Raw genomic sequence first — 144,179 nt, 5'->3', positions numbered from 1 at the left:
GAAATTATTCGTCCAGGTGAAACTCGATTTGCAACTACCTTTATTGCATTAAAAAGTTTGCATGATCATAAGGATAGTTTGCAATCTTTGGTTACTAGTGGGGATTACAAACAATTTTTGAGAATAGAAAAAGGAAAAGATGTGAAGCAAATCGTTTTGGATGAAAGGTTTTGGAATAATTGTTTGATTATGGTGAGAATAATGGGTCCTATCATTCGTTTATTGCGTATTTGTGACACTGATGAAAGGCCTTCATTGGGTTATGTTTATGAAGGCATGTTTAGAGCAATAAATGGCATCAAAAGGCTGTTTAGAAATAAAGAGAGATTGTACAAGCCTTATATTGACATCATCAGTGATAGGTGGGATAGAATGTTGAGAAAAAATCTACGTGCTGCCGCTTATTATTTGAATCCTGCTTTTCAATATGAGAGTGCCACATTTTGTACACATCCAGAGGTTATAAATGGCTTGCTTGATTATATTGAAACAAAAGTGGATTGGTGCAACCCTGAAAAATTATCGCAAGAGGTTGGAATGTATCGGGAAAGACAAGGGAGTTTTGGGCGCAAACTTGCTATTCTTACTAGCAAATCTGATCGGCCAGGTTATTTATATTTTTTTTAATGTCTAAAAATTGTGATTTTATTCTTTATTTGATCTAATATTTTAATATGATTGTGACATAAAATTGGTGGAAGTTATATGGTTGTGATGCTCCGAATTTGCAAAAGCTTGCAATTAGAATTTTGAGTCAAACTGCTTCTTCTTCTGGGTGTGAACGTAATTGGAGCGTTTTTGAACGCATTCACACTAAAAAAAGGAATAGGTTGGAGCACCAAAGACTTAATGATCTTGTATATGTGCACTACAATTTGCGTTTGCAACATAGGTATAATTGATTTTTTACTTTATTCTTTACATTTTATTTTATAAAGTAATATTAGATTTGTAACTAATGTATTTTATTGTAGGTTTGATCACCGAAAGAGATCTTATGATCCCATTGATTATGAATCTATTGATAAAACGGAATTTTGGGTCATAGAAGAAGAACAAGATGTCGAGCTTAATTGTGATGAATTGGAGGAAGAACTCGAAGAACTTCCTAAAGATGATTCTCAACTAGTTGAAGGTTGGTTTTAATATTAAAATAAATATATTTTTAACTTGTAATATAAGGTGCTAAAAGTACATTTTTTAATTTGAATTGTATTATAAATATGGATAAATTCTTAATTGTTTATTTATTTATTTATATAGATGATGAAAGTGAAGTTGGGGAAGATAATGATATTGATTTGGAAGCATTTCAGCGTAGGCGCCTTTTGGATGATGATGAAGATAATGATTGGTAATATAACATATTAATTAGTAATGTTTAGTAGCAATTGATTCTTTTTGTGTTTGGTTGTATCTTTGTTTTTAGAAATTTTTTGACTTTTTTTTAGTTCCACCAATTAGATTTATATTTTTTGTAATAAACTTTTTAATTTTTCAGGTTAAATTGATGAAATTGTGAAGGAGGTGCTGTTGCCTTGTCATGCCAATGATGGAAATTTGTTATTCAAATTGTTTGCTTTGAATATGAGTTGAACTCTGTTATGGACTTTTTGAGAATTGTGAAAGAATGTCAACATTTATTTTATTTATTTTTGTTTTTTTGTTTGTGATAATTGATGAACATTTGGACTATATCTATTTATGTTTGTAATGAATTTATGAAACCTGCGATGAATTATGATATTTTAGTTATATTTATCATGCCAGGTTTCATGTATAACTTTTAGAAAATTTATTATTATCTCAACTTAAATTTAATTTTAAGTTATATTGGTAAATGTATTTTAGGAATTTAAGTTATTAATAATCATATTAGATTGTATATTAGCCGTTAAGTTTCAGTGTAGATTGTAGAGTAAAGAACTATGAAGCAAAAAAAAAAAAAAAAAAAAAACGCTGAACCGTTGAACCGGCCGGTCAGACCGGTCCGACCGGTCGGACCGTGAACCGTCCCTATCTCCGGTTCGCTGGCCGGTCCGAGTTTAAAAACATTGCTATATAGCATTCAAACATAAACAACTATATTTCGTATCTTAAATTACCCATATGCATATAACAGAATGTAAACTAAAAAGCGGCCTTTTTTTCCTTCTCAAACTCTATCTATTGGTAAATCAATTTTAACCATTATAGTACTGAAACTGCACACTATGAGATACCATCCATGTATTGAGTACCTAAACTAATTTGGGTTTAGGTTTGGGTTAGGTATATATCCTTTTTTTTATTCAAGCCAATAGGGTGTGGATTTAGACTGGGGCCTAAAAAAATTTAGGAGATTTGGCTTTGGATTTACTATATCTAACTCAGCATCGATTTCTACCCAATTGACATGCTATAAAGAGATGTACTTTCAAAGGATAAAATTTTATTTGTACATTAAGATTCCGTTTGGGGTTGCAATAGTTTACTAAAAAGTATTTCACCTAATAGAACTTTTAATAAAAGTGCTTATTAAGTGATTAAGTATTTTTAAATATATTGTTTGGATACATGTTCAATAAGTAGTTATTCTATTCGATAATGTGTAATTTGAAAATTTTAAAATATATTTATTTCTTTATTTAGTTCATAATATATGATTAAATGATTAAATTTAATGTTTTATTTTTTAAAAATACAAAAGCTATTTTAAAAATACCAAATTTGAGCTTTTGCTAAAAGCACTTTTAATACCAAAATCTCCACTCCTAATTTTACAAAATGATATTCACCAAACACCTCAAAAGGACCTTTAGCATCCAAAAGTGCATTTTAACCAAAACCACAGCAACCCTAAACCGGCCCTAAAGAAGAATCTTTTAATCGAGCAGACTTTATTGTATCCATTTGCATTATTTGCTTTTGGTCTTGTAAGAACCATGAAAGCGGAGTTGCAAGGGAAATAATACCTAGCAATTGATGGATTCCATAGGACTTGCTTGTTGGATTCTCCTCCTTCATCTGTTAATTGCGCCGGTAAGTTACTTTGCCATTAATTGTTTTTTGTGATATATATGTCATGTACTTGATTCTCACTGTCTTACAATAATATACAACCTTTACAGGGAGCTTGTGATATTATAGCCAAGGATAGTACTGATGCAATCAAGCTTCTGGGCATAGATGTTAATAATCCTCATCGAAATGATAAGAGACATGATATTGCTCACGTCCATGAAAAGAATTCAATGCATGATCCTTCTCATTCATCATCCCACATGATGCATCAGATGGATCCAAGAACAAACGTGTTTTTCATTTTAGATGATCTCAAGTTAGGCAAAACAATGAGTATCCTTTTCCCTGATTGAGATCCTAGTCCTTTTGTCCTCTCTAGCCTAGAGAACAGTTGATGCTATCCCCTTTTCATTGGCAAAACTCCCACAAATTTTTCAAGACTTTTCATTCCCTCAAGGATCTTGCAAGACCCAAGTGATGGAGCATACACTCCGAGCATGTGAGACTAACCCTATGAAGGGAGAATCTAAGGCTTGTGCCATATCCAACAAGTCATTGGTAGATTTTGCGCGAAAGATCTTGGGATTGAATACCAATATCGAAGTTTTAGCGACACATTGGCTCACAAAATCTAATGCTGCTAGACTACAAAACTATACAATTACAGAAGCTCCTGAAAGAATTTCAACTCTAAAGCTGATTAGGTATCACACAATGCCAATGGAGCGGGTGTATGTTGCCCTACCCCCTGCTCTGTTTTAAGGCGGGGGGCGCCTCGCCCCATCCCCCACCCCATTTCTACCCCCGCGAGCACCCCTTCTCTTGCCACCCTTAATCTCGACACATCGACCACAATATAGATGAAACACATATTTTAAAGCATCTAGTATTTTAAAAATTGTGAAAAAGTATTAAAAATAGAAAAAAAATATGCTAAACAAAAATAAGAAAAAATAAGTTAAAAAAATAAGTTCACGAGCTACATTTGTGAGAGGGTAAGGTCAAGATTTTATCCTCAAATACTCATTTACACCCGATAAACTGATTGCAAGTTTAACTTTATTCTTCTAATTTTAAGGTAAAAAAATTAATTTAAGCTAAACATATAACGTGCGTTTTAATTAATTAAAGTAGAATAAAACACCTAAACATAGCATGATAAATAGAAAAAACTAATAAGAATGAGATAATTAGTTCCAAAGCTTATATTGGAAAAGCCATGAAACAATGCTTTCACATCCCATTATATCATATTCGATAACAATCAAAAGTAATTAAGTGAAAAATAAACAATGAAAGGAAAATATAAAATACAATAATTAAATGCACCTATGCCCTATATGGGTGACATCATTTCCAAAAAGGAAAAATAAAATTAATTACAGCTTAACTTGACAAATGACATACTAATTAAACTAGTAGCCAACTAGTTAACTGCTAAGGACCCAATTGAGAACATTAAGGTAAAGTTTTGGGGTTGAATTAGAAATTACAAAACCGGGGCAGAAATTAAAAGTGGAAGAAACTAAGGGGGCTAATGATGGAATTTCAAAAACTAAGTCATCTTTCCCACGGGAAACTCCTGTCCGCCGCTGCATTGGTTCCTTCTTCAATAACGAAGTTGCCGGAAGCTGTAAATCATCAACTCTGGCCAACATTAAACCGGCTGGAATTTTCCCTCTCTCTCCCACGCACAAACACACAACACACACACTGAAATTCTTACAAAAACGCAGCAAAATAGGAAAGGGAAAAAAGAAACAAAAGCTGGCAAAAAATTGGGAATGACAGGTAGGACTGCAAACGAATCGGTTCGTGAGCGACTCGAGTCAAGTTCGAGTCGAGCTCGAGCCGACTCGAGTCAAACTCGAACTCGAATTCGAGCTCAGAATATTAAGCTTGAGTATATATATATATATATTATTTTTATTTAATAATAAAATTACGTATATTATATATATTTTTTATTTTTTATTTTCATAGTAAAATTACGTATATATCCTTAATATTTTATTATTTATTCAGAAAAAAATATTATATATGATTTATTTTTTAAAAAATAAAATAATTATTTTTTATTTTTTTCGAGCTCGACTCGACTTGATTCGAGTCGAGCTCGAGCTTGAAATTGCCGGCTCGTCGAGCTCGAGCTTGGTAAAATTCAGTCGAGACTCGTCTTGATTAGCTCAAAACTCGACTCGACTCAGCTCGTTTGCAACCCTAATGACAGGTCGAATCGCCCATTTCACTTCGTCTTAGAGACAACTCGGTCTGAGTCGATCGAGTTTTTCTCCGATTTCTCAATGATTCTTTGATCTCCAATGTGACGTGGAATAGTCGCGGAGCGGAGTTCTCCGTTCCGTGACGACTTGGCCAAGTCGTCTGTCTCCGACTCTCCTTACTGCCTAGTATCGAGAACAATATCCAAAAGATGCAGTGGAATTTCAGAATATCCCTTCCAAATCTTGTCTGCTTTTCCTTCTCATAGATGCTGCATATGATAAATTCATTGAGTAATTTTCTACTACGTCTCTCCCATATACCGAATAGATCGAAAGCTTAAGAAGTCAAAAGGGTATTTTTTTTTCCAGTGGATACTAATGACAAAATTTAATGGCGAAGCCCAACTGCCCAAGACTATTCCAGATTTTTTTGGGGGAAAAAAAAGAAACAGGAAAAAAGAGAGAGAAACAAAGATGCACTAAACACAACTAAAAGTTTCACCGTACTAAATCAACACAGCATTTATTTAATAGAGGAATTGCATTACACGCGAGACATTTTCACTCCAACACTAAGAAAATAAGACCAACTACACTTATTCTTGACAGAGCAGAAATCCAGTCTCAAGGGAATTGAATTTCTCTTGTTTGGAAGCAACATCAAGACTATGTTACAAAAGCAGCGATACAGACCTTCACTTCACTTTGATTCTTTCATGTTTGATTTATCCTAATTTTGCCTAGCATCATCGCTGGTTTCCTTATGGTAAAGGAGCATGTAAGACTTGCCTCTTTTTGAGACAATTATGACCCACATAATTGATTCTAAAATGACTGATATTTTGTCAATAATTAATTAGTATCTCCCATTATATAATGATTGTTAATTGACATCCTGATTAATTGATTGATATTTTATCAATAATTAATTAGTATCTTCCATTTGTCAATGATTGATTGATATCTACTGTTAGTTGATGTCTTATTCAACCAGTTAATCAATCAAATCAATCAATTAGTCAAAAAATATTATTTTAGTTATGAATTTTGGCAAGATTTCCTTGTTGGAAGGAAACTCTAGGGATTTTTGTATTTGTCAATAAGGGTCCTTAGCCTAACCTATAAATAGCCTGTGGTATTCCATCAATTGCACACTTTTGGGTTAGGCATAGGCAAGAAAATCCTTATTCTAAATTCTCCTTCTACATTTTCCTTCTTCTACATATTTTGTTTTTGTTAGAATAAACAAAAAGGAGTGAAAAACACAAGAAGAGATCAACTTGTGCTTGACAACAATGGTTAGAGGTAAATATATTTAAATTTTCGCTGCGTAGTACATTCACATGTACATAGTTAGTTTAACATGTGGTATCAAAGCCAACCTCTAACCATGTTGTTCAGCTTATAATTTCATGGTTTATTGATAATCTGATAAAAGTTTTAGAGATTCGTATCAATTTGAACGAATCGAATTTAATTTGCCATGGGATCTATAGTCTATTTTCTCAATAATTGAGATTTATTGACTAATCCTATGTATATGTATTATTCATATGATATCTTATTTGGTTATGCAATTCATCCAAATTTTCACCAATAATTTGGTATGATTGAAAGTAATTTAAATATTTCTTGGACTTACATATTTGTGATTGTAACGGTTATATGTATTGATTGTTATTATCAATACAATATAACAATTCGAGAAACATATGAAATGTTGTTATATTCAACAATCAAAAGATTAATATCATATTAGTCTATGCAAGATAATTGGTTGACTTTATATGAATGGATCTAGAGGTTTATTGAATCTTTGCTACCTTATTATGAGATAAATATCTGAAGGTATGATTTCAATATGAGTTTGCTTCCATGTTCCTATTGTTATTTGAAATTATGTAGTATTTTGTGCACTACGCTTATGTTCATTTATCTCATATTATAATGTCAACATTAGTATGGTTGATTACATTTAAATTTCAAAAAATTTCCTTTATAAAGTGTGTTTTTCATCTCAATTATTTGATGCATGAAGTATTTTAATCACATAAAGGCCGGTGGTTAAAAAAATGAATATAAGCAAAAAAGAAAATTATGAAATTCTTTTGTCAAAATACAGATTTTTTGACTATTTTGATATTCTTATAAAGTCTAGTACACTTTATGTTTGAGTAGCCATAGCATCTCAAACATTGATATACTACAATTTTGATCGCATATAGTTTAGTGATTAAAATCAAGGATTTCTAGTCAACGAGTTGACTACTTATTTTCTATGAATTTTCATTAGAAGTTTTCTTACATCGTGTATTTGGGAGAAGCTACAGCATCTCAAATATATGGTGTAAATAACTTTAATCATATAAGATTAAGTGATTATAAAAGAAAAGGAAAATTCAATGAAATTCAGTCAATATAAAATTTTTTGACTATTGACAAATAACAAGATGCCATGCTAAGAATTTTACTTTTACATTACTATTTAGGAGTAGCCACAGCATCCCAAATATTTGATGAGAAAATTTTTTCATCACATATAGTTTGGTGATTGAAATTATGAATTTTTAGTCAACATATTGACTAGTTGACAATTTTTCTTATAATGTCGTATACTTAGGAGTAGCCACAACATCTTAAGTATATTAGTGTTTGGAGAAATTTTGTATTTCTTTTTCACATATTGCTGAGTGATTAAAGAAATTAAAAAAATGTCATCTATATCAAGTTGCAATTAATTCATTGAGATAGTTATCTGGCCCCACAGGGAGGTTATTATTTTGATGAGATTAATTGACATAAGATGGTAAATTAGATAGTGAATTAAGAGATATTTCTATGCCCACAAGTATGAATTATTTCTTTAATTCATTGTTCTAAATTACTAGTCTTATGATTAAGTAAAATAAATTCTATGCATTTTTGCAACCTTTGTCCATAGAAGGGTTTGAATTTACTATTTGAATTGACATAAGGTTGATTCAAAATCAAGGTACAAATTTCATAGCTTTTTTATGATATAGTTCTTGATTGTTAATTCAGTGTTTCATTCCAATGATTTTATGGTTCTTATTAGCTTGATTTTTAAATTCATTCTCTTTTGTTTTTGGTGCAATTTTTAAATTAGCACTTTCATGAGAATGAACAAACCATTCTCATAATGTGGATATATTTGCTAATATAGAGGTTGAGTATGAGAATTGGGAGCAATTTAATAGTTTGCTCATTTTGTCTCATATTCATATAAATTAGGGTTCAAACCCTAAATTTATAGTTAAATCTTGCATGAAAACCATAAAAGAAATTGTTGCAAGTTTTAACTAGCACCATTAGAAGGCTTTCTTTTGTGACACTTAAATATTGAAGTATATTTTAGCTCATTTCTTAGAGTTGAGAATTTTGCTATATCATCAATTAAAGTCCCATCAAATTGAAATTGAGTTATTTCTATAGCATTTCATTCTTGATTCTTTCATGCAGAATTTCTTAACCATTCAAACCTTTATAATACACATAAAGATATATGGTTAATTACTTGTTTTAACCACGTGTATTAAGAAAGGATAAAGAGGTTAAGAAATAAGAGAAACTTAACCTTCATGAAAGAATAAATGGAAAGAAAGGTAATTTTGTTCTCATTAAATCAAACAGCGATAAAAACCAACGTTGTTTGTAAGAGAATGATATTTGATACTCTATTTTGAGGGAAACTAACTCAAAAGAAAATCTCAATTGTTGAGTGTTATTGTGACGGCCCCACCTTCCCCTAAGGCGAACCAAAGGGTTCGGCGGACCGCCTGCCCAACTCTCGTCAGGACTCGCTCACGCACTCATTCATAGCTCAAGTAAAATAACGTGTATCCATAGAAAATAAATAACATATCCAATTCAACTTAATATATATATTGATGCTCAAATCCAGATACAAAGTTTCTACATACCAAAAAAACTTCAAAGTTTTTACAGTTTGAGTACAATCAACCTTAGTCTGGTACTAGCGTGAGTACAAAAGCAAAACTCAAAACAACTAGACTACGCTAGTCTGTACATGTCTCATGCCTCGCTCGTACCCCCTGTAAGGAAAACAAATGGCGTGGAATGAGTTAAAAGCCTAGTGAGATTCCAAATAACAAATTAACCATTTTAAAAGTACGAATATCAACGTAGCAAGTTAATGGCATCAAAAGTTCATAAGAGTGAACAATATTACTTCAAGTAGGAAATTTCAAAGTGAGCGACTGTAAAAGTTTTCAGAAGAAATGATAATTCAATAAATAGTAATCACTCCAAAGTATAAGGATACGGATGGCTCTCAAGAGCCAAATTCCCATCGCATCATCAGGGCTGGATCAGGTAATAGTTGACACTCCGTCAACCTTCAAGTAAGTAACCAATCTAGTAGAGCACCACTTAACGCCAATATCCGTTCACCGATCAACCCCCTTACCGGGCCCGAACGCCAAACATGAATGAAAGTGGTAATACTCGAGTATACCGTTTTGCCGAGGAGATACACTCCACTCGACATTACTAGTTACCCAGGGTTTGTTATCTAATCGACCAGGCCCTTACCGGCTCGACTCGATTAACTAGCCACAGGATTTCTGGAATTCCAGACAAGGTGAAATTTGTATGCAAGTATAGTATTTCAAGTGAAATCATGGAACAATAGCAAATTTGATTAGGGAAAGTGCGATAAAATACACTCTTGCCCTAATATTTCACGTATATAACATGTAATCACATTGGTCACGTATCAAATACAAGTATTAAGTGCAATTCGATATTTGAAAGCACTCACCAAAAGATATAGTGCCGTTACTGGTCACTTTCAGGTTGTACTCCGGGTTCGGAGTCCAAATCTGCGATAAAACTCAGTTTGAGAATTTTGAAATATGACTAACATTCGAAACTTAGACGTTTCGCTCAATAAGAATCAAGAAATTGAAATTCACTTGAAGAATAGTCACAAAATGGTTGCTCGCTTTTCAAACTGAAAATTTTTGTAACATGTATACTTGGAAATAACTATTGAGTCGAAAGTGCAAGGAAAATGGGTTTATAGTGGTTATTACCGGTTTTCCTAAGGGTACAAGTTCGGCTAGATTCTAACGTATAACCATCGATAACCAAAGTTACAAAAGTCCTAGAGGGTTCAAGTGATATTCATTCTTAACCCTTACTCAAGTTGCAAGTGTACTCCTCTAGTCCTCGAGCGTAAATTTGGGCAGCATGCCCTTTGTATTTTTCCTATTTTCCAGACATTTATGGCTTCATTATTTTTCTCATTCAACCCCAAATTCATACATATCATAGATTCAAGTAAATAGCCGTTCCATAGGCTCATAACAACATAAGACCAAAAATCAAAGTGATAACAAGTGCGAAAATGTAACCTAGCAAAAGACAGGTTTGACGTGTTTTTGCGGAAATGACACAACCGATACTACGCTTATGGGATTGGTGTACAACTTATACCGTTTCGAACCTAAGACAAAGTCCTACAACTTTCATGAAGGTCACTTAGTCAAATTTCCGATGTAACCTGGTCAAATTTCCAAATTACAGAGCCAACTTCCAACTATACGGCTAATTATCCGCACTGCACTAGAATGGTCATATCTCAGGCTACCAAGGTCCGTTTAAGGCGTTCTTGGATGCTTTGAAAATCTAAGACAGAGTACGAAAACTTTCATGTTTTGGCAAATGGCTAAATCAGCATGCAACCTTGTGAATAAACATGATAAACTGGATGAACTGACTAAAACGGAACACTGGAAACATCCTAAAATAGTGAGGGTATTTTGGTCCTTTCACAGGCTACGTTGCTCCGATTGAGCTGAAATGTTGTAGGAACCTATAAACCATCATTCTCTACAACTTTCATATTTTAACCTAAGGCTAATTCGGCCTCTAACTATGAGTAACAGTGACGGGCAGAACTGAATTTTCAAGTTCCTGAAATCTGGAAATTCTTGAAATCAAATGCTAATTTCTTTATTTTTGGCTTGCTTCACCATCTTAACTTCCCATATTAAACTTTAAATATCAAAGCCCCAAATTTTAAGCACTAGAAGAATCATAGGAAAGCTGTAAAAATTCCAATAAAATGGAAAATCATGATCCAAGCCTCTATTTCACCACATACATCAATAATTCAACCATATGTGACATATTTAGCAACAAATCACGAATTTAATCGGAGAATCAAGGTTCTAGCATGTATACCTTTCCAAGGCAACTAGAAACAGGGTTCAAGGTCTTTGTTCCTCAAGAAAATTACACCGGTAGGTAGCACTTGAGCTAGATAACAACTTAATCGGTTTAGAATTTTTGTTTCCTCACTTGGATGATGCAAATCAAGATGAAATGATGAAACTCTTGCTCTCTCTTTCTCTCTCTCTTGAACTCGACCAAAACAGAAGGAAATGAAGGAAAATGTGCTGAAATGGAATATAAGAAGACAAGACAAAAGGTTTGGCAAGAAACCATAGGTGAGTGACACTTGTCACAACCAAAGCCATCCAAATTTCTCTTTCTTTTCCTTGCATTTTGGGCCAAATATTTCAGTCACATGGCTGAGGATGAGGGGGGGACATTTTGCAAAAATATCAAGGATATATGGTAGTAAGAAAGTGGTGGTCAAGTGGTGGGTTCAATCGGTAGTGATCGATACCCGTCGGTGTGACGCGTTTTCTCTTAAATCGCGTATACTAGGGTTTTTAGCTTATAATCACTAACTTACTATTATCACTTCTAGTCATATGATATTTCCTCATCCAAATGTCACTTTTTCCTACCAAATTTGATTCTCACTCCGTATCGAATAATCATACTATTGAAAAAACGCGAAAACCTTAATTTGCTCTTAATTTGAAAACGAAAAGTGAAACCCTACCTCCTAGGTTCATTTGCACGTATCGTGGGGTGATTGAGTAGTAAGGCTATTCTAAATTAGTAATTTCCAAATACAAGGGTATTTTTAAGAAAAACATGAGTGGTTTTACAATTCCATAAATTGAATTTAGGGTTTCAGTTGAAATATGAAAAATTTGAGGAAACGGCCAGTCACAAGTGAAACTAGGGTTTTTATTAGACTTTTAGGGTTTCTAGTCTGTTAAAACAAACAAGATTTTAAATCCAACCCAAAGAAATAACTTTAGTATCTTCTTTTGAAACAAAATAATGTTTTAAAATAAAAATCAACTAAAAAAACCGTAATATCCTCTTTGAGACTAAACAAAAGATAATCCTAAATGTTGGGGTATTACAATCTGCCCTCCTTCAAAGAATTTCGTCCTCGAAATTGCAATCAACGAGCTAAAGGTTAGAATCTTCGAATACCTTAGTAACGAGTTCATCAGTAGTGGTAAGGATTACCTCAAGAATTAGTCATTCTATGTATCGCAATCCAAGATCCAACCGTATAATTCTTAGTTCATAGTCTCAGTGGTCGTTAAATATCTTGTAAACCGGGTAGAAGAAAATCTCAATACGATGGAAAATAGGGAAGGTACCTTCGGTGATTGCCAATGGGTCTGTCACCTCTTGGCTTCCCATTACATAGGTCCTTGCCGGCACTTTCGGTTGATTACCTATTGCATTGGTCGGCTTAGACGTGTTCCCTTCTACCCTTGTCGAATTTCCTTCTTTTAGCAGGTGAGGGCACTGAGCAATCAGATGCTCAGCACTACCACATCGGTAGCATTTCCGTACTTGTCCTTTCTTCCAACAATTATCTCCTACTATCTCCGATGGTTCAAATAATGCCCGTTGGTCCAAGGCGTACACTCTAGCGGGCACTCTTGGCTTAGTCCCTCCTATATTTGCTTGTTCAGGGTTTAGGTGTGATCTACGGGGGCAAGTTGCAAGCTGGTGTTCAATACCACCACACCATAAACATTTTCCTGCCTTTCGCCAACAATCATTCTCCGTATGATTGGCCTTCCCGTAGTGTCCACAAGCCAATCGAGGGGCTACTGCTTGACCTTCTCGAGAAATGTCCCTTGATCCTATCTGACTTCCTTTCGTAGACCTTTCATCTAATGTTCTTAATGTCCAAGGTGGGCAAGGTAAATGGTTCACTTTTTGTACTTTAGAGAGCATTATATTTTCTCCGGATTCCTCAAGTATGCTGCTGGATGTATCTCTTTGTGACACAACTTTTAGTTGTCCTCCTCCACCTAAGGTTCCTCGCGAAGTACCTTCTTTGGGTGTCCCCAAAATTTTCACACCACTCGCTCCTCGACCTACCTTAAAGGGTGGCCTATCTCGTTCACCTTGTTCTTGACTTTAATTTTCACTAGGTGCACCCCTTTTCTTTGCATGGAAGCCCTTTGCTTGTGCCCTTGCAATTTCTATCTTTTGGGCTTTTTCTGGATTCTTCGTAAAAGTTTTACCTTGTGCCATTGCTAAAATCTCTTCAGGAATCCCTTCGTATTGCCTTTTTAGTACTATGTTCTCGTGCAATAGCTCAAGTTTCTCCGAATATTCGTGTTTCCATCGCCCTTCCCAATACTCGGCTAGTCTCTTTTGGACCTCTATTTCATTTCGAAGAATCTCGATTTCCTTATATATATCATCCAATTGTGCCATCTCACAGATTCACTGGGACGTAAATGATAGCCTGGCAGACAGATCAATGGGTCAGAGTAAGTAACTAAGCACAAGCGGCAATCTAACCATATAACTGTTAAGTTCCTTAACTCCCAGTCTAACCACGGTAGATCAAATGAAACGGACGGAAAAGTAGAACATAATTAGGGCAATATCTTAAAATGACATCAATGGAGCATAACCAAGGGAAGAAGAAAGAAATCGGTCTTCGGTGAGACTTTCTCGACATATACTACAACTTAATCATCCCCTATAGGAACCCTAGCCAGATTATAACTCGATTCGTCCATATTCGTCCATGATAACACTACTGGGTGTTCAGGTATAAGAATCCACAATAAGGTAATTCACAACTCGAGCCGGCCGGTCCCAAGAGTAAATCACCCGTATTAGAGATTCCTACCCAACATACATATCTAAGGTCCCCAACAATAGACAATTGTTCCACACTTAACAAGTCAATCCCCACAGTCCAAGAACCTTCTCCCGGCACGAGCTCGATAGGAGCTCTGATACCATTTGTGACGGCCCCACCTTCCCCTAAGGCGAACCAAAGGGTTCGGCGGACCGCCTGCCCAACTCTCGCCAGGACTCGCTCACGCATTCATTCATAGCTCAAGTAAAATAACGTTCATCCATAGAAAATAAATAACATATCCATTTCAACTTAATATATACATTGATGCTCAAATCCAGATATAAAGTTTCTACATACCAAAAAAATTTCAAAGTTTTTACAGTTCGAGTACAATCAACCTTAGTCGGGTACTAGCGTGAGTACAAAAGCAAAACTCAAAACAACTAGACTACGCTAGTCTGTACATGTCTCATGCCTCGCTCGTACCCCCTGTAAGGAAAACAAATGGCGTGGAATGAGCTAAAAGCCCAGTGAGATTTCAAATAACAAATTAACCATTTTAAAAGTACGAATATCAACGTAGCAAGTTAATGGCATCAAAAGTTCATAACAGTGAACAATAATACTTCAAGTAGCAAATTTCAAAATGAGCGAGTGTAAAAGTTTTCAGAAGAAATGATAATTCAATAAATAGTAATCACTCCAAAGTATAAGGATACAGATGGCTCTCAAGAGCCAAATTCCCATCGCATCATCAGGGCTGGATCAGGTAATAGTTGACACTCCGTCAACCTTCAAGTAAGTAACCAATCTAGTAGAGCACCACTTAACGCCAATCTCCGTTCACCGATCAACCCCCTTACCGGGACCGAACGCCAAACATGAATGAAAGTGGTAATACTCGAGTATACCGTTTTGCCGAGGAGATGCACTCCACTCGACATTACTAGTTACCCAGGGTTTGTTATCTAATCGACCAGACCCTTGCCGGCTCGACTCGATTAACTAGCCACAGGGTTTCTGGAATTCCAGACAAGGTGAAATTTGTATGCAAGTATAGTATTTCAAGTGAAATCATGAAACAATAGCAAATTTGATTAGGGCAAGTGCGATAAAGTACACTCTTGCCCTAATATTTCACGTATATAACATGTAATCACATTGGTCACGTATCAAATACAAGTATTAAGTGCAATTCGATATTTGAAAGCACTCACCAAAAGATATAGTGTCATTACTGGTCACTTTCAGGTTGTACTCCGGGTTCGGAGTCCAAATCTGTGATAAAACTCAGTTTGAGAATTTTGAAATATGACTAAGATTCGAAACTTAGACGTTTCGTTCAATAAGAATCAAGAAATTGAAATTCACTTGAAGAATAGTCACAAAATGGTTGCTGGCTTTTCAAACTGAAAATTTTTGTAACATGTATACTTTTTTTTTTGTCAAATTGTAACATGTATACTTGGAAATAACTATTGAGTCGAAAGTGCAAGGAAAATGGGTTTATAGTGGTTATTACCGCTTTTCCTAAGGGTACAAGTTCGGCTAGATTCTAACGTATAACCATCGATAACCAAAGTTACAAAAGTCCTAGAGGGTTCAAGTGATATTCATTCTTAACCTTACTCAAGTTCCAAGTGTACTCCTCTAGTCCTCGAGCGTAAATTTGGGCAGCATGCCCTTGGTATTTTTCCTATTTTTCAGCTATTTATGGCTTCATTATTTTTCTCATTCAACCCCAAAGTCATACATATCATAGATTCAAGTAAGTAGCCGTTCCATAGGCTCATAACAACATAAGACTAAAAATCAAAGTGATAACAAGTGCGAAAATGTAACCTAGCAAAAGACAGGTTTGACGTGTTTTTGCGGAAATGACACAACCGATACTACGCTTATGGGATTGGTGTAAAACTTATACCGTTTCGAACCTAAGACAAAGTCCTACAACTTTCATGAAGGTCACTTAGTCAAATTTCCCGTGTAACCTGGTCAAATTCCCAAATTACAGAGCCAACTTCCAACTATACGGCTAATTATCCGCACTGCACTAGAATGGTCATATCTCAGGCTACCAAGGTCCGTTTAAGGCGTTCTTGGATGCTTTGAAAATCTAAGGCAGAGTGAGAAAACTTTCATGTTTTGGCAAATGGTTAAATCAGCATGCAACCTTGTGAATAAACATGATAAACTGGATGAACTGACTAAAACGGAACACTGGAAACATCCTAAAATAGTGAGGGTATTTTGGCCCTTTCACAGGCTACGTTGCTCCGATTGAGCTGAAATGTTGTACGGACCTATAAACCATCATTCTATACAACTTTCATGTTTTAACCTAAGGCTAATTCGGCCTCTAACTATGAGTAATAGTGCCGGGCAGAACTCAATTTTCAAGTTCCTGAAATCTGGAAATTCTTGAAATCAAATGCTAATTTCTTTATTTTTGGCTTGCTTCACCATCTTAACTTCCCATATTAAACTTTAAACATCAAAGCCCCAAATTTTAAGCACTAGAAGAATCATAGGAAAGCTGTAAAAATTCCAATAAAATGGAAAATCATGATCCAAGCCTCTATTTCACCGCATACATCAATAATTCAACCATATGTGACATATTTAGCAACAAATCACGAATTTAATCGGAGAATCAAGGTTCTAGCATGTATACCTTTCCAAGGCAACTAAAAACAAGGGTTCAAGGTCTTTGTTCCTCAAGAAAATTACACCGGTAGGTAGCACTTGAGCTAGATAACAACTTAATCGGTTTAGAATTTTTGTTTCCTCACTTGGATGATGCAAATCAAGATGAAATGATGAAACTCTTGCTCTCTCTCTTTCTCTCTCTCTTGAGCTCGACCAAAACAGAAGGAAATGAAGGAAAATGAGCTGAAATGGAATATAAGAAGACAAGACAAAAGGTTTGGCAAGAAACCATAGTTGAGTGACACTTGTTACCACCAAAGCCATCCAAATTTCTCTTTCTTTTCCTTGCATTTTGGGCCAAATATTTCAGTCACATGGCTGAGGATGAGGGGGAGATATTTTGCAAAAATATGAAGGATATGTGGTAGTAAGAAAGTGGTGGTCAAGTGGTGGGTTCAATCGGTAGTGATCGATACCCGTCGGTGTGACGCGTTTTCTCTTAAATCGCGTATACTAGGGTTTTTAGCTTATAATCACTAACTTATTATTATCACTTCTAGTCATATGATATTTCCTCGTCCAAATGTCACTTTTTCCTACCAAATTTGATTCTCACTCCGTATCGAATAATCATACTACTGAAAAAACACGAAAACCCTAATTTGCTCTTAACTTGGAAACGAAAAGTGAAACTCTACCTCCTAGGTTCATTTGCACCTATCGTGGGGGGATTGAGTGGTAAGACTATTCTAAATTAGTAATTTCCTAATACAAGGGTATTTTTAAGAAAAACATGAGAGGTTTTACAATTCCATAAATTGAATTTAGGGTTTCAGTTGAAATATGAAAAATTTGAGGAAACGGCCTGTCACAAGTGAAACTAGGATTTTTATTAGACTTTTAGGGTTTTTAGTCTGTTAAAACAAACAAGATTTTAAATCCAACACAAAGAAATAACTTTAGTATCTTCTTTTGAAACAAAATAATGTTTTAAAATAAAAATCAACTAAAGAAACCGTAATATCCTCTTTGAGACTAAACAAAAGATAATCCTAAAAGTTGGGGTATCACAGTTATAAATTGTGATATATTTGGTGAATTTGCTAGAAATGTCAATTTACGCTGCCAGTATAATAAGTTTCTGATTATACGAAAAGTGAACAAAAGTTTCTTTATAGAAATTAAAAAACAAATGTTCACATAAAGATAAGTGATGTATTATTGCTCATTTTAAGAAAATTTGTTATTTTTTTTTCTAAAACATTATTTTCTTGCTACTTTAGAATTTCTATTTTCAAATTAATTACTATTGGGTATGATTATGAATGTCATTATCCAGAAGTAGATTTTGAAAATAGTAAAGTTATTAATTCTAAAGTTTCTAGTACTACCCTTTGAATTGAGTAATATACTACACTTGATCATAATAATTATATTGGCAGCAAGAATGTTTATCAATGGGGAAACTTCTTAAATTTTGGCATAAGAGATTGAGATATATCTCTATAAGGAAATAAAGAGTTGATAAATTATAAATCTTTAAATATTTTAGATTTATTGACTACAATATTTCAGGTAGACTGCATAAGTAAAGTAGACTATTCAACCATTATGGATGCCACAAGATTTTCATTATAACACTAAATTTTGTGAATTATTTTCTATCCTTTTTGATTGGTGAGAGATATTTATCTCATTATTAGGTAACCATTCATCAAATATAAAGTTCCTTTCTTATTTGATAAAGGATCAATATTTGATACCTTTGTAAGTGTTCAAACGAGAAAGGAAATTTGAAATTTAAGAGATAGAAAATAAAATGAAGGCACACAAAATTAGGGGACTATCCTATATGGGTTTATTTTATAAATTCCTTAATTATGAAGTATTGCTAATGAGTAAAAGCAATGCTTGATTAGTTACATCCAAATGATGTACCTTAAAGAAAATGAGGTAGTTGTGGATATAGCATTTTGACAATCTTTATATCTTGTGAGTAATGCCTTGAAATTGAAGTATATACTTAAACAATTTCCTTCAATATTGTTTAGACACCACTTTGATTATGGTATGTATGGAAATCAAGTTTAAAATATTATGTTCAGTTTTGTGAGGGTAATTAACCTACACATAAAGAAGCTGTACAAAGGAAACAATGCTATCTTAGTTCAAGAAATTTAGATTCGTTTTACACTTCAAAAATTATTATAACTGGAGATTTAAATTTCTTAAGAACATGAAGTAAGTGGGAGTGTTTTGACTCTCGAATGGAGTTTTGAAATGGTAAGGATTCATATTGACTCCTTTGCATATGAAAAATTGATAGCTTTTCTCAAAATAATTTATTTAATTATTTTAGATAAGCAATCAATTGAAAAACTCCTTGTCAAACAAACACATAAAGATAAATCCACTTTGAACCTATTGATTGACTTATCTTTGAGACAGTGGGAGGCAAAATGTTCTTTATAGAGAATTGAAACTCTTTGGTTACTATGTTGTATATCTACAAGAGTTTAAGGATGAATTGGGTAATGTTTTCATAAGGTAAAATTGGAGAAATCTCCATATTCAGGAATAATGTCACAAATTACCACAAAATCTCTACCAAATTTGAGAGATTTTATTTAGGGTAATTACGACACTAGTAACTCACTATTTGAGTTACATTAAATATGAAAATAAATATCCTTAACGTGACTCTTGATAATTAGGTGTACACATATGTCACCATAATACATTTGTAGAGAATGCAATTTAAATTATTTCTTCCCAATAGTATATTAATTTATTCTTCATTTGATCTTAGAAGAATTTTTTCTAGTAAATTAATATATATTAAGGTCAGTGGGAGTAATACTATGAGAGTTTTTCTCAATCATGATATTTGTGAAATCCTTCTATGGCAATTGAGCAGACTCTTTACACAACCGGCGGTATCTACAATCCAGATCACGCAGACATCAGTTTACAAGGGAGAAGCTGCTGTTGTTTTTTCAAAAGCAGACGCAGACAGATTTGCGGCACCATTTCGATGGGCTTTGGTTGGAAAATTTTCTCACGGGCGACCTTCATTGGAGACTATTCGAAAGTTTTTTGCTTCATTAAACCTGAAAGACCAAGCTTCCATTGGATTGATGGATTACAGGCATGTTCTTATTAAATGCAATGCTGAAGCAGACTTTAACAGAATTTGGACGAGAGGAGTTTGGCAATTGAGCAAATATCCAATGCGTGTATTCAGATGGACCAGGGATTTCCATGTGCATAGGGAGTCTTCTTTGGTACCGGTTTGGGTAACTCTTCCGGCTCTCCCTATTCATTATTTTGATAAACATTCTTTGTTCTCCATATTGTCACCAGTAGGAAGACCCATGTTCTTGGATTCGGCAACGGTTGCTGGAACACGTCCTAGTGTGGCCAGAGTGTGTGTTGAGATCGATATAGCTAAAATCATCGTGTCTAGGGTCTGGGTTGCTGTAGAAGGGGAATCTGGTTTTTGGCAACGAATTGTTCCAGAGAATATGCCAACTTATTGTTCATCTTGCTTACGATTGGGTCATTCTCAAGTGGAGTGCAAAAAAAATTTGCTTGACGATGGAATGCGGCAACATCATCAGCAGCAAGGATTAAAGTTACAAGGGAATAACGTTTAGTTGTCCCACCTTGAAAATGTCCATAAAAAAGCTGTTGTGAATGAATCTCAGGATGTACGAACTACAGATATGATTCATGAAGGAGGAACACAACAGATTGCAGTAGAGGAAGTTGCTGGTTCTCATATGATGGCCGAAGAAGGAGATAAAATGGTTCAAAATGATGACCAGCTCAATCCACTGTTAGCTGAAGGAGATGAAGGAAGGAAGGAAAAAAATCCAATGAAGGAGGACTCTGGTCCTATTATGATTGAAGAGGAAGATGACGCATCAATTCTAAACATTCATTCATAAGCAAACCAAGTTCAATTTTTGCTGAAGGACAAGTTGCAGCTATGGGAGATGAAACCGACAACATTGCTATCCAAGCATTTTCGCACATGGAGGGTTCATCACATGCACATCATGGGGAACAAACAATAATGGATGACCAGCTGGATAAGCAACAAGCAAATGAGAAACAAGGGACCCATCTTCCAGCAGACAACTCATTCATATTGGAAAATCATCATATGGCCGAAAGTAATGCATTGGACAATATCTATGTTGACTTATGTGGGGCTGAGGAAGATTTTGTTTCCACAGACAATGCAGTTGCGGGCAATTTGTCTCCAAGATTGGTGGTCCCACCTCAGCAGCTGCTGGAATCATCAACCGACGCTTTAAATATTGATCAATCAAAAAGGGATGACCATGAGTTCCGACAAATGCGAGGAAAGGGTGTTCGTGCTCGATTCACATCCGACAGACAATTAAGGTCAGAGACATCATCCAAAAACTCATTCCATGCTCTTTCTCATGATTAATGGAATATTTTGGAATATTAGAGGGATTGCAAAGCTTCCTAATTTAAGAAGATTAATTAAACTAGTACGGCTTCATCAAGTTCATTTTGTTGTAATATGTGAACCAAAAGTAGATGTGTCAAAAATTGAGTCCATTCGTCTTCGATTATCATTTGATTATGTCTTTGTTAATTGCTCGAGTGATATTTGGATTTTCTATAGTAGTCCTTTCATTTGTTCCACTGTTGGTAGTTCAGACCAGCATATATCTCTTCATGTTCAAAACCCGTTGCTTCCTAGTCCAATCATCATGTCCTTTGTTCATGCAAAGTGTTCGGTGGAGGAGCGTCGAGAATTATGGTGTTCATTGTTAAATGATAAACCTACAATACATCCTTGGTGTATTGGGGGGGACTTTAACGTCATTTTGGCACCTCACGAAAAACGTGGAGGACGTCCTTTTGCTATAGCGGAAGGAGCTGATTTCATGTCTTTTATGGAGGAGGCTGGGGTCTTTGATGTAGGATTTTCAGGTTCTAGTTTCACGTGGTCTAATAATCGGAGGAGTAGAGCTCGGATTTCAAAAAGGTTGGACAGATTTTTAGTCAACGGGGCTTGTTTGGATCTCTCTGTCGCCATTTCTGTGCTCCATTTGACAAGACACCCTTCGGATCATGCTCCGTTGAAGATTTCATTTGCAACTAGGTTGGATAATAAGCCACGTCCTTTCCGTTTTTTGAATGTTTGGACATCCAAACCTGAACTCTTAGAGGTGATTCGCCAAGCTTGGAATCAAAATGTTGATGGATCTCCAAAGCGAATTTTATGCTCTAAATTATTGACAACGAGAAGGGCTATTCAATCATGGAACAAGCAATACTTTGGTAACATCATGGACACTGTGCATTTTGCGGAAATTGCGGTACAACGAGCAGAGGAGATGGTAGATCAAGATGACTCAGACGAATGCCAGATTGAGTTAAATAAGGCTCAAGCGGATCTCCGTCATGCACTGTCAATTGAAGAGCAGTTTTGGAGGCAAAAGGCTAGAGTCAAATGGCTTAAAGAGGGAGATAGAAATTCACGGTATTTTCATGCTGTGGTAAAGCAAAGACGTGTTCAAGGAATGATACATTGCATCAAAAATTCCAATGGAGTTTGGATGGACAAGGATGAGAACATAGCAAGCGAAGCAATATCATATTTTAATGATCTTTTCACGGGTCCTTTGGATTCATTTACGGATATGTTGCACCTAATTCCGCGTATGATTTCTCCAGAGGACAATGGAAAGCTAGAGTCACTGCCTACGATAGAGGAGGTATATCAAGTAGTAAAATCAATGGATGAGGAAAGTGCTGCTGGCCCGGATGGTTTCACAGGAAAATTTTTTATATTTGCGTGGGAAGTGATCAAACAAGATATTTATAATGCAATACTCAGTTTTTTCTGTGGGGCGGAGTTACCTCGGTTTATCACTTCTACCTCGATCGTACTAATTCCAAAAATGACAAATCCTCAGGAATTTTCTCATTTCAGACCAATCAGTCTATTCTTGGCGGATAGACTGGCTGGTATATTGCCAAAAATAATTTCCCCCCAGCAAACAGGCTTTGTGAAGGGTCGTAATATAACGAAAAATTTTCTACTGGCTCAGGAATTGGTTTCGGGTATTGAAAAAAGGAATAGAGGTGGTAATGTGGCTATGAAGCTAGATATGTCTAAGGCCTATGACCGGGTCGCTTGGGGTCATATCATCAATGTCCTGAGAAGTTTTGGTTTTGGGGAAATATTTATTGATATGGTATGGCGCTTGCTTTCTAATGTCTGGTTTTCAATTATTATTAATGGGTCTTCACATGGTTTCTTTAAGTCCTTGAGAGGGCTTCGTCAGGGTGACCCATTATCACCTGCGCTTTTCATTATCGGAGCTGAAGTATTGTCTAGAGGATTGAACAACCTTGCACTGCAATCGGGCTTTCTGGGCTTCAAAGTTCCATATGGTTGTCCAGATATAACTCACTTGGCGTTTGCGGATGATATTCTCATATTTGCAAATGGATCCGCTTTGTCTCTAAGGGCGATCATGCAGGTGTTAGAGGCGTATCAAAGATGTTCGGGACAACTTATTAATGTGCAAAAAAGTTGTTACTTGGTCCATCCAATGATGTCAATGGCGAGACGAAGGGTGATTCATCGTATCACAAAATTTGCCTGCAAGCCTTTTCCGATAAGTTATTTAGGGTTTCCGCTCTACTTTGGAAGATGTAAATCATCATATTTTGGAGGAGTGTGCCAGTCTATTATAGGCAGGATTCAGTCATGGAAATCAAGGTTACTTTCCTTCGGAGGCAAGATAGTTCTAATCAAGCATGTCTTGGAATCAATGCCAGTGCATCTAATGTCAGCAGCTGTGATCCTGAGTAAGGTTTTTAAAATTATTGAAAAAACCTGCTCATCCTTCCTGTGGGGATCATCACCCAACGAATCAAAGTTTCACTGGATAAGATGGTCTCAACTATGTTATCCGGTTGATGAGGGCGGAGTTGGTTTCCGGAGACTACAGGATGTATACACAGCATTTTATTCCAAGCTATGGTGGAATTTCCGAACAAGATCATCGCTGTGGGAGACATACATGAAAGCAAAATACTGCAGAGGTCTTCATCCTTGTCAGGTAGAACTCAAAAATAAGGATTCCTCAATATGGCGGAGGATGGTAAATGTGAGCCGACAAGTGGAACTTTCTATGTTATGGGTTGCAAAAGAGGGGGCATGTCAATTTTGGTATGATAACTGGCTAGGATGTGGTGCTTTGTTCTTACAAGTACCGGTTAACCTAGAGTTGTCATTCCATAATTTCATAAACAATGGTCACTGGGATGTGAACCTCTTATGTCGCTCAATACCAAAGGAGTATGTGTCCTACATTTTACAACAACCCATTCCGGAAGATGGGAGTGAAGTGGAAGTCTTTTGGATGCCTACAACATCTGGAAAATTTTCCTTACATTCGGCTTTTCAAGATATTAGGCAGACCCGAAATAAGTCGATGGTTTTTGCATCGATTTGGCATCCTCGTATCCCTATCAAAGTTTCATTTTTCATGTTCAGATTGTTGCGAGGGAGGATACCGATACCAGATAGGCTATGTGAACTTGGTTTTCATTTACCGTCCAAGTGTTTCTGTTGTCCTTCGGCATCCGAGGAGTCTATTGAGCATTTATTCTCCAACGGCCATACGGCGTCGGTAGTTTGGAGTTATTTTGGAGGATTATGTGGATTAAGCCCAGGAACTTCTTTGCGGTCTCGATTAGTAGGATGGTGGTTGAGATCGTATGATTCTGAGTTACGGCGGATTATGGGCCGAATTATTCCTACTGTTATTTGTTGGCAAATTTGGAAGGCAAGAAACAAAGCAATGTTCGAAGCTGCTCAAATGCGACCATCTGCAATCTGCCAAGCAATTTTCTTGGAAATTAAGTCCATGGTAGGGATTCATTTCAAACAAGCATTCCGATCCCAGTCTTTCCGACAATTGTATGATTCGCCGAATTTTAATGTTGGAAGAATTGCCTTCAAAGCTATTCGCTGGGAGTCAAAGGAGCCAGGGCGGTTCATACTAAACACAGATGGTTGTTCTAAGGGTAATCCAGGTCTGGGTGGAGGTGGTGGTGTTCTAAGGGATTCAACGGGATTACCACTCTTTGGTTTTCCGGCTTATTTTGGACAAACTACAAGTCTCCATGCAGAGGTTCGGGTACTTCTCATTGGTCTTCAAACGTGTATACAAAGGGGGTTTGGGAATATATGTATACAATCGGACTCATTGGCCTTAGTTTGAATTATTCATCGTCAAATTCAGTGTCCATGCCAGATTACAAGGGAGGTCAGGCAGATTCGGCATTTTTTGGAGTACCCGACTTGTTTATCACATTGTTATCGAGAGGCTAACACAGTTGCTGATGCGTTGTCCAATGAGGGGGTATCTCATCCACATCAACATGTCAGGTTGTATGACACCTTTTCTACATTCCCAAGACTGGCCCGTGGGGCAATACGTCTAGACAGAATAGGAATGCCTTCATTTGCAAAATTAAACATATGTAGAAGGAAATTTCTGTATGTTGTTTATCATTATATGAATAAAATAAAAAACTAGTTTAAAAAAAAAGATATTCACAAAATAGAATGTAAAAGATAGTTAATCTATCTTAAGACCTTCATGCAAGAGTTCTTTGATTACTTTTAACTAATAATAGTGCACAATTGCATAATGTTCACATCATGTATTGGAATGAATATAAATTCACCAAGGATGCTATGAAATTATACAACAGGCATCTACTATTTGTCATAAACTTTGTCGATATTGAATTGTAACCATTATAGATATTTGATTTGACTATACCCTTTCATTATGTATACATGAAAGAGCGGGAGTCAAAATAGGCAAGTCGACATAAGGTATTCAATAATTATTTGAAAAGCAAAAGGTAGCTATTGAGTATACAGTAGGGAGTTATTGTTATTGATCAAACAACTAAAGATTGCCGGCTGAATTGTTAATGATCAAATAACCACAATTAATTATAGAACAAATCCAAGTACTGGAGCAGGGACCCTAGGTGTGCAATGGATTACTTAATTCACCTTGTTCCCGAAAAGTTTGCTTGATCCGATATACCAGATTTGTCTATAAAAATATTAAATTTGCGTACAATGGTAAGTATGGTCGATTACACAGGGAACGGATATGAAATTGTTTCTTCCCAAGTCAATAGAACAAACTGGGGGATATTTAATGGAGTGAAAATAAAAATAAAATAAACAAAATTCAAAAGCTAACTCACCAAGTACAATTTACTAAAAATAGTAATTAATAAAATTCTACCCAAAGAATCAACTTTTCAGGCACGATCCAATTGAATGATCATCGATACAAAGATATTTCATTCATCCGTCACTAAGTTGGTTATAGCTATCAACAAGCTCTGACAACCAATTCTTCCTTACTTTTTCGACAGTCAAAGAACGACCATTCACTGCTTCTCTAACCACAAAATAATCCTAGATACGACTGTAGAAATTTAATTATCCACTTGCATTACAATTAGAAGAACTCAACCCTAACCAATAAACACGCTAAGAGGGTTTATTTAAACTAGATCTTACGTTTTCCCAACATAAAGCCAATTATGGTGGTTGCCACTAGTTGTCAACTAAACGAACAATAACGGATTCAATTTAATTAATGTGGCAGTAGGCTATTAGATTAAATTAAATATCCGGCCGTGATACTCAATTAATAAAATACCCATGAACAATTAATCCAAGAAACGCACGAATAGTAATGAATAGGAAGAAATAATGAAAATTCGATTAGATCTCACAGATGTTATGGATCGCGCCCTCGTGTCGACCTTTGGGTAGAGGAGAAAACTAGCCGCTCCTCATCGCATCAATCTCGCGTGATTTGATTAATTTCATCCTCACAATTGCCAAAGAATTGGAAACGATGAATTAACGAAGAGACAACAGAGAGAGTCCTCGCTTCGTCCCTCGTTTCGTGTTTGATTTGAAAAGGTGAAAAGCAAAAGTCTCCAAGAGAGAGTTGTCCAAACCAAAAGCAGGAAAAATGAAGTAAAAAGCGGAAGCTATCTCAATCGTGTAGACCTCCCAAGAGCCAAAGAAAAGTCTACCATGTCTGACCGAAAGAGAAAAACTAAGAACTAATCTAATTGATATCGTGTGAATCTAGCCTTTTCTTTTATTTGCTGCCAAAAAGAAAAAGAACATCTGACTCTCTAATGAAAACTAAAGCTAAGGTAGTAATTGCACGTGAATCTGGCCCTTCTTATATCTTCAGTAGCCATCGCCAGTAGAAAATCACGTCCGGGGCAAGGCTTTGCTTGAGGGTTTTAATCCCACGTCTCTCGCGGTTCACTTGGACCCATCTCCCTAATTGCCCACTTTTGCTGCTACCAATCTCGTGGGTCCGACTTTAGGTATATCTCCTCAGTTTCTGGCGTGGGCACGCCATAAAACAAAGAGTCTTCTGTAAATTTGCCTCACACGATCACTTTTAATACCAACCACCTACAATTTATACAAATATCAAATATGAGCAAATTTTCAATTCTTAGTACCATGAATAGCCAAAATTAGGACAGAATAATAGTTCAAAACGTACTCAATAACCGCTCTATCAACGGCCAACAATGAACATGCCATCTACATATAGCAAGAGAATAACAAAATTACCATCTAAAATTTTTTTTACATAAACGCAGTGATCAGATGTAATCTTGTGGTACTTGTGGTTTGTCATGAAGGAGTCAAACTTCTTATACCACTATCTCGGTGCCCGTTTCAACTCATATAAGCTCTTCTTGAGACGGCAGACAAGATTTTCCTTGCCACTTTCTTTGAACTCCTCCGATTGCTCCATGTAGATCTTCTCTTCCAAGTCACCATGTAGGAAGGCTGTCTTCACATCAAGTTGCTCGATCTCCAAATTTACATTGGCTGCAATACGCAGAACAACTCGAATTGACGACGTTTTTACCACAGAAGAGAAAATTTCTTTAAAGTCTACACTCTTCTTTTGGCTAAATCCCTTCACAACCAATCTTGCTTTGTACTTTGGTTGTGAGTTGTGCTCCTGAGTTTTCAACCTGTAAACCCATTTGTTCTTCGGAACTATCTTACCATTAGACAGTTTCACTAAGTCATAAGTATGATTCTCATGTAGGGACACTATTTCCTCTTATATGGCTCGCAACCAATTTTCTTTGTTCTCATACTCTAAAGCCTCACAGTAGGATTCTAGCTCTCCTCCATCTATTAACAGCAAATATTCATGAGAATTATATCTTCTAGAAGGTCCTCTCTCTCTGGTAGATTTTCGAAACTCATCTTGTGATGGCGATGGTGGAGTAGGTGGTGCCTCATGCTTAGGTTCATCAGGAGTAGTATTATTACCATCATTAACATCCTCTCTCTGCTCCGTCTCAACTCCCTCTTGATTAAAATCAACAGCTACTGGAATTGGATCTGGATCTGAATTTGATCTAGTAGGAATGTCATCTGAGAATTTTGAATTGTCACCTTTATCAATGTCTTCAATGGTTTGATCTTCAAAGAAGACAACATCTCTGTTTCTAATTACCTTCTTTTCAACATGATCATATAACTTATAACCAAAATCTTCATGTCCATAACCCAAGAAAATTCATTTTTCTTAAATTTGATCCCACGGGACTTGCAGTAGATTTCAAATGGTCCTTTGTACTCACCACGATTATCAGCACAAATACATTTTAACTACTTACTAGTTTCTCTTTCAATTTTGCTATGAAAATCTTTAAAAACATGCAAAACCTGATCTTTAGATTTCAAAGCAAAACGTCAAACCTTTCTAACAAAATTATTAATAAAAGTTACAAAATAAACAACACTACCAAGAGAATTATCTTATATATAGCAAACATCAGTGTGCACTGTGGGACCCCGATCAGTTCTTAAGTTTGATATTAGGTTATATTCATTATTGGTATGGTAGCATTAGGTTTTGGGACTAATTCAAAAATCCTAAATTGGGGTTAATATTGAAACCCTAGTTTTTGTATTAATTATAAGTTCGAGTGGTGATTAAAGCTAGTTATGCTAATGTGTGTTTTAGTACAGGTACGTAGAAGATTTGATCCAATTTAGATAGGTTAAGTGAGTTTAAAAGTTAGGAAAACCCTAAACTAGAAAAGTTCTAGTGATATGATTTGTTAGAATTCTAAATTGGGTTTAAAACCCTAATTTTTCCCTTGACAAAAAAGTTGTTATTTAATTGCTTTTATGTGAGATAAAGTATGCTTAAGTATAGGTGATTAAGATAGGAAAGTGATTAGTGAAGCAATTAAGTATGATTATATGTTTTGGACTAGATTAATTTATCATTTATGGAGTAAATTGAAAGCTTTTCAAATGTTTAAGGGTAAGAGTTGATCAAATGCAAAGTTGAAGGTGTAAGGGATTGAGAACAAAAATGAAACTTTTGTGTGATTGGTGGAAATAGAAATATCTTCCAAGGCTTTGACCATCTTGTATATATCATAGGATTTCCATAAAAAACAAAACAAAACAAGAGAGAGCAAGAGAGAGGTGGAGCCGTAGAGAAGGAAGAGAAAAAACCAAGGGAAGTTTGCAAAGTTCAACCAAATTTCTGTTATAGATTTTCATCTTGAATCATAAAGAATCCATCTTGGAGTTGGGTTGAGTTCATTAGTCATCATATAACCTTCATCTTGAGGTAAGAAAGTTCCTATGCAAAGCTAAGTGTGGTTTATGATGCTTGGGATAGTGGAAATGATGATAATGGTTGTTAGTTGTGATTGATTATGATGTCTCTTATGTTTATCACTTGATTTTATGGATTAATTTAGTGAAGAATGAGGCCTTGAGGTTCGGCCATATGAACCCTAATTAGGGTTTCATGCTAAACATGTTGGTTAGCCTTAATCTTGTGTTATTGAACTTGTAGTGGTTGTGTTTGATGATTAGTTTCATTGGGTTGGTGAGTGAATGGTAAAAACTAATTTGGATTAAGAAACCCTAAACTTCCTTAGGTTAGGTCAGCTTGGCTAATGTTTAGTGAGTTAGGGTTTGGTTAGAAGGTTGATAGATTAAGTTTAGTGATGCATATAAAGTTAGGTTAGGGATTATGGTTAGTTTTAGGTAATTTTGTAGTGACTTAGAGGGGAAGTTTCAAACCATTTGTAGGTCATTTAGAATTTAGTATATGTGTGTTTATTTGGTATGAATTTGGTTGAAAATCGTGTATAAGAACCATAGAAATGAACCATGCGTTTGTAACATTTGAAACCGGCAAAACGGGTAAATAGGGCAGCCCAGCACCTGAACTTGATCTCTATTTTTTTTGATACTACGTATTGATTCAGAAGTTTCTCAAAACATGAAAGTTGTAGCCTCTTAAGTCCTGAATATGGCTGCAAAATTTCAGGTCAAACGGATCAGTGTAGCCTGACTTATAGCCAAAATACTTGCACCTGTTTTGTACACTGGATTGTGTTACGTTTTTGAATTCTGCTTCTGATCATGCTCTGTCCATTTTGATAACATGCAAACTGGGTGTAGACCTCTTCATAAGAAATGTATATCTTGGTCTTAGTTTTGAAACGGTACAATTGCATCCAAATCCGAGTTCCGTAGCTTCAGTTATGACCAAAACAAGATCGGTTGTCAGAACTGCCTTCGAATTTGGACAGTTCTGACAGGGACGTTTGAACCACTTTTTTCCCATTCTTCGTATTGATTCAGCTTTTAGTCCAAACATGAAAGTTATAGCCTTATGAATGAGCTTTCTAATGCCTCTGGAATTTCTTGATTTCGATCTCTGAGTCATGAGTTACGATCTTTCAAACAGAGCCTGTTTGGTAACCCGAAATGAAATGGCTGGAACTATTTTATGCAGTTTTGACCAATATCTATTGGGATCTGGGTTGAGATGTCTAAATAAAAGTTGTAGCCCTTCCTCGTAGCTTCAAAAAGGTGTCACACCCACCTTGATCCGACATTCGTAGCCTAACTTTTGATCAAAACGGTTTGGGATGGCAAATCTGGCCGTTTCCCTTTCCGTTTCCGTGTCCGTCTCCATTTCCGTGTGTCGTTTTCGCACTTGCATGTGCCAATTTTGCCGTTTTACTTGAGTTATGCATGTTAGTGGCCGTTTGTGATATATTGTGATGTAATGTTCTATTTCAGACGGTGACCGGTTAGACGGTGCTGGTGGGACCTACTAGCTATATACGTGACGTGATCATTGCATTTTTTTGCTATACGTACCTTTGGAGTAAGTATTCAGGCCGTTTATGTATATAAACTGCTTATGTGTTTTGATGTGAACAAAAGGGGGACTTAGGCGAGAGTGTACTTTATCACACTCGACCTAAACCCTAGTTTGTACTTATGTTTCCTCATGAGATGTGTATACATGAATTATTTTGGTGCTAAACCCCTTGAGCTTGAACGGACCCCCTAGACATGGGTTAATTTTACGTGAGAATTTAATAAAAAATATCTGCCGTCCATTGTGCAAGAGAAACGGGAAGATGATTTTATTCGCCTGCGTCAAGGGGCATCTAGTGTAGCGGAGTACGAGACCCAATTTACAAAACTCTCCCGCTTTGCTCCGGAGTTGGTGCTAACGGAGCAAAAGCGAAATCGCCGCTTTATCCAAGGCTTGAATGTGGAGATCCAGGAGGCACTAGCAGCTGCTCAGTTGGACACGTTTAGTCAGGCGCTAGAAAAAGCACAGCAGATTGAGACAGTTGGGGGACAGGTAAAAGCCATTCATGATCGGAAAAGGAGACAACCCGATTCGAGCAATTTTTCGACCGGACAGAGTTCGAGAACTGAGCCACCTTTTAAGAGGGGTCAAGGAACAGATGGTCCTCGACCCGCAGGAACCCTAAACCAGGGTAATTTTGGAAGAGATCAAGTAGGGCTAGAGCCCCAAAGGAGTGTCCAACGTGGAGGGGCAAGTGTGGGCATTAAACCGACCTGTGGTTTCTGTAGGGGCAATATGGCCACGGAGGCACCCCCATGAGCTATCGGCCCAGAGCTGATAGGCGAGGTTGATACTCTAGGTTCCGTTGGGGATTGGGGCCCTAGGGGAGGTGCATAGGGCCGTTGAAACCATGCGTTTGTGTGAGGCCCCAGTCCGTTCGTAAGCCAATATTAGGGTTATTTGATATTCGGTATAGAAAAAAATCAGGGTTTTATGACTAGGAAGGAAACCCTAATTCGGTTGAGTTTGAAAATCCTAGTTTACGTATTATGATTATAAGGTTCAAGCTATAGTTTATATTCGGTACTCTAGTGTGTGCCTTGACATAGGTAAATATAGAATTTGTTTTAATTACAAAGGTTTAGTAAGTTTGAATGACGAGCAAACCTCTAGTGTTACTATATTAGAAAGCTTAAGTGGAGTTTTATTTATCGCCCGCCTTTTTCCACATTTTCTTTATGAGAAAAGTTCCCCAGATAATTTTTATGAGTAATTATAGTTTTAGATGATTTTTCTAGTATTGGAGAATTTTTTTAGAAAATTAAGAATATATATTGGACGTGGGACCCACTAGTGCGAAAAGTTCGGAAAAATTCGGCCAATTAGGTTAAATTCCGGATATTGTGTAAAATTGATCGGGTGTTAAGAGATAAGTAGAGTGTGTGAAATGATTGATGTGAGAGAGAAAAGAAAGGATAGGAATGCATTAATGGTGGTGACAAGTGTCACCATTTCATTGGAGAAGACTTATGAATTATTATTTCATTTTTTGACTTTTGACCAAATTGGTTAAATATCTAAAAAAATTACCAAAAATCACCATTTTCTTCTCCTTGATGGCCGGCCCTTCCTTGAGCCAAGAAGAAAGAAATACTTCACCATTTTAGCTTCCATTTGGTTCAATCTTCCAAAAACAATTGCCTAGATTGGATTCTACTCCATAAAATCCTACCACTTGGTGCTAGTGAGTGCTTTAGTGAAGTTTTCTTGGAGAGCTAAGGTGGTCTACAACTTCCTCTCTCTTGTTTACTTGGTAAGTGATGCTAAACTTCCTCCTACACCTAATGATGCTTAAGTTATGCTTTGTAGTGGTTAAAGTGATGATATTTGTGATTTATTTCTTGATTTGAAGTGATTTGGTGAAGTTTTTATATTTTTGAAGAATTTTCTGGTTTAATATGAATGTGATGTTGTGGTTGTTTATGATGGTTGATAATGAGGGGTAATGACTCTAGTAGGTGTGTTTGATAAGAATTTGCAATCAATTTTGGGTTTGGAATGAATTGAGGAAAGTTAGGGTTTGATAACCCCTAATTCTGTCCGATTTTGGATCATAGGGTTAGAGGCCGAATTGGACTTTACTCAAAACATAAAAGTTGTAGGTATTGATGTGTTTGAGGTACCTGTAAAATTTCAGGTCATTTGGATTAGTGTAGAGTGAGATATGTCGATTTTACTGTTGCTGTTCTGGGTTGATCAGAATGCGAAAACTGCGTTTGTATTTGGCTATTTTGACTGGAATTACTTTGGATTTGGATGTTGGTGTCTTCTGATGAATTATAGAGGAATGTCTTATTTACCATATGCCTTTGGAATCAATGCATTTGGACTTGTATAGACTGAGTTGGACTCATTACAGCATTATGTGATTTGCAAACCTGTTTTGGTAATTCTGGTTTCGTATTTTGCATATTTGACCTAGTTGTACTAGGATTTAGACTGAGTGGCCTTCTACATGGTTTTAGCCCTGTTTCTTAGCTTCGAAACGGTGGGTCTTACACCCCCATCCGATAACCGTAGTGAATTTGGTGCCATTACCGCATATTGAGGTCAAATACGGTTTGTGATCCTGTTTTGCGATTCTGGTATAGTGTCTTGCATTTTTGACCTTGTTACATTCAAAATTGGACAAAGTTTCCTTCTTCAACATTGTAGCCCCTTAAGTCCTGGATATTCTTGTAAATTTTCAGGTTAAACGGATTAGTATATCCTGAGCAATAAACGAAATACTCAAACCTGTTTTGACCATCAAATTCTGTTACGTTTTTGGAAAGTTTATGACTGGAACTTTGGCTTCACATTTGACTGGGTTACATGCTGTTTGGGCTTGCGACCAAAACACCAAACTTATAGCCTTATATTAGAGCTTTCTAACACCCTTGGAATTTCATGAATCGGATTTATAAAACCTGAGATATAGCCGAGCAAATAAGGCCTGGCCGTGAAGATGACCATTTTCTGGTCAGATCTGTTTTGGTCCTGATGACCAATTTCCGTTCCGAATTTGGATTGCCAACCTTCATGAAAGTTGTTCCATTTGGAATGAACTATCTAACTGCCAATTTTCAGCTCTTTTGACCATGTGTAGCATAGAAAACAGTTTGCACTCAAAACTGACCATTTGTGCATTGGCCAGATTTCGTAAGTGATTGTGTTTGGTACATTTGGGACTGAAGCCTCCAGTTTCAGTTCTGGATGTCTTCATAACAGTTGTTGTTCATCCTTTAAGCTTCGATATGGCATCTCATACGCCTTAATCCGATGTTCGTAGCTCAACTTATGAGTAAACTAGAAACGAGTGTCAAGTCTACCGTTTCCGCTAACGGCCGTTTCCGTTTCCGTTCGTCATAATTACGTGCGCGCGTGTCGTTTTGCCGTTTTGCTTGTTTTAGGCACGATAGTAGCCGTTTGCGATATTATGTGACACAATCTTCTATTTCAGACGGTGGTGAGCTGGGCGGAACTGGTGGGGCCCACTACTAGCTGTTCATTTCGATCCGACTTCGTACTTTTGCTATTTCAGTTTCTGGGTAAGTATTCAGGCCAGTTTGGTGTGTTTTCTTTGCTATGTGTTTGAGATATGTGAAAAGGGTACTTAGGCGAGGGTGTACTTTATCGCACTCGATCTAAACCCTAATTTGAATGTATAATTGTACTTGACATATGTATATGAACCTTTTGGAACCAAAACCCTTGAGCTTGTGGCTCGGGGCGACTTTCGAGTAAAGTTTGTGAAGTTTGCAAAGTTTGTGAGTTCGTGGGCCCGATCTAAGACCTGTTTGGACTATTCGAGCCGATTAGGGCTTGGTCGAAGTCAGTCCAACTTAGTCTGAGGTCACCAAGTTTGTAGGTTCATGTTATGAACCAATTTTGTGAATCCGGTTCACCGAGAAGGTGACCAAGTTTGTGACCCGAGCTTGTGACTCGAGCTCAAGTTTGTGATTTCGTTCGCCCGGGCAAGTTTGTGAGGTGACTGACCAGTGAGGGTGATAAGGTGTCGGTGGGTGTACAAGTGAAGTTCTACGGACCATTGAGTGTGGTCGACGGAGTGTCGGCAGGAGATCACGCATGGCATATGAATTGGCTTTGGAGCCACCTGTATCCTTATTATGTGATGTTACTTTTCTGCTTTTGCTTTACTCTTACTGTGTAACTGTTACGTGAAATTTATGCTTTCGCCCCTGTTTACTTACTAAGCATATAACTTACCCCTTTCCTTTTGTTTTCCTTAGCAGGGGCCGACGCGGGGACTTTTGGCTCGTACACTAGTATAGTTAGATTGGCTTGTTATAGTTAAACAGTTAGAATGTTTGTTTTTGTTTTGGTGGTTTGTATAAGAACCCTTCTTAGGGTCTATCTTCTGCTGGTTGTGGTTATAGTACTCTTTCGATCTATCTCGTTTTATTGCTTTAAGTTTTGAGTCCTGGCGCGAGCTAGACAGGCGGCCCGCCGATACCCTTGGGTTCGCCCTTGGGAGAAGTGGGGTCGTCACAGTTTGCGACATGCGTTTACTTTGAACCATGCGTTTGCGACATTGAAACCGGCAAAACGGGTAAACAGGACAGCCCAACACCTGAACTTGAGCTCCGTTTTTCTTGATACTACGTATTGATTCAAAAGTTTCTCAAAACATGAAAGTTGTAGCCCCTTAAGTCCTGAATATGCCTCCAAACTTGCAGGTAAAACGGATCAGTGTTGCCTGAGTTATAGTCAAAATACTTGCACCTGTTTTGTACACTGGATTGTGTTACGTTTTTGAATTCTGCTTCTGACCATGCTCTGTCCATTTTGATAACGTGTGAACAGGGTGTTAACCTCTTCATAAGAGTTGTAGATCTTGATCTTAGCTTCGAAACGGTATAAAGTGCATCCAAATCCGAGTTCCATAGCTTCAGTTATGACCAAAACAAGATCGGTTGTCAGAACTGCCTTCGAATTTGGACAGTTCTGACAGGGACGTTTGAACCCCTTTTTCCCCATGCTACGTATTGATTCAGCTTTTTGTCCAAACATGAAAGTTATAGCTTCATGAATGAGCTTTCGAATGCCTCTAGAATTTCTTGATTTCGATTTCTGAGTCATGAGTTACGATCTTTCAAACAGGGCCTGTTTGGTAACCCGAAATGAAATGGCTGGAACTATTTTATGCAGTTTTGACCAATATCTATTGGGATCTGGGTTGAGATGTCTAAACAAAAGTTGTAGCCCTTCCTCGTAGCTTCAAAACGGTGTCTCACCCACTTTGATCCGACATTCTTAGCCTAACTTTTGATCAAAACGGTTTGGGATGGTAAATCTGGCCGTTTCCGTTTCCGTTTCCATGTCCGTTTCCATTTCCGTTTGTCATTTCCGCACTTGCATGTATCAATTTTGCCGTTTTACTTGAGTTATGCATGTTAGTGGCCGTTTGCGATATATTGTGATGGAATTTTCTATTTCAGACGGTGACCGGTTAGACGGTGCTGGTGGGACCTACTAGCTGTATACGTGACGTGATCCTTGCATTTTTTTGCTATACGTACCTTTGGAGTAAGTATTCAGGCCGTTTATGTGTATAAACTACCTATGTGTTTTGATGTGAACAAAAGGGGGACTTAGGCGAGAGCGTACTTTATCACACTCGACCTAAACCATAGTTTGTACCTATGTTTACTCATGAGATGTGTATACATGAATTATTTTGGTGCTAAACCCCAGCTTGAAGCTCGGAGTGACTTTCATAAATTTGTGAAATACGATGAAGTTGTGGGTCGATCTCATGACCTAGACGGACTATTCGAGCCGGCCGGGGCTTGGTCGAAGCTAGTCCAACCTAGTCTTGAGGTCACCAAGTTCGAATGTTCCAGTGGTGAACCAAGTTTGTGACCCGAGCTTGTGACTCAAGCTCAAGTTCGTGATTTTGTTCGTTCGAGCAAGTTTGTGAGGTGACTGGCCAGTGAGTGTGATAAGGTGTTAGGTGAGAGTACAAGTGGAGTTCTACGGACCTTATATGTGGTCGACGGAGTGTCGGCAGGAGGTCACGCATGGCCAATGACTTGGCTTTGGAGCTAACCTTAATCCTTAATTTGTGATTGTTACTTGATACCTTTGATTTGATATCTTTGTGATATAATTGTTCATCAATGTGTAATTTACATTTTTACCCCGGTTTACTTACTAAGTTTCTAACTTACCTCGTTTCCTTTACTTTCCTTGACAGGGGACGATGTGGGGAACTCCTTGGCACATTCACTAGTATAGTTAGGTCGCTTGTAATAGTTGGACAATTAAGATGGTTGTTTTTGTTTTGGTGGTTTTTATAAGGACCCTTCTTAGGGTCTATTTTCTGCTGGTTGTTATCATAATGTAATGTAGTGGTCTGAATAGCTACTTTTGAGAATGTAAATAGAACTTTTTTTTTGGATTGAATATATTGGGAATAGTATTCTTTGGTTTATCTAGTTTTGTTATTTGAAATTTTGAGTCCTGACGCGAGTTAGATAGGCGTCCCGCCGATACCCTCGGGTTCGCCCTTGGGAGAAGTGGGGGAGTCACAGGTGATATCAGATCGCCTAAGTTAGAGGATTTGGGCAAGTGGGAAACACGTGATAGGCACTAGGCACATTTGATTCTTTTAAAATTAATGATCTATTTTAAACTGAAATGCCGGTGAACTAATGAAATAATGTTTGTAGGTATGGATCCGGGCAGTTCTAGTGGTGCGGAACCCAGCGGCGTGGGACCGGGACCGAGACCTCCGAGTGCGAGGGGTCCGGAGGATCGGGTGTTACGTAAGCGGGTGATCCGATATCGAAAGAGGTCTGGAGAGTCTTACATTTTGTATTCCCCCTTTGGTCAGGTGTTGCACCGACCCTGCCAGTGTTACTATACGTACGACTACCCTGATGAGGTCGCCTTGGCAGTGGACGACGAGCGATGCCGCCTGAGGAAGGCTTGCGATTGCTTGGCTCGACAGTTAGAGGATACTCGAGAGATTGCCCACGGGCAAGCTATTCGTGTTAGGGATTTGGAGCGGGGCCTCCGAGATGCACACCAGCATCTCTTCGCTATGAAGAGGCTGCTTAGGGAGAGGGCTCGGAGTATTACGTTGGACTGCGAAGTCCTACTCGATATGACCGCGGAGGCACCCCCACGAGCTACCGGCCCAGAGCTAATAGGCGAGATTGATACTCTAAGTTCCGTTGGGGATTGGGGCCTTAGGGGAGGCGCGTAGGGCCGTTATTTGAATTCTCTTTTGCCCATCTGACATGTTTTGTTCTAACCAGTGTAACTGGTTCTTTGGTTATCTGTTGGCTAACTAGATTTTTGGAGCCCGAATGCTCATGTATGTAAAGGGGCTTTGTACCGGCTGGATGTCGGCTAAATTGTATAGCTTTTGGTGTGGCTTTGTAAATAAATGTATATATTTGAGTATTATCTTTTGCACTTATCCCTTGCGTGCCTTTTGTGCATTTGCTTTGTGTTTTATTTTGTTTCTAGTTTGAATACTAACCACACGTTATGTTTGAATTTATAGACTTTCGCACTTAAATGGCCTCTGGTACTCGAGATAGAGGTAGAGGACGAGGACGAAACCCTGAAAGGGAACATGAACATGAGTCAGATCAAATAGCTATAGCCATCTAGCGGATGGCTGACCTGTTAGAACGTATGGTTGACCAACAGGGTCAGGGCCATGGGAATATTACAGGAAACCCTGAAAATAATCCAAGCAATCACGAAGGAGAGAATCGTGCTTTAGAACGGTTCCAAAAATTGCACCTCCAAAGTTCATAGGTGGACCTAATCCTGACCTAGCAGAGGGTTGGATGGACCGTATGTTAGATATATTTGCTGCGCTTAGGTATCCGAAGGAGCGGCAGATATCTTGTACTATTTTTCAATTTGAAGGGGCCACCCGAACTTGGTGAAATGTGATTAGGGCCAAGTGGGAGCGGGAACGGACCCCCTAGACATGGGTTAATTTTACGTGACAATTTAATAAAAAATATCTGCCGTCCATTGTGCAAGAGAAACGGGAAGATGATTTTATTCGCCTGCGTCAAGGGGCATCTAGTGTAGCGGAGTACGAGACCCAATTTACAAAACTCTCCCGCTTTGCTCCGGAGTTGGTGCTAACGGAGCAAAAGCGAATTCGCCGCTTTATCCAAGGCTTGAATGTGGAGATCCAGGAGGCACTAGCAGCTGCTCAGTTGGACACGTTTAGTCAGGCGCTAGAAAAAGCACAGCAGATTGAGACAGTTGGGGGACAGGTAAAAGTCATTCATGATCGGAAAAGGAGACAACCCGATTCGAGCAATTTTTCGACCGGACAGAGTTCGAGAACTGAGCCACCTTTAAGAGGGATCAAGGAACAGATGGTCCTCGACCCGCAGGAACCCTAAACCAGGGTAATTTTGGAAGAGATCAAGTAGGGCTAGGGCCCCAAAGGAGTGTCCAACGTGGAGGGGCAAATGTGGGCATTAAACCGACCTGTGGTTTCTGTAGGGGCAATTACACTAACGATAATTGTTGGAAGAATAGTTCAGTACGGAAGTGCTTTAAATGTGGTAGTACAGAGCATCTGATTGCCCAATACCCTAAGATGCAAAAAGAGAGACTTAAACCGCCGACTGAAGGGACCACAACTAAGCCGTCAAATACCGGGAAAAATCGACCCAAAGAACCAGTTAGAGTATATGCAATGGGTCAACAAGGGGTGTTAGACCCTTCGGCGGGCATCAAAGGTACGCCCTTTCTTATCGGCGCGCCGCAAGTGTTTAGTAGACCCTGACGACACGTATTCTTGTAAACCCTGCAATAATGATTCACGAATAAAGGCATCAATTTCGAGGACGAAATTATTCTAAGTGGGGGAAGTTGTGAGACCCCGGTTAGTTCTTAAGTTTGATATTCGGTTATATTCATTATTGGTACGGTAACATTAGGTTTTAGAACTAATTCGAAAACCCTAAATTGGGGTTAGTATTGAAACCCTAGTTTTTGTATTAATTATAAGTTCGAGTGGTGATTAAAGCTAGTTATGCTAGTGTGTGTTTTAGTACAGGTACGTATAAGATTTGATCCATTTTAGATAGGTTAAGTGAGTTTAAAAGTTAGGAAAATCCTAAACTAGAAAAGTTCTAGTGATATGATTTGTTAGAATTCTAAATTGGGTTTAAAACCCTAATTTTACCCTTGACAAAAAAAGTTGTTATTTAATTGCTTTTATGTGAGATAAAGTATGCTTAAGTATAGGTGATTAAGATAGGAAAGTGATTAGTGAAGCAATTAAGTATGATTATATGTTTTGGACTAGATTAAGTTATCATTTATGGAGTAAATTGAAAGCTTTTCAAATGTTTAAGGGCAAGAGTTGATCAAATGCAAAGTTGAAGGTGTAAGGGCTTAAGAGCAAAAATGAAGGTTTTGTGTGATTGGTGGAAATGGAAATATCTTCCAAGGCTTTGACCATCTTGTATATATCATAGGATTTTCATAAAAAACAAAACAAAACAAGAGAGAGCAAGAGAAAGGTGGAGCTGTGGAGAAGGAAGAGAAAAAACCAATGGAAGTTTGCAAAATTCAACCAAATTTCTGTTATTGATCTTCATCTTGAAGCATAAAGAATCCATCTTGGAGTTGGGTTGAGTTCATTAGTCATCATATAACCTTCATCTTGAGGTAAGAAAGTTCCTATGCAAAGCTAAGTGTGGTTTATGATGCTTGGGATAGTGGAAATGATGATAATGGTTGTTAGTTGTGATTGATTATGATGTCTCTTATATTTATCACTTGATTTTATGGATTAATTTAGTGAAGAATGAGGCCTTGAGGTTCGGCCATATGAACCCTAATTAGGGTTTCATGCTAAACATGTTGGTTAGCTTTAATCTTGTGTTATTGAACTTGTAGTGGCTGTGTTTGATGATTGGTTTCATTGGGTTGGTGAGTGAATGGTAAAAACTGATTTGGGTTAAGAAACCCTAGGCTTCCTTAGGTTAGTTCAGCTTGGCTAATGTTTAGTGAGTTACGGTTTGGTTAGAAGGTTGATAGATTAAGTTTAGTGATGCATATAAAGTTAGGTTAGGGATTATGGTTAGTTTTAGGTAATTTTGTAGTGACTTAGAGAGGAAGTTTCGGACCATTTGTAGGTCATTTAGAAGTTAGTATATGTGTGTTTATTTGGTATGAATTTGGTTGAAAATCGTGTATAAGAACCATAGAAATGAACCATGCGTTTGCGACATTTGAAACCGGCAAAACGGGTAAACAGGGCAGCCCAACACCTGAAATTGAGCTCCATTTTTCTTGATACTACGTATTGATTCAGAAGTTTCTCAAAACATGAAAGTTGTAGCCTCTTATGTCCTGAATATGGCTGCAAAATTTCAGGTCAAACGGATCAGTGTAGCCTGACTTATAGCTAAAATACTTCCACCTGTTTTGTACACTGGATTGTGTTACGTTTTTGAATTCTGCTTCTGATCATGCTCTGTCCATTTTGATAACATGCAAACTGGGTGTAGACCTCTTCATAAGAAATGTAGATCTTGGTCTTAGTTTTGAAACGGTACAATTACTTCCAAATCCGAGTTCCGTAGCTTCAGTTATGACCAAAACAAGATCGGTTGTCAGAACTGCCTTCGAATTTGGACAGTTCTGACAGGGACGTTTGAACCACTTTTTTCCCATTCTTCGTATTGATTCAGCTTTTTGTCCAAACATGAAAGTTATAGCCTTATGAATGAGCTTTCTAATGCCTCTGGAATTTCTTGATTTCGATTTCTGAGTCATGAGTTACGATCTTTCAAACAGGGCCTGTTTGGTAACCCGAAATGAAATGGCTGGAACTATTTTATGCAGTTTTGACCAATATCTATTGGGATCTTGTGACAGCCCCACCTTCCCCTAAGGCGAACCAAAGAGGTTAGCGGACTGCCTGCCCAGCTCTCGCCAGGACTAACGGTGCAGTATAGAGCGATCTTTCACATTCCGGAACTTATAGCGCGCGCAAATAAGGCAAAAGGGCAAAATAACCCAAAATAAAAGGAAATGAAATCTGGGGTCGGCCATGAATAGTAACCGACTCGTCCGAACCCAACCAAACATCGAATTACATATACCACATAACATTTAGCCTTTACAAACCAAAATGACGTTTAAAAGTGATACAAAAGTCACTACATATATGGTTTGCCAAAACAAAAGTGAAAATGGCCCTAATGATACATTTAGGGTCCCATTTTATATACAATACAAAAGAGTCATTCATCTAGTTCATTCGGCAACCATTTATCAAAATTCATTCCAAAAGAGTCATATTCCTGTAAGGAAAACAAAAGGAACGGGGTGAGCTAATTGCCCAGTGAGAATACAACTCAAGCAACCAAGTTCATGAATACGTCAAGTTTAACAGTCCAATTTACCAAAATAAATAAAGCCACACATTAATAATGAGGATAAAAGGATACGGGTGGCTCTCAAGAGCCCTTTTCCTCGTTTGAATTCTTGATCAGGTCTCATTGACTCTCCGTCAATGTCTGAAAGGTAACCAACCGTAGACTCCTCTTAACTTCCATTCCCTTCCTCCTAACATTCCTCAACCGGGCCCGAAATCCAAACTCTTACATTGTGGTATTACTCGAGTAAACCGGAATCAAGAGTCTCTCATACTACAAGATTCCCTATGATGTTGCCCCAAGGCACATTAATTGGCACGACCAAGCCCTCGCCGGCTCGATTCAATGAATAACCAATGGGGTTGAGCTCATGGATAATATTTGAAGTCATGTATTTCATTTCATATAACATTTCATATAACTTTCCAATAACATGCGAAACAATAAGTGAAAGTGATAAAGTACACTCTCACTTGGATCAATCAACATTCAACATCTCAAGTACAAAGATCAAAGCCATGTAATAGCACATAAGTGAGTAGTACACTCACCTAGCTAGCACAATGCGGTTTCAAATACTTTAGTCAAAAGAACGTTGTGCACCACCGTCACGCCCTAAAATCACGCAACAAATGCAATGAGACTCGATAACGAGTCATATAGCAATGCTAAACACAACCCCAATAGGGTTTCATATGCATAAATGAGCATAATAGCAAACCAGAAATTAGAAAATGGCCTTAGTCTTGGCCCCAAATAGAAAACTGTTTTGCCCTTATTATGCGGTAATGGTGTAAAATTCTCTACGGTTATCGGATGGGGGTGTAAGACCCACCGTTTCGAAGCTATGAAACAGGGCTACAACAATGTAGAAGGTCACTCAATCCAGTTCCTAGCTTAACTAGGTCGAAAATGCCAAATACTATACCAGAATTACCAAAACAGGTTTGCAAATCACACAAAACTGTAATTACTATAACTTAGTCTATACAAGTCCAAATGCCGAAATTCCAAAGGCATATGTTAGCTAAGACATCCAGATACATTTCATCAGAAGACACCAACAACTAAATCCAAACCAATTCCAGTCAAAATGGCCAATACCCAGTACAGTTTTCGCATTCTGTCCAAAGCAGAACAGCTACAGTAATTTCGTCATATCTCACTCCACACTAATCCAAATGACCTGAAATTTTGCAGGCACCTCAAACACATCAATACCTACAACTTTCATGTTTTGAGCAAAGTCCAATTCGGCCTCTATCTATGACCTAAAATTTCGGACAGAATGTTCAACCAAGAACCCTAATTTTTCCAGAAATTCTTCCAAATTAAAAATTGATTGCAATTTCCTATCATATGCACCTACTAGAGCCAAAGCCCCTTATTACCAACTATCAAAAACAACCACACCATCAAGATCATATGAAACCAGAAAATTCCTCAAAAAAATAAAAAACTCAACCAAATCACTTCAAACCAAGAAATAAATCATATATTCCTTCACTCATGCCACCATTAAGCATCATATAACCATCATTAGGTATAGGGGAGAGGTTGAAGCATCACTTACCAAGAAACAAGAGAGAGGAGGATATTGGACACCTTAGCTCTTCAAAACAACTTCACTAATACCCTTACTAGCACTAAAAGATAGGATTTTATGGAGTGAAATGGATGGAAGCAAATGTTTTTGGTTGATTTGCACCAAGTAGAAGCTAAAACTTGAAGAGTTTCTCCTTCCTTCCTTGAGCTAGAGAGCCGGCCAACAAGAGAAGAAAATGGTGAGTTTTAGTCAATTTTTTGAGATATTTAACTAATGGGTCAAAAGTCAAAAACATGAATAGTAAGCCTTAAGTCAAACCCAATGAAACAATGACACTTGGCACCTCAATTAATGCAATCCTATCCTTTCTTTTCTCTCTCACATCAATCATTTCACACACTCTACTTATCTCTTAACACCCGATAAATTTTACACAGTATCCGAAACTTAACCTTATTGGCCGAATTTTTCCGAACTTTTCGCACTAGTGGGTCCCACGTCCACTATTTACTCTTAATTTTCTAAAAACTCTCTAATACTAGAAAAATCATCTTAAAACTATAATTACGCATAAAATCTACCAGAAAATATTTTTAAGCCAGAAAATGCAAAAATTATGCAATTAAGGGGTAATAAACCCTAGGAAAAAAAAAATAGGGTTTTTACGGGTTCTCACAGATCTGGGTTGAGATGTCTAAATAAAAGTTGTAGCCCTTCCACGTAGCTTCAAAAAGGTGTCACACCCACCTTGATCCGACATTCGTAGCCTAACTTTTGATCAAAACGGTTTGGGATGGCAAATCTGGCCGTTTCCGTTTCCGTTTCCGTGTCCGTCTCCATTTCCGTGTGTCGTTTTCGCACTTGCATGTGCCAATTTTGCCGTTTTACTTGAGTTATGCATGTTAGTGGCCGTTTGTGATATATTGTGATGTAATGTTCTATTTCAGACGGTGACCGGTTAGACGGTGCTGGTGGGACCTACTAGCTGTATACGTGACGTGATCATTGCATTTTTTTGCTATACGTACCTTTGGAGTAAGTATTCAGGCCGTTTATGTATATAAACTGCTTATGTGTTTTGATGTGAACAAAATGGGGACTTAGGCGAGAGTGTACTTTATCACACTCGACCTAAACCCTAGTTTGTACTTATGTTTCCTCATGAGATGTGTATACATGAATTATTTTGGTGCTAAACCCCTTGAGCTTGAACGGACCCCCTAGACATGGGTTAATTTTACGTGAGAATTTAATAAAAAATATCTGCCGTCCATTGTGCAAGAGAAACGGGAAGATGATTTTATTCGCCTGCGTCAAGGGGCATATAGTGTAGCGGAGTACGAGACCCAATTTACAAAACTCTCCCGCTTTGCTCCGGAGTTGGTGCTAACGGAGCAAAAGCGAAATCGCCGCTTTATCCAAGGCTTGAATGTGGAGATCCAGGAGGCACTAGCAGCTGCTCAGTTGGACACGTTTAGTCAGGCGCTAGAAAAAGCACAGCAGATTGAGACAGTTGGGGGACAGGTAAAAGCCATTCATGATCGGAAAAGGAGACAACCCGATTCGAGCAATTTTTCGACCGGACAGAGTTCGAGAACTGAGCCACCTTTTAAGAGGGGTCAAGGAACAGATGGTCCTCGACCCGCAGGAACCCTAAACCAGGGTAATTTTGGAAGAGATCAAGTAGGGCTAGGGCCCCAAAGGAGTGTCCAACGTGGAGGGGCAAGTGTGGGCATTAAACCGACCTGTGGTTTCTGTAGGGGCAATTACACTAACGATAATTGTTGGAAGAATAGTTCAGTACAGAAGTGCTTTAAATGTGGTAGTACAGAGCATCTGATTGCCCAATACCCTAAGATGCAAAAAGAGAGACTTAAACCACCGACTGAAGGGACCACAACTAAGCCGTCAAATACCGGGAAAAATCGACCCAAAGAACCAGTTAGAGTATATGCAATGGGTCAACAAGGGGTGTTAGACCCTTCGGCGGGCATCAAAGGTACGCCCTTTCTTATCGGCGCGCCGCAAGTGTTTAGTAGACCCTGACGACACGTATTCTTGTAAACCCTGCAATAATGATTCACGAATAAAGGCATCAATTTCGAGGACGAAATTATTCTAAGTGGGGGAAGTTGTGAGACCCCGGTCAGTTCTTAAGTTTGATATTCGGTTATATTCATTATTGGTACGGTAACATTAGGTTTTAGAACTAATTCGAAAACCCTAAATTGGGGTTAGTATTGAAACCCTAGTTTTTGTATTAATTATAAGTTCGAGTGGTGATTAAAGCTAGTTATGCTAGTGTGTGTTTTAGTACAGGTACGTATAAGATTTGATCCATTTTAGATAGGTTAAGTGAGTTTAAAAGTTAGGAAAATCCTAAACTAGAAAAGTTCTAGTGATATGATTTGTTAGAATTCTAAATTGGGTTTAAAACCCTAATTTTACCCTTGACAAAAAAAGTTGTTATTTAATTGCTTTTATGTGAGATAAAGTATGCTTAAGTATAGGTGATTAAGATAGGAAAGTGATTAGTGAAGCAATTAAGTATGATTATATGTTTTGGACTAGATTAAGTTATCATTTATGGAGTAAATTGAAAGCTTTTCAAATGTTTAAGGGCAAGAGTTGATCAAATGCAAAGTTGAAGGTGTAAGGGCTTAAGAGCAAAAATGAAGGTTTTGTGTGATTGGTGGAAATGGAAATATCTTCCAAGGCTTTGACCATCTTGTATATATCATAGGATTTTCATGAAAAACAAAACAAAACAAGAGAGAGCAAGAGAAAGGTGGAGCTGTGGAGAAGGAAGAGAAAAAACCAAGGGAAGTTTGCAAAATTCAACCAAATTTCTGTTATTGATCTTCATCTTGAAGCATAAAGAATCCATCTTGGAGTTGGGTTGAGTTCATTAGTCATCATATAACCTTCATCTTGAGGTAAGAAAGTTCCTATGCAAAGCTAAGTGTGGTTTATGATGCTTGGGATAGTGGAAATGATGATAATGGTTGTTAGTTGTGATTGATTATGATGTCTCTTATATTTATCACTTGATTTTATGGATTAATTTAGTGAAGAATGAGGCCTTGAGGTTCGGCCATATGAACCCTAATTAGGGTTTCATGCTAAACATGTTGGTTAGCTTTAATCTTGTGTTATTGAACTTGTAGTGGCTGTGTTTGATGATTGGTTTCATTGGGTTGGTGAGTGAATGATAAAAACTGATTTGGGTTAAGAAACCCTAGGCTTCCTTAGGTTAGTTCAGCTTGGCTAATGTTTAGTGAGTTACGGTTTGGTTAGAAGGTTGATAGATTAAGTTTAGTGATGCATATAAAGTTAGGTTAGGGATTATGGTTAGTTTTAGGTAATTTTGTAGTGACTTAGAGGGGAAGTTTCGGACCATTTGTAGGTCATTTAGAAGTTAGTATATGTGTGTTTATTTGGTATGAATTTGGTTGAAAATCGTGTATAAGAACCATAGAAATGAACCATGCGTTTGCGACATTTGAAACCGGCAAAACGGGTAAACAGGGCAGCCCAACACCTGAAATTGAGCTCCATTTTTCTTGATACTACGTATTGATTCAGAAGTTTCTCAAAACATGAAAGTTGTAGCCTCTTATGTCCTGAATATGGCTGCAAAATTTCAGGTCAAACGGATCAGTGTAGCCTGACTTATAGCCAAAATACTTCCACCTGTTTTGTACACTGGATTGTGTTACGTTTTTGAATTCTGCTTCTGATCATGCTCTGTCCATTTTGATAACATGCAAACTGGGTGTAGACCTCTTCATAAGAAATGTAGATCTTGGTCTTAGTTTTGAAACGGTACAATTACTTCCAAATCCGAGTTCCGTAGCTTCAGTTATGACCAAAACAAGATCGGTTGTCAGAACTGCCTTCGAATTTGGACAGTTCTGACAGGGACGTTTGAACCACTTTTTTCCCATTCTTCGTATTGATTCAGCTTTTAGTCCAAACATGAAAGTTATAGCCTTATGAATGAGCTTTCTAATGCCTCTGGAATTTCTTGATTTCGATTTCTGAGTCATGAGTTACGATCTTTCAAACAGGGCCTGTTTGGTAACCCGAAATGAAATGGCTGGAACTATTTTATGCCGTTTTGACCAATATCTATTGGGATCTGGGTTGAGATGTCTAAATAAAAGTTGTAGCCCTTCCTCGTAGCTTCAAAAAGGTGTCACACCCACCTTGATCCGACATTCGTAGCCTAACTTTTGATCAAAACGGTTTGGGATGGCAAATCTGGCCGTTTCCGTTTCCGTTTCCGTGTCCGTCTCCATTTCCGTGTGTCGTTTTCGCACTTGCATGTGCCAATTTTGCCGTTTTACTTGAGTTATGCATGTTAGTGGCCGTTTGTGATATATTGTGATGTAATGTTCTATTTCAGACGGTGACCGGTTAGACGGTGCTGGTGGGACCTACTAGCTGTATACGTGACGTGATCATTGCATTTTTTTGCTATACGTACCTTTGGAGTAAGTATTCAGGCCGTTTATGTATATAAACTGCTTATGTGTTTTGATGTGAACAAAAGGGGGACTTAGGCGAGAGTGTACTTTATCACACTCGACCTAAACCCTAGTTTGTACTTATGTTTCCTCATGAGATGTGTATACATGAATTATTTTGGTGCTAAACCCCTTGAGCTTGAACGGACCCCCTAGACATGGGTTAATTTTACGTGAGAATTTAATAAAAAATATCTGCCGTCCATTGTGCAAGAGAAACGGGAAGATGATTTTATTCGCCTGCGTCAAGGGGCATATAGTGTAGCGGAGTACGAGACCCAATTTACAAAACTCTCCCGCTTTGCTCCGGAGTTGGTGCTAACGGAGCAAAAGCGAAATCGCCGCTTTATCCAAGGCTTGAATGTGGAGATCCAGGAGGCACTAGCAGCTGCTCAGTTGGACACGTTTAGTCAGGCGCTAGAAAAAGCACAGCAGATTGAGACAGTTGGGGGACAGGTAAAAGCCATTCATGATCGGAAAAGGAGACAACCCGATTCGAGCAATTTTTCGACCGGACAGAGTTCGAGAACTGAGCCACCTTTTAAGAGGGGTCAAGGAACAGATGGTCCTCGACCCGCAGGAACCCTAAACCAGGGTAATTTTGGAAGAGATCAAGTAGGGCTAGGGCCCCAAAGGAGTGTCCAACGTGGAGGGGCAAGTGTGGGCATTAAACCGACCTGTGGTTTCTGTAGGGGCAATTACACTAACGATAATTGTTGGAAGAATAGTTCAGTACAGAAGTGCTTTAAATGTGGTAGTACAGAGCATCTGATTGCCCAATACCCTAAGATGCAAAAAGAGAGACTTAAACCACCGACTGAAGGGACCACAACTAAGCCGTCAAATACCGGGAAAAATCGACCCAAAGAACCAGTTAGAGTATATGCAATGGGTCAACAAGGGGTGTTAGACCCTTCGGCGGGCATCAAAGGTACGCCCTTTCTTATCGGCGCGCCGCAAGTGTTTAGTAGACCCTGACGACACGTATTCTTGTAAACCCTGCAATAATGATTCACGAATAAAGGCATCAATTTCGAGGACGAAATTATTCTAAGTGGGGGAAGTTGTGAGACCCCGGTCAGTTCTTAAGTTTGATATTCGGTTATATTCATTATTGGTACGGTAACATTAGGTTTTAGAACTAATTCGAAAACCCTAAATTGGGGTTAGTATTGAAACCCTAGTTTTTGTATTAATTATAAGTTCGAGTGGTGATTAAAGCTAGTTATGCTAGTGTGTGTTTTAGTACAGGTACGTATAAGATTTGATCCATTTTAGATAGGTTAAGTGAGTTTAAAAGTTAGGAAAATCCTAAACTAGAAAAGTTCTAGTGATATGATTTGTTAGAATTCTAAATTGGGTTTAAAACCCTAATTTTACCCTTGACAAAAAAAGTTGTTATTTAATTGCTTTTATGTGAGATAAAGTATGCTTAAGTATAGGTGATTAAGATAGGAAAGTGATTAGTGAAGCAATTAAGTATGATTATATGTTTTGGACTAGATTAAGTTATCATTTATGGAGTAAATTGAAAGCTTTTCAAATGTTTAAGGGCAAGAGTTGATCAAATGCAAAGTTGAAGGTGTAAGGGCTTAAGAGCAAAAATGAAGGTTTTGTGTGATTGGTGGAAATGGAAATATCTTCCAAGGCTTTGACCATCTTGTATATATCATAGGATTTTCATGAAAAACAAAACAAAACAAGAGAGAGCAAGAGAAAGGTGGAGCTGTGGAGAAGGAAGAGAAAAACCAAGGGAAGTTTGCAAAATTCAACCAAATTTCTGTTATTGATCTTCATCTTGAAGCATAAAGAATCCATCTTGGAGTTGGGTTGAGTTCATTAGTCATCATATAACCTTCATCTTGAGGTAAGAAAGTTCCTATGCAAAGCTAAGTGTGGTTTATGATGCTTGGGATAGTGGAAATGATGATAATGGTTGTTAGTTGTGATTGATTATGATGTCTCTTATATTTATCACTTGATTTTATGGATTAATTTAGTGAAGAATGAGGCCTTGAGGTTCGGCCATATGAACCCTAATTAGGGTTTCATGCTAAACATGTTGGTTAGCTTTAATCTTGTGTTATTGAACTTGTAGTGGCTGTGTTTGATGATTGGTTTCATTGGGTTGGTGAGTGAATGGTAAAAACTGATTTGGGTTAAGAAACCCTAGGCTTCCTTAGGTTAGTTCAGCTTGGCTAATGTTTAGTGAGTTACGGTTTGGTTAGAAGGTTGATAGATTAAGTTTAGTGATGCATATAAAGTTAGGTTAGGGATTATGGTTAGTTTTAGGTAATTTTGTAGTGACTTAGAGGGGAAGTTTCGGACCATTTGTAGGTCATTTAGAAGTTAGTATATGTGTGTTTATTTGGTATGAATTTGGTTGAAAATCGTGTATAAGAACCATAGAAATGAACCATGCGTTTGCGACATTTGAAACCGGCAAAACGGGTAAACAGGGCAGCCCAACACCTGAAATTGAGCTCCATTTTTCTTGATACTACGTATTGATTCAGAAGTTTCTCAAAACATGAAAGTTGTAGCCTCTTATGTCCTGAATATGGCTGCAAAATTTCAGGTCAAACGGATCAGTGTAGCCTGACTTATAGCCAAAATACTTCCACCTGTTTTGTACACTGGATTGTGTTACGTTTTTGAATTCTGCTTCTGATCATGCTCTGTCCATTTTGATAACATGCAAACTGGGTGTAGACCTCTTCATAAGAAATGTAGATCTTGGTCTTAGTTTTGAAACGGTACAATTACATCCAAATCCGAGTTCCGTAGCTTCAGTTATGACCAAAACAAGATCGGTTGTCAGAACTGCCTTCGAATTTGGACAGTTCTGACAGGGACGTTTGAACCACTTTTTTCCCATTCTTCGTATTGATTCAGCTTTTAGTCCAAACATGAAAGTTATAGCCTTATGAATGAGCTTTCTAATGCCTCTGGAATTTCTTGATTTCGATTTCTGAGTCATGAGTTACGATCTTTCAAACAGGGCCTGTTTGGTAACCCGAAATGAAATGGCTGGAACTATTTTATGCCGTTTTGACCAATATCTATTGGGATCTGGGTTGAGATGTCTAAATAAAAGTTGTAGCCCTTCCTCGTAGCTTCAAAAAGGTGTCACACCCACCTTGATCCGACATTCGTAGCCTAACTTTTGATCAAAACGGTTTGGGATGGCAAATCTGGCCGTTTCCGTTTCCGTTTCCGTGTCCGTCTCCATTTCCGTGTGTCGTTTTCGCACTTGCATGTGCCAATTTTGCCGTTTTACTTGAGTTATGCATGTTAGTGGCCGTTTGTGATATATTGTGATGTAATGTTCTATTTCAGACGGTGACCGGTTAGACGGTGCTGGTGGGACCTACTAGCTGTATACGTGACGTGATCATTGCATTTTTTTGCTATACGTACCTTTGGAGTAAGTATTCAGGCCGTTTATGTATATAAACTGCTTATGTGTTTTGATGTGAACAAAAGGGGGACTTAGGCGAGAGTGTACTTTATCACACTCGACCTAAACCCTAGTTTGTACTTATGTTTCCTCATGAGATGTGTATACATGAATTATTTTGGTGCTAAACCCCTTGAGCTTGAACGGACCCCCTAGACATGGGTTAATTTTACGTGAGAATTTAATAAAAAATATCTGCCGTCCATTGTGCAAGAGAAACGGGAAGATGATTTTATTCGCCTGCGTCAAGGGGCATATAGTGTAGCGGAGTACGAGACCCAATTTACAAAACTCTCCCGCTTTGCTCCGGAGTTGGTGCTAACGGAGCAAAAGCGAAATCGCCGCTTTATCCAAGGCTTGAATGTGGAGATCCAGGAGGCACTAGCAGCTGCTCAGTTGGACACGTTTAGTCAGGCGCTAGAAAAAGCACAGCAGATTGAGACAGTTGGGGGACAGGTAAAAGCCATTCATGATCGGAAAAGGAGACAACCCGATTCGAGCAATTTTTCGACCGGACAGAGTTCGAGAACTGAGCCACCTTTTAAGAGGGGTCAAGGAACAGATGGTCCTCGACCCGCAGGAACCCTAAACCAGGGTAATTTTGGAAGAGATCAAGTAGGGCTAGGGCCCCAAAGGAGTGTCCAACGTGGAGGGGCAAGTGTGGGCATTAAACCGACCTGTGGTTTCTGTAGGGGCAATTACACTAACGATAATTGTTGGAAGAATAGTTCAGTACAGAAGTGCTTTAAATGTGGTAGTACAGAGCATCTGATTGCCCAATACCCTAAGATGCAAAAAGAGAGGCTTAAACCACCGACTGAAGGGACCACAACTAAGCCGTCAAATACCGGGAAAAATCGACCCAAAGAACCAGTTAGAGTATATGCAATGGGTCAACAAGGGGTGTTAGACCCTTCAGCGGGCATCAAAGGTACGCCCTTTCTTATCGGCGCGCCGCAAGTGTTTAGTAGACCCTGACGACACGTATTCTTGTAAACCCTGCAATAATGATTCACGAATAAAGGCATCAATTTCGAGGACGAAATTATTCTAAGTGGGGGAAGTTGTGAGACCCCGGTCAGTTCTTAAGTTTGATATTCGGTTATATTCATTATTGGTACGGTAACATTAGGTTTTAGAACTAATTCGAAAACCCTAAATTGGGGTTAGTATTGAAACCCTAGTTTTTGTATTAATTATAAGTTCGAGTGGTGATTAAAGCTAGTTATGCTAGTGTGTGTTTTAGTACAGGTACGTATAAGATTTGATCCATTTTAGATAGGTTAAGTGAGTTTAAAAGTTAGGAAAATCCTAAACTAGAAAAGTTCTAGTGATATGATTTGTTAGAATTCTAAATTGGGTTTAAAACCCTAATTTTACCCTTGACAAAAAAAGTTGTTATTTAATTGCTTTTATGTGAGATAAAGTATGCTTAAGTATAGGTGATTAAGATAGGAAAGTGATTAGTGAAGCAATTAAGTATGATTATATGTTTTGGACTAGATTAAGTTATCATTTATGGAGTAAATTGAAAGCTTTTCAAATGTTTAAGGGCAAGAGTTGATCAAATGCAAAGTTGAAGGTGTAAGGGCTTAAGAGCAAAAATGAAGGTTTTGTGTGATTGGTGGAAATGGAAATATCTTCCAAGGCTTTGACCATCTTGTATATATCATAGGATTTTCATAAAAAACAAAACAAAACAAGAGAGAGCAAGAGAAAGGTGGAGCTGTGGAGAAGGAAGAGAAAAACCAAGGGAAGTTTGCAAAATTCAACCAAATTTCTGTTATTGATCTTCATCTTGAAGCATAAAGAATCCATCTTGGAGTTGGGTTGAGTTCATTAGTCATCATATAACCTTCATCTTGAGGTAAGAAAGTTCCTATGCAAAGCTAAGTGTGGTTTATGATGCTTGGGATAGTGGAAATGATGATAATGGTTGTTAGTTGTGATTGATTATGATGTCTCTTATATTTATCACTTGATTTTATGGATTAATTTAGTGAAGAATGAGGCCTTGAGGTTCGGCCATATGAACCCTAATTAGGGTTTCATGCTAAACATGTTGGTTAGCTTTAATCTTGTGTTATTGAACTTGTAGTGGCTGTGTTTGATGATTGGTTTCATTGGGTTGGTGAGTGAATGGTAAAAACTGATTTGGGTTAAGAAACCCTAGGCTTCCTTAGGTTAGTTCAGCTTGGCTAATGTTTAGTGAGTTACGGTTTGGTTAGAAGGTTGATAGATTAAGTTTAGTGATGCATATAAAGTTAGGTTAGGGATTATGGTTAGTTTTAGGTAATTTTGTAGTGACTTAGAGGGGAAGTTTCGGACCATTTGTAGGTCATTTAGAAGTTAGTATATGTGTGTTTATTTGGTATGAATTTGGTTGAAAATCGTGTATAAGAACCATAGAAATGAACCATGCGTTTGCGACATTTGAAACCGGCAAAACGGGTAAACAGGGCAGCCCAACACCTGAAATTGAGCTCCATTTTTCTTGATACTACGTATTGATTCAGAAGTTTCTCAAAACATGAAAGTTGTAGCCTCTTATGTCCTGAATATGGCTGCAAAATTTCAGGTCAAACGGATCTGTGTAGCCTGACTTATAGCCAAAATACTTCCACCTGTTTTGTACACTGGATTGTGTTACGTTTTTGAATTCTGCTTCTGACCATGCTCTGTCCATTTTGATAACATGCGAATTGGGTGTTGACCTCTTCATAAGAAATGTATATCTTGGTCTTAGATTCGTAACGGTATAAAGTGCATCCAAATCCGAATTCCGTAGCTTCAGTTATGACCAAAACAAGATCGGTTGTCAGAACTGCCTTCGAATTTGGACAGTTCTGATAGGGACGTTTGAACCCATTTTTCCCCATGCTCCGTATTGATTCAGCTTTTGGTCCAAACATGAAAGTTATAGCCTTATGAATAAGCTTTCTAATGCCTTTGGAATTTCTTGATTTTGATTTCTCAATAGTGAGTTATGATCTTTCAAACAGGGCCTATTTGATAACTCGAAATGAAATGGTTGGAACTATTTTATGCAGTTTTGACCAATATATATTGGGATCTGTGTTGAGATGTCTAAATAAAAGTTGTAGCCCTTCCTCGTAGCTTCAAAACGGTGTTGTACCCACCTTGATCCGACATTCGTAGCCTAACTTTTGATCAAAACGGTTTGGGATGGCAAATCTGGCTGTTTCCGTTTCCGTTTCCGTGTCCGTCTCCATTTCCGTGTGTCGTTTCCGCACTTGCATGTGCCAATTTTGCCGTTTTACTTGAGTTATGCATGTTAGTGGCTATTTGTGATATATTGTGATGCAATCTTCTATTTCAGACGGTGACAAGCTAGACGGTGCTGGTGGGGCCTACTAGCTGTATACGTGAAGTGATCTTTGCATTTTTTTGCTATACGTACCTTTGGAGTAAGTATTCAGGCCGTTTATGTGTATAAACTGCTTATGTGTTTTGATGTGAACAAAAGGGGGACTTAGGCAAGAGTGTACTTTATCACACTCGACCTAAACCCTAGTTTGTACCTATGTTTACTCCTGAGATGTGTATACATGAATTATTTTGGTACTGAACCCCTTGAGCTTGAAACTCCGGATGACTTTCGTGAATTTGTGAAATACGATGAAGTTGTGGGCCCGATCTCAAGACCTAGACGGACTATTCGAGACGGCCGGGGCTTGGTCGAAACTAGTCCAACCTAGTCTTGAGGTCACCAAGTTCGTAGGTTCCAGTGGTGAACCAAGTTTGTGACCCGAGCTTGTGACTCAAGCTCAAGTTTGTGATTTCGTTCGCTCGAGCAAGTTTGTGAAGTGACTGGCCGGTGAGGGTGATAAGGTGTTAGGTGGAAGTACAAGTGGAGTTCTACGGACCTTATATGTGGTCGACAGAGTGTCGGCAGGAGGTCACGCATGGCCAATGACTTGGCTTTGGAGCCAACCCGTTTCCTTAATTTGTGATTGTTATTTGGTACCTTTGATTTGACATCTTTGTGATATAATTGTTCATCTATGTGTAATTTACGCTTTTACCCCTGTTTACTTACTACGCTTCTAACTTACCTCGTTTCCTTTGCTTTCCTTAACAGGGGACGACGTGGGGAACTCTTTGGCACATTCACTAGTATAATTAGGTCGCTTGTAATAGTTGGACAATTAAGATGGTTGTTTTTGTTTTGGTGGTTTGTATAAGGACTCTCCTTAGGGTCTACTTTCTGCTGGTTATTATCATAATGTAATGTAATGGTCTGAGTAGCTACTTTTGAGGATGTAAATGGAACTTTTTTTTTGGGATTGAATATATTGGGAATAGTACTCTTTGGTTTATCTAGTTTTGTTGCTTGAAATTTTGAGTCCTGGCGCAAGTTAGGCAGGCGTCCTGCCGATACCCTCGGATTCGCCCTTGGAAGAAGTGGGGCGTCACATGCGCCAATTCTAACGGATTTAATTTTCCAGATGGAGAAAAATTTTGAAATGCAACTCTGTGTTATTTCCCATAAATGTAGTCAATACAGGGTTTAAGTGCATTATCTCTAATTTTAGGTAGGAGTTGTTTGCGAACAAGTATTTGAATCTCTTTTTCACCCATGTGCCCAAGTCTCCTATGCCAAAGGTCAATTGATGAATCACGAACTGCATTCACTTCTCCGTTCCCCAACTTGGCTTGTATCAAGTAGAGGATACTCTGCTTCTTTTCTCTAGCAACAACGAGGTTTTCTTTGCTAAGTTTCCATTTGCCTCCACCTTGCAAGTTATGGTAACCCTCATCGTCAAGTTTTCTTGTAAAGATAAGATTAAGTCGAATATCAGGAACATGTCGAGCATTTCTTAATATTAGCTAGCACCCGGTATCTGTATCCAAATATATGTCTTCCATGCAACAACTTTGCATGAGACCTCATTTTCTATCCTGAAATATCCAAAATCTCCTTCGGTGTAGGTTGAGAAGAAATGCCTGTGAGAAGTAATATGGTAGGATGCACCTGAATTAACTACCCAATCACTGTGATAATGAATAATATTCACTTGACCATCATCACAGAACACAAACATATTATCATGAGCTGCCACAACAGCTGCAGGTTTTTCATCACCTTTTTCCTTCGCCTTACCCCTTTTTTCAGCTTGTTCCCGTTTTAGAATTCTGCATTTTTTCATATAATGCCCATTCTTCTTACAATAATAGCATGCAATATTTTTTCTTGACTCAGACTTGCCTCTGGATTTGTCATTTCTATTGTGGGGTTCTCTACTTTTGCTTTTCCCTCTTCTTTCTTTCTTTTCTGTCACCGGGCCTAAAACTTATAGACAATTTCTTGTTTTTTCCTCCTGAACTCTTCATTCATCACGGCCTCTTTTGCAATTGCCATGGTCAACATACTATTCAGACCTGAATTACTAACGGAGACCATCATGGTTTCCCAACTATGCGATAGTGAACTGAATAATACTAAAGCCTGTACTTTGTCATCCAAATTCAAATTTAATGTAGTTACCTAGTTTATCAATCCCCAAAAATTACTCAGGTGTTCAGTCATATCTTCCCCATCTTTATATCTCATTCGAGTAATCTGTTTCAGACAACTAGCCTTATTCAAACCGATCTTCCATTCATACATACTTTCAAGTTTTTTCTATAATACATTAGCTCTGGTGTCATTAGCAAAATGTTGAAAAATACTTTGATCAATCCATTTTCTAATACTACCAACGGTTTTCCTGTGCATAACAACCCATTTTTTATCAATCATATCACTTGGTTTACCTTTATCTCCTAGAACAGATTCAAATAAATCTCTACAATACCGGTAGTCTTCCATTCTAGGCTTCCAAATCGAATAATTAGTAGCATTCAATTTTATCATGCAATCATTGTCCGAATCATCCATTTTTAACTAGTACAACTGAACAGCCCAACCTGACTGCTTTGATACCATTTGTGGGGAAAGGAGTACTGGTACAGGCACACAATATCAAAGTTAGCATAGGATAAATTTCTCTTTTCCCAAGTACCAGTTAAAATAGGAATAAACCAAATCACCAAATAATAATACCAACAGTGATAATAAAATGCAAGAAAAAGAAAAATAAAAGGCACAGGACACCAAGATTTTTTACTTGAAAAATCCAATTGGAAAAAATCACGGAATCTAGTCCAATCAGAAATCTCCACTATCACAATAATGAAAATACACAGGTCTACCCGAAATATTCGAGTGACAACAATATCACCAATAGCAACCAAGCCAATCTACTACAAAATCACTCCCCAAAATTACAACTGTCAAAAAAGTAGGTTTCAAAAAGTGTTACCAAACGAAGAGAAAATCCAAAATCTGAACCGGTAGATGAGTAGAGCCTGACGAGAGGATCACGTGGATAAAATTTCGTCTCAATCGGTTCCAAATTACCCTCCAATCAAGATCTTGAAGTTTCTCACTCTCTAGCTCTTTCTCTCTCTTCATTTTTTCTCTCAACCAACAAAAGATGGTGGCTGACTTTTTTCTCTCGCACCAGGACTAAAGAATAATTGCCTTATGTGGCTACTTAATGTTCCGTCACATGAAGCCCTCAAATCTTAGTAACTTGTGTTTTGGGTTGGCCCACAAATGGGCTGGCCCACACAGGTCCAACAAAAGGGAAGTTTTATGACCATAGAACTAGAGAGCCACCAAGTCAGCTTTGCTCTCCTTAATCAAAAGATTTTCCAATCCCTCCGGCGCGCGGGGGGAGGGATGGTAGGAGTTGAGGATAATGTGTGACAGCGAAGAAGAAGGTATTTTTTCAAGTACATAGCTTTAATTGTGAGGATCATAATAATGCTGAGCAATTAACGGATTTAAGTGTGTCTAACAATCAAAGAATTATCTCTTATGAACTCAAATAGAGTACTGATGTTTGAGAAATCTTACCAGGGCAATTGAAAAGAACACAACGAGAGCAACAGATGAACGCATCCTGTCTTTGAAGTTTGAACAGCTCAAAATGAAACTTTGATGGTTTAAGAGCTCTTGGGGCTACGGCTATTTATACAAGAGCATAGCCAAGTGAACCTAGCAAGACTATAGCATGGATCACGTGGCTGGTTGGTTCGATTTGAGAAGTTGCTGCCTTCGTACACCAATCCACAAATTACCAAAAATTTTGCATTTTTACTGAAGGGCCAAAATTTCCTAAAATCATCCGTCAATTTCAAATAACAGTACATTGCCAGTGTTCAAGACTCAACTTAGTTCATAGAGATATTCACATTGTAATAAATGATGAATAAAATCTGTCACTATTTTGAAAATTTACAAGTCATTATTTTGGTATAAATGCATAGCCCCATTTCATTCAATCACATTAACAGAAGAAGTGGTCATAAAGAACCCTAATAAAGATGGTTTTATCATGACCAACGTTCAATTTTCGTACGAGTTATCTAATGTGTTTGCAAATCATTTTCTTTTTTGCTTGTTGGGTCATGAAATTTTTATTGGAGGCACAGTTCTCTCTAACGCTACTACTCATCAAAACACAAATATAGGTATCAAAACACTACCTGTCAAGGGAGAATGTGTTCATTGCCAAAAAATTCTAGCTTCAGGATAAAAATTGGCTTTAGGTGTTTTTAATAGCATCTTTTTGGAATTTAGCACCATTAGATACCCATAATTGACAATCTAGACAATTGAAATGTCATATGGAAGTTTATGTTCATCTCATTGATTTGAAGCATATAATTGGTTGCCTCACATTATGTGATTGATTAATATGGTTTTAACGAGTATTTTGAAATTTGAACCAAACTGGTTGGTTCAATTGCTTGAACCAGGAAAAAAAACAATTTTTTACTTCTTTTTTGTTGCATTTTCTCTTTCGATTTTATGATCTTTTAAGTTTTCATAAATTTTTTTGCCTTGACTTTGATACTAAAATCTTTCACCATAATAATTCTGTTTGAGCTGTGGATAATTTTTACAACAATAAATGCTCTCATAAATTTCTTTCGAATTTGATCATTACAATCTTAATTTTTATATTTTGTCAAATAAAACTTATGGATTCAATTCTAAACCATCATTTTTTATTTCAAATTTTAAATGTTATAATACTATTTTATGTGACATATAATTCATCCATATTTATTGTGAGAACTCGAGAAAAATTATATGTATGCTGTGAATTTCTTTTATTTTAATTACTTTGATATTAGAAATATTATAATGAATAAATGGTTAAATTAAATGCCTAATTGAATTTATATAAAATTGAGAATTTAGAAGTATTCTAGAATGGTGTAAAAAAAATTAAAATTAAATGAATGAAAATAACATATTGTACGTATACCGTAATTTGTGTGATTTGAATATATTATAGTTGAATAAATTACATGTTTAGTTAATTTCCTATAGAATCAAATGTGTGAGAATCTACAAGATTAAGGAAATACAAATAAGGTTGGGAGTTAACGAGTGAATTAATAAAAAATGCAGCCTTAGTAAACAAATGAACTAATGTTAAATGACCTAGCTAATCTTTCATCTTAACTAATTTACCATTCAACCAGCTAACTATCAGAATATTAGAAGCTAGAGTTAAGTGGAGGAACTTGGGAATTATTGTCCACCGAATGAAGAGGATTTGGGTGATCAGCCGAGAGAAAGTGAGGAAGGCTTCATTCTCTTGCTCCACTTCAGACCAACCGAGAGAGTAGAGAGAGAGCTCTGCATTTTCCTAGGCAACTAACTGCTAAATTCCAAGTGGTGGCTGAAGAATCAAATAGAAGGTTGCTTGCAAAGTCCAAGCAGTGACCGACCGAAAACAAGGAGAAGTTATCTGTCAATATCTTTGGGTGGTGGCCGAGAGGAAAACAAAAACTTCAATTCCTTTCCTTTTCAACCCAACACCGAGAGTAAAACTAAGAGAGTGGGAGAGAAAGGTTAGCTAGCTTCATCACCAACTAACCAAAAACAAGAAGGAGTATAGCGAGGAAAGCAGGAGAAGCTCGAGCTAGGACCTTGAGGAACTGAATCAGGGAGAGCTAGAGCAGTCGGCAATTTCAGATTCTAAGGAAAGAAAAAAAAAGGTAAAATTTTATAAACCTCCTGCTTATTTAGTGTAATTGAATGTTTAAGCTGTGTATAAACTTTAGCTAGGAAAAAATGAGTTCTTGGTTGGAAAAAGAAACTTTGTGCAGAACCGAATGGCAGCTGGAATTACTTCCGGGCATCCCACCATGAAGTACTCCTTCAACCTTCTTCATAAGGTGCTGCTATACTGATCTTCTACTGAATTTTATCAAGTAACAAAAGCACTTAGAATTCCTTTCATACATTTTCTTATTTTCAACCTTTGATTATTGGCAAAAAATTTTGGGCTTTATATTCGGTCAAATTTCAAGAAACATGTGAGCTAAAATCATGCCTTCCACATGTTTGACAAAATGTCTTAGTTAAATCTGTTTTAAAAAAAAAGATTTCTTATCGTTTTAAAAAATAGGAACAGCTTCGTTTGCGTTTTGTGCGTCGCTGGTAGGTTGTCTTCCACGACCATGTTTGCCCTCTAGCTGCCTGCTGGGAGGCGTCCCTCTCCTTCTCAAACCTTTGAATGCAAATCCTTTGCTGCTTTATTCTCAGCCGGTTCTTCACAACCGACTCTGACCATTCATGTATCGCCTGCGACCCATAAGGGGGAACCAGCTCTCATGTTTTCACAGGAGGATCTCAATCGGCTAGCCACTCCTTACAAGGATGCCCTAGTGGGAAAATTCTCTAGGGAAAGACCAAAAATGGAGAAGATACGCAGGTTCTTCCTCTCATTAGATTTACGAGAAGTTCGGTGGGTTTGCTTGACTTACGACATGTCTTCATAAAGCTGGGGAATGAAGTTGATTTTCATAGACTCTGGGCCAGAAGCACCTGATATGTCCATGGCTCTCCGATGAGAGTCTTCAAGTGGTTGACGGCGTTCCATGTGGATAAGGAACCGTCTATCGCCCCCATTTGGTTCCAGTTCCAAAAACTGCACCGCAGTGCACTAGTTCAATAAGGAGGTTCTCTTTCAGATCATCTCAACACTGGGTAATCCGCTATTGATGGATGCGGCAACGTCAGAGACGACTTGTCCAAGTTGTGCGAGAGTCTGTGTGGAGGTTGACCTGCTCAAGCCTCGGCCATCACATATATGGATTGGAAACGGCGAAAACGATGGGTTTTGGCAGTGCTTCATTCTTGAAAATCTCCCTCTATACTGCTCCCATTGTTTTCGTTGGGACATGGAGTGGAGGGGTGCTATGTCTTGCACCCAAACCTCCGGGTATCTAAAACGGAGGGTGAGAAAGCTAGGAAGTTTTGCCTGTAGCCAAAAGAGGTGCGCCAACGCAAGGAGACTGCCCAGGATGAAGTGGGTGGGCATTTGGCCGCAGTGGTCGCACTGCTGCCCGTGACAGTAGCTCCAGAGGAGGAGTCTTTCGCTACGGTAGTAGATACCTAGTTTGTGGCTGGTGCGCAGGCGGAAGGGAAAATGGTGCCACGGGCATCACAGGTGGGAGAAGTAGACCTGGTAGAGGGAAAGGCAGGTGGGGTAGCAAGAGTTTGGGTAGGGAGAGGGAGGAACATGAGTGTGTGACTACACAGGCAGAAGAGAGGGCATTTGAAGGACAGCTTCGTGCGACAATGAATGGTACAACGGCGGCGGCATTTGCATAGGAGGACCAACCACGGCAATGTCTGGTAGAGGGGCAACCTGATAGCTTGCGTGGGTGTGCAGAGAAATCGCAACCTAGCAGCGAATTGCAACTGGAGGAAATGGAAGATGAGCTGACCATAGAGTTGTGGGGAGCGAGAGCAGCGGTAGTGGACATAGAGGAGAGCGATGCAAGTGAGGAAGAGAGAGAGGTAAAACTCCCTCTGGTGGCAAGCACTTTGTCACCAAGGATAGTGGTCACAAGCATTTCTTCATCTGATGTTAGAAGGGAACCAGCAGATCAATGTGCAGCAGGGGAAATGAATAGGCTTGCTGCCGTGGCATCAGAGGACGAAGAGCTTAATGAGTTGCAAGGGCGGGTGGGCAATTTGTCTCCAAGGGGAGAATCTAATAAAGTAAGGATGACTAGTGATAGTTCATCCTTTACTGCGTATCAAACTCCACATTGCGACAAGCTGGGTCGCTTGCATTATCTCAACCAAAGAAAAGAGGTTCTCAGCTGCCTTTTTCGTCAGACCGCACGTTACGCTCTAAGGTGATTTCTTCACAAAATTCTTTTGCAATGTTATCTAATCATTAACTTTATCTTTTGGAACATTCGGGGTGTCTCACGTGCCTCTAATCTTAAAAGACTCCGTAAATTAGTTAAAATGCACTCTCTCTCTTTGATAGCAATTTGTGAACCTAGGACCTCGATTGCAAACATGGATATGATTCGAATGAAGGTGGGGATGAATTTTTCTGTTGCAAACCTGTGGGGTAGCATTTGGGTGCTTTATAAATCTGTCTTTGATTGCCAAACGATATGTGAGTCAGATCAACATCTCACTTTAAGCCTCCGATCCCAATTATTGGCTGAGGAGATCTACTTTTCATTTATTCATTCGAAGTGCACCGTCCAGGAGAGGGAAGGTTTATGGATCGAGTTGTTGAATGACAAGCCGGAGGTAAAACCATGGTTTCTTGTGGGGGATTTTAATGTTATCTTAAATGCAGAGGAAAAAAGGAGTGGCCTACCTTTTAGACATGCTCAGGGGATAGAATTATCATAGTTTATGTCATTGGCAAAAGGGTTCTTTAGGTCTAGGTACACATGGTGTAACAATCGATAGGCTATTTTAAGAGTTTGGAAGCGGCTAGACAGGCTTTTGCTCAACTCAGCTACTATGCATATGGAGAGTAATATTTTAGTGCAGCACTTGGGGAGAGACCCTTCTGATCATGCTCCTCTTTTGACATCGACATCAATGAGATTAGATGACAAGCCACGGCCATTCAGATTCCTAAATATTTACACCACAAAATCAGGTTTTATGGATATGATTGAGGAGAGTTGGTCTATTTCCTCCCCTGGTTCCCCCTTTCAGGTTTGGTCGGCTAAACTGCGACGGGTTAAACAGGCACTTAGACTATGGTCAAAGGAATCTATTGGTGACATCTTCTTAGTGATTCAGACAGCAGAACAGAGGGTGCTAGAAGCTAAAATAGATCATGATAACCATCCGTCAGAAAGGTCGTTGGTGGCTTTACAAGAGGCACGTGCAAGATTGAAGCATACTTTGGTGATTGAGGAAGAATTCTAGAAGCAGAAAGCTCGTGTCAAATGGCTATCAGATGGGGACAGGAATACGAAACTTTTTCACGCTATGGTGACAGAGAAGAGAAACAAATCAGTGATTCATAGAATTAGGAAGACAAATGGTGACTGGGTGACTGACGAGTCGAGTATTTGTAATGAAACTGTCTCGTTCTTCCAAAAATTGTTTACAAATGAGGGGGGAAGTCCTTGAATAACACGCTAAACATTATTCCAGAGTTGATCACTGAACAGGATAATGAGATGTTGACTGAGGTTCCATCTATGCAGGAAGTAAAGGAAGTAATTTTTTCAATGGACGAAGAGAGTGCTGCGGGTCTGGATGGTTTCACGGGAAAGTTTTTCACGTCTGCTTGGGAGGTGGTCGCTAAGGATGTTCAAAGGGCTATTGTCAGTTTCTTTTGTGGCACAACGTTGCCAAGAAGTGTCTCAGCTACTTCAATTGTTTTACTACCCAAGATACAATGCCCTCATGATTTCACTCAATATCGCCTGATAAGTTTATGCAATTTTATTAATAAGGTTATCTCCAAAATTTTATCTTCCCACTTGGCAAAGGTTCTTCCTCATATTATCTCACTACAACAGAGTGGTTTGGTGTAAGGGAGACAGATGGCGAATAATTTTCTATTAGCGCAAGAATTATTGAATGATATTAATAAACCTAATAGGGGAGGAAATGTGATGCTCAAGCTGGATATGATGAAGGCATATGATAGGGTGTCTTGGTTGTTTTTTATACAAGTGCTTCGTCGGTTTGGGTTTAGTGAAGTTTGGATCGATATGATATGGAGACTGATATCGAATGTTTGGTTTTCTGTCTTTGTCAATGGCTCGCCCCATGATTTCTTTAAGTCCTCACGGGGTTTGAGACAAGGTGACCCAATTTCGACAGCCTTGTTCGTTATTGGTGCAGAGGTCTTGTCCCGTTCACTCAATACGCTTGCGGAGTATAAAAGATTCAGACCATTCAAAGTCCCTAGAGGCTGTTCTATGGTCACACATTTGGCCTATGCAGATGACGTAGTCATTTTCACTAGCGGCCTTAAGGCTTCAATAACATTGGTCAAAGGAGTAGTCGATGAATACTGTGCATTTTCCGGCCAGCGTGTTAATTGTCAGAAGAGTTGTTATTTGGTGCATCCCACCTTGTCTTTGCAATGACGTGCGATGATTGGAATGGTAACCGGCTTCTTGTACTTATATTTTCCAATCAAATATCTTGACTGCCCCCTTTATATTGGAAGAAGGCGGATGCATTATTTTGCCGAACTCTGCGACATGGCAATAGTTAGAATCCTATCATGGAAGAATCGGGTCCTCTCATTTGGGGGCAAGATTGTGCTGTTAAAGAGTGTTCTGTCTTCAATACCAATCCACCTGTTAGCAGTGGTATCTCCTTCGAAGGGAGTCATTGATTCCTTAGAAAGGGTGATGGCAAATTTTTTGTGGAGCTCGATGAATATGGGCCAGAAATTTCATTGGTTAAGTTGGGGGGAGTTATGCCGTCCACATCAGGAGGGTGGGATTGGAGTTCATAGCTTGGCGAAGGTATATGATGCTCTTTCCATTAAGCTTTGATGGAACTTTCGGCAAAGGAGATCCCTATGGGCTGAATTTTTAACAACAAAATATAGTTGAGGGTGCACTCTTGTTTGGTAGAAGAGGGTTATTCACTTTCTTACATTTGGAAGAGGTTATGTTCGATTCAACAGTTGGCAGAAGAGCATATTTGCTAGGTCATCGGTGAGGAATCAATGGATTTCTGGCATGACAATTGGATGGGAACTGGGGCTATATGTCATCAGGTGGAAATTTTTCATGATCATATTGTGTCAGATTTTTTCTTCCAAGCGCAATGAAATATGCGACTCCTTAATCAAGTTCTAGACCCTGAGTTGGTTAGGCAAGTTGCGAAGATTCTCCCTTCATTCGTTCATAGCTCTGATAGGATAGTGTGGGATTTAACGCAGAATAGTTCATTCTCGGTTTCTTCGGCTTACACGCTTATTTCGCAAGCTTCTAATTATTCCTGGGTGGTTTCGCATGTGTGGCTAAAGTGATTTCCTATCAAAATCTCCTTCTTTATGTTACAGTTGCTATGTTGCGTCTTCCCCTAACGGACCTGCTACGTAGATTTGGGGTACAGGGTCCATCTAAGTGTCATTGTTGTTCTGAGCCAGCAGATGATGAGGTTAATCACATATTTTTAACAGGGGATTTAGCTAAGGCGCTCTGGAATAGATTTGAGAGTGTCCTAGGAGATTTGGATATGGTGTCCACGTTGAGACACGTGCTGTTATGGTGGTGGCTGCGTAAGGGGCACAACGTGTATCTCAGGTTCGTTTATCGTACATTACCTATGCTCATCTGCTGGGAATTATGGAAAGCGAGAAACAGGGGACTGTTTGATGGAAGGAAGGTGGCGTGGACGGAGGTGGCAAATCAGGTATTTCAATAGCTATGTAATTTACTACATTGTAATTTTCCGGAAATAGCATGTTCTTTCGTCTCTTGGGATGTTCTTCACTTTTCATTGGTAGCTCCGAAAAGAAGGGTTTATATTTTACCGATTACATGGTCGGCTCCTAGGGCAGGGTATAAGTTGAATTTGGATAGCTCAGCAAAGGGGAACCTAGGAGTTAGTAGGGGTGGGGGAGTTGTGCGAGATGGGGAAGGGAGATTTATTGTCGGTTATTCCTGTTTTTTTGGGTCATTGACCAGTTTACACGCGGAGCTCGAGACCATACTCTTTGGGGTGCAGCTCTGTGTTGCTGGAGGCTTACAAGACTTCCATGTTGAATCTGACTCACTTGTCTTGATGCAAATACTCCAAGGGACACATGGTTGCCCTTGGAGACTCCAACGGGAGGTAGCTGAATTATTCAGTTTCAAGCATCATTTTCGTGAGATAACCCATTGCTATAGAAAGGCAAACAAACTTGCTGATTATCTAGCTAACCTTGGCACAAATTCGGAGTAAGAGGATGTTTTTGACGACTTTCGTTCTTTGCCAGCTACTGTCTGTGGAGAGATTATCATGGACACTTTAGGTTTCCCTAATTTTCATAGAAAATTTCTATAGCTTAGCTAAAAATTTGTATTAAATAACTGTCATATGGATATTTTCATGAGATTGGGTTTGTTGGCAGGGAGTTTCGTCCATTTATAAGGGGAAACTCTGCCAAAATTTTTTAATTAAAAAAAACTCTTAGTTAAAAAAAAAAAAGAATGGCAGCTGGAAAGAAAATTGCAGAAATGGGGAATGGAAACTGGAAATTGTAGCTTGTTATCAATGTTTCTTTGGAGAATAATGATAGGAAATGCATGTTCTACATTACCTTAAGTTTTATAAGAGGTTTAATCAGCTAAACATGGGCTTTAGACGTTGGGTTTAGCTACGAAATCAGTTCTGGTTCAAGGAAAACATTATACATCAGAAATGGTAACTAAGAGCAGAAATGAGCTATGGTTCTGTTTAGCTCTTGAAATCAGTCTCACGTTTTGTTTAGTCTTGAGTTATACCTTACATGCTAGCTGTAACCTAAAACTGAAGGGAATCCTAAGGAACTTACAAATGATATCTTGTTGATATACGCGTGCGAAAGCATGCAAATCTGATGCATGCATGGCACCAGATTTGCAGCTAGCTGCAGAAATGAAACCAAACTCAGTTTTTTTTTTCTCCTTTGAATCCTGGTCATGAACGACCTTGTTTAGCTTAGGATAACCTGCAACAAACAAGGTTAAAGCAAGTAGAAAACTGAAGTGAACAATGGACGACTCTCGACTGCACAAAAAGACCTCATTGCTCCTGACCTGTTTTCATGTGGTTCTGGTCGTCCACTTTTGACCCTGAAAACATGAGAACTGGATGTCAATGTCTCATAAGAAATATAGATCTATGTTTTAGGTTCGAAACGCTATAAAATCCGCCTCAATCCGATAAACGTAGCTCCAATTATGATCAAAACACCCGAGGATGGCAAAGCTGCTTTTCCTTTTGTTCCTGAATGCACTTTGCTAAGATGCTCACCGTGAGGAACCAACTTTTAACTAGCATTTCCTCTAATTTCCAACGTTGTAAGATTTCATAAATGATAGCCACGGTTACTCTGAGATTTAATGGCTATATATAGCTCCACAAGTAGAGTTAAATTAAAGCAAATGAGAGGAAAACTCATGATACTTATGTACCTAAATTGGCTTCTAATTACTTAATATTGTCTTCACAAATATTTTAAAAACTATAAAATCTGAGGGACTGGTGTAGTGGAATAAAATTTAATTTACAAATAACCTAAAATTTAATTGTTTAAAAAGGGGACCAATGGAGTACTCCTAAGCCATAATCTTAGAATCTTGAGTGGAAAGTGATTTAATACTAAAATAAATATTTTATAAATTATTAACTTGAAGAATACGTATGTTCTTGATTTAAAATAATAAAGTTAATAAGTCTTGAAATAAATTGGGGAATAAATATTGAGTATATTTTGTATTTTAAGGTCAAACTTAATTTTAATAATTTAAACGATAAAGTAGAATAAATATTGAATAGGTTATATTTTATATTTTAAAGTCAAACCTAATTTGAATAATTTAACTAATAGGTGAACATCTACAAATTGTAAATTTACCATGGAATTATATATTTATCTCAGAAGTAGCTGCGAGCCAGGAAACGAACCCGCGGTTCGAGAGTAAATTATTTAGATAATTGGTGAGTGTTTTCCAAATTTATATGTTTATATGTCTATGTGTATCTAAGTGAAATAATGTGACAAATGTGCTTATCATGAATCATTACTAAATGATTTCTTGTGAAATGCATCTCAATTGTCCCTCGTCTTCTAAGTCGAGGATGTACTTTATCGCACTCGACTTAGTTGAACTTGAAGGTCGATAATTGACTGAACGTTACTGTAAGTGTGCATGAGTGTAAGCCGTCTGTGTGCCTCGCCGCATCGGCTGAACTGCACCCCAAAACTCTCTGTTCAACGGACAAGTCGAGCCAGCAAAGGGTTTGGTCGGATAGGATAGTAGCTTTGGGTAAATGTTTCGGTATACTCGAGTATTACCATGAGGTTGGGAGATTATTGAACTGATTACTGAATGTAGGGGATTGTTTATTGTTTTAGAAGACATAAGGAGGCGAAGTGGCGGAATATGCAATGATATTGAAATGAATGTACAATGACAGTGAAATGAGTGTCTCTTGACACTGAAATGAATGCTCAATGACATTGAAGTGGCTCTAATGCGAGTACCATATTCTTTTAAAAGTGATTGTATAGTGAAGTGTTTCCTCAATTGCTTAATGAAAGTGATTGTACAGTAAAATGTGCACTACTTGCTTAATTGTACTGATTTAAATTTTATTAAATGTTACTTGATCGGCAAACCTTACTGAGTTTTAGCTCAACTTTTTAGTTTTGTTTTCCTTACAGGGATTAGAGGTCGGGGATCGAACGAGGGAACTTAGAGATTTATCATGAAGACTTTAGCATTGTAATTAGTATCTTAATAAGGTAGGCATTTTGTATCGATCGAAGTATTGTAAAAGAATGTGAACGGTTGGTTTTGGTTTATCGAAATGTTATCTCTGGGGTTAATGGAAATTATCAAATGGTTATCTCTGAAATTAATGTGAAATCAATGAGTCCTGATGAGAGTCAGGCAGACGATCCGCTAACTTTTAGGGTATACCCTATAAAAAGTGGGGTCATCTAATTATGATAGTTTTTCTATTTTTCATAATGACGAACCTTGCATTTGGCACCTCTCCATTTCCCGGTTTTAGATATTTGACACTTGTCCTGCAGTGTTTGAAGGGATAAGATTTATTTACTAAACTAGATTTTAAACCTTAGTTAACTAACTTCAAAATGCCCAAATTAGTAGGAGCAAAATTTTAGGCTTTCTTCCCGTGTTCATCTAATCATCTTCTTGATTTTATTGTTCCACCGTAGAAAAACCCTGTGGTAAGAAAAGTTTTATGTTGTGGAGAGAATCTATGGAAAGACACGAAATTTGAAATTGGATGCTTAGTGCATTCTCGTGTTCCTTTTCAAACAACAATAGGCAGGTCTAAATCATTAAATTCACAAGGAGCAGAGTCAGATTGAACACACAAAGGAACAAAATTTTCAGTACCTGATTGTGGTTCAGATTCTTGGATTTGCACAGGTTCAGAAATATGAACTATCTTCCTTGAGTAGACCTTGAGTGGTGTAGTTGGATTTAAACTAGTTTTTCTCTCCGCTCCAAGATCAGGTTCAATTTCTTTACTGGCATGTTCAACTTCAAATTCAGGTTCAGGTTCACTGCTAGCATGTTCTCCTTTGGAATTTGGTGTATGGTCAAGTTTGAAAGACTTCAAGTTTACAGTAGAACTTTGAAGGTCAAGGAGAAATTCCTTATCTTCCCAAGAACTCTCCCCCTGGAGATGAGGATTATTACTTTGAGAGTAAGGTTCATTTTCAACAAATGTGACATCCATGGGGGTAAAATTTTTTTTTAAGATGGATGATAACACTTGTATCCTTCCTTTGTATTTGAGTATCCCACAAAAATACATTTTAAAGCCCTTGGATCAAGTTTCCCTCTTTGGTGTGCATGAACATGTACAAAAGCAACACAACCAAACACTTTTGGTGACAATATGCAAGAGACATTAAAATCAGGGTAAAAAATAGAAAGAGCAGCAATGGGACTCTGATTATTCGTACTTTGGAAGGTACTCTATGTGAGAACCCGAAAATTTTCACATTTTTTAGGCATTATTTTATTTTTGCCTACATTTTTATACTTGCCTTTAAAATATTAAAGTTTCTATGCATTTTTATAAGTAAGTACAATTTTAAATCATTTTCGTAGTATAAGTTAGTGTACGTTAAATTTGAAGTGCGTTATAGACGTGGGACCCGCTAGTGCGATAAAACTTTGACGACTAGGTGATGAGGTATCAAGGGATATTATTATACAAGGTGCTAGAGGATAATTAGAGATTTGTTAGATGATGTAACCATTGGAAGCCAAAGGATTAGAGAAAACACTAGAAAGGCCAAGTGTCACTACATCATTGGAGGTTGGACTTTGACCTAATTTTCTTCACTTTACTAAAACAAATTTTGACCCAAAATATCCTCCATTTTCTTCTTCTTGGCCGGCTGTTTTGAGGAGCGAAATAAGAGAGAAAAACTCCATTTTCTACTTCACTTGCTAGCTTGGATCTTGTGATTTAGCCAACCAAATTTGAAACTACTCCATACAAGTGATCACTAAGGAAGGTTAAAGGCTTTGGTGGAGTTATTTTGGAGGGGGAAAGACTAAGCTATCATCTTTCTTGAGGTTACAAGGTATATTTGGCTAGCAACTTTTTCCTACTTTCAATATGTGCAAACTAATAGCTTATGGTTGAGATTTTGATAGTTTTATGCAATATTTCATGAGTTGAGGTAGTGATATGAAAATTTTCAGTTTTATGGTGTAATTTCTGCTCACATGTGAAGTGTAATGGTTGGTCAAGATTTACTAGCTTTGATGTATGGAAAATCGTGTGTTTAGGTGCTAGTTTACTTTGCCTAAAGAAATTTCTGGTTGGTTTGCATAAATTCTAGCTTTAAGTTTTTGTACTACCCTGTTCTGATCAGTTTCATTTGGCCATGATGGAAGCCGAATTGGGCTTAGCTTAAAACATAAAAGTTGTAGGAAATGATGTTTTATAACTGGTTATAAAATTTCAGCTCAATCCAAGCACTATAGCTCATGAAATGACAAAAATACCTTTGACTGCTATAGGTAGAGTTTTGTGGATAGTTTTGACATTTCATCATTCTGGCTTCATTTTTCACCATGATCGGTATTAAATCATCAGTTGACCAAAACATAAAACTTGTAGTCTTATGTTTTAGCTTTCCAAAGCATCCAAAAACGCCTCAATCAAACTTGTGTAGCCTGAATTATTGTCATTTGAACCCAGTGCTATTATCCAGCCTGACAGTGAAATTCTAGTTCTATAATCTGTAATTTCGACCTGGATAAACTGTGAACCGGGTTGAGTTGTCTTCATGAAAGTTGTAACTCTTTGTCTTAGTTTCGAAACGGTATAAATTGTACTCCAATCCTATAAGCGTAGCTTCGGTTGTGACCGATACGCTAAAAAACATCAAACCTGTCATTTTGTTCTTTATCTTAAACCTTATTTCCGGTCACTTTTCTAGCTTGGTTTTGTAATGGAATGACTTTTAGCCTATTGAACGGCTATTGCAATGAGATTATTTGTATGTGATTTTGGGGGCTGATTGAGGAAAATAATAAAGTCATAAATGGCTGAAAAATAGGTAAATACAAAGGGCTTACTGTCCAAATTTGCACTCGAGGGCTAGGTAGATGTACTCGCGACTTGAGTAAGGGTTGAGGATGAAACTAATTTGAATCATCTAAGGTATTCAAGTCTTCTTTATTAGAGGTATATAAGTTAGAATCTGGCCGAAACTTGTACCCTTGGAAAAATAAAATTTACGACTAATAGAAATACGTTTTCTTCGTTTCTTCGACTCAAATGGAGATTTCAAAGTTTTACGAGCGAGCATAAGTTTTACAAATATTTTACTCATGTCCTTTGGTTTAAATGTACTCTTTTTACTTCCAAAATTATATTTATACATTGTCCTAGTAATTATTCAGATTTTCTTCGATTCACCTAAATCTTTGATGGTAGAACCGTAATGTGTTTTCTTGGTTACTCTTAGGGTTCCTTGGTGATTGAGGGTGCTATCCGAAAGAATATTTTGAACGTTATTTTACTTAAATAGGTGAGTGGTCTTTGTACGTTATGTTTCCAATGACTATGTGGATTGTTGTGATTATGTGACTATTTGTGAATATTGGATTAAATGTTAAATGTTTTCAATGATTTCCAAAAATGAATTTTGCTAGGCGAGTGTGTACTTTATCGCACTCGACCTAAATGAATGTGAAATTTACAATGATTAAATGATTAAATGTTTAAATACTACTTGTACATGAATGTAAGCCTTTTGGCTGAATTGGGCCCTTGCCCTTCGTTGTCGGTCAACTCGAGTCAGAAGCGGACTCGGTCGAGCGATTGGTGACCCTGGGTTAATGTTTGGTATACTCGAGTATGACCATGAAGATTGGTGGAAACTGGTCAATGTCCAGTAGGGGAAAAATGAAATGAATGAATAAATGGCAAGAACAATGGAGGGGTTTTCACTTACAAATATAATTTTTAATGACTGAAGGAATAAGGAAATGATTGGTGGAATGAATGAACGAAGAGCTCCACGTGAGCATGTATCCTTTTAATGAGTGTGTTATCATTGCTTTATATTGTAAATGTTTTCTGGATTACTTGTTATTACATGATTAATGTCCTTGTTTAATTACTTGGCTATGTGTATGGAACCTCACTGGACTTTTACCTCATTCCGTTAATTTTGTTTTCCTTACAGGGGATGCGAGCGAGGGCGTGAGTCCTGTGCAGACTAACTTGGTCTAGTTTTTGAAATTTTATTTTTTTATTGTTCTCGCGCTAATGCTTGGATAATGTTGGATGTAGTAAGAACTTAAAACTTTTGTTCTAATTGGGATTGTATTTCTGTTTGAGATGGATATGAATGTAAGTATATGTTTCAAGTTTGGGAATTGTTTTTCGCTTAGTCTCGAGGTTATATCTTATTTCACTTGATGAGAGCGATCGAGCCTTGACGAGACTTGGGTAGGTAGTCCACCAAACCTTTTGGTTCGCCTTAGGGGAAGATGGGACTGTCACAGGTGATATCAGAGCCGACTCCCGACCCCGGTGTGCCAACAAGGACGCTGGATTCCCTAAGGGAGGTGGATTGTAATAATCCCACATTGGCTAGGGAGGAAGTCCTGGGCGGCTTTAATATCCTGTCGTGGTGTCCCCCACCTGATCGAGGCCTTTTGGAGGGGTGCTGGGCCTCTTGACCTGCGGGTTTGGGCTCTTCACTTGTTGTGGGCTATAACCCCATCTCTAGGAACAAAACCCACGGCCCAATGGAGTGGTTAACTGTGGAACAATATTTATCAGAGGTGTTAGAGTTGAGATGCAAAGAGAGAACACTATACAATTAAAAATAATTAAAGATAGCAGATTGCAGAAGTGAAGGAGAAAATAGGCAGTGCGATAAGTAGCATTAGTATGTTCGGTAGAGGAGAACCCAGAGAAAGAAGAGGAGATACCACAAGATATTGCTACAATAATTGATCAGTATTCAGAAGTTTTCTCAGAACCTAAAGGGTTCCGTTCTCTCAGGAGCCATGACTGTCAGATAATGCTCAAGGAGGGAGCATACCACTTCCCGAGTAGACCATATAGGTGTCCATACATGCAAAAGATAGAGATTAAGAGACTAGTCAAGGAAATGTTGGACTAGGGGATTATACAACCCAGCCAAAGCTATTTTGCTTCACTAACATTGGTCAAAAAGAAAGATGGAAGTTAGGGATTTTGTGTGGACTACAGACAACTCAATTAACTAACTGTGAAGGATTAGTTCCCTTTGCCATTAATTGATGAGTTGATTGATGGGTTACCTGGTTCTGTTTACTTTACCAAGATTGATTTAAGGGCATGCTATTATTAGATCAGGGTGAAGAAGAGTGACATACACAAAACTACATTTAAAACTCATCAGGGGCTGTATGAGTTCAAAGTGATGCCATTTCTGCTTTTTAATGCTCCAGCAACCTTCCAGAGTCTCATGAATGAAGTGTTTAAGGAGTATCTGAGGCAATTTGTGTTAGTATTCTTTGATGATATCTTAATTTATAGCTCCACATTAGAGAGTCATAAACAGCAGGTGATAGAGATCCTAAAATCCTACCAGAACTTTGTAAAAAGGATTAAATGTTCTTTTGCTCAATTGCAGGATGAATACTTGGGACATATCAATAGAACTAATGAAGTGAAAGCTGATCCTAAGAAAATAGTCTATGGTAACTTGGCCAAGACCTAAGGACTTTAAGGAGCTTAAGGGGTTTTCTAGACTTACCAGTTACTACAGAAAATTTGTTAAGGGGTATGGTGGCATTGCCAAGCCACTCACTAACTTGCTGAAAAAGGATGGATTTGAGTGGATGAAGAAATAGAGAGTGCTTTTAAGGAACTAAAAAGGGCTATGTCTACTACTCCTGTACTTGTCTTACTAGAAGCCTTGCTAGATTTCACTCAGCCCTTTACTGTGGAAATAGATGCATGTAGGAGAGGTAGTGGAGCTGTATTGATGCAGAATAGAAGGCCTATTGCTTACTTCAATCGAGCTCTTAGGGCCAACAATTTGGGACTATCCATTTATGAGAAAGAACTTCTAGCACTTGTTACAGCTATGAGTAAATAGAGACATTATCTGGAAAGTCACCATTTCATTATAAAGATTGATCACCAGAGCCTAAAATTTTTTGCTGGAACAGAAATCAACTACAACTATGCAGCATAAATGGTTAACTAAATTACTAGGGTTGAATTATGAAATTCAATACATGAAGGGAAAGGAGAATTATGTGGTGGTAGATACATTGTCCAGAAGAGCTGAAACAAAAGAAGGTGAATGATTGGAAATGGTGGGGATGGTGCTTGTATGGGTCCGAGAGATCCTTGATAGTTACCAAGAGGATGATCAAGTATTAAAGATAGTGAATGAATTGCTTATCACTCCTGGACAACTAGCTGACTATACTTACTAGGATGGTCATTTGAGATATAAGGGTAGAATATATGTTGGTATTAATAGAGATATCAGGAAAAGGCTAATTGCTGCTCTGTATTCATCCTAAGTAGGAGGTCATTCAGTTGTCCAAGCCAGCTATCTAAGTGCCAAGGAATTTGCTTACTGCCCAGGATATATAAGAACATCAAAGAAGAAGTGTTACAGTATGATGAGTCTAAAAGGTGTAAAGATGAGGACGTGTAGTATCTTGGCCTTCTCCAACCCCAATACTCTTGGAGTCACATCACTATGGATTTCATAGAAGGGTTGCCTAAGTCAGAAAGCAAAGACACCATTATGGTAGTAGTGGGCAGGTACACCAAGTACTCCCACTTCTTTAGCCTTACACATCCCTTTATTGCTGCCAGGGTAGCTAGATTCCTCTTGGACAATGTTTGTAAATTGCATGGAGTACCTTAGACTATGTTGTCTGACAAAGACAAAATTTTTTTGAGCCAACTCTGGAAGGATTTGTTCACACTGATAGGGATAGAACTATCCTATTCTACAGCATACCACCCTCAAATAGATGGTCAAAGTGAAAGGATTAATCAGGTTTGGAAATACACCTCAAGTGCATGGCTTATGATAGACCAAAAAGATGGAGTGAGTGGTTGTCTTTGGCTAAGTGGTGGTACAATACCACCTACCGTACTTCCATATAGATAAGTCCATTTGAGACACTTTATGGTCTTAAACCATCACAACTAGCTCTAGGGCCATATTTGCAGACCAATATAGATGCTGTGAAGGATTATTTACAGGAATGAAAGAAGCTAGACGCTATGCTAAAGAAAAACCTAGAGTTGGCACAGTAGAGAATAAATATGTATGCTGATAGAAAGAGAAGTGAAAGGGAATTTGCTGTAGGGGACTAGGTGCATTTGAGGCTACAATCTTACAAACAAAACACAGTGGCTGTAAGAGAGACTCGCAAGCGCTCTGCCAAGTATTGTGGACCATATCAGGTCCTAAGCAGAATTGGAAAGGTAGCTTATAGGCTGAGATTACCAGCTCAATCCTTAATTCATCCAATTTTTCCATGTCTCTTTACTGAAAAGGCAGGTAAGTAAGCATGCTGTTCCCACCACACAGCTTCTAGTCACTGATAAAGAGGGTTGAGTGAGGATGGAGCCTATTGCAGTGCTTGATAGAAGGATGGTGAAGAGGAATAATGCTACAGTTGGTTGGTGCAGTGGTGGAACTCATCACCAGAAGAAGCAACATGGGAAGATGCAAAGTACATTGAGACAGTTTTTCCAAGTTTCCAATCTTGAGAACAAGATTGTGCTAAGGGGGGAGGCCTTGTCATAGTGAACAGGTCAAAATGGAAGCTCAGATTGGTAGTCAGAAATTGGGAAGAAGGCATGAGAGGTAAAAGCTAATTTTTTGAAGAGGCGAGGAACGACCCTTGCTGAGAAGCATGCCTCTACTGGAGCAAAAGGAAGAGTATAAGTAGCAGTTGTAACTTTTTGTCTTTTCCCTTATGGACACATGTCGTCATTCAATTAGTTGTTAGGGAGTTAGTTAAGATTATATAAACCTTGTGAGCTCACATTTTCTTTCAGTTACAATTTTGCTTATTTTGTCAAAATTGAGTCTGCTTAGTTAAGTGAATACCTTCTTCCTTTTCTCCCAAGTTTCCTTCACAACATTCTTCACCCTCTAATCCCACACAAATATCTGTTTCTCCGTAATATTTGAATTAATTAGTGAGAATTTGAGTTTCTAGTGTATCCATATCATTGTTACATTGATTTATTTGGAAAATTGTTTCTAAAATTACCACTACTCTAGTCACCATTACACCAAGATGATGGTGACGATCAAAGGATCCCATTTTTGTGATTTGACTACGTCATTTCCTGATATCGAATTCCAGACTAATATTAATATCTACCTCAAGATTAACTTGGACTAGTGTAGCTGCATCGTGGTGTTCTTAGTCTTGATAGAAAGGCTGAAGTTCAAGATTTGGGATTAGTGAAGCTGCATCATGCAATTCTTGATCTTGAAGAATATGCAAATGAAAATCTTCTTGAACGGCAGTGGCAACCTTGCCAACAGCAGCTTGCTGACTATCGGGATTTTCCTGATTAATGGGATGGCATTTGGATGAAATGCTGCTTTCTCCTCCTACTACTGATGGCCTTGGCCCTGCGGTGGATTTTGATGATGATCATGGGGTGGCGGGAAATGCCCATCTCTTCTTGCTTTATAACTAGTATAAACAATACATTAGTCGAAGAATATGAGTGATTAATTTAATATAGGTAGCAAAGCTGAGAATATATAGCAGTACTAAAGATTGGATTTACTTGGCTTTAAACCAGGGTAACACCCTGGAAGCTAGATAAGGAGACTTGCGTAATTGTTCAAGAACTGGATAATAATTTCTAGATTGAACTTAATTTTGATGAATTGTGACCAACAGAAACAACAAAAGGAAGAAGAGGGATGAGGGGGTGGATGGCGGCGGCGGTGGTGCGAGGAGGGGTGGTCACAGCGGTTGAGCAAAGAGGGGTAGTGGTGGTGGGTAGTGTGTGGAAGAAGAAAGGTGAGAGTATTTTTTATTTAGTTTTTAGGTGTATTTGAATTTGTGTGTTTTTTGAGTTATTTTTGAAGTTATTTTTGGAATTTATTACTATAGATTCTACAAACAAAAAATAGTTTTGAGAAAACAAAGGAAATCCAAACAAGGTATTTTTCAAAAACTTTATTGTAATTGTACATATGGAAAAATTTTACTATAAATGTTTTTAGGAGTGTTTTTGAGTGTATTTTTAGGAATTGTTTTTTGAATTTATAACCTTTTTGAGATATTTTGAAAAAAGCTTACACCACTCACTCACCACCACTCTACTCTCTCTCTCTTTCTCCCCCTCTCTCATTCTCCCTCCTCCTCCTACATCCTTCCTCCTCCCTCTCCCTCTCCTTCTCGTACTCAAATTTTGTCCACCTCCAAACCTTCCAAATTTCAAGCATTGTTCCTGAGAATGCAAACTTCTCAAGAACCCTTATAAACCTTTCTTCTGAATATAGATCAAAACACCAACAAGACTCTCAACAGGGTTGCGAAGGTGATGCTCTAGGATTTCTTGACAATTTCTTGAAACTTGGAGTTGAAGTTGAGTTAGATGAAGGCCAAATAGCTACTTTATGAGCTGCAAAACCTGCAGGGCTAATAATGGCTCTTGTGGGTTCAATCCTTCAGACCGTGGAAAGCCATTCCTCTGTTTCAAATCCCCAGCTGCACAAATTCGTGAAAAGGGTGCCAATAGGATTGCAATCTTGTGCATTCTTTTCTTGTTAATGTGTTTCTTGATCATATTTTTTGTTGGTACTATTATTTTTTGATATAGGCAAAAAGGATTGGCTTTAGAAGAAGATCCCGCCATTGTTTTCCATCGAGACATTGCTCAACTAGTCTTCTTCCACCAATGTTTAATTATGAGAAGCTTGAGTCTTCTATCCATCATTTCGACCAAAAACACAAAATTGGCGATGGAGGAGAGAAGAGAGAGGAGGAAGAAAAGGGAGGAAGGAGAGAGGAAGGGGGAAAGTGGCAGCAGTGGTGGAGGAGGGAGAATGGTGGCTGTGGCGGTGGCAGTGGAGAGTGATTGGTGGTGGTGGTGGTGATGGTGTTGGATAGTATGTGGAAGAAGAACGGTGGGAAATTTTTTTTTCTTTTAGTTATATTATGTGTTGTATTTTTGGAATTTATTAATGTAGATTTGAAAGACAAAAACAATTTTTGGATCGCATTTTTTGAGGAGCTTTTAGGAAAATTTTATTATGCCATTTTTTAGAATGTAATGTATGTAAAGAAAAAACGTATTATAAAGTGTATAAAGAAATATTCATGGAATTTTTAGCATATGATGAATCAAATTACCAAATACTGTTTGTCTTTTTAGAGAATCGTTGTCAAATGAAGCAAAAAAGCCATATTTATTAAAACAACCACAATCCATATGAAGACACTATTGACAATATAACTATAGCAAGAGGCAAAATATTATGCCACTAATGATTTAACAACTACGTCTTCCAAAAAAGATGCATAGATCCTTTGCATCATGCTACCAAAACTCGGTTATGTAGACTCCAATTGTATCAACTAAACTGGCTCTATCCTAGCTAAATCATAGTTCTCTATGTTCCTGTTTATTTGTCTCCAACAAACAACCTTATACCAAAATGTCCATGACAATTTCCCAAAAAGAAAACAATAAAAAGATGTATTTGAACAGACGAGTCCTAGAATCTAGAACATGGTACATTGGTACCAATGTGCCCGATAAAACTCCGAGCAAAAGCCCTTCTAATCATGATAGTTCAACTGACCAATCATATCTACCTCATATATACAAAGAAGGAGCAAATATTTTCTGTAAAGCACTCCTGGAACTGGACAGAAAAAAAAGGCAGTTCATCAATGTACTTTCAACACCGCAGACAGAACAAGTGGATTGGTGGAGCTTGCCTAGCATATAAGCCTAAGTGCCAAGTCTCCATAAGAGCCAAGACATTAAAGCAAATTATGGTACAAAACCTTTTTACGGTACCATCTTATGCTAATTGACTTCATTACCAATCTCCCTTAAATGCTTTACAGCACTGTTGAAAGAAAACTATTTAACTAGCAAGTAGCCACAGAGGTGAATCAGAAGCAAAGGAATTAGATAAGAAGCAGTACGAATAAGCTACTCAAGTTGCTGTACTGTTGCATTTGCTAATCTACAGCAAATCCAGCATCTAGTACCCGCAAGAGTATCACTTTTTTGGTCTTTGAGCTCCTAAAGCTAGCAAGAATTCCGTGAGTAAGCTTCATTGTAATGTTCCAAAGAAATTGTTCACACCAAGCAAATGTGTCTACAACAATGCTTGTAATTGTCTTATCTAAGGTCCAGGCAGCACTGCTTAGATGTAATCAATTAGTGTCTTCCTAAAGTCATCTATCTTGCTGCACTGTTCAAGAAAATCTCTACCTAAAGAAAAATGCGCCACAAGTTGTTGAAAGAACTTATACTTCAACCCTAGTTCAATGAACATGCCTAAGATTCAAGAAAGGAAAGCTATCAAGACTTTTTGGTCATGTACAGACAGTTTTTCAAGTTTGTTTCACAATTTCTAAGGCCATTTTAAATAGTCACCTTCAGAATCAACCCCACCCCCCCCCAACAAAAAAAAAGAAGGCCTACTAGGAGCAGAATTCCCGTCTTTTGGTGCCAAAAGGTAGGGATGTAGTGTCCCTGTATTTTGGTGCATATTGCAACATCTTAAGAGAGTCCTCAAAGAGAGTTTCACAGGCAAGAATCTCACATTTTTTCATAGTACCATATAAAAGAAAAAACATTTTAAAGCAAGAAAAATAACAGCAGCTAAACTGAATTTAAGTAAACTAGCTGGCTAAAGCAACTATATATGATCAATTATGTGTTGCACCTAAAGTATCAGCACTATGGGCTTCAAAAATTCAGATAATGGTTGCCAGTTAGATTCAACTGTTGCTATTTCAGTTCAACCAGCACTGGATCTTTAGATGAAATAGTAGTACCTGTAACCTTAAAATATCAAGTAAAAGCATAAACAGACTCCAAAATGAATCAAAACCTCCAAATCAGTATAATTTTCAATATTCCCAACAACTGGTTAAAAATTAAGAAATAGTAGCCATGGTTTGTCCAACTTCCTAAACAGCTCATGTAAGTATGATAGAATATAACCATCACCGCAAATTCCTTCTTGAATCCTCGCAATCTCTAACCCTTCCTCCATGCTTCTTGATGACATGTAACCTGTGATGTTAAACAAAAAAAAGTGCAATGAACTCAACAACCCACAAAATAAACAAACCACAATATGTGAAAACAGCATATTTTGCAAAACCAATTTTAAAGACAATATTTCCACCAAATAACTGAAGCAATAGGTGAAACCTTATTGCACTTAATGGTGAATTACACTAGCAATAAGCTTCTCCATCCTTTAAAAACACCAAAATTTTGGTACCTAAATCAAGAGAAACATGTCCAGCTATATTATGAACTCAACCACAAATGAACAGATAAACTCAATAAACTAATACCCTCAACTAGAGAGCTTCAGCTAGATTACCATACTTACAGAATATTCCTAAAAACATACCATTCACAGTTTCTGTTGTTGATCCAACTTCAAATTCTGCATTTTCAATCTTTTAACTTCTTGTGGTATATCATGTGTTCTAAATTCCAACTTGAAGCAAACTATCCTTTCCCTAATCCCATTATTTCTCAACAAACTCAAAAAGTTCTCCCAGTCCAAATCTTCCTGCTGCTGCTGCTCCTTCATCCCCCTTTTAGTAAAAACAATTCTATCCACTATCACGTAAGTACCCATATCAAAGACCTCAACATTGACTTCCTTTAAATCATGCAGCCAAATCTTACTTAGCTGTGAATCATGAAACCTATCCTGAATTTTTCTGAACATCAGTGTCTCATATAGAAACTTCATTGCCTCATTCTCTCGTACGTCATCATCCCAGTGTGCGTAGACATATTTAGGACGACAAACCCAAAAAAGACCATCAAGGGCTGAAAGTCCCTTCTCTAAAGAGAACATCCAATCAAATTGCAAAGCCAACTCATCCACCTCTTGAGGCTCATGAATTTTTACTATATTTCTAATCTCATCTAGATCAAAGGATATGCTGCATCCAAAGTCAATCTCAAGTGAAATTTTGGACTGAATTACACTTGCTAATAATTCTCTCAATTCGACAAACCATGAACTATTAACATCAACCCTCTTGGATAAACAAAAGTAAGAAGTCCAGCCGCTGGATGCAGCTGCGAAATGAAACCGGGGTACGATGCTGCGACCACTACAATATTCAAAACAAACAATCTTTGGAACATCAAACTGTGCCTCTACCAACCTATTATTGTCCATCAACTGTATCCTCTTGAGGGACTGACTTGAAATCTTGATGCTTTCCAATTCTCTACAATATCTCACTATCAAATCCTCAAGGTTGGGAAACTTATATGCAAATTCCATAAAGAAAGAGTCGCCGATCCCAATCCCAGTAAACAGTAAACACTTGAGATTCTGATACCATGAGGCAGTCAAAGTAATCAAACAAGTTGATTGCTCATATTCGTCCTCATCCTCATTACCATTTTCCTCATCTATGCAAGTGAGCGACTCAAGCTCTGGTGCATCAACTATAACCGACTGATTTTCAAGTAATCCAACTGCAAGTTCCTTAAGATTATTCAACTTAGTCACCTTAAAATTATCAAACCCCTCAATGTACCGAACTTCTAACACTTCAATTAAAGGGCAGCTTTCAGTTATATTATCAAACATCTCTACATCCAAATCTACCTTTATAAGGCATAGTTTTCTAAGCTCAGAACACATAATCTTCCCAACCGACATTGGCATGATATAACCGTCCCTAACACTCAATTCAACTAGGGATTTAGCCCCAAACACAATTTCAGGCAAATCACAGTCTGGGAGTGAAAAATCAAGATTCCTCACCCCGTTTTGCACGGCTACCTTCGTGCATTCCTCCAACCCGTTTCGCGCAGCTACCTTTGTGCATTCCTTGACGAATGGGTTCAACAGCGAAAAGACTCCTTCAACCCTGAAATTCAACGTGTCAATACATATCCCCTGCTTGCGGTAGGGTTTCAGGGTTTTCTTCACGTGCCAGAAAAACTCCTCGCAAATATTCGTTGTCTCTTTTTTGCTCCGAAGCCAGGGGCTGCGTAGCTTGAGTTTCTTGTGGAAGTAGAGCTTAGGATTGAATTCCAACTTTGGCCGTGTTTGCCACGCTCCAAACCATGATTTCGATAGTAAACTCGCTCTTGTTGATTCTTCGGCTGAGAGGTAAGATAGGATATGATGGATTATCTCCGGTGGTAGATCTAAAACTCCGCCGCCACCGCTGCGGCTGCTTTCCGCCATGGATTGAAGGACGGATTTCAGCAGTTTCGTAACTGCGAAGACAACCGATAAGCCTTTTAAGTGGAACCAATAACCATTTTTCCTTCAACGGTAATAAAAACTTAACAAGGAAGTGGTTGATACTTGTAGTGGCTGTTAGCTTAAAATTATACAAGTATTAACTTGTGCAAGCCTTTTAATTAATCATCAATATTTGTGTGCTTTCAAAAAAAAATATCAATATTTGTGGTAATATAGGAGAATGTTAGCTTTCACATAAACCACTAAACCAAGGAAGTGTTCTCAAAATGCTTGAAAATGTTGAAATCATGGTGTCAGAATAAAAATAGCACGGTGCTTCTATTTTTTTTGCCTTTCCTTTCTTCTTAATATTGAATAAAAATAGGGGATGATTGCAGAAACCTCCCCTGAGATTTCTAACATTTGCATTGACCTCCCCTCTAGGTTTAGAAATTGCATTAACCTCCCCTGAACAGTAACAATTCGTTGCAAAAACCTCCTTGACAGCTTTTGTAGAAGTGAGATAAGAATTTTCTTCCAATTTTGCCCTTACTTGCTTGACAATTATTATTTGCTTGACAATTGCTTAACTATTTATCTAATTAGTTAATAGTTAAACTAATTAACTATTAACTAATTATCTAATTAACTATTAACTAATTAACTAACTATCTAATTAACTAATTAACTAAAGTTGTTGTCTGTCTAAAACTAACAAACTATTTGCATGTTAAACTAATTAACTAATTAACTGCTTAACTAATTAACTAATTAACTAACTAACTAATTAACAAACTATTTACATGGTAAACTATACGCAGTACGCATTACCTATTTAAAGTATCGGCTCTTTATAGGTATTTTAATTTCAAACATTTAATTTATGATAAAAACATCAATGTTTGTAAGTAAAATTCAAAAAGTGTTACAGTAATATTCTTACAAAAAGGGAGGGGCATAGGGCCATAAATTAAATGTTTGAAAGTAAGAATATTGATATTACTGTAACACTTTTTAAATTTTACTTACAAACATTGATGTTTTTGTGACGCCCCGAAAGAATAAGTGCGAGAACCCGAAAATTTTCTAAATTTCTAGGGTTAATTTTATTGATCGCCCGCCTTTTTGACAATTTCTTTATTAGAAAATTTTCCTAGATAATTTTATTGAGTAAATATAGTTTTTAGATGATTTTTCTAGTATCGGTTAGTTTTTGAGAAATTAAGAGCATATACCGGACGTGGGACCCGCTAGTGTGGAAAATTCGAAAAAATTCGGCCAGTTCGGTTAAGTTTTGGATACTGGGTTTAGTTTACCGAGTGTTATGAGATATTTAGAGGTTGCCAAGTGGATTGGTGTAAGAGAGACAAAAAGTTAGGCAAGAAATTAATGAAGAGGACATGTGTCACTTGAGGATTTATTCTTACCTTTTTGACCTTTTGACCACTATTCATGCCTTTACCATTTAAATCAAAATTGACCCAAAATTCTTCTTATTTTGAAGCTCTTGGCCGAATTTCTTGCTAGGAACAAAGGAAAGAAAACTCTCTCAATTTTCAGGCTCCAATCTTACCCAATTTTTCAATTCAACCGTTTAATCTTCAAATGTTTCCATAGAACTTCTTAGTTTGGTGATATTGAGGTTGGTTGTGGAGTTGTTTGGAAGAAATTGGTGCTAAGTTGCTTACTTTCTTGAGCTTGCAAGGTGAGTAACTAGGGAATTCTTTCTTTGATCTTGCTAATGTCAAATTAATGGTTTATGTTGGTTATAGATGTGATTTTATGGAAGAATTGGCACATGAATGCATGAATTTCCAGATTAGGGTTCCATTTTTTTCCCTTTCTGCCTGTTTCTGTTCGACCAGGTTAGAATCTGAATTGGCCTTAGCACAAAACATAAAAGTTGTAGAGAATGATGTTTTCTAGTTGCTTGTAAATTTTCAACCCAATCCGAGCTGCGTAGCCTGAGATAAGACGGAAATACCCAGACTGGTCTAGGTAGGAGTTCAGTGAACAGGGTTGTCTTTTTACCCAATCTGATCGTGACTTTTCACCATGATCCTTACCGAATTAGATTTTGGCCAAAACATGAAAGTTGTAGCCAAGGGCATAAACTAGTTGTTTAAAAAATTTCAGCTTGATCCGACCACTGTAGCATGTGAAATGACTGAAATACCATTGACTGTCCATGAAACCTGTTTCGCGCCCAGAATTCTGTTTTCGTGTAGTTTTTCCATTTTTGATCCTGAAAATACATGAATTGGCCTTGGGTTAAAACATGAAAGTTATAGGGAATGATATTTTAGATATGCCTACAAAATTTCAGGTCAATCGGAGTAACGTAGCATGTGAAAAGACTGAATTACCCCTGCTGCCCTGTTTCTATCCGAATTTGATAGTTGCGTCTGTAATTGGTTATTTCGGTTGGGAATGCTTCGGAATTGGTTGTTGAGGTCTTCTGATGAAATGTAGCCTTGTATCGTAGCTTTCGGATGGCTTTGGAATTTTTGGATTTGAACTTAGGTAACCTGACTTATGATGTTTGAACCAGAATGCGGTTTGTGAACCTGTTTTGCCGGTGCTGGTTTGGTATATTGATCTTTTGACTTGGATACATTGCAAACTGGACTGAGTGACCTTCTTCAACATTGTAGCCCTATCTGTTAGTTTCCAAACGGTGCATCTTGTACCTCCATCCGATAATTGTAGTGCCAATGGTGCTGAAACCGCAAATGATGTCAAAAATTGTTTTTATGGTTTAGAGCTTAACCTTCATTTCCGGACTCTTCCCTAGCTTGAATTGTACTTGTACTACTTGGAGCTTATTGAATGATTATTGAATGAACTTATTTGTGTGACTTTGGGACTGGCTGAGGAAATAATGAAGCCTTGACAGCTGGAAAAGTAAGCAAATTTAGTGGAAGTGCTGTCCGAACTTTGAAAGGACTTGATTGCATTGAGTTTGTGATCTAAGACTTGGATTTGAGCAAGACAATGATATATGCTGGTTGGTTCCTGAGCTGTGGAGGTGAGTGACCCCAAACTATTTCCAAAACTACTTATGAACTGTTTTCTTGCATTATTTACTCGATTGCATATTATTTACTCGATTGCATTAGTTCCTTGTTGGTTGTATTTTCTTGACTTCATGACTTGTATTATTATTTGATAACGTATTAAGTGTTTTCAATGATTTCCAAAACGAGTTTTCAAAGCGAGTGTGTACTTTATCACACTCGGCCTAAATGATTGTGAAATTTTCAATGATTGAACGATTGAAATGTTATTTGCGCATGAATGTAAGCCTTTTGGCTGAACTGGCCACTGCCCCTTGTTACCGGTCGTCTCGAGCCAGAACCGGACTCGGTCGGGCGATTAGGGACTTGGGTGAACGTTTCGGTATACTCGAGTATTACCTTGTATGTGACAGCCCCACCTTCCCCTAAGGCGAACCAAAGGGGTTAGCGGACTGCCTGCCCAACTCTCGCCAGGGCTACGGATCAGTTTACTTCGATCTATTACGTCCCGGAACATACCAACGCGCGCAAACAAGTCAAAATCACAAAATAAAAAAAAAATGAAAAGCAAAGCCGATGATGAACAGTACCGGCCACGTCAGAATCCGGCCGGATTTTCGGACGGATTCTCGACCGGATACAAGGCCGAGAGTAGCAAATTTTTTTCCAAAAACATTCCCAATCCGGTCGGCAATCCGGCCAGTTTCTGGCCGGATTCGGTCCTGTTCATTCCCGCCAAAATTTTTCCTCTTCCATTTGAAATGTAGGTCAGTCCGGATTCCAACCAAACATCAATCAAACATATACATACATTGAACTTCAACATTTACAACCAAATGGCATGCCAACAACCATTCGTCATGAATATACATGTTCGGTTTGCCAATCAAAAGAAAATGAACCCTATACACATTAGGGTTTCATTCAAAGAGCTATTCAAAAGATACATTTACATGAGGTCAACTTGACAACCAACTAACCCAACCTTTTCCAAAAGTGGTCATTTTCCTGTAAGGAAAACAAATGGAACGGAATGAGCTTAAGCCCAGTGAGTTACTACCACATAAGCATCAAAGAGCATATAGCATAACCTTTCATTTCAAGTACACAAATAAGGAATATAACAAGTTGGTAAAAGGATACGGAAGGCTCTCAAGAGCCCATCTCCACGCTTACATTCTTGATCCAACCTCATTGACCCTCCGTCAATGTTAAAGAGTAACCAACTGTAGACATCACTTTACTTCCATCCTTCCAACCAACATACCCCAACGGGACCCGCACTCCAATTAGTCATTTTTGGTAATACTCGAGTATACCGGAATCAAGAGTTTCATTACTACAAGATTCCCCAGTACAGTCCCCGTGGCATGTCAATTTTCACGACCAATCCCTCGCCGACTCGATTCCATTGACTACCAACGGGGTTGAACTCAGTAATACAGTAAGGCCGTGGGATACTCGTCCAAACGACACCAAATCAGTTTTCCATGAATAAAAATCAATATTTCGTATATCCAGTTCAGTATTACAGTGAAACGGTAAACAGTCATGAATGGCATCACAAGGGGTGAGGGCGGTCAAGTACACCCTCACCTCAATCAATTCCAATAGCCAAATAAGCTTTCAAGGCATCAAATTCACATATAGCAAAGCCACATTGTAACATTTAAGTGAGTAGTATACTCACCAATCAAGTAGGTGATGTTTCATACACCGTCGTCACAAGTACGTCGTGAACCACCGTCACGCCCTAAAACACGCAAACAATTACAATGAGACTCGATAACGAGTCATAAAGCAATGCCAATCACAACCCCAATAGGGTTTCATAAGCATATACAAGTATCATAGGTCACCAGAAAATCAGGAAATGACACTAGCTTTAACCTTGATAAAATAATGTTTGACCTCATTTTACGGAAATGGCACTAAGGTCACTATGGTTATCGGATGAAGGTGTAAGACCCACAGTTTCGAAGCTAAGAAACAGGGCTACAACAATGTAGAAGGTCACTCAGTCCAATTCCTAGCATAACTAGGTCAAATATGCAAGAAACTAAACCAGAACCGCAATAACAGGTTTGCAAACTACATTCTGCTGTAATCAGTACAACTCAGTCTATACAGGTCCAAATTCCAAAATTCCAAAGGCATATGGTAGCTAGGACATCAAGCTACATTTCATCAGAAGACCTCAACAACAAATTCCAAAACAATTCCAGCGAAAACAGTCAATTACAGGCGCAGTTCTCACATTCTGACCAAACCAAAACAGCAATAGTAATTTCGACTTTTCTCATTCCACACTACTCCATTTGACCTGAAATTTTACAGGCACCTTTATAACATCAATACCTACAACTTTCATGTTTTAAGACAAGGCCAATTCGGCCTCTAACCATGAGATACAAAACCGGACAGAATTGGGGATATAAAACCCTAACTTTCTCAAGTTCCTTCCAAACCAGAAATTGGTTACAATTATCTATCATTTACACCTACCAGAGTCATTCTAGGCCATTGCCAATCATCATACAAGGCCACAACATCATGATCATATTAAACCAAAAAAATCACCAATAAATTGAAAACTTCATCAAGTTATCCAAAAGCAAGAAATAAACCACATATTTCATCACTTAAGCTCCCATTAGGCACAAATTAAGTTTCATTAAGTGAAGGAGAAGGTTCAATCACCACTCACCTAGTAAACAAGAGAGGAAGAGTTGCTTGTCCTCTTAGTTTCCCAAAACACTTCACCAAACCACTTACTAACACCTAAAGAAGAGATTTTATGGAGTAGAAACAAGTCTAAGTGATTGCTTTGGATGATTTGCACTAGATGGATGCCAAACTTTGAAGAGTTTTTTCTTCCTTCTTTGCTAGAGAGGGCCGGCCACAATGGTTAAGAAAAGAGTGAATTTTGGGTAATTTTTTGAGATATTTAATCCAAGGGTAAAAAGTAAAAAAGGTGAATAGTTGTCAACAAGTCACAACCTCTCACAAAGTGACACTTGTCACTCATTTACAACATCTCTATCCTTTTGGTTCCCTCTCACATCAATCACATCTCAACCTCTACTTATCTCTTAACACCCGATAAATTTCAACCAGTATCCGAAATTTAACCATATTGGTCGAATTTTTTCAAACATTTCGCACTAGTGGGTCCCACGTCCGTTATATATCCTTAATTTTTTAAAAACTATCCAATACTAGAAAAATCATCTAAAATTTATATTTACTCATAAAATTCACCAGGAAAATTTCCTAAGCCAGAAAATGCAGGAACATGCCATTAAAGGGAATAAATCCTAGGAAAATTATTAGGGGATTTACGGGTTCTCACACTCTCTCCCCCTTAAAAGAATTTCGTTCTCGAAATTTCTCACCTTAACTCCCGAAAAGGTTCGGGTATTTCTTTCGCATTTCTTCTTCCACTTCTCACGTAGCTTCCTCTATCCCATGGTTTCTCCATAGCACTTTTACTAACGGAATCTGCTTGTTTCTGAGCTCTTTGACTTTCCGGTCAAGCACTTGGATAGGTTTCTCTTCGTAAGCAAGCGATTCATCTACTTCAATCTCCCCCGGTTGTAATACATGGGATGGGTCGGGATGATATTTCTTTAGCATCGAGACGTGGAACACATCGTGAATTCGAGAGAGACTGGATGGCAGTTCTAATCGATACGCGACCGCTCCTACCCTCTAGAGGATCTTGTAGGGTCCGACGTGCCGCGGTTGGAGCTTCTTTCCTTTGCCCGCAGTGACACTTCGTAAGGGTGTGATCTTGAGGAATACATGGTCTCCAATTTCAAACTCCAAGTCCTTTCGTCGGTTATCCGCATAGCTCTTTTGTCGGCTTTGAGCTGTTTGGATTCGTTGCCGTATCAACTTGACCTTCTCGTGAGCCTCTTCCATCCATGGAATAGTTGCCGGGTCTAGTGCCTTCTTTTCGCCTATTTCATTCCAGTAAATCGGCGACCGGCACTTTCGTCCGTATAGGGCTTCGTATGGACCCATTTGAATCGATGAATAGAAGCTATTGTTGTACGCAAACTCTACCAAAGTCATGTGTTGACCCCAGTTGCCCCCAAAATCCAAAATGCATGTACGTAGCATGTCCTCGAGAGTTTGGATCGTCCGCTCCGACTGTCCATCCGTCTGAGGGTGATAGGTCGTGCTCAAATTGAGTTTAGTCCTTGAAACTTTTGCCAAAACCAAGATACGAACCGTGGATCCCGATCGGAGACGAAGCTCACAGGAACACCATGTTGCCTTATTATCTCGTCCATGTACAGTCGGGCCAACTTGTCCATGGAGTACTTCATGTTTATCGGCAAGAAATGGGCCGACTTGGTTAATCGATCAACGATCACCCACACGGCATCATGTCCTCTTTGCGTCCTCGGTAAACCGGAAACGAAGTCCATTGTGATGTTTTCCCACTTCCACTCGGGTATCTCCAAGGGTTGTAACAGACCCGATGGTTTTTGATGCTCTGCTTTCACCTGTTGGCAAACGAGACATTTTTGCACGTACTGAGCGATTTCCCTCTTCATATTGTCCCACCAATAGGTCCCTTTTAGGTCTTGATACATCTTGCTGCTGCCCGGATGGATTGTATACTTGGACCGATGGGTTTCCTCCAGAATCTCCATCTTCAATGACTCCTCCTTTGGTACCACTATTCGGTTTCGATATTTCAAAATGCCCTCAGGGCTAAATTTGAAGTCCGTTGTTTCTCCCTTTTCCACTTTCTCTCCCCACTTCCATACTATCAAATCTTCGTTTTGCGCCTCTTTAATGCGTTCCAGTAGAGTGGAGGTCACCCTCACATTACTAAATATCACCTTATGGCTCCCAAGACAGGGTTTCCACTCACATACTGATTCTAATAGGTCCCACTCTTTGATCATTAACCCTGTTACTTGCACCTTACGACTCAAAGCATCGGCTACCACTTTTGCCTTTCCCGGATGGTAGTTGATTGTTCAGTCGTAATCTTCCAAAAATTCCATCCACCGTCGTTGCCTCATGTTCAATTCCTTCTGAGAGAAGAGGTACCTAAGACTTTTGTGATCCGAGTACACTTCGAAGGTTACCCCATATAGGTAATGCCTCCACTTTTTCAGTGCAAAGACCACAGCGACTAGTTCCAGATCGTGGGTCGGGTAATTCTGCTCGTGAAGCTTCAACTTCCTAGAGGCGAAAGAGATCACATTACGGTTCTGCATCAAAACGCACCCCAGGCCTTCTCGCGACGCGTCTGCATACACCGTGAACCCGTCCACTCCATTTGGCAAGACCAGTACCGGAGTCGTGGTCAATCTTCTCTTTAATTCCTGAAAACTTGTTTCGCATCGGTCGTTCCAGATAAATCGACCATGCTTCTTCGTCAGGTCAGTTAAAGGTCCTGCTAGTTTGGAGAAATCTTTAATGAAACGTCGGTAGTACCCAACTAGCCGTAGAAAGCTGCGAATTTCTGTGGGATTTTCTGACCTCTTCCAATTTGTCACGGCCTCTACCTTTGCCGGGTCCACCGAAATTCCTTCGTGGGAGATAACGTGCCATAGGAATGCTATTTTCTCCAACCAGAACTCGCATTTACTAAACTTGACATACAATTGATGTTCCCTTAACGTCTGCAACACCACTCTCAAATGCTCCTCATGCTCCTCGCGTGTCTTAGAGTAGACCAAAATGTCATCAACGAACACAACGACAAATCGGTCCAGATTGGGTTTGAAAACCCTATGCATTAGGTCCATAAAGGCGGCGGGAGCATTGGTCAGTCCAAAAGGCATAACGGCGAACTCGTAATGCCCATATCTCGAGTTGAAAGCAGTTTTCGGAATATCCTCATTCCTAATTAACAACTGATAATATCCTTGTCGAAGGTCCAACTTTGAGAAGACCACTGCTCCTTGCAGTTGGTCGAACAACTCATCGATGTGGGGCAATGGATATTTATTCTTAATCGTAACATTGTTTAGGCCCCGGTAGTCAATACACATCCTCAAGCTTCCGTCCCTTTTCTTCACAAATAGGACAGGAGCTCCCCAAGGAGACCCACTCTCATGAATGAATCCCTGCTCCAAAAGGTCTTGTAATTGCAACTTAAACTCCTTAAGTTCTGCATGCGCCATTCGATAAGGGGTTTTTGAGATAGGTGAGATTCCAGGTAACAGGTCTATTTGGAATTCTATCTCCCTTTCCGGAGGTAAAGCTACTAACTCATCAGGGAATACATCCGAAAATTCCCTCACTACGGCCACATCTTCCACTTTTAACTTATCCGTAGGGGTGTTAATCAAAAAGGCCAAAAATCCTTGCGCCCCTCTACTTATCAGTTTCCTAGCTCGAATGCCCGAAATCAAAGCAGATGAGGCTAACCTGCCCCTTATATCCAACCTTAAGGTTGCCTCGCCAGGAATGCGAAATTCTACCATCTTCGTTTTACAATCCAGTTGGGCGTTATATTTGGCTAGCCAGTCCATACCCAAAATCACATCATACCCCTTAATGGACAAGCTTATCAGGTCCCCTACAAATCTCTTTTCACCGACCCACACATCACAATCCCTATAAACCATACTAGTCACCAAACGTTGATTCCCCGTAGGTGTACTAACTTCTAGGTCATATGGTAAACTAGCAGGTTTTATATCGATGCCACACATGAAATAAGGGTTAACAAACGAATGAGTGGCACCAGGATCAATTAAAACTTTGGCAAAGCGGTGGAAAATAGGGATCGTATCTTCTACAATCTCTGAAGACTCTGGGACCTGATGGGGGTCTAAGGAATACACCCTAGCTGGCACTTTAGGTTTGGACCCATCTCCCTTTGCTGGTCCAGCATTGGTCCTCGGCGGTGGTTGGCTTCCCTTTCCGTCTTGTTTCAGGACCGGGCAAGTAGCTAATTGGTGGTCTGCGCTTCCACATCGCAGACATTTGCCCTATTTCCTCCAACAGTTGTCTTCGGTTTGGTTTAGCTTCCCACAGTGCCCACAGGGATCGCGAGGTGCTGAACCCGAGCCACTCTGAGCATTTCCCCTTTGTCCTCGCCCAACTTGGCCACCCCTGAATGGAGTCCCTCTACCTGAACCAGATTGTCGACCACCTCCCGTTCCTCGTCCAAAATTTAGAGGGAGTGCTCTTCTCACCCTGCCCAGAACTACTCCCAGGAAAGCCACGCTTCTTCGCCTGGAAGTTCCGGACTTGCAACCGCGCACTTTCAACTTGTTGGGCCTTTTCCACAACCTCACTAAACGCATTGATTTGAGCCACTGCGAGGTCTTTCTGAATCTCAACATTCAAACCCTGAATAAAGCGCCTAATCCGTCGTTGCTCAGTCATGATTAACTCAGGCGCAAACTTGGACAGGCGAATGAATTGACTCTCATATTCCGCCACAGTTTGAGTCTCTTGACGGAGTCTAATAAACTCGTCCTCCTTCCTCTCCTGGACTAGAGGAGGGAAAAACTTCGCATTAAACTCTCGGATGAAGTTCACCCAAGTTCTCGGCGTCTGCTCCCGTTCCCATTTCTGCCTAATTACGTTCCACCAGGAACGGGCCGCCCCTTCAAGCTGGAATACAGCAAAAGTCACCTGCCGTTCGTCAGGGTAGTGTAGGGCTGCAAATATATCTACCATCTTTTCAATCCATCTTTCGGCAAAGTCCGGATCGGGTCCCCCAACAAACTTCGGCGGAGCGAACTTTTGAAAGCGTTCAAGAGCCCTATCTTCACTTTCGATATGGTTACCAGGGTTTCCGGGGTTAGGGTTTGGCTTTTGGCCCTGTTGTTGCACTACTTGTGCCAGTAAGTTTGTCATTTGCTGCATAGTAGCAGCTATTTGCACAGTAGGGTCTACTTGTGGTTCAAGATTGGGTCCAGTAGAGGTTTCCCCCGTACCCCTAACCGGTGTGGGTTGTCTAGTTCCGCGCCCACGTCCCCGACCACTCCGTGTACCTTCCATGAGTTTTACTCGATTTAGGCAATAGTACTAAACCAAGGTAGTAACAAGGCATGCAAGTAACACTCAAAACTTTCATAATAACACATATTTATACATTCCAAACATGATCGCAAACGTATTTATACAAGCCAAGCAAGATCAAGCCATACACATATATACAAGCAGTCGAGTCAAGTACAGGCAAGTCAGAAACAATATAGACGATCCCCCGAGGAATGGCCTTATCAAAAGAAATTTACACGTAGCTAATCCAACAACCAAAACGATTAGCTAAGACTCTTTCCCTATCCCTATGTACATACAAAAACCACCAAACTATCCCAAAAGAAGCCTAGAAGTCAAGGCTTAGTCAGTTGCCGGGCTCTGGGACCCAGGCGACGGGATAGACTCCTCTCCAGCTTCGGCCCCCGCACACGAGGCCTCATCGCTATCCTCCTCAAGCCCGTCATCACATAGGTTAAGGATCGCCTCAGCGCGACCCCTGACTTTGCGAGCTCGCTTAATCTCGCGCTCCCGTGCCTCCCTCAATTGAGTGCAGAGGTCATCAACCCTATCCTCGACCTCAAGCACGTCATATTCTAGTTCCTTGATACGTGCAGCTTGCTTCTCGTTGGTCGCCCTAACCTGAGTCACCTCAGCTTCCAGCTTAGCGTTATCCTCAGCTAGCTCCTTACGCTCTTTCACCACGGCCAGTACTAGAGCATTTGGATAGGCATAAGTGTGGCGGCACTCACACTGTCGAAGGCGGTTGGCCGGGCTCCAACGCACTACGGCCCCCTTCTGCCTGATCTGGTACTTAATTGGCGGTAGCCCGCTACGAGGAAGATCTCCAGCCGGGCAGTCACTCGGGTCACCACTCGCGTCCATCCTATATCAAAGGAAGAAATAACATGAATAAACTTAAATGGCATAAACAATGGAACCCTCAAGTCGAGCACTTCTATTACGCCCAGACTAATTCAAACCTAGGCTCTGATACCACCTGTGACAGCCCCGCCTTCCCCTAAGACGAACCAAAGGGGTTAGCGGATTGCCTGCCCAACTCTCGCCAGGACTACGGATCAGTTTACTTTGATCTATTACGTCCCGGAACATACCAACGCGCGCAAACAAGTCAAAATTACAAAATAAAAAAAAACGAAAAAGCGAAGTCGATGATGAACAGTACCGGCCACGTCAGAATCCGGCCGGAATCTGGCCGGATTTTCAGACGGATTCTCGGCCGGATACAAGGCCGAGAGTAGCCAAATTTTTTTCCAAAAACCTTCCCAATCCGGTCGGCAATCCGGCCAGTTTCTGGCCGGATTCCTGGCCGGATTCGGTCCTGTTCATTCCCGCCAAAATTTTTCTTCTTCCATTTGAAATGTAGGTCAGTCCGGATTCCAACCAAACATCAATCAAACATATACATACATTGAACTTCAACATTTACAACCAAATGGCATGCCAACAACCATTCGTCATGAATATACATGTTCGGTTTGCCAATCAAAAGAAAATGAACCCAATACACATTAGGGTTTCATTCAAAGAGCTATTCAAAAGATACATTTACATGAGCTCAACTTGACAACCAACCAACCCAACCTTTTCCAAAAGTGGTCATTTTCCTGTAAGGAAAACAAATGGAACGGAATGAACTTAACCCCAGTGAGTTACTACCACATAAGCATCAAAGAGCATATAGCATAACCTTTCATTTCAAGTACACAAATAAGGAATATAACAAGTTGGTAAAAGGATACGGACGGCTCTCAAGAGCCCATCTCCCATGCTTACATTCTTGATCCAACCTCATTGACCCTCCGTCAATGTTAAAGAGTAACCAACTGTAGACATCACTTTACTTCCATCCTTCCAACCAACATACCCCAACGGGACCCGCACTCCAATCAGTCCTTTTTGGTAATACTCGAGTATACCGGAATCAAGAGTTTCATTACTACAAGATTCCCCAGTACAGTCCCCGTGGCATGTCAATTTTCACGACCAATCCCTCGCCGGCTCGATTCCATTGACTATCAATGGGGTTGAGCTCAGTAATACCGTAAGGCCGTTGGATACTCGTCCAAACGACACCAAATCAGTTTTTCATGAATAAAAATCAATATTTCCTATATCCAGTTCAGTATTACAGTGAAACGGTAAACAGTCATGAATGGCATCACAAGGGGTGAGGGCGGTCAAGTACACCCTCACCTCAATCAATTCCAATAGCCAAATAAGCCTTCAAGGCATCAAATTCACATATAACAAAGCCACATTGTAACATTTAAGTGAGTAGTATACTCACCAATCAATTAGGTGATGTTTCATACACCGTCGTCACAAGTACGTCGTGAACCACCGTCACGCCCTAGAACACGCAAACAATTACAATGAGACTTGATAACGAGTCATAGAGCAATGCCAATCACAACCCCAATAGGGTTTCATAAGCATATACAAGTATCATAGGTCACCAGAAAATCAGGAAATGACTACTTGGATTGTACTTGTACTACTTGGAGCTTATTGAATGATTATTGAATGAACTTATTTGTGTGACTTTGGGACTGGCTGAGGAAATAATGAAGCCTTGACAGCTGGAAAAGTAAGCAAATTTAGTGGAAGTGCTGTCCGAACTTTGAAAGGACTTGATTGCATTGAGTTTGTGATCTAAGACTTGGATTTGAGCAAGACAATGATATATGCTGGTTGGTTCCTGAGCTGTGGAGGTGAGTGACCCCAAACTATTTCCAAAACTACTTATGAACTGTTTTCTTGCATTATTTACTCGATTGCATATTATTTACTCGATTGCATTAGTTCCTTGTTGGTTGTATTTTCTTGACTTCATGACTTGTATTATTATTTGATAACGTATTAAGTGTTTTCAATGATTTCCAAAACGAGTTTTCAAAGCGAGTGTGTACTTTATCACACTCGGCCTAAATGATTGTGAAATTTTCAATGATTGAACGATTGAAATGTTATTTGCGCATGAATGTAAGCCTTTTGGCTGAACTGGCCACTGCCCCTTGTTACCGGTCGTCTCGAGCCAGAAGCGGACTCGGTCGGGCGATTAGGGACTTGGGTGAACGTTTCGGTATACTCGAGTATTACCTTGTATGTGACAGCCCCACCTTCCCCTAAGGCGAACCAAAGGGGTTAGCGGACTGCCTGCCCAACTCTCGCCAGGGCTACGGATCAGTTTACTTCGATCTATTACGTCCCGGAACATACCAACGCGCGCAAACAAGTCAAAATCACAAAATAAAAAAAAAATGAAAAGCAAAGCCGATGATGAACAGTACCGGCCACGTCAGAATCCGGCCGGATTTTCGGACGGATTCTCGACCGGATACAAGGCCGAGAGTAGCAAATTTTTTTCCAAAAACATTCCCAATCCGGTCGGCAATCCGGCCAGTTTCTGGCCGGATTCGGTCCTGTTCATTCCCGCCAAAATTTTTCCTCTTCCATTTGAAATGTAGGTCAGTCCGGATTCCAACCAAACATCAATCAAACATATACATACATTGAACTTCAACATTTACAACCAAATGGCATGCCAACAACCATTCGTCATGAATATACATGTTCGGTTTGCCAATCAAAAGAAAATGAACCCTATACACATTAGGGTTTCATTCAAAGAGCTATTCAAAAGATACATTTACATGAGGTCAACTTGACAACCAACTAACCCAACCTTTTCCAAAAGTGGTCATTTTCCTGTAAGGAAAACAAATGGAACGGAATGAGCTTAAGCCCAGTGAGTTACTACCACATAAGCATCAAAGAGCATATAGCATAACCTTTCATTTCAAGTACACAAATAAGGAATATAACAAGTTGGTAAAAGGATACGGAAGGCTCTCAAGAGCCCATCTCCACGCTTACATTCTTGATCCAACCTCATTGACCCTCCGTCAATGTTAAAGAGTAACCAACTGTAGACATCACTTTACTTCCATCCTTCCAACCAACATACCCCAACGGGACCCGCACTCCAATTAGTCATTTTTGGTAATACTCGAGTATACCGGAATCAAGAGTTTCATTACTACAAGATTCCCCAGTACAGTCCCCGTGGCATGTCAATTTTCACGACCAATCCCTCGCCGACTCGATTCCATTGACTACCAACGGGGTTGAACTCAGTAATACAGTAAGGCCGTGGGATACTCGTCCAAACGACACCAAATCAGTTTTCCATGAATAAAAATCAATATTTCGTATATCCAGTTCAGTATTACAGTGAAACGGTAAACAGTCATGAATGGCATCACAAGGGGTGAGGGCGGTCAAGTACACCCTCACCTCAATCAATTCCAATAGCCAAATAAGCTTTCAAGGCATCAAATTCACATATAGCAAAGCCACATTGTAACATTTAAGTGAGTAGTATACTCACCAATCAAGTAGGTGATGTTTCATACACCGTCGTCACAAGTACGTCGTGAACCACCGTCACGCCCTAAAACACGCAAACAATTACAATGAGACTCGATAACGAGTCATAAAGCAATGCCAATCACAACCCCAATAGGGTTTCATAAGCATATACAAGTATCATAGGTCACCAGAAAATCAGGAAATGACACTAGCTTTAACCTTGATAAAATAATGTTTGACCTCATTTTACGGAAATGGCACTAAGGTCACTATGGTTATCGGATGAAGGTGTAAGACCCACAGTTTCGAAGCTAAGAAACAGGGCTACAACAATGTAGAAGGTCACTCAGTCCAATTCCTAGCATAACTAGGTCAAATATGCAAGAAACTAAACCAGAACCGCAATAACAGGTTTGCAAACTACATTCTGCTGTAATCAGTACAACTCAGTCTATACAGGTCCAAATTCCAAAATTCCAAAGGCATATGGTAGCTAGGACATCAAGCTACATTTCATCAGAAGACCTCAACAACAAATTCCAAAACAATTCCAGCGAAAACAGTCAATTACAGGCGCAGTTCTCACATTCTGACCAAACCAAAACAGCAATAGTAATTTCGACTTTTCTCATTCCACACTACTCCATTTGACCTGAAATTTTACAGGCACCTTTATAACATCAATACCTACAACTTTCATGTTTTAAGACAAGGCCAATTCGGCCTCTAACCATGAGATACAAAACCGGACAGAATTGGGGATATAAAACCCTAACTTTCTCAAGTTCCTTCCAAACCAGAAATTGGTTACAATTATCTATCATTTACACCTATTAGAGTCATTCTAGACCATTGCCAATCATCATACAAGGCCACAATATCATGATCATATTAAACCAGAAAAATCACCAATAAATTGAAAACTTCATCAAGTCATCCAAAAGCAAGAAATAAACCACATATTTCATCATTTAAACTCCCATTAGGCACAAATTAAGTTTCATTAAGTGAAGGAGAAGATTCAATCACCACTCACCTAGTAAACAAGAGAGGAAGAGTTGCTTGTCCTCTTAGTTTCCCAAAACACTTCACCAAACCACTTACTAACACCTAAAGAAGAGATTTTATGGAGTAGAAACAAGTCCAAGTGATTGCTTTGGATGATTTGCACTAGATGGATGCCAAACTTTGAAGAGGTTTTTCTTCCTTCTTTGCTAGAGAGGGCCGGCCACAATGGTGAAGAAAAGAGTGAATTTTGGGTAATTTTTTGAGATATTTAATCCAAGGGTAAAAAGTCAAAAAGGTGAATAGTTGTCAACAAGTCACAACCTCTCACAAAGTGACACTTGTTACTCATTTACAACATCTCTATCCTTTTGGTTCCCTCTCACATCAATCACATCTCAATCTCTAATTATCTCTTAACACCCGATAAATTTCAACCAGTATCCGAAACTTAACCTTATTGGCCGAATTTTTCCGAACATTTCGCACTAGTGGGTCCCACGTCCGTTATATATCCTTAATTTTTCAAAAACTATCCAATACTAGAAAAATCATCTAAAATTTATATTTACTCATAAAATTCACCAGGAAAATTTCCTAAGCCAGAAAATGCAGGAACATGCCATTAAAGGAAATAAACCCTAGGAAAATTATTAGGGGATTTACGGGTTTTCACATTGTAGGTTGGTGGAGGTTGGTGGGGCCTGGTCAATGTCCAGGAAAGGTTGAATGAACGAACGAACGAACGAGGGTTTTATTGATAAATGAAAAAATGCATTTTCAAATGAATGAAGGAAAGGAGAATGACAGGAGAACGAACGAAGGAACGAATGAACGAACGAATGTATCCTTTTCATGTATGGTTTCTTGTAAATGTTGTAATTGTTTCTTGACTTATCGTTTGATTTATGACATCATTGAAATGAACTATTGTGAAACCGATTTGATTACTGATTTTACTGGTTACTCGCTGAGCTTTTAGCTCACCCCAAAACTATTTTTTTCCCCTCCACAGGGTTCAAGGCGAAGGAAGGACTTGTAGTACTTATTCACGTGACTGGATAGCTGATATCTTGTATAGTTTGGATTTGGAATCATTTGATGTATAGTTGATAATCGTTTCCGCTTCGCTCGTGACATGTAATTATTGGAAAATTGGATGTATATTTGAGATTTATATCTTGCAATTTATTTGAGGACTGTAGTGAGCGACTGAGTCCCGACGAGAGTTGTGCAGGCGGCCCGCCGAACCCTTTGGTTCGCCTTAGGGGGAGGTGGGGCCGTCACAGTTTTTATCATAAATTAAATGTTTGAAAGTAAAATACCCATAAAGAGCCGATACTTTAAATAGATAATGCGTACTGCATATAGTTTAACATGCAAATAGTTTGTTAATTAGTTAGTTAGTTAATTAGTTAATTAGTTTAACATACAAATAGTTTGTTAGTTTCGGATAGACAACAGTTTTAGTTAATTAGTTAATTAGATAATTAGTTAATTAGATAAACAAAAATTAGTTAATTAGTTAATTAATTAATTAGATAATTAGTTAGTTAATTAGTTAAGCAGTTAATTAGTTTAACATGCAAATAGTTTGTTAGTTTCGGATAGACAACAGTTTTAGTTAATTAGTTAATTAGTTAATTAGTTTAACATGCAAATAGTTTGTTAGTTTCGGATAGACAACAACTTTAGTTAATTAGATAATTAGTTAATTAGTTAATTAGATAAACAAAAATTAGTTAATTAGTTAATTAATTAATTAGATAATTAGGCAGTTAATTAGTTTAACATGCAAATAGTTTGTTAGTTTCGGACAGCCAACCGCTTTAGTTAATTGGTTAATTAGATAATTAGAAATTAATTAATTAGATAAATAGAAATTAGTTAATTAATTAATTAGATAATTAGATAATTAGTTAATTAGTTAATAGTTAATTAGATAATTAGTTAATAGTTAATTAGTTTAACTATGCAGAAATATTTTGATTAGTTAATAACTATTAACAATTAGATAATTAGTTAATTAGTTAATAGTTAATTAGATAATTAGTTATTAATTAATTAGATTATTAGTTATTTAGTTGATTAGTTAATTAGTTAAACTATGCAGAAATAGTAACACTTTTTGAATTTTACTTACAAACATTGATATTTTTATCATAAATTAAATGTTTGAAAGTAAAATACCTATAAAGAGCCAATACTTTAAATAGGTAATGCGTACTGCGTATAGTTTAACATGCAAATATTTTGTTAATTAGTTAGTTAGTTAATTAGTTAATTAGTTAAGCAGTTAATTAGTTAATTAGTTTAACATGCAAATAGTTTGTTAGTTTCGGACAGATAATAGCTTTAGTTGATTAGTTAATTAGATAATTAGTTAATTAATTAATTGGATAATTAGTTAATTAGTTAATAGTTAATAGTTAATTAGTTTAACTATTAACTAATTAGATAATTAGTTAAGCAATTGTCAAGCAAATAAAATTGTCAAGCAAGTAAGGGCAAAATTGGAAGAAAATTCTTATCTCACTTCTACAAAAGCTGTCAAGGAGGTTTCTGCAATGAATTGTTACTGTTCAGGGGAGGTGAATGCAATTTCTAAACCTAGACGGGAGGTCAGCGCAAATGCTAAAAATCTCAGGGGAGGTTTCTGCAATTATCCCATAAAAAATTCAAGGGGTTCATGACCAACAATAAAGATATACGAGTAACGTGATTTTGGAATGTATGGATTGTGTTCGAAATAGTGTTAATAAGGTATTAATAGAGATTTCCAGATATATTACTCAAAAAAATCGGCACAATACACCTAATCGATTAGAGATAAAAATAACTAAAGGATAGACCGATCTTATTCCATATTTGTATCTATCATTTAGAAATATTCGTGATTTTCAATAGCTTTTTGTAAACGGACTCAAAAAACAAACATAGGTGGACTCAAAAAATAAATGTGTAATTTGCTATTTTGCCGTGTATATCAAAGTATTGGCCCTGTTCAATAAAATCAAGTGTGTTGGAAAAGGGAACGGTGACTAAAAAGTGCATTGAAGTGTATTAACATTGTGCACCCTGTTTTGCAGGGCATGCTTTTTTCTTTTTTCAACCGATGGTATTGCACTAGTTTTTTTCTTTTTTTTTTCTTTTTTAAAGCAGTGGTATTACACTAGTTTGGTTCTCTCTTTTCTTCCCGCAAAGTAATAAATCCAACATGTTGGAACAGAAATAATTTGCAAAAAAAAAACATATATATATTTACTCGCATCAAAAACCTATTGTTCAACACGTTTTTTTTTATCTTTTTAATTATTTTTTATTTTACATACATTACATCATAAAAAAGTGATATATTAATTATTCTAAATAATATTTTAAATAATCCCCTGTCCAAACACTCTCGTCGCTTTCAAGTGCCTGACCAATTGATCCAAGCAAAGCAACCATTAACTGTGTTTTATATAGGACAGTGTTAATGGCGTTCCAAAATTTATTATTCACACAATCACACTCCTCTTTTGGGTTCCTTCTATTGGAACTAGGAGCTTTTTTAAAAAAAAAATTTTCTAAATGGTCAGGGGGCCCTTTTACCTTGGAAAATCATACAACTATCTCATGGGAAGTCAAGAGCCCTTTACTTTGAAAAATCATACAACTACCTTATGGGAAGTTAGCTGCATCCACAAATGATATAAATATGACTGCTGCTTTAGCATTACTAACGCATAATAAAAAGGATTAAGTTATTTCAGGAAATATATTTAACCAACCCCAACCCTTTTTTTCACCTATAGAATGGTAAGCTTTAAAGAGCAACAAAAAAGAAAGCATAATTTAGAAACCTCCTCTAAGGTTTTTGGCATTTATGGCTCCCTCCCTTGAAATTTGAAAAATTACACTTACACCTATCTTGATGTTATGAAAAGACTATGATAACCTTCACAAATTTTACAAAATTTGAGTGAAAAATGAGTTTGAAAGAGAAAACAAAAATCCTTTTTTGGTAATGTTTCTTTATCCTAAAACTCTAATGTCATCTTATCTCGTACATTATACTTCATTCCCAATTCTTCTGACTAGATTTCTTAATCAATTTATAAAAAGGCAACCAACCAATTAGGAATGCATTTATTAAAATAAGTATCGTCAAAAATTACTTAATCGAAAAGAAATGTCCAAAATACCGGAAAAAGAATGCTTTCAAAACATGACTTAAATTTTTCTGTAAAAAATTAACTTGAAATTTTCACTTAACGGATAATAGTGATAGTTGATTTTTTTAGCATTTAATTTATTTTATACATCACAGAGATGTTATATGGAATATACATTGAAATTTTTTTTTTTTTATGCTTTCATCACCAATTTGTTACCAAGACATGCTTTCTAGAAGAGGTTTCTTGTAATTTTCCAAATCTCAACAGAGGTGGCTATAATTGTCGGAACTCGAAGTGTTGTGAGAATGACAAATTTTAGAGTATGATTAACATTTTCCTGTATACATAATATATTATTACTATTCAAGAATCCACATTTGCTGCTTTAATTATGTTACTGCTAGAGCTGTTAATCGAGCTCGAGTCGAACTCGAGCACATGATAATTGAGTTCGACTCGAACCTCCAATCGAGCTAACTCGAACTCGCTCGATTAGCAATTCGAGCTTCAAAAGCTGTTCGAGATTGACTTGTCAAACTCGGCTGAAAACTCAAACTCGAGTTCAAAATCGAGCCGAGCTTAACGAACCGAGTTGAACCCTAATCGAGAAAAGGAAAGAGGGTAAAACTATTAGATACAAAATGAAATTACGATAATACCCCTACCATTCGAGCCTATCAAGCTGTTAATGAGTCGAACATAGCTCGGCTCGTTTAATAGACGAGTATATATACAACTTGAGTTCGGCTCGTTTTTCTTAGTAAATGAGCCAAGTCGAGCCCTTCTTGAGCTGGATCGAGCTCAACTCATTGGCTACCCGATTCAATTAAGAGCTCTAGTTACTGCATGCAATTTTAACGAGTGACAAACTTTGTTGTCTCTATATCTTGTTATTTCAAAATCATTTTTTGTTGCGTCAAGATCTACATTTGATTTTTTGTTATTTCAAAATCTACATTTGGTTTTTATGCAAGAACGCCCAGTGCCTAATAAAGGACATATTTTTGGGAAAATGGCGAGGTCCGAGAAGAGAACAACCTTTTTACATCCAGGGCATCTTCACATAAACTAAGGCATTGAACCCTATTCCTTAGTTTCGAGAACTATTTCAGCACAAACTGGGAAAAATACCAGTATTTAGCATGAAAATCTGCCTCGGATATCATTTGGTGCTGAAGCATCTGATTCCCAACCTCCCCATTGCAAGTGCAACGAATCACAAGTGAAACTGGTGACATATGTTTATACATCCATGTCGAGGTGCAAATAGTTCACTGGAGACTCGACAATCTAAGTACAAGAGGCACTCAGATTAAAGATTTAAAATGACAAATATTACTCTCTCAACTTGGACAATAATATTCTAGATCTATTCAAATTTACAACAACCAGTCTGGAAAACCAGGGCAGAGTAGGCATAAGATTGAAATGCTACCAGGTAACATGGCAGGAAAACCAAGCGGAAGGATGGGGCATAAGAATCCAAGGCTGCAGACATGCTAATCATCGTCTTCAAGAACACTCCGACGTCTCTGAATCTGAGAAATAGAAAAGGTACAAACGACATTCCAATCATGACTGACATAAAAGCCAAAAAGAGAAGTTCTGACTTACCGTAACTTTTGTCTGTTTAGTGGTTTGAGTGTTGATTTGCTCAAGCAATGATATGAGCCTCTCCTCAGAAACCTAAATAAAAAACATTATTGATAAACACCCAATTTTTTCACGAGTTTCATAAAATATTCAAATATGTTTCTAATAACAGATCATTGATAGTATATATTTGTAGTCCAATCACTGAACACATATGTTGTATAAGCATTCACCAATGAAAGCAGCAAAGATGCACCTTTTCAGCGATCTGACCCGACTGTGCAGCTCTCAGAATAACATCTTCAACTCCTCTAGCTTTCTCAGGTTTCACCAATGCAATTCGAGCGACTATCCACAAGAATATAATATAAAACCAAGTATAAATTTCTTCGTTCAAATGTGATCATAAAGATAAAAGCAACAGAATTAAAACAGAGATAAAAATAGCAACCATAAGGTCTTAGAAAACATAGTCAAACTAGACCCAATGGTGTCATTATAGGTCCAGCTAGATCCCTAATCAGTCTCTCCACTACTTGAGTAATCATGCCGCGACAGTATTCTGAAGATGAAAATTATGAATCTAACTTCTCAAAGAACTGATTTAAAAACATGTTCTGCATTACGAACATAAAGCAGCCCAAACTAAGAACCTATATAAACCATAATGATGCCACTAAAGATTGGATCCATACATCTCTTACAAGAAAACATCAATCATCATCAATGTTCATTAACAGGTCTAATATAGCTCCACCAAGCTCATATACACCACCAATTTCTCAGGCAACACGTATGGATCAAAATAATTCACACAAGCCAAGAATAATAAATGCCAAATAAAGGCAAAGCCTTGATTCCAATTCATGAATTTCAAGTTTCATATATTATAGACACTACCTTGTACTGGAGAAAAATTCTTTGAGGAGAACACTTTGCAAGTAAAAAGTCAAATTTTTGGCACCCAAATATAGGGGAAAAGACAGCTTAACCTTTACAGTACTTAATGAAGGAAAAATACTGACATTTTTTGTTATAGGAGTATCTTATACAGTTGGAAAGTCCACGAGAGCTAAGATAGAGTAACTTAGTCATGCCAGAGGGAAAAACTACTATAGTTCTGCAGAGAAAAGCGAATAATTATACAACTATGGAACAATTCTTCTCCTCAGTGTGACTGATCAAAGAAAAAAGCACTTTAGCAACAAACCAAATTGAAGAATAAACAATTACTCCATCCATCAGGGGGAAAAAAAAGGTTATGCTTTCCTTCCTTTGTTGACAAATATTTCACTTTTTTCTTACATGAAAATTTAGACTAAAAAAAATCTTTTCTTTTAATGCTTTATGCACCAAATATATATATATATATATATATATAGAATGTATTTCCTTCTCTATCTTCAAAATTTGAATCAAGTAATACGATGGCGGCTAAACATGTTTTCCACATCCTCCTTAAACTACTATTACACATGTTGCATAATTGACATGCCAAGTACAATGCACCTAAGCCTCAAAGATCTAGCATTACCTCATCATCCATATCCTATGGATCATAACACAGATTCAAAGTAACTGCATCCTAATAAGGAATATCTTTACTATCACATACTCCAAGATATGGTTCTGAAGACCACCTACACAACTTATTCAATGATTTAGTTAGCTTGAAAAGGAGTATTCGTGCAAAATGCCAATACATAGATCTTGCTCACAATTTTGTCTCCAAATAAGCCACACAGAAAAAGCCAACTTAGCACTTTCCGAGTAATTTTTATTTTTGATTTGCAAAAGAAAATGATTGGAAACTAAAAGATAATATTCCTTCCTGATACTGTCAGATCAAGAAATAGACCAAAGTTGATTCAACCAAAAAATGTCATTGAACAAAATGAAGAATGCTATGTACCTAAGAAAAGCCAAAACATCCTTCCTACAAATGCAACAAAGAGGTGGAACGAAAATGTAGAAGTTGGATATTTTTAGATAACCAAAAGATTGCAAAGACTTTTCTCATAAACCACTAAATTCTAAAAGTGAACATGCAACCTAAATACACAACAAACAGAATGCTATCTTTATACTCGAACTTACGTCTTTCTCGTGCTTCAGATGTCAGAATTTGGCTCAGCATCATTTGTCTCCGCTCTTCAGCCTCCCTGTCAAAATTACAGAGTTACTATAAAAAAAGATAAATACATGTCCAGGAATACCAGGCTATTAAAATAAGAGAGGCTGAAACTAGATGAGGACAGATATCAACCTCTTAGCATCGTCCTGAGCTTTTTGCTGCTCTGAGTTTTGATTATTTCCCTGTTCGTCAGTAGTTAGAATAGATGAGGCTCCGATCCAACCTAAACTCTTAACACTATGATTCAGTGAAACAGCAATATACACAAACAAAGGAGCAGCACTTACCACACCATGCTGAGCCATAAGCTCCTGCATTCTTCTCTGCCTGATAGCTTCCAATTCAGGGTCGGCCTATAGAAAACAGAAAATTGAACAACCTAAGCACAATTTCCACTTATAATATACTATATTTGCAAATTCACTGAACCCTAGGACAACCAATATACTATTGTCCTCCATTTCATGTTCTACTTGCACCAATATAGGCTTGCAAGCAACATCTACTTCAGCAAAACCATTTGCCAATTAACTCCAACCGGCTTCCCACCAGCATCAAATTTCTCCATTCTAAATCCATCATATTATGTCAAACAGAATCTCCTTACTCGATATCCATTAACTTGCTAACAATACAACATTTCAAAGATCAATTCCCAAAAAAAAAAAAGGCAAGAATAAAAATGAAGCATAAAAAAGATTTTATACATAGTCAAGCACAACCGACTCAATAACTATAAAAATTCAATCTTTGCAACTCATAAAAATCCTTAAAAAGGTTATCAAGAAACACCTTGACAACTCAAGGTTCAAAAAAATGAAGCATTTCATATCCAGAACTTCACCAGCTTACCAGAAATACAATTAATCCACCAGTTAAAACAACCCAGATAAAATCAAAACAAATAATCATAAACCGAAAACCAAACAACGACAAGCATAAAAATTAAACTTTATAATCAAATTACTCAAAGAAAACCACAAATTGTAAGAAAACAAAGATTGAGCTTTGTACTTTAGCAAACCCTATAATAGAGTACACAACATAAATCAGAATTCTGAGATCGATCGAAATACATAGAAAGAGAGTGAGGGAGAGGGAAAAAGCGAGAAGGATTAATTACCATTTTTGCTGCAAGTGAAGATGTATATCTCCCCAGCGGCAACAATGATGGAGAAGGAAAAAGGCCCGGCTATGTGAAGAGAGTTAGTTCCTTCAATCCTGTTCGTTTGCTGCTATCCTCTTCTGATGTACGAAGCTGGACACATCTTGTGAACTAAGACAAGAAGAATCAGATACGAGATGGGACGGACCACCAGGGGAGGTCTATTGGGTTGTGGGCTGTAGACTTGAGGACGGATGGGCTGATCTGTTTTATTTGAGAGGAAGGCAGAGAAGAGCCGTGTGCTCCATCATTTTTGTTTTTGTATTTTATTTTATTTACACGTTCTACGTCTCGATCTTCTCCTTTTAAATAGGGCTAATTATATCTACCTCTCTTATGGTTTGACCAACTTATCTACCTATATAGTAAAAGCGCGAATGGGGTTGTCAAGTGTGGTGCTTTTGTGTTGACATGGTTGGCTTTTATTGGCTGAAATTTGGTCGTCAATCACGTGGGACTCGCGTGCTAAAAATTTTGTTTTAGGGCTTCCTTGTTTTCTTTCCCTTCATTCATCTCCACCGCTTCGTTGCTCTCCAGAGCTCCTCTCCTCTCCCCTTCCTTTTTTCTTTTCTTTTCTTTATTCCTTTCTTCCTTTTTGTTGTTTTTTATTCGATCCTTTTTTCTCTGTTTTTCCTTACCGTCTCCCCCCTCCCCTCTCCCCCTTTTTCCCTTTCTTCTCCTTCCCTTTTTTTTTTCAATTATATGATTCTAACTGATTTTTTTCCCTTGTTAGAGTTGGTCTGGATATGAAGCTCCTAAACGCATGAGACACAGAAATCATCTTAATTGGTAAGCTCCAATATTTCCCTAAAGTTTTACAGTTTCCTTTATTTCAAAAAGAAAGATATTTTTCCTGCTAGGATTTGTTAATCTTTCCATTAATAACCCAGAGGTCTGAGATACTATTCTTCCATCTCCTTCTTTGAACAAACAAAGAAAGCCGTAGTACAATCTTCATTCAAAAGCAGCGAAAGTCAGAAGTATTTATAGACCCAAAGATCTGCTGTTTTTTTTTTTTTTTCTTGTTGAGTATCTATTTTCTGTTTGTGGGAGAAAAAGCCTTGCGGATGTCTCTTTATTTGTCTTCTGTCAAGTGACTTTCAGTTTGGCAGCGTCGGATCAATGCACAGTAATGTATGACATAATGATATGCTATTTTGTTTGTTATATTCATGGTTGCTTCTCTACGAGATCAAACACTAACGAGATGTAACTTTTCTGGTCAGGTTTGGCATTCCACCCACTGGACGGCATACTGCAAGCAGTACCACATGTGGTAGCTCTCTTCCTACTGCCCATGCATTTTACTACACACATAGCCCTCTTATTCATGGAGGTTGTATGGATTGCAAACATCCATGACTGCATAAATGGTAAAATATGGCCTGTAATGGGTGCTGGTTACCATACAATTCACCATACCACAGATCGCCATAATTACTGCCACTACACAATATGGATGGACTGGATGTTTAACACACTTCGCGATCCTGAGGAGGATGAGGCCAAGAAGTCGTAATGTGTAATTTGAATTTTTTTTAAAATTTTTTGTTTCTGGCTGAGGGAGTGGGGGAGGGGGGTCAGTTGTCCTACAAAGTTAATAGAATTTTGGTACTTAGCCCCATACTTTTGCCTTCAGGGATAATTACATGGAAAAAACTTGTCTGGCATATAGGTTAATTGCATAGATAGGCGCTAATGTTCATGTTCCTGTAAGTGAAAAAAGTTAGATTAAAATGGAAGTGACAATGATAAAAGGAAAAAATCTATGATATATTTTTGGAGAATATGGTAATTGTTACTAATATCTACTGTATGAAGTGGATTTTTGCAGTACCACTCAAGAATGCTTCTGCCATTTGATTAACAAAACTACGTGTTTATTTATGTGGTAAGCAGAATCGGCCACCCTTGAAACTTTATCATGATAAGAACCTGGAAGCGTATGACCCTGGATACTAGATTTTTCACTAACTGTAGCTATTTGATCTTTGCATTACCTGCTATATATGTATATCAGCTCTTGATGCATTATTATATCTCACGTGGATGGTGTTATCATAATATTTTTGTTTGGTTTAAAATCTTGTGTAACTTGATGAGTTATTTTGTGCCAAGAGTTTGACTATCCCTTTTGCTACTGATGTATTGAGAGGATAGAATTATGGCCTATATTAATAATCCTCCTCCTTAATTAATAAATTGCATTTGACCAAAATGTTAACTATTTTTTCATGGCTCTGAAACTCCATGTTAATAGTCCCTCCAACCAATAAAACACAGCCACATCAGCACAATAACCATCCATTTTAACTCTTTTTTTATGGCTCTGAAACTCTGAAAAATGGAGTTTTCATGGCTCATCTGATGGCTTTTTTTTTTTTGGGTTTGTTATATGCAGGAGTACGTTCAATTATTGACTCACAAAAGACGATCCATATGGTAACCAACCCAAAGTCTCCATTTGTGGAGAACAAATTTCATGTCAACGACTGTTAAAAACTTTAGTTATTTTTTTTGTGTCTTTATTTTTGAGAAAACTATTTTTCTTATTTTTTTCCCTTGTGAAGTTTTGGTTCTCATTTTCCGAAGAGAGTATATGGATTCTTTAAAACAAAAGAAAAAATACTTTTGTGTTTTCTTAGTTTTTTTTTTAACAAACATTGTGTTTTCTTAGTTGCTGATAAAAGCATTGAAACTGATCAAGGAGCCATTAGTTGAGATAGTCGTTTTAAGTACATGTTCCATATATATTTGTATATGCATGAATTTTGCCAGCCCTTCTTCTTTTACACGAGTACCTTTTATTTTAGTTTTACAAGAATACCATTTTTGGTTAAATTTTTGTTTATTTTGTTCCTAGAATATTGGTTTGAGTTCATGGGGATAACATTTTGAGAATATAAAGTGAATATAGAGTAAATATGGCAGATTGAGTATTAGCCTGTTATTGCAGAGAATTTTCTTACCATCTACTACCATTTAAGTGGTTTACTACATGTTTCTTGCTTATTTAGACTTTACCTTTCGTGAAAATGATTTCAATGTTTATGGCAATTAAAAGTTTGGTGTGGTAATATGTTGGTCTTTCTAGATTCTTTATATTCCTTGAAAAGGTAACGAGAATTTTTTGCAGCTAAAATAACAAGAAGATGTTAAGATTACTTTGCATTTAGATCCTATTTTCTACGATCATCTTCTTTTTATTTTACTTTTGGTTATGTTATTAATTTTTTTATTCTTTTATGTTATTAATTTACTTTGTTTATGTTAAAGGTGCAAATGATTGAAGATGCAGTCACTCTGAAACCAATTCATGGAATAACAAACTTTGTAAGTTAAAAATGCAGTCCTTTCTTATTTTTTATCTTGCTTTTGTGTTAAGCATGGTCATTATTAGATGGTTTATTCTTAATTTCAGCCTTTCAGTCCTTCACTATTTGCATACCATTAATTCATTGTATTGGAATTATAAATACTACTTTGTTTGCGACAGAAGGTTTTTTTAGGTCTCTTATTTTATTTAATTATCTTTTATTATAGCAAGAAATGTTAAGAATTATTCAAATTTTACTGAGGAAAAAATGTTTAAGTAGGCAATTTTTTTTAGGCTTTACTCTTCATATATGTATTGATTTGCTCTATGGTTTTCTGCTCAACTTTTTGTCAAGAGAGGGAACAAAGAAAAAATGGTGGTTAATTCTTACTTTTAAGCATTAGGGGGGTATACGACTACGCGAAACTTAATACTTACTGAATTTGTTGTTGACCATTATGCTGTTATTGTAAGAAAACTTTTAAGAATTATTGCCACCCAAGAGCATTCAAGAGGTTTACTCCATATTTCTTGCTCATTTAGCTGTCTATATTGTTTGGGTAAGATAGCATATGGATATGTCTGACATACACATTGTCATGCCTTAGGTAGTGGACATTTGTGGTGTGCATCGAATCACCATTGCCAATATTGCTTATTTTGTAAATTATAACAATTTGTTTACATATTTAAATTTGTGAAATTTACTTTACAGGATTTATTCCTCATCTCACCATTAAATGGTTAAATGGAATCTTTTGAGAGTACAAATAGAACTTCATGAAAACAAGAAACTAGATTCGTGCATAAATTTGGTGAAAATGGAACAATTTGGTTTGAAGGCAAGATTAAGGAATCTTTGATTTTCCTTTGTATTAGCTTCTCACAATTGCAACAAATTTCTAATGGCCTTGCTTTGATTATGTTCAGGTTCCCATTTTAAACAGCAGGAGAAATGGGACAAAAAAAAAAGAAGCCATGAAAAGAAGCAGGGAGGGGGATCTTCATTAGAAATTTGTCTGGGCAGCATGTAATTAACACCGCGCATCGTGCGGTGATCCCCTCCTAGTCAAATGAAACGTGTGATTGGCTAACATCTGTCAACAGCTAGAGCAAAGAGACAAAAAGCCAATAAAGAAAAATGATCGGGAATTTAAATAAAAACATGGTATTATCATATCACTTACTTACCCTTTAGATGTCAAAAGCAGTCTTTCTTCTCCACTTGATAGACTACCCAACTTTATTCAGCTTCTAATTCAACACTACCCTTTAGTGTTAAATATGTCTAAATGCATTAGCTTAAAGATAGTGAGAAGAATAGTTATAGGATTTAGTTTAATTATAGTGATTAGATAGCCTAATTATACTAGGTTGATTTTAGAATCTTGGTAGGTTGATTTTAGGGTCATGGTTGGTTTCAATCTTGTATGTATATAATTGTTGTATCTCTTATTTTATATGAAAAAGGTAATTCCCAAAATATCTTCCTATCCTCCTTCTTCTCTTTCCTTGTATCAAAGCTATGAGAGAAAGAAATATTTAGACCTTTTACTTTCCAATCCTCTCCCTTGATAATTTTACCCAATGATTTTTTTGATCTGATATCATCATGTCTACATTCGATACATCTATAACATCTACATCCAAGTCCATCACAACAACTCCTCTTATTGTCAATCCATCTATTACTAGTTCTACAATTATCACTATTGAAAGGTAGTAACCACTCTACTTAGGCCGCCGATGTTGAGTTATGGTTATGGAACAAGGATATAGAGATCATCTCATTACAAAATCTGATTATATTATGGTTGATCGATCCAAGTGGAAGAAAATTGATACTCAATTGTGTAGCATGTTTTGGCAAACTATTGATTCTTCATTAAAGCAAATATTTCATCTACATAGATTTGCTTTAGTGTTTGGGAGCAGGCTAAAGCATTATACACCAATGATTGTTCTAATCTGGTCAGCCGAGATGATAAAACAAAATTTAGTGACAAGCAAACCTTACCCATAGCATGTGTGCATATCCCACAAGATGTAGATCTAGATGATGACCTGCAGCAGAAAGATGGTTGATACCGTGGGTTACTGCTCTTTAGAGAAGCAATATGCTGTTGTACACAATGAATAATGGATCAATATGTACGTGACTTCTAGGAATGCTGAATATTAAACTAAGATTGTTAGCCAGGACAACCAGGCCTTCAATAATGAATTATATGTTCTCAAGCCGAATAGCATCTGCATTCTTAATCATAAATACCATAGTATTTCCTTATTCTAAGCTATTGGCTAGTCTATTCTCTAGCCAGTAAGTATAGGCCAGGTCAAAAAAAAAACAATAACAGCAAAAACAGAAACCTTGTACAGTAGAAAATAAATTAGCACCATCTTTAATGTGTCAATATTTTCAGTAAGATTAGCAGGATCTCAGAGGCAGAAATTGAATATGAACCAGTGACGAATAGGGAAAATTTTGAATTAATCGATGGCCAACTGTCATGGATCAAACCATCTCTGGAACTCATTGCACTAAAACACAACTTGTTTTCCACACAAATCATGTCCACCAAATAAGCTCTCAAGGAAGATGAAACCTGCAGCTTACCTATATGTCTATTGTAAAGCTAATGAAAATTTGACTGCTTCATTGCCTTGAATATTCCGTACAGATAAAAACAGCTGAAAGATTATTTAAAAGTCTTGGGCCTAGAACTCTATCCCATAGAATTAAATGCAAAGACACTGGTAGATATCTAATGAGGAGTAATCCTTTAACGTCCCCACTTTAATTGGAAGCGATCCCGTTTTGAGCAAATCTCATTTTTGAGAACTTCCAATGTACTTAACAAAGTCCAACGTATTATATCTTAAGGTTAAGATGACCATATTGTAGAGGAGAATAGCAGCAGTCAAGTAAGTTTACCAAAGATTGGTCCAAGATGCTTATATTTAGTTAGCCAACATTAGATAAATTTTGAGTCTTGGATGCGGAGATAAAAAGCCTACTTTACTAGCTAAACATTAGTAAAATTTAGAGTGTGAAAAGAAAATAAGGAATATACCTGTTTTGTAAATGAGTTTTTTGGATGTTTATCTAAAACTTTACTGTAACTTATTGTACAAATTGTAGAAAAAAATTTTGAAATATGTAAATTTTTTGAATATTTTGAAGCGTGTAATTTAAAAATTTTGAGAAATTTTTTGAAATTACTGTAACTAAAGTTGTTAAAAAATTTGTAGGAGACAAATTTGGCCAAAAACAGGCTTGTTTAGAAGTTTTAGCTAAGAGACAAATTTGGTAAAAAACAGGCTTGTTTGCCAAACAGGCTTGTTTAGAAGTTTTAGCCAGGAAGGAAGGGCACGCTAGTACTTTTACAGCTAGGTGAAAGGTTATTCAATTCGCTAATGCCATCTCAAAGATCATAAAATTCTTTAATATTAAAGCTGCAAATATCCCTCTCATGTTCTAAAATCCATAGAGTAACGACTATGCTGTTGATTCTCCTGCATCTAAAAAAGAAAAGAAGAAGAAGAAGAAAAAAAAAGGTCCTTTTGCTTCACATTTAGGGCCATCTTATGTCCAGACATAAATATTTGAAAATAAAAAGGAGAAAAAAAATGAACAGCCATAAACCTAGGTGAAGTATGGGAAAAAGAAGAGTGATAGTAAAGAAAAAGTGACAGTCAAATGGTACTTCGAGTCTTTTACCTTATTCTTTTTAAAAATTTCCAATTTTTGAACATAAATTCCCCCGCCCCAAACATGTTTAATAGAATTTAAGGACCTAAAGGCTTATTATATAAATCAGAAGACCATTGTTTCATGAAATCAAAATGTTGATGTGGCTATTTGAAATTCTTAGTAATTGAGTCGACAAAACTCAAACCACTCAAGCAGGTTTACAATGGTAATGGTTTACTAGCATCCAGGTTTTTCGCCCTCCTATAATTTTCTTTTCTTATTGTTTACAGGAAGAGTGATTACTATTAGCGTTAGGAAAATGTCTTAATGCCCAAAAGTAATGTCCTTCAATTTGAGATTTTAGTTTATACAACGTGAGTCATTCTATCATGGACACGGACTCAAATGAATATCAAAAAATTGTTCGGGCCATTTTGTGTAAAATGCATAAGATATAACTTTATATGCACTTTCAATAACGGGCAACTATAAAACAAAATTTTGTGGATCTCACGCATAGTATGCAAAATGATGTATAAAATGCAATCTAAACCTTACTTTTTTTTAGCCAAATTTTGGCCAAGCACCTTCAGGAATGGTTGCTTCCTAAAAGTGGCACCCTATGCAACTGTTCCTGCACCTCATCTTCTATCATGGAAAAGCTACGCTGCACCCTATGCAATTTGGACTGAGAGAGTGTTCCAGATATAGTTGGCACCTATTTTTGTTATTTCCACTTCCAGAGTGCGGGAGAGCACTGCAGAACTTTGTGTCTCCAAATCATATCATCCACTTTAGCCTTGGAGGAGCAAAAAACGTACCGTCCATGAGGTCTAAAGAAGTTTTTAGGCAATCACTTCATTAGAGGTAACTCTTTTTTGTTAGATTATTAATCCAACATTGGATTTATATGTGAATAATTATGTATTATAAACTGTCAAATAAAGTTAAATCCAATTAAAGTAATCAATTATGATTTAAACTTTAATGTAACTAATAAGATGTGGACCTTTAATATGTAAAAACTTAAGGGTAATTTCCATTTCTATGATGAATTGAAATAGGAATCTAAAAGATAACAGAAAAATTATCTATAAATAGGATTATAGTCCCCAAATCACATACGTATTCTTATTGTCGTATTTTCTAGCACCACAAATTATCTCTTTCCTGATATCCCATCGTCAGGAAAGATATCGAGAGAAATTAAAGGGCACTCTCAAGGGAATAGCAAATACGTGTTGACCTAGAAGATCACCTCAAAGTCTCTAGGGACTCAAGTACCTATTTGTCAACATGAATCTATGTACGTTTTCGTAATTTTACTATTAATTTATTTCTTAATAATCACCATAAAGATTTTGGGTTTAATAGGTGATAGTTTTTACCAAAAGTTAATATAAACTACCACCTAACAAGTGGTATCAGAACAAGATATAGTTGATTATTAGAAAATAGTTTGATTTTAAATAATTCATAGTTTTCAAGTTTTTTAACTAGAATTATTTTTATTTTGATTGTGCGGCAGTTGACAATTTTGAATTGTGGTTTTAATGTAATTTATTTGCTTATGTTTTCGATAAATTCGCACAGTCCAAGTCATTGTTTTTTGTTACATATGGTTCTATGGGTTTGCCGAGATCAATAAGAATGATGCACAATCAAGTACACATATTTGCTTTGTTTGTTATGATTAATTAGCACATGGTTCAAGTACATATGGTTCTAGGATCACGCGTGCTTGTCTTGTTTGATTGTTGAATTTTGTGAAACAATATGTTGGCACAAGTCATGATATGTGGGATCCACATATTTTTCATGATATAAATTAACTTGATTTCTGATTTCGGAAAGTTGTTCATCTTTTCCCTGATTCATTTTATGAGTTTTTCATTCAAGAACTTTGATTAACATAATATTTGGTAAGACCTACATGATCTGTAACATATTAATATGTTAAGAAAATTAAGATTTCTCTAATTTCAGTGAACTCTAATAAAATTAAACAAGACATTTAAACCTTACAAAATCCATAAAGTTGGCCCACTAAGTATATAGTCTTATAAAACATTTATGAATTTCAAGAAAATTTTGGATTTGAATAACAAATTTGGGTCAAATTATGGATATGGACTTATAGTCCAATAAATCATGATCCATTTTACTGATTTAACCATATTTGATCACGTTTTGATCAGAGTTGATTAAAGTTGACCTTGATCAAAATTTTTGTGTAATTTGTGTAATTTTAAATTTAATTATTATTATAATTATATATATATATTAGAATAAATTAATTGAAACAATATGTCACCAAAGTGGCATCTTTTGTGAAAACTAATTTATTCTAGAATATAACTAGTTGGGTACTTATAATTTTGTGAATATTGATCGGCCCAAAGGAAGGTTGATGTTTAATAAAATTGCATGTGCACTTATGATAATAAACACATGCTGATTATTTAAATTTTTACATATGAATTATAAATTAGTTCAAAGAAAAAAAAATTTTTGACGTGTTATTATTATCAGTGTTTATTATTATACCAAGATATTACTTAGAAGTTAATATTTTTATTCAAAAACAGGATATTAATAAAACATTTGTATGTTGAAATGAGGTTATCTTTATTTGAATTTATTACTATTTTGTATTATGTGAGCTTGTTTTAATTATTTTATGTTTTCTGTTCAGTTACGAATGATCTTACAAATATTACTACCAATATCAATAATATTTCTATGTTGAATGGCATAAATTTCAAGTTTTGAAAAGAAACTCTCTTGATACTATTTAGAGTAATGGATCTCGACCTTACGTGAGGGGATGATTCTCGCCCATGTGAGAACCTAGAAATTTGCTAATTTATCTAGTTTAACTATAGGGTACTTTATTTATTAAGTCATCTATTTGATTATTTATTGATTTGATGATGATTTCACCTTAATACTTTTATTAAATTTTACATTTGAAAGTTAATGTGTGGGGTAAAATAAAAATTTTCTTTGTAGTGTGGTGTAAAAAGGAACTTTTGAAAAAAAAAAAAGGAGGACTTTAGTGCAATAAGAGAGAGAATTGAGACACTTGGAGTTAGAGAGCTCTAGAATGTGACAAGTGTTGGGACACTTGAAACTAAAGAACTCTAGAAGGTGACAAATGTCACCGCAGGAACCAAGGGAGACCTTTGACCAAGTTTTCTTATCATTTAATCTTTCCTTTCTTGCCTTAAAAAATAAATAAAACAACCAAAATCAAGAAGAAGGAGAGAGAGAGGGCCGAGAGCTAGGAAAAAAAAAAGAGAAGAAAAGCTCAACTTTTTTTCCTCCATTTTTTATTCAAATCTTCCCCAACTTTGGATGATTCTTGGAATCTTGTTTGAGTTTGGAAGAAAGTCTTGCCTGGGGGCAATTCTTGAAGAAAACTTCGACTTATTGCTTGATTAAAATTGCTAGGAGAGGTATTGGCTTGAAACCTTTTTTTTTCCTTCAAGTTTCTAGTAGATTTGTAGTTAGAAAAATTGAATTTTTGATGGGTTGTTGATGGCTTTCCTTGAAACCTTGATTTAGGTAGATGACTTGAGGAAAATTTCTTATATTTTCATGGCAAGCTAGGTAGATGACAGGAAAATTTCTTGTATTTTCATGGCAAGCTAGGTAGATGACTTGAGATTCATATTGTGCTTTTATGATGAATGTTTATGGTAGATTTTGGTGTTTTAAAGGTTGATGTTGTGGCTTGCGTGTATATTTCTTGGAAAGCTTGAATCTTGGTTGGATTTTGTTGCAAATTTTGGTGAAAAAAGTTTGTTTTGAAAGCTTCTTGATGGCCGAAACTTTTGAGTGCTATTAGCCCTTATTTTCAAGAAATTTTGAGGGAAATCTTGCTCCACAAACTATGTTGGACATTAAACTTTGATTGTAAGTTGGATTTAAACCAAAAATCATAAGATTAGATGGGAAGGTTGAATCAAGTGTTGTTGAAAATTTTTTCCGCAGGAGACTTTGAGCAGTTTTGAAAAATCTGTTATATCTTGGTGTAGAAAAATCCTAGTTTAGTCCTGTTTGTTGCATTTGAAACTAGACTCATAACTCTTTTAACCGTGTAAAATTCATGATTTGGTTTGCTTTCTATAAATATCAGTAAAATTTCAAATTGGGATGAAAATCCAAAACTATCCTGTTTTTGCACTTAGTTGAGTAGTGAATTAAGGATGAGATTTGACTAATTTATGGATTGAATTTTATGAAGGTGTCTTCTAGAGAGATGCAATCTTTTGAGTCGATTTCTAACGGTATAAGATTTATGATATTTGGACTTACGAAACTCAAATTATGATTTTTCAAAAGGTGTTACAAAAATTGAAATTTTCTTATGAAATGACAAAAAAATTTCGAAGGTTTTGGCCGAATCTTGGATTGGAATTTGTCTCGTTTCCTCTAGTTTTAAAGTGAAATTTTGCTCAACATAACTTGCTAATCAATTGTCTTCGAATGTGCTTTTAAAAGGAGCAACAAGTTTGAATTAAAAAGGGGTGAAAATTGGAGCGTCATGCCAAGAGTTTTGTGAAAAAATTTCACTTGCTTGATGTTCAAAACTTAGAAGATTTGTTGACATCTTTGCTAAGAAATAAATGATGGTTTTGGTGAAGTTTTGACTTCATAAATTTTAAAAAACTTGAACACTTATTTATATATCAAAACTTGGGCAAAAGATTATAAGTTAAGGAAGTGAAAGTAGTTTTCCCTCCACCGTGTGTTTTGTTAAACTTTTGAGCGGATTGGCTAAATTTTGAATCTTCTCTTGAGTGTTATCTTAGTGGTTAAGTGAAGAGAGTTTCTCTCTTAATTTGACAAAAAATTGAGCATGTTTGAGTGAAGGGTTAAGAGGAAATTATTTGGCCTTGGTTAAACGATTATAGGTAATCGTTAATTGTACATATCTCAGGTATTCAAAAGGAATTCGAGGGAAACCCCGTGGAGAACTTGTGAAAGCTTTCTCTCGTCTTGCTTACTTGACTATTGGTGAATATCAAGTGCATGTTTCTTGATATTTTGATTTGAATGATACCCCATGTTGTGTGTTTGAATATTGAATTTGATGAGGTAGGGGTGTACTTTATCACACTCGTCCTTCCCTTCTTGAATGATCTTATACTTGTTTGAACTTTATTGACATGTACTTGTATTTGTACTTGTGCTTGACTTGTAAGTGCTGAGCGGCAACATGTACCACACTCAATTCGAATGGAAAATGCCTTTCATCCCGTGTCAGTACTTTTATCTTGATTAAATTGATTGGAGTATTATCTCATCGACTCTAGTGCTGAGCGGCAGCAGCATGTACCACAGTCAATCCGAATGGGAGGTGCCTCTCATCCCGTCTCAATACTCTTGATTAAGTCGATTGGAGAGTTATTTCATCGACCCTAATGCTGAGTAGTAGCATGTACCACACTCAATCCGAGTGGGAAGTGCCTCTCATCCTATCTCAGTACTTTATCTTGATTAAGTCGATTGGAGAGTTATTTCATCGACCCTAGTGCTGAGCTGCAGTATGTACCACACTCAATTCGAGTGGGAGGTGTTTCTCATCCTGTCTCAGTACCTTTATCTTGATTAAGTCGATTGGAGAATTATTTCATCGATCATATTTGCTATTGCATGGGTATATTCGAGTATTACCAAAACTCTTATAGATGTTCGGGCCCAATAGAGGGTGAAACGGTGGATGGGGATTTGTGTCAAGTGAATTCTATGGACTTGTTACTTGTGTGGTTGTCAGAGTGTCAACAAAAGAAAATAATATCCAAAATCGTGAAATGGCAAGTTTATGGATTAGCTCCTAAGAGCTCATGTATCCTCTTAATGAACGTGTTTTAGTCCTTTTGTGGTTTTACGTGAAACTATTTTTATTATTCTGTACATGTGCTATTTGAGTTGATTTATGGTGTGCTTGCTTTACTTGCTTGCTTGTTTTCTTGATCTCACTGAACTTCCACTCATCCCTTTAACTTTGTTATTCTTTAATAGGAATTTGAAGTGAAAAATTGGAGGCGCTAGACTAGTCAGTTTTTGTTTAGAGTTAGTGTAATTCCTTGAACAATTTTTGGACATTTTGGAAGTGTAGGTTTCATTTTAATTTGAAATATTGTGGTTGTAATAGTTAAAACTTTGTCTAAGCATTGTGACTTTTGTTATTCAAGTACTTTCCTGATTTTAAGAAATTGTTTGGCTTGAAAATTTGGATTGGGTTCGAGCAAGTGCGTGACTCCTGGAGAGAGTTGGGCAGGCGCCCTATTATACCCTCTGGTTCTTCTTAAGGGGTGGTGGGGGGCGTCACACCCCAACTCTTACAGATCAGAGTACCTTTGATGGAAAGAGGGATAAGGAAAGGTGGGAGAGATCAAATCTCTTATGTTTGATGATCATTAAAAAAGTCGTTTCAGAAACATTTAGAGGAACAATGTCAGAAACGATAGTTGTCACTAAGAAGTTCCTTCATGATATTGAAAAAAGATTTGTCAAGAACGAAAAGATTGAAGTTAGTATGCTTTTGACATGCCTAATTTTAATGAAATATAATGGTAAAGGTAATATCAGAGAGTACATCATGAAGATATCTAATCTTGTTTCGAAATTAAATGCACTTAATTAGTACTCTCTGAAGAGTTACTAATGCATTTGATTTTAATATTTCTTTCTACACAGTGTAGTCAGTTTAAGATGAGTTACAACTATAAAAAAAAAAAAAAAAGACTTGATTTCTAAATAAACTCATATCACATTGTGTAAAGGAAGAGAAAAGGTTTAAACAAAATCAGATAGAAAGTGATTATCTTATTTCAACCACTAATAATAAATGTAAGTAATTTAAGAGAAAGAATGATAAAGAAATTGCAGGTACGATATCACAAAAGAAACAACAAAAGAAATCAGTTGATCAAGGAAAGAATAGTAGTTTCTTCTGTAGAGTTGAAGGGCATAAAAGGAAGCATTGCTCCAATTATCACGTTTGACGTGATAAGAAAGATATGCTTCTTAATTTAATTTGTTCTGAGGTTAATTTAATTTCAATACCTAGACACACATGATGGTTAGATTTCAATACAACAATTCACATCAGTGTGTCTATGCAGGGTTGTCTGAATTACCAAAAGTCTAATGATAATGAAAAATATATCTATGTCGACGATGGCAAAACAGTTCAAGTTGAAATAATAGGAGTTTTTAGATTATTGTTAAAGATCGAATTATATTTGGATCTTAATGAAACATTTATTATACCATTTTTTGATAGAATTTGATTTTTATTTCTTCTTTGGACAAATTTGGTTATTTTTGTTCATTTGAAAATGAAAAATTTTAATTGTTTCATGATTTAAAATTAGTTAATTCCAATTTTTTAATGCATTACGATAATTTATATTTGATTGATACAATTGTCTCATTTAATGAATCCTTGCATTTGTATACTAGAGGAATAAAAAGAAAATTAATCAATGACAATTCGACTGCACTATAACACAAGAGATTGGGTCATATTTTCAAATGAAAAATGAAAAGACTTGTGTCAAATGAAATTCTCGATTCCTTGAACTTTATAAATTTTAATAATTGTGTTAATTATATAAAGGGAATACAAACCAATAAAATGAGATTTGAAACTAATATGTCATTAGACGTCTTAAAACTTATATATACAGATATTTGTGAGTCATTTCCCACATCTATTTGAAATGATCAATAATATTTTAAAACATTCATAGATATTTTTCAAGATATGACTATATATATTTCATTTTTGAAAAATCACAGTTGTTGGACGTGTTCAAAATTTTTAAAGTTAAAATTGAGAATCAACTCAATAAAAAAAATCAAAAGCGTCAGATCTGACTGTGGTGGTGAATACTATAGCAGATATGATGATTCAAGTGAATAACTTCCAGGGCAATTTGTTAAATATCTATAGGAATGCGGTATCGTCCACAGTATACTATACTAGGTTCACCTACTATGAATGATGTAGTTGAAAGATGAAATAGAACGCTTAAAGATATAGTAAGAAGTATAATATGTCATTTTATCTTACCAGAACCACTCCGGAAAGAAACACTTAACACTGCAGCATATATCGTTAACAGAATTCCAACTAAAACAACTATCAAAATTCCTTATGAGTTTTGGACACAAAAATTCAATTTGAAATATTTACATATTTGAGGATGTCCAACTAAGGTAAGACCTTTATAAGCCAAATGAAAAGAAACTGGATTCAAGGAAGGTTAGTTATTATGTTATTGGATATTCTGAAAAATTCAAGAGTTACAAGTTTTATGATTTTACGACTAAATCGATTTTCGAGATAGAAAATGCTCGATTCTTTGAGGATGTCTTGTTTGGAGAAGAAGATATAGTAAGGGACATTGTCTTTGAAAAGAAATATATTAATATTCCCACAAGTGTCATTGATCTTGTTCAGAATTTCATTCCTGACCTTGATTGTGACACAACAATGTTGAGAAATAAACTGTTATAGAAGACCAAACTCTATCTCTTCAAGAACCAATGTCATTAAGAAAATCCACTATAGAAAGGTGAAATGCAGTGATTACAGTATTTTTCTCCAAAAACATGAGAATGACACTGGATTGATGGAAGATGATTCAATCAATTTCTGTCAAATTATGAAAAGTTCAAATTCTCAAAAGTGGGTCGATGCTATGAATAAAGAGTTTAAATCTATAAAAGACAATGAAATTTGGGATCTTGTCCCATTGTTAGAAGGAGCGAAACCTATTAATCGCAAATTAATATTTAAAATCAAAAGAGATACGAAAGGCAATGTGAAAAAATACAAAACTCATCTTATCGCTAAGCATTTTACAAGAAAGGAAGGTATCAACTCTAAAGAAACTTTCTCTCCGATCATTTCGAAAGACTGTTTTAGAATTATTCTGGCATTAGTAGTGCATTTCAATCTTGAATTATATTATATGGATATAAAGACAGCGTTTCTCAATGTAATATTGATGAGACGATTTATATGGTACAACTAGAAAATTTTATATTAGGAGATCCAAAAAATATGATTTGTAACTTAAAAAATTCATCTATGGATTCAAACAAACATCTTGACAATGGTATTTTAAATTTCATCAAGTAATCACCTCGTTTGATTTTGAGATGAATCTAGTTAATGATTGTATTTATCATAAGTTCTCTGAGGGTAAGTATATTTTTCTAATATTATATGTAATGACATTTTAGTTGCCAACAATGATATAAATCTATTGCATAAAATCAAGAGATTTCTAAGTGAGAATTTTGAGTTGAAAGATCTTATGATGCATCTTTTGTGTTAGGCATACAAATATATCGGAATCGCTTTCGGGGTATTTTTAGATTATCATAAAAGGGTTATATCGAAAAGATTCTTAACAAATATGACATACAAAATTGTAAATCAGATGACACCCCTGTAGTTAAAGGAGATAAATTTAGTCTCGATCAATATCCTAAGAATGCTTTTAAAGAAAAGAAAATGTAAAAGATTCTTTATGCATCAGCAGTAAGGAGTCTAATATATGCTCAGATCTGTATGTGTCTGGATATTGTGTACATTATTAGAATGTTTGGTAGATATTTAAGTAATTTTGGACTAGATCATTAGAAGACGACCAAACGGATTTGTGGTATTTACAGAAAATAAAAGACTACATGCTCTCGTATTGGAAGTCAGATAAACTCGAGGTCATTGGGTATACTAATTTTGATTATACTGGATGCGAAAATAATATGAAATCAATATCAGACTATATCTACTTGCTAACTAGAGGTGTCATATTCTAGAAGAGTGCTAAACAGTCTCTTGTAACTTCTTCCACTATGGCTGCAGAATTTATAACTTGTTATGAGACATCCAATTATGAAATTTGACTGTGAAATTTTGTCACAAGATTACGTGTAGTGCATGGTATTGAAAGACCATTCAAATTATTTTGTAATAATAAGTCAGTAGTCTTATATTTCAATAACAACAGAAACTCAACAAACTAAATATATAAATATGAAGTTCCTGACTGTTAAAGAGAGAGCATAGAGTGGACAATTATCGATAATGGATCTCAGAACAAACTCTATGGTTGCGAATCCACTTACTAAGAGATTGTCACCCAAAATATTTCATGAGCATACTGCTCGTGTGGGTGTTATATTATTAAGTGATATTCAATTTTAGTGGAAGTTTGTTATTAAGAGTATTAAATGCTCTTATGATATTATATTTTTTGTTATTAAGATTTAAGGATATTTTATGCATAAATAAAGTTTGAATTTATTTATACTCTGATTTTAGTATGGTTTGATTTTATGAAAGTTTAAAGTGAACTAATTGGAAATAGGCATGTTATGATCACATTATATGAAATTTTTATACTACATATCCACATTCTTATTCATGTCATTTAATTGTATCAATATATGTGACTATTGATGGGTCGAGTTACGAAATCGTAATAAAGGCCACCTTGATCCTATATTGTGTAATTGATGAATCGAATTGATTGTAGATATATTTTGGTAATAACAATAAAATTGAACTCATGTGGTTGATTGCAAAATATAATTATAAAGTTACACATATAGTCCAAATGGGAGATCGTTGGATCCTTAATGCAACGTTGGATTGGATCCTTAATACAACGTTGGATTTATATGTGAAGAATTATGAGTTGCAGACTATCAAATAAGGTTAAATTCAATTAAAGTGACAATTATGATTTGGACTTTGATGTATCTAATAGAATGTGGACCTATAATGTGTAGAAATTTAAGGGTAATTTCTATTTCTAAAATGGGTTGAAATAGAAATTCAAAAGATAATAGAAAAGTAATCTATAAATAGGGTTATGGTTCTCAAGTCACACATATTCTTATTGTCGTATTTTCTAGTATCACAAAATATCTCTTTCCTGATATTCCATTGTCAGGAAAGATACCAGAGAGAAATTAAAGGGTTCTCTCAAAAGAATAGCAAATACCTGTTGATCTGGAAGGCCACTCCAAAATCTCTAGGGATTTAAGTACCAGTTTGTCAACATAAATCCAGATACGCTTCTGCAATTTTATTATTAATTTATTTTTTAATAATCATCATAAAGATTTTAGGTCTAATAAATAATAGTTTTCACCAAAGGTTAATATAAACTACCACCTAACATTGTTTTCCACAATCAACTACATTTCGTTATGATAGATCATCACTCTTTATTCAATGTTTATGATCGTTTAATCCAAACCGTTTTGGATATAGTGCTATTACTGCTATACGATGTTGGAGCACTAGGCCAATGACTACAAGTGGATCTTTTATACACTAACAAAATAAACTAAAAACATCTAACCTCTATAAATCAATGTTGGAGCACCAGGTTAATGATTATGAGTAAATCTTTTATGCACTAACAACATGCACTGAAACGTCTAACCTCTATAAATTAATATTCTTGTGACCGTACAATTTCAACGTATACCAAATGTTCTATTCAAATACGAACACTAATCATGTAAAATATTAATCCTCGGGCTTCTTCCAATTACTTGAAAAGGTGGAATTTCTCATGCAAATCAATAAACAACTCTAGAAAGGTACCTCTCGAGCTTGTGATTAATTTTCTGTTGATCATAACTACCTCATGTTTTGATTAATTTTTGTGAAATTGATTAGTCTGACTGCTTCAAATTTGAGTCAATTTTACACGTATTGTTTGAAGACATGAAGCAGCCTTAATTAAATGCAAACAAGGATTAGATTGTTCTATATATAATACAATTAATATAAAACTTAAGATTGCAATTATATTAGTTCATCAACAGGGCCAATCATAAATTGATAATCTTGGGACCATACAAATACACCTACAGTAAAACTTCTATAAATTAATATCCTTTGGACCATACAAATTCTATTAATTCAAAGAGGTATTAATTAATAATAATTAATAATTTTTTTGAGTGTACTTACAATTCTAGAATATAAACCAATCCATATTTACTATTTGTAAGTATAATTTAATTTTGTTAATATTAGTAATTAATACAATTTTTTCTATTATCAAAATATCAAAAAGATAGAAATACTGAATGATAGATATTTAAAAAATACATACATGTGGGATGCTTTCTACTTTAATCACTCACATAATGCTTTACGCTTTACGCATTTGTGATTAATCATGGTTGATTTTGGATGAGATTCGGTTAGATTTAAGTTTTAAGGAAAAAAAACAACAATAGATTCTTACTCTTGGAAAATATAATATGTAATTTTAGTGAATTATTAATTTATGATATAAATGGGAACAAAGAATTATATAAGGTTTTAAAAAAATTATCATCTTATTATTTTATCAAAATTATTAATTTAACTTGTTAGCCTAGGACTAGAAAAAATTATTATTTAATTAAGGTTATTAATTTATTGAGTATTATTTCATGGGCATTTTACTGTATATAGTTACTGATCTAGATTTATGTAACACGTACAAAATTTAGTGTTTAAATTTAAATGTAAATGATGTAGCATGCATTTAGACCCATCAATGTACACACAAAACAGTGTTGGAAAGATTAATCAATAGTCTAAACTAATGCTGTGTAATTTGACTAGGAAAATTGTCTTGTGGCTTTGGAAGATTCAAGTACTTTTTGGATGAAATAAAAAGCATTCAAGAAATTCGACCAATCTATAGTTTACTAGCATAGGAAATGTACGAAAAACTTGTTCATAACTAATAGCCAGGCATAGCATTTTGTCTCTATTATTCAGCTTCGTGGAACTCACAAAGTTGGCAGAATAAAGTCGGGTAAATTTCACTTTGTCCCCTCAAACTATAAGCAGAATCCCACTTCAAGCCCAAAACTTAAAAAATGAGACATTGAAATCCTTAAACTATAAAACATGTCCCGCTTTACTCCATTTTTTAACAAAATGCACGAAACTTAACGGAATAGTTGCCAATTCTGTTAGTTATTATTATAATTAAAGTTAACCAAATCCAATAGGGACATAAGTGTAATTTCATGAAATCCAAAGCTTTTGATAGGCCCCAAACTTTTAAAAATTATTCATTCACCTTCTTTCTCTTCCTCCCCATCTCTCCCTTCATCCCAGCCACACACCGCCCATGCCACCCACTACCACCTTTTGCCACCAGAAGCTCTAACCCTACTCTTGACTCGTAGCCTTCCATTTGTTAATTCTTGTAACATAATCACAAAAAAAAATTTAATATCAAAAACCAAATCAATATCAACAAAAAATTTTACAACAAAAAAAAAAAGAAAGAAGAAGTTCAAAGAACATGCTTGGTATGAACAATTCTGGAGGGTCTGACATTTTTGGGGTCATTATTAACAAGCTACGCGGCTCAGGACATGCAACTCCGTTTGGACAACCTACAGCCATAGACAACAAAGAGGAAGAGTTGAAAAAAGAATCTCCTCCAACTCCAACGTAATTACACATTCCCAAACCCAATCTGAATCTCATCAAGACTACCTTCTGTTGTTGGTTTGGATATGAACACCCATTCATCTTTTTACTTTTAATCTATTTTCTTATTCACAGATCCAAACCTATGTAAAAGATAAACATATTCACGAATCCCACAAAAATTAGTCGTGCCCAGATCAAATGGCAATGAATTTAGGAGATGATATAAAAATTGAAAAAAATAATAACAACTAAATACTTTTATTAGCACAAAATAAATGTGGAAAAATAATGGGTTTTAAAAGAGAGAAAGGGATAGGGGCAGAACATGGTGGTGGGTCATGTGGTGGGAAGAGAAGAGAGCAATAGAGCAATGGAAGGCTAGGCTGATAGAGAAAGTATGGAACGAGAGATTTTTGGTGGGGTGAATGAAGAAGAGGGGATAAGAAATTTGGTGGGGCGGCTATTCAAAGAGGAGACAAAAAACAAGTTACAGGTTGTGATAAGTACAAATGGTGATGTATTGGTATGGCAAACATTTTGTGATTTCTTCTGTGATAAATGTCTTATTTTTGGATTCATCACTGGGGAGGAGAATGTAGTAAAGCATGGCGGACGATGATGGCAGGAGAAAAGGGAGATGATGGTGTAGTAGTGGTGGATGTGCGGTATTGGAGGAAGAAGGCAGTGAAGAAAGAAAGAAAAAAAATAGAAAAGGAAATAAAAGGAAAATAGAAAAAAAGGAGGAAAAAATAAAAGAAAAGAAAAGTTTAAAAAAATGGCTTTTTTGTTTAAAAAAGGGAAAAACTTTAATTATTATTAATTAAAGAGGTAAAATTATCTTTATCTCTCTGTCTCTTTGTTTTTTTTATATTGGGTCTCATGAAATTACATTTATGTCCCTATTAGATTTGATTAAATTAAATTATAATTATAACCTAAATGAATTGGCAACTATTCTGTTAGGTTTTGTGCATTCTGTCAAAATTTGGAGTAAAATGAGATGGATTATATAGTTTAACAATTTAAATGTCCCATTTTGAAGTTTAGGGATTGAAGTGAGATTTTGGACATAGTTTGAGGGGATAAAATGGAATTTACCCGAATAAAGTCTAATAGTCTCAACCTTTCTAGGCGGTTAATGGATACGTGTTTTCCGCCTTAATTTACTTCATCAATCTGTGAAGTCTTCATTTGGATGATCTTTGGTGCAATATTGCTGGATTTTGCTTGTTGTTCATAGATGAAATTGTACACAATGACTGAAGACCTAGTAGGATGGATTCGTCTTCCAAGTTTCTCATGAACCTTAACATTCTTCTGCGAATCAAACTCATGGTTCAAAGACTCGGCTGAGTCATCACCGAAACGGGCTCCCCGTTCCGATAGCAGGACAATATAATTCCGAGATACCTAAATCACCGAAAACTCGGCCGAGTTACTGAGAAATCAACTGAGAAGTCACCATTATGGATAGAAATAACTAGTCACCCCGAGTCAATTTGAATCCAACCAAAAAACAACTGTGATTATGTTTACTTTCATTCCTTTGTATCATTCGAAGGGAACTGAAGACAACCCAATTTTTTTAACCGTACTAGGACTGAAAATTAGACTAGATTCATAATTTGAGCAAATTTATGTCTGTGGTGTAATATTATTGTTGGCGTGGGCAGTGATAATATAGCCAAGAGATGTATGCCATGTATTTTGATTGCAGAAATGAAAGACATGTATGTTCTGCTTTTCAGCCTTACTCAATGCTTCTTAAGATGGTTACCTCTGATTACTGTGAGAGAGGCATTGTGAAGGATGAAGGATCGTAATTTTCTCTTACTTTTGATTTTCAAGCCCTTAGCAGATGCAACACTGCATGGACATCGAGATATATGCAGGATCCTCGAAGTCAATGGAGACAAGGACTCGACCAATGATCATTCCATGGTAATAATGATAAATTTGCTTTAGTCTTTTTTGAGGGTTTGATAAATAAATTTCGATTCAAGGCAACATGTTTGCATTAAGTGTTTTTACTAATGCTCTTTTCAGATTAAAAAGTTATCGATCTCTTCATCAAGCAAAATTTGAAGAGAGTTTTTAGACTAGGAATAGTTGACTTTAACCACAGGGGATATTAACAGCCGTACTAAGTATTTTTTGGAGTGCTATAATTGATTCACATTATATACTATGATAATATTTCGTAACATATAATGTAGACGATCCGCCGTGAAGAAGATTCATATGAGGTGAATATTGACATGTTTGAACTGAAGTTGCAGCATTCGTCAATGATCGAGCAGGCAAAGAGTATGAGCAGTAACCCATCACAGCTTACTGAGCTCCAAATTTGCAATGGTATCTGATAAATGGGCTTGATTCCAATATCTATTTACTGACTTAGTTCTACATATAGATCTTCTGTATCGGTATTATTGAGTGCTTGTCTTTGCCTAAGAGTTGGTAATCTTACACCTGGTCGATAATATTTTGGTTTAGCATTTTTTTATATTATTCACAATTTTTTGAATATTAAACGATTCAAAATTTGCGTTTTGCCGAGATTGCAACCGATATGCCAAAATCGATATGGAACATGGTTCACCATTGTGGGTCGCGCTCGTGTCGCGGTTTCGGTTGTTTCACATCTATCGCGACATATCGGATGATACGCACATTATAACATATAAAAGTTTTCAAAAATTTTGAAAAATTACTAAAATTAGAAAATACCAAAAAAGACACAATTTGAAAAGATATCCAAATCGACTCTGAATTGACTCGGATATATCGGCCGATATCATGTATCACAGATTCGAATTGGTCAATATCGGTCGAGTCAGAGTGAGTCATTGCGGATATGATAATATCCATAATTCGGGGATCAGTATCCTCCGTTTCAGTTACAACTCGGCCGATACGAATTGGTATCGGCTGATATGGTGAACCATGATATGGAATGATCGGGGCTGTAACTGCGACTTTGAACCATGATGGAACTCTTAATTACAGTATACAACTCATTTCTTCCGATCCATTGACAACTTCTGTTATATCAGCTTATAGAATATATTTGTCTTTAATCTCCAAAAGACTCAATTCTTCAAAGGAGGAAAAAATCCATACATCGCTGTTTGAAATACATTGGACATGTTTAGTAATCCTATTGATCTTCGTAAAATTTTGCCTCTGTAACATTGAACTGAATCTTCAACAGTTGCTTCTTTTGCCTGTGATAACTTAGGGTTTCGCGTTTACGTGATTGGTGTATCCAACTGCTACTTTTAAGTCTTTGGAAATGGAATTGGAGACCTACATAAGTTATATATTCACAATGTTTATGGAAATAACTCTATAACTTTGTCTGGCAAATTTGCTGTCCATTTGGCGGTTGTACTGTGCAGGAACTTTTAGATTAAGCTAAACTAGATTAAACATCATGTCTCCTCTAACAGGCCAGTCTCTGAAACAAAGTGTATTGTATATATGAGTGTCTAATGAGTTCAATGTTACTCAATTATGCTGTACCCTTGCATAATTCTTGTGCTATCAGTATCGGCTTTTCCAACGAAACACAAAATTCAAGGTGAGTGCCATGTAAAAATCCAAAGGTGATGGCTTTATCTCACGCTACCAAGGAAATATCTAGAGAAACCACTATTTGTAGCTTTGTTCAACTTCTACGCAATTTTGTCTATTTTGAATTCTTTCCAAAGAGCAATAGCTGCATGGAACAGTTTATAAAAGACAGACTTCTAAGAGTGTACTTGAGTTTATGAGTTTGATACATGATTGCAAGGAGAATCAAGCAGGATTTTTTTCTTTTTTCTTTTTTTTTTTTGTGCTAGCGGGAGGTTTTAAATCCCGAATTTCCCACTTACAATCCCTCCCACCTTACTAATCAATCACCCTCCCCCAGCAGAGAATCAGGTAGTTAAAAGGACTTTAAACTTATTATAAAAATGAGGATGTATTTGAAAAGAGAAGCTTTCATTTTGTTTTGTAAGAGACGGCGGAGAATCAGGTAGTTAAAAGGACCTTAAACTTATCATAAAAATGAAGATGTACTTGAAAAGAGAAGCTTTCATTTTGTTTAGTAAGAGAGTTTCCAGTAGCTTGGGGCAGGTAATGCATAATCATTATTCAATCGATGCATGAACTGCTGCTAACTGGCATAATGAGAACTATTGATTGCAGGTCTTCTTGTTCACTCCTGAACTTTCTGGGTAACTAAATCCCACCTAACTTGGAACTGTTGCTTCGTGGTTCTCCAGGATACCATTGCCAGCTGACTAATCACTGGGACAGACTTTGGAATACACAGTAATTTCTCCCAATATATGTGTATTAACTAGTTTTCTAGACTGAAATAAGTTCTTCAAAAATGTTTGCTTAATCCATGATATAATGGACTGAAAGTAGACACCGAAAAGCATGATTCTGTTTCCAAGAGATAATGATCACCGTTTATAACCCCCAGACCTTATCCGTGAGGGGACTGTACGAGAACTGGGCCGCCATGTTGGTACGTTTTGGCTTTGCAGAGATTGTAACAACTTCAACGATGAGATAAACTCCGTACAATGGCCCCCGAACAGATGCATCTACAATTCCCTATCATCCATATATACTGGACACAAACACCTGGAATGCATCCGTACTATATAGATTAAGCAATCCCCAAAGTAATTTTGACTTGGTGTTCTTCTGAGTTCATTTAATAGCAATGGTCAATCTTGGCACTTTCATTGACTGGCTAAACAAATAAGTAACACAGGATTTAATAGTACCTTTTTTTTCTTTTTTTTTTAAATAAAAGGCTGAAGAAGCACAGAGATGGAACAAAATTATTTCGTCATCACAAAAGTCCAGCAAAAGCAATAATGTCAAGAAGCCAAAATACTTCAAGCTCACTTAGAACCCGAAAACTCCATCCACTAGATGTTTCTGGCGGACAAAGATCTTCTGTTGGAAAGGCGACCTAGCGCCATGACATGAGGTTTTCTATTCCTCTTATTAAACTTTCTCACCAAGTTACTCCCCAACCTTTCTGCTGAGGAGTTGATGCAGATCAAGCCTATTGATCTTAGCAGCAAGTATGAAATCATTTTCAGTTAATCCACCTGCACAGGGAAAAGTCTACAGTCAGAAGCTGCAAATAAACAAAACCGACATTAGAATGATTTAAGATGCTATATTATGGAGGAAATTTCAGGAGGAGACAATGGCAGTTAAAGAAATGGTAGAAAATGTAGTGCAGTTCGTCCATAAGACCCGAATATCACGAGTGCCATAAATCACAAGGTTTCTTGTACTCATGAAAAGCAAGCGTCTAAAATGAATCACGGATAAAAGTCATGTAAGGTACATAATTGAATGTCATGAATTTGTTTGATGGTTCACATAGAGATGAGCTGGCTACGAAGTGAGTTCACCCACACAAGATTCTTGAATATCTACTCAAGATCATTATCAAGGGGTTTGGTGCATATTATCCATAAACTGAGTAGCTTGATCAAGCTTGAAAGTACAGATGGTAAAACATAATTTAGTAACAAGAAAACCTTACCCACAGCATGTGTCCATATCTCAATCTTCACGTTATTCCATGCCACAAGATGTAGATCTGGATGATGACCTGCAGCAGACAGACCATGCTGTGGGCTACTGCTCTTTAGAGTAGCAATATGCTGTTGTATGCAATAAATAATGGCTTAATAGGTACGTGACCTCTAGGAATGCTAAAAATTCAACTAAGATTGTTAGCCAGGTCAGCCAGGCCCTCAATAATCAATTGTATGTTCTCTGGTCGCAATGTTAGCATCTATATACTTAATCAACAAAATGCCATAGTATTTCGTTATTCCAAGCTATTGGCTTATTTATTCTCTAACTGAAAGGATAAGCCAGGTCAAGAAACAGTAATAGCAAATAACAGAAACCTACTGCAGAAATTAAATCAGTACCATCTTTCAATAGTAAATAGTTTCAGTAAGAATTGCAGGAGCTCAGAGGCTGGAATTGAATAATAACTAGTGACAAACAGAAAAATATTATGAATTAATCAATGGCTACATGTCATGGATCAAAACATCTCCAGAACTCATAGCAGTAAAACAACTTGTTTTCCACACAAATTATGTCCACCAAATAAGCTCCTAAGAAAGATGAAGCCTGCAGCTTGCCTAAACAGCCACTTTAAAGCTCATAAAAAATTGACCTCTTCATTGCCTTGAAGATTCCATATAAATACCAACAGTTGAAAGATTAGTGGAAAGGCTTGGGCCTAAAAATCTATCCCATAAAATTAAATGCATAGGCATTGGTAGATTTCTAATGAGTTGTAGTCTTTTTGAGGTCCTCACTGTTATTGGAAGCCATCTGGTTTTGAAACGAATCTCATGTTTGAAAACCTCCAAAGTACTCAACAAAAGTAAGTGCTACATATTAATCTTAAGGTTAAGATGACCTTATTGTAGAGAAGCAAAGCAGCAGTCAAAATAAGTTTGCAAAAGATTGGGCAAAGATGCATCTATAACACTATCCAAATTTAAAGCCTTGGACCCGTCGAGAAAAAAAGCCTATTCAGCTAGCTAAAATTATTAAAACTTAGAGTCCGGAAAGCAAAGGAATATTGTCGGGATTCTTCTGGAGTTTTTTAGTTAGGAAGGGCACACTAGTAATTTTACAGTTAGGTGATAGGTTATTCAATTGCCCGGTGCCGTCTCAAAGATTGTAAAATTCTTTAGTATCAAGAGCTGCAAATAGCCCTCTCATGTTTTAAAATTTATAGAGTAATGACTATGCTGTTCCTTTCGGTCATTAAGTCCATTGAAAACAAACATGAGAAAAAACCATGAATTTCCATAAACCTAGGATAAGAATTGGGAAAAAGGAGAGAGATAATAAAGAAAAAGTGACAATCAGATAGTAGTTCGAGTCTTTTACCTTTTCTCTTCTAAAAAATTTCCAATTGCTGAACATAAATGCCTCCAACCCAAACATGTCTAGTCGAATTTAAAGGACCTAAAGGCTTATTATGTAAATCAAAGGAGCATTGGTTCATGAACTCAAAAGTTGATGTGGCTATTCAAAGGGTTATATATCAGTTGCCACACAGAGTTTGTTCAGCAACTGACTTGTTGAAATTGAAAATCTAGCCATTGGATGCTAGCCAATGCTGCATCCAATTGCTATATTTGGTTAACCTGCCTATATAAACCGGCTTGTTTATATATCTCGAATGTTTATGACTAATTTTTTTTTACATGTCAGTTGCTGCACAGAGATTGTGTGGCAACTGACTCATTGAAATTGAAAATACAGCCGTTGGATGCTAGCCATTGCTGCATCCAACAGCTATATTTGGCTAACCTACATATATAAACCCACTTGTTTATAGTATTTCGAATGTTTATGACATAAATTTTTTTACATGTTTGTAATATTAAATGTAATAGTATTAATTTTTTTAAAAAAATTGACCTGCCTATATTTAGTTATCCATCTTTTTTTAATTAACCACTTGGTTGCCGCACAAGCTCTTTGCGACAACAGGCTCAATAAATTTTTTTTGTCACACACTAATTTTTTTTAAAAAAAATTTGCTGTCAAAAATAATTGCAATTTGGTCCTTCGTTGCAGCACATATGCTGTGCAGCAACAATATAGGAAAAAAAAATATTTTTAAATTATTCCATTGCCACACAAGACCTGTGCAGCGTCAGATTCAGAAGCCACTCATCAGATTCCACATTTGGCGGATAATTTTTTTCTTTTTGGGTATTAAAATAAGAAATTTGCTGGAATATAGAGGGACTAGCTTAGTTTGTCCTGTCTTCAAATTCATGTGCATTGCCATATTTGAGAACAAATGAGCTAATGGATTTGTCTATCAAAGGTAACATGCACGAGCTTTTGTAAAGAGGCATGTTCCTGATGCAAAGCTAGAACCTCTCAACTATTTGAGTAACTCTATGACTATTCTCAGACTCAACTTTAGAGACTTGTCACTGTCACAAAGAAAAATGTAAGAGGTAAGATATCAATCTTCTGCAAAAATTCGATTCACAACATAAGCAAACCCAAAACTAAACATGTCCAAGCTGGAAACACAAACGATACTAATACAGATCTTCCCTTTCAAACACCAGCAAAGTGTGACTCTAGGTACCACGTTCAGAGAAATTGCTTAAACTCTCTGCACCTACAAGATCAGTCCGTTATCCAGATAGTCCTCTATGCCTCACTAAGGTACACAGAAGGGGGGAAGAATAAGCTCTTTGCCCAATCAATAACCAAAATTTTCACTCATGACCTGCATGTAGCACGGTGAATATCAAACCAGCACACTTGAGCTTTGGCACTATTACACAAAGAATGAGAAAAGAACTGGAGATATATCCTCTATCTTGAATGATCTACCTCCTATATCAACCCGATAAAGTATTTATACCTAGGAAGATGCTTTCAACTATTGGAAATAATCAATACTTCCAAAGAAAGCAAGATATACTTGATCAACTTTCATCAAAGATAGTCATGTAGCAAAATATTTTATAATTAAACATATAATGTAAATGACAACAAAGGGAATCAGCTCCAAATAGCGTCTCAACCATCAATAAAATCCTTGAAAATTCCACTAAACCTGCAGTCATCCACATAGGATCTTCCACATAACACAATAAACAACAGGAAACTTTTACATGCTTTTTTACGCTTTCACACCTAAACAAGCCTTGCTGCAAAGTTAGACTTTTATATATTGGCCAAGAAGGAATATGCAAAATGTTTCTCCTGGAAAGTGCACCAGGAGAGTCCAGCCTTAGTAAATTTAAGTCATTTTAATACATAAAGAAAATTTTCTTAAGAAGTGCAGTAATCATATGCTAGGAGAAAATGGAACCTGAAAACAAAGGCATCCTAAAGTAAGAATTTACTTTTTCAGTTGAAGTTGGTGTTGTCTCATGGAAGATTAGACGAAGAAAAACATGGATCACAAACAGACTTGGCTCTCCAGCAAAGACAACGAGAAGCATTATTTCTCATTCAGAATATATACCCAAAGATGTCCCTCAAGATCCAAACCATTTGGTCTGAGATTAAAAAAGAAAATGGCAATTTTGACAAACAAAATAACACTCTGTCATTGAAGTCTCAAGGACAAGAGTCATCATTTTAGAAGGTGGGATACCTTCTGCTTCTGAAACATTCAATGAAATGAATTGACATCTTGAACTCACACATATGGAAAGAAGATATCATAGAAGCTGTGGTTTCAGAATATGAAATACCTTCTGCTTCCGCTACATCAGCCACAAGTTTGAAGAACTCCATCCCTTTCATGAAAGTCTTAACTTTCCAAGTACGCTGCAGCTTCATCATGCCATCTTCTGTCACCAAGTTCCATCCCTGCACCTAAATATCAGCCTTTCAGTCCAGCATAATTAATGAAATGGAAAAACCACAAATATCAAAATCAGATCCTGCAAAACCTGAGGAATCAAACTATGTGCTGCTTCCACAGTCATAGGTCTCATATCCTTTGCATTACATGATACACACTTCTTGGTTGTTAAATCTGGCACCAAGAGAACAATCATCACAACAAAGGTTGCCTTAGTGTGGGATCACCTTGACAAAAAATGGAAACAAGCTGGAAATTAATGCTCCCCGTTCATGTCTCAATTCTTTTGAGAAGGACCTCAAAAAGAAAAGAATGAAGCCCAAAAATGACAATAACACTTACAAAAGTTTTACATGTGAAAATCATGCAGAAGCTTTAAGATATAGTAGCAGTTAAAGCAAAAGCAAAGTGTTTGGATCAAATAAAATCATTGAAGTAAGGATCTAAGAAGTGAAGCAATGAATTTGCAGCGTTGAGGGGCCAATAATGTAGAAAAATCCTGACCGTCCAAAACAACTTAAACAAGAACTGGCAAGAGGAGGAAGATGATAGAGATCTAAGAAAAGATGGAACCAAGCACAAGATGATGCCTGCGAATTGTTCTTACTATTGTGAATGACCAGGAAAGGCTTACACTGTCAAATGTAAGCCTGAACTGCTTAGGAAATAATTTGATCACATGGTGTAGCAAAACTTCTGTTATATTGGCCTTGATGTAGGTCAATATAATTCACTTTAAATTAAGAGCCACAGCATTCCGAAAGAAAAGTGCAACCATATAATGTCACATCTAATTAGAGCTGAAGTATGATATTCACGGTCAATGGAATACGCAAGGCTGAAATCCACTACAGAACAATGACATGTCCTGGTTATCAAAATGGACAATCAGATCAAATGTTAAAGATTTAGACGCACCTGTGCCAGAACAGAAGGCCCTAAAGCCATTATGTATGTGTTTAAAGGATGTAAGTTCCTCACGACCCTGAAGTTTCTGAGCTAGTTGAATATTTGAGCTGTATATGAATGCACAGGTATCCCAGAATACATAATTATTCCATAAACTGGAAAGTTACACTTCACTTATTGTATGTTACTTGAAAGGAATATGAAGTGGAAATAGTTAAAGGTACAAAAGAATTGTTATATTGTCAGTCAGAAAAATAAGAAAACGCCAATCAAACGGAATTTAGGACATCTAAATCAACTGAGAAGAAGTCAATATCAGTATACACAGAACCGATCGGATTTCTGGTTTTATGACCTTATCTTTTCTTTCAACTATTACTTGCTCAAAATAAAGAATTGATCAGAAATTGCAAAATTCACAGGATAACACTCAATTATAATTTGAAATCATAGAAAAAAAAAAGAGTAAATAGCTCCAACTAAATTTGCAGCAAGTTGTACTGGAAGGTGATGCACTCAAGATCACCAACATGTTGCAAAGCTTCGAATCAAATGATTTTCCATGTGGAGTCTTAATTGATAATATTTTAGCTCTTAATCAGAGTTTTAAAGATTGGAATGTTTGCTGGGTTCCTAGATGTCTTAATCAGATTGCCCATCTTCTTGCTAAAAATGCTTTATCACTTGACGATTCATGTACATGGTTCAATGGAACTCCAAACTTTATTCTGCCTGCACTCCAAGGCAGATTTATGTCCATTTTAATAAATTCATCTACTTTTCTAATCCAAAAAAAAAAAAAACAAAGAGTAAATAGCTACCTAAAACCAACATAACTTCAGTCCGCTGAAAAAACATAAATAAATACATTGTTTAAACCAATCACACAAGTACAAACACATTAAATGCTACAATTGCCCACATCTCTTTAAAGAGTAATATGTACCCATGATTAAAAAAAACCAAAGAAAAATAAATAAATAGCCACAAAATTGAATTCAAAATTCAAAATTGGGAACGCATTAAAAACAACCTAACCCTACATTCTGAGCACAAGATTTTTGACTAATTTAAGAGGAACAAGAAAACGTGATTGAATGATGGGTTCTGCCTGAAATTACCGTCCATGGGGTCTGGTGAAGCTTTTGGGCAGACCTCTACGCGATGCCTGAAGTAAATTTCAAGCAAATAGTACTACAACTGTATTAACAAAACAGCAAAAACTTGCAATTTTGACGAGTTTGATATCTATAAAACAATTTATAGACATTGAAATAACTAGATGGAGAGAGGGGAGGAGAAATACGTGGGCCATGGAGAGAGAGAGGAGACGAGCTTGAAATTGAACAGGTGTTCGCAACATGGACTCGTGTCACTGTGGCTGGCACCGTGGCACGCAATCAGTAAAGCGGCAAAGAGACGGCCACTACAGGGAAGATGACTTCGGAGCTGGGACTCACAAAATACATAAATAAATAAATAAGTCTTATTATGTTTAGTGTTAATTGAAACTTGCACCCGTAAGCTTTATCAAGATTGTATATTACCCCCTAAATTTCTAAATTTAGCAATATACTGCCTTACACTATCAATTTTTTGCAACTTGCACAAATCAACTTGATTCGCTCTATCAATGAAGGAATATGACATCTTTATCCTTTTCCAACGGAGTAATATGACTATTTTATCCTTTCTTTTTTAAGATTTCAAAAGATATACTTTTTCTCTATATTATTTTTTAGATTTCAAAAGATATACTTTTTCTCTATATTATCTCAGGAAAAAAAAATCGTATTGGATTATGATCCAATGCTATGGCAAACTCCCTTACTCTTTTCTTTGCGCCAATCTCTACCAAAATAATCCTCAATTAGTGAATCTCCAAATTCTGAGAAAAGTTTGATGGCTTACAAAAAAATTACTACAATTATAAAAAAAAAAATTCTTGTATCATGCTTTACGTGTTGCAAGGTTCTGTCATTCTTGAGTAAAAATTCACAAAAATAATGGCTTATGGATTTGGAACTGGGGAAAAGTCATCACGAGCAATGAAGGTGGAGGGAAAAAGGGGATTGGGGACTAGGAGAGGCAAATTTCAAAGAGGTTGAAGGGATTTGGATAGACCATGGGAATATGAGGATGTAGGGCTATAGAGGAAAAGGGTTCAAGAGGGAAAAACTAGTGATCTTTCTAGGATGCAGGTGAGTGTTGTCCTTATCATGAACATGTGAACTATATTAGGAACTATGTTAGGATTATCTGATAAGTATAGCCATCTTGGATGACACATACCATTCAAGGTTATTTATGTCTTCTCAACTTTTAATACTTTGGAGAAATTAATTGAATTTCGGCTGATTTTAATTGTAGAATGAATTGATGCTATGAGGTAGTATGTTGCTACAATTCAAAGTTAAGGGGTGTGATCTACAATCTAAGAAAGTTTCAAGTGGTAAAATGCAATTAACCATTATATTTTTTTTTAAAATTCTTGGTAAAAAAGAGATTGATTGCATCATGTAATGTTTATTTTAGGCAAATGATATTTCCACGACAATTTTTTTTGTTAATTCAACAAGAAACAAATTTTAAAATAATAATGATGACATTCAATAGTCTAATCCTCTTAGTTCTACATGATTAGTATGCCATTTGATTTATTTGTTTTTAACTTTCCTGTACTTTATTTTGTTTAATTTAGCTGATTTTATGTATTTATTTTATTTATTTTGCAAAGTCTAAGCATGACACTACTTATTGCAGATGACATACTAAGTTAATTACAATAAGTCTAATAATTTGATCTATTACCCTCGCATCATTGAAGGATGTAAGTTTCAAAACTTTGTGGTAAAGATTGAAACTCTAATTACTATTTTTTTTTTTTTGGGCAGAATGAAGCCCTAATTAGTTGGAAATTGTCTACATCAAACTTACAAACTAATAAGGCATGTATTTTATTTTTTTTTTTATCAAACGGCAACATCTAACCTAGCCTACTTCTACTCCTATTACTACTCTAACCTATATCAACGGAGTTTAGAAAAATCAACAGAAACTAAACCACCATCAGATTGCACGAGTGCGTTACGCACCTAGGGATGACAACGAGTGGTGCTTGCCCCACGAGAGGAATAATGGGGTGGGGGATGGGGCCGGGACGGGGACGGGGACGGGGACGGGAGGAATTTTTCTCCCCCTTTTTAAATGGGGCGGGGGGGGGGGGCGATACCCCCGCCCCGTCCCCCGCTTCAACTTATTAATATAAATAAATGTAATATATTATATAATATAATCATAATAAATTTAGAATATTTGGCAACTAAACATAACATTTATCCTATTTCTATCCAAATTCCTAATTGATATTTGGCACAAATATGTTACGCGTTCTATGAGAATTCCCAAATATTATCTGTACAATCCAATTGAGTTTTTTAATTTTCTTAGTGTTTTATTTCAACACTTTTCTTGTTTCATTTTTTTTCACTTTTTTCAGATTCGTATCTTGAGTTCTAAGGATTTGAAGAGATAACTTGAAAAGGTTCTTGCTGGAGTTTTTGGCGCAATAGAAATAGGTCGCACTTTGAAGGTGCTATTAACTATTTGTAAGACTTTTAGAAATGCCATGTCTAGACCTATAAGACAAATTGCAACTAGCTTTTCAATGGTATCTTCATGGTCGAAATCCAAGCACGACTTTTTCAATGCTAACTTTCCACATGGTGCAAACTCCCATCAAATCGGTTCATCAAGCACAAGGGTAGTTATATAGGATTATAATGGTGCATTTGTTGCTGGTCTTGCTAAACATATTTTGGAAAATTTAAC

The 144,179-nt window shown here is 37.0% G+C and overlaps 5 protein-coding genes and 2 long non-coding RNA genes across 15 annotated transcripts in view; 4 read left to right on the top strand and 3 right to left on the bottom strand.

The window, feature by feature from the left end:
- The window catches only part of LOC140014082 (uncharacterized), a 2,951-nt gene extending 2,324 nt beyond the window's left edge, over nucleotides 1-627 (top strand). The window contains exon 2 of the mRNA XM_072064476.1: nucleotides 1-627. This exon is cut by the window's left edge and continues 1,195 nt beyond it. Within this exon, the coding sequence (XP_071920577.1) occupies nucleotides 1-627 (627 nt within the window).
- Nucleotides 628-1,261: 634 nt separating this feature from the next.
- Nucleotides 1,262-1,652, top strand: LOC140014077 (uncharacterized). Its single transcript, XR_011820967.1, has 2 exons — nucleotides 1,262-1,354; nucleotides 1,502-1,652. It is a non-coding gene; the product is annotated as an uncharacterized lncRNA (long non-coding RNA).
- Nucleotides 1,653-20,839: 19,187 nt separating this feature from the next.
- LOC113708412 (uncharacterized) lies at nucleotides 20,840-25,133 on the top strand. Its single transcript, XM_027230869.2, has 2 exons — nucleotides 20,840-21,261; nucleotides 21,542-25,133. The coding sequence occupies exons 1-2, from the start codon at nucleotides 20,840-20,842 to the stop codon at nucleotides 25,131-25,133; spliced, it is 4,014 nt and encodes a 1,337-aa protein (XP_027086670.1).
- A 36,450-nt stretch (nucleotides 25,134-61,583) lies between these two features.
- Nucleotides 61,584-69,988, top strand: LOC113707873 (uncharacterized). Its single transcript, XR_011820891.1, has 2 exons — nucleotides 61,584-66,816; nucleotides 69,818-69,988. It is a non-coding gene; the product is annotated as an uncharacterized lncRNA (long non-coding RNA).
- Nucleotides 69,989-81,666: 11,678 nt separating this feature from the next.
- LOC140014363 (uncharacterized) lies at nucleotides 81,667-84,408 on the bottom strand. Of its 2 annotated transcripts, XR_011821127.1 has the most exons (3): nucleotides 82,277-84,408; nucleotides 82,069-82,141; nucleotides 81,667-81,927 (listed from the first exon to the last, which is right to left on the bottom strand). XR_011821127.1 is itself a non-coding variant. In XM_072065145.1 (2 exons), the coding sequence occupies exon 1, from the start codon at nucleotides 84,089-84,091 to the stop codon at nucleotides 82,280-82,282; it is 1,812 nt and encodes a 603-aa protein (XP_071921246.1). In that variant the 5' UTR covers nucleotides 84,092-84,407; the 3' UTR covers nucleotides 81,667-81,927; nucleotides 82,277-82,279. The 2 variants fall into 2 exon arrangements, 1 of the variants encoding a protein (XP_071921246.1); XM_072065145.1 differs by lacking the exon at nucleotides 82,069-82,141 and having other exon boundaries at nucleotides 82,277-84,407.
- Nucleotides 84,409-105,852: 21,444 nt separating this feature from the next.
- Nucleotides 105,853-109,714, bottom strand: LOC113709107 (uncharacterized). Its single transcript, XM_027231848.2, has 7 exons — nucleotides 109,487-109,714; nucleotides 108,651-108,716; nucleotides 108,496-108,545; nucleotides 108,327-108,391; nucleotides 106,486-106,577; nucleotides 106,251-106,322; nucleotides 105,853-106,174 (listed from the first exon to the last, which is right to left on the bottom strand). The coding sequence occupies exons 1-7, from the start codon at nucleotides 109,487-109,489 to the stop codon at nucleotides 106,136-106,138; spliced, it is 387 nt and encodes a 128-aa protein (XP_027087649.1). The 5' UTR covers nucleotides 109,490-109,714; the 3' UTR covers nucleotides 105,853-106,135.
- A 25,095-nt stretch (nucleotides 109,715-134,809) lies between these two features.
- On the bottom strand, nucleotides 134,810-141,718 carry LOC113708902 (pterin-4-alpha-carbinolamine dehydratase 2, mitochondrial). Of its 8 annotated transcripts, none has more exons than XM_072064945.1 (6): nucleotides 141,470-141,626; nucleotides 140,358-140,455; nucleotides 139,528-139,613; nucleotides 139,327-139,444; nucleotides 135,600-135,668; nucleotides 134,810-135,153 (listed from the first exon to the last, which is right to left on the bottom strand). In XM_072064945.1, the coding sequence occupies exons 3-6, from the start codon at nucleotides 139,570-139,572 to the stop codon at nucleotides 135,065-135,067; spliced, it is 321 nt and encodes a 106-aa protein (XP_071921046.1). In that variant the 5' UTR covers nucleotides 139,573-139,613; nucleotides 140,358-140,455; nucleotides 141,470-141,626; the 3' UTR covers nucleotides 134,810-135,064. The 8 variants fall into 8 exon arrangements, with proteins under 8 accessions (XP_071921046.1, XP_027087414.2, XP_071921048.1 ...); XM_027231613.2 differs by having other exon boundaries at nucleotides 139,327-139,450; nucleotides 141,470-141,622; XM_072064947.1 differs by lacking the exon at nucleotides 140,358-140,455 and having other exon boundaries at nucleotides 139,327-139,450; nucleotides 139,528-139,666; nucleotides 141,470-141,651.
- Between the last annotated feature and the right edge of the window lie 2,461 nt (nucleotides 141,719-144,179).

The sequence above is a fragment of the Coffea arabica genome, chromosome 9c (assembly GCF_036785885.1).
Source record: "Coffea arabica cultivar ET-39 chromosome 9c, Coffea Arabica ET-39 HiFi, whole genome shotgun sequence".
NCBI lineage: Eukaryota > Viridiplantae > Streptophyta > Magnoliopsida > Gentianales > Rubiaceae > Coffea > Coffea arabica.
The sequence above is the reverse complement of the archived record's forward strand: the minus strand, read 5'-3'. Positions and strand labels throughout refer to the sequence as shown.

Coding starts and splice junctions, on each gene's coding strand:
- LOC113708902 (XM_072064947.1), bottom strand. CDS start 139,635: ATGATTGTTCTCTTGGTGCCAGATTTAACAACCAAGAAGTGTGTATCA. Junction 135,669..139,326: donor TGATGTAGCGGAAGCAGAAG/GTATTTCATATT, acceptor TGTCTGCTGCAG/GTCATCATCCAGATCTACAT. Junction 135,154..135,599: donor GATATGGACACATGCTGTGG/GTAAGGTTTTCT, acceptor TTCCCTGTGCAG/GTGGATTAACTGAAAATGAT.
- LOC113709107 (XM_027231848.2), bottom strand. Junction 106,578..108,326: donor ATCTGAAGCACGAGAAAGAC/GTAAGTTCGAGT, acceptor TCTTGTGGATAG/TCGCTCGAATTGCATTGGTG. Junction 106,175..106,250: donor CTAAACAGACAAAAGTTACG/GTAAGTCAGAAC, acceptor TCTATTTCTCAG/ATTCAGAGACGTCGGAGTGT.
- LOC113708412 (XM_027230869.2), top strand. CDS start 20,840: ATGGGAGATGAAACCGACAACATTGCTATCCAAGCATTTTCGCACATG. Junction 21,262..21,541: donor ACATCCGACAGACAATTAAG/GTCAGAGACATC, acceptor CACTGTTGGTAG/TTCAGACCAGCATATATCTC.
- LOC140014363 (XM_072065145.1), bottom strand. CDS start 84,091: ATGGCGGAAAGCAGCCGCAGCGGTGGCGGCGGAGTTTTAGATCTACCA.